Source organism: Erpetoichthys calabaricus, chromosome 16, assembly GCF_900747795.2.
Source record: "Erpetoichthys calabaricus chromosome 16, fErpCal1.3, whole genome shotgun sequence".
Taxonomy (NCBI): domain Eukaryota; kingdom Metazoa; phylum Chordata; class Cladistia; order Polypteriformes; family Polypteridae; genus Erpetoichthys; species Erpetoichthys calabaricus.
In genome coordinates this window covers 70,369,226-70,513,404 of record NC_041409.2, presented here as the reverse complement: position 1 = coordinate 70,513,404, position 144,179 = coordinate 70,369,226, and the positions used below count along the sequence as shown (strand labels likewise).

Here is a 144,179-nt window from a genome sequence, read left to right as displayed (position 1 = left end):
TACGCCAAGTGCTGTTTGTTTTATCGTGTTATCAGACCACCTGTGATAATCTAACATGAGAAGTACCAGCTAATGGGGGATAGGAAGAAATATGAGATCCATCTTCACAGATGTTATCTGTAACCTCTCTCCTGCCCCACTGTCCCCATTGCACCCCATATATTGAACCCTAGGGACTTCTGATGTCAGGCTGCTCGCTGACTAGGGCTGTCTTTTTTATTTTTACTCCTTTAGTTCAACTCAGTTTACCACCGATAGAGAGCTTTACAAAGTACAAAGACTCAACTCTCTAGTAACAATTGGAGAGAAAGAGAGAGAGACTGGCTTTGAGCAATTACTTAGAAATTATATTTATTTACATAATAACCAAAAGTAACAAATAAAAGCAATGCAAAGACATATAAAAACTGGGTGGGCTCGTGCAGTCTTCATTCATTCCCAGATGATATTTCTCACTGTGGTCCAGTTCCTTAGTTACAGATTATATATCTGTCATCAGATTGCTCAAGAAATTGAGCTATTTTCTAAACGTGAAAAACAAAACTTCTTACAATAAAGTTTCTTGTGCGCATGAAAAAGTATAAAATGTTGTAAGCAAATGAATGTCCATCCATCCATCTTCCAACCCGCTGAATCCGAACACAGGGTCACGGGGGTCTGCTGGAGCCAATCCCAGCCAACACAGGGCACAAGGCAGGAACCAGTCCTGGGCAGGACACACACAAACACACCCACACACCAAGCACACACTAGGGCCAATTTAGAATTGCCAATCCACCTAACCTGCATGTCTTTGGACTGTGGGAGGAAACCCACGCAGACAGGGGGAGAACATGCAAACTCCACGCAGGGAGGACCCGGGAAGCGAACCCAGGTCCCCAGGTCACCCAACTGCGAGGCAGCAGCGCTACCCACTGCGCCACTGTGCCGCCCGCAAATGAATGTTTTCCTTGCAAATGCTAAAATATCTTGTCAGCACACTTGTGCAATCGTGGAATAAGAAGTTTTGTCAACCCTGCACAGATCGAAAACAGAGGGGTGGCACGGCACTGTCTAAGTTCCAGCTCTACTACTGGATTGTGAATATTCATAATTTGAGTAAATGGAAGGAAGTGGAATCGAAAAACACTTCAAAGGAATATTCTGCCCAAAAGTGGTAGTTTTTCTCTTATAAGTTACTTATCCCATGCCGTTTGTAGTGATAGGCATTAAAAAAGCATACTCTCATGAGTTGAAGACATGACTCTTGACCAGTGAACGAGGGGGAAAGGCAGGTCTTGAACTGAAAAGCTCAAAGTCATGTGAGAGCGTTTCCTCTGTGTGCTCTGTTCTGGTTTTCCAGGAGTACTGTATGTAGTAATAGTTAAAAATCAAATGCATGCATTTTGCTCATTGTAAGCATGTGACTGGATGACTTGACTTGTGAATTATGCAGATTAGTGCTGCATTATAAAGCACACATTTGTTATAAAGAGCTTAACCTCTGATGTTATATACAGTGGTGTGAAAAACTATTTGCCCCCTTCCTGATTTCTTATTCTTTTGCATGTTTGTCACACAAAATGTTTCTGATCATCAAACACATTTAACCATTAGTCAAATATAACACAAGTAAACACAAAATGCAGTTTTTAAATGATGGTTTTTATTATTTAGGGAGAAAAAAAATCCAAACCTACATGGCCCTGTGTGAAAAAGTAATTGCCCCCCTTGTTAAAAAATAACCTAACTGTGGTGTATCACACCTGAGTTCAATTTCCGTAGCCACCCCCAGGCCTGATTACTGCCACACCTGTTTCAATCAAGAAATCACTTCAATAGGAGCTGCCTGACACAGAGAAGTAGACCAAAAGCACCTCAAAAGCTAGACATCATGCCAAGATCCAAAGAAATTCAGGAACAAATGAGAACAGAAGTAATTGAGATCTATCAGTCTGGTAAAGGTTATAAAGCCATTTCTAAAGCTTTGGGACTCCAGCGAACCACAGTGAGAGCCATTATCCACAAATGGCAAAAACATGGAACAGTGGTGAACCTTCCCAGGATTGGCCGGCCGACCAAAATTACCCCAAGAGCGCAGAGACGACTCATCCGAGAGGTCACAAAAGACCCCAGGACAACGTCTAAAGAACTGCAGGCCTCACTTGCCTCAATTAAGGTCAGTGTTCACGACTCCACCATAAGAAAGAGACTGGGCAAAAACGGCCTGCATGGCAGATTTCCAAGACGCAAACCACTGTTAAGCAAAAAGAACATTAGGGCTCGTCTCAATTTTGCTAAGAAACATCTCAATGATTGCCAAGACTTTTGGGAAAATACCTTGTGGACTGATGAGTCAAAAGTTGAACTTTTTGGAAGGCAAATGTCCCGTTACATCTGGCGTAAAAGGAACACAGCATTTCAGAAAAAGAACATCATACCAACAGTAAAATATGGTGGTGGTAGTGTGATGGTCTGGGGTTGTTTTGCTGCTTCAGGACCTGAAAGGCTTGCTGTGATAGATGGAACCATGAATTCTACTGTCTACCAAAAAATCCTGAAGGAGAATGTCCGGCCATCTGTTCGTCAACTCAAGCTGAAGCGATCTTGGGTGCTGCAACAGGACAATGACCCAAAACACACCAGCAAATCCACCTCTGAATGGCTGAAGAAAAACAAAATGAAGACTTTGGAGTGGCTTAGTCAAAGTCCTGACCTGAATCCAATTGAGATGCTATGGCATGACCTTAAAAAAGGCGGTTCATGCTAGAAAACCCTCAAATAAAGCTGAATTACAACAATTTTGCAAAGATGAGTGGGCCAAAATTCCTCCAGAGCGCTGTAAAAGACTCATTGCAAGTTATCGCAAACGCTTGATTGCAGTTATTGCTGCTAAGGGTGGCTCAACCAGTTATTAGGTTCAGGGGGCAATTACTTTTTCACACAGGGCCATGTAGGTTTGGATTTTTTTTCTCCCTAAATAATAAAAACCACCATTTACAAACTGCATTTTGTGTTTACTTGTGTTATATTTGACTAATGGTTAAATGTGTTTGATGATCAGAAACATTTTGTGTGACAAACATGCAAAAGAATAAGAAATCAGGAAGGGGGCAAATAGTTTTTCACACCACTGTATAAACTATATAACCTAAACTTTTGCAAATGGTAGCAAGTTAATACGAAGTTAAATATTACGTTAACTTAAGTTACAGTAAAAGTAATCTCTCTATTATATAAAAAAAATTCCGAGATGAGACAATACTTTTTCAGAGAGATAATTTCAAGTCCTGCGAGACAAGACGTTGTGCCAAGAGATTTAACCACGGCCAGGGTCCACTCACCTCTCATTCTTGTGAATGCTATTGTCAGACACAGTTCCTGTGCTGTCAGTTCTTATTAATTTTTACGTTTTCCTCATTTTAATACAAGACATAAAATCTATTCATTCCTTCGATGTAGTCCTTTTCTGGAACATAATTTTATACATTCTAGATGAAACGTCAACAACTAAGCGAAGAAGAAAGGGAAGTATGTTGAAAAGAGGCCCAAAAGCGTTGGAGAGAAAAGAATTAAAAAAATAACAATAATAATCTAAGTTCAAATTCAGAAAATAAGGAAAGTTATAATCAGCCTGAAACATGTGGAATTGAAAACCTAACAGGTCCAAGCGGGGGTGGGAATAAAAAACAAAGAGTAGAACACAAAGTAGAACGTCGTAAAGAGGTTCAAAAATATTGGCACGATACACATGCAGAGCAGGTTAGAGATAATGGAAGTACTAAAGTTTGAAAGTCTCAAAAAACTACTGGTAAAGATTGCATTAGCGGAAACAAATGGAAATTATTACTCAGTGAAATAACGGAACAGCGAAAAGAGATTGAATATATGGACGTAGGTGATATGACAGAAGTATGTAGATATTGTTCGGCTTTAAAGTTTAAGTCGGAGACTTGTACATCGTCTAATTTGTATTGCCATCAGGGAAAAATAGAGTTTCTTCCCAATTAAGAGGTGTATCTATGATAAATAAAAGATTTGTCATTTGGTGAAAGTGAAATCCACGAACACTACAGGCAAAATATACGAATCTGCAATAATCTGTTTGCATCATTCAATGCTCAAAACGTACATTTACATGATTCAGGACCATATGCTATGAGAATCTGTGGTCCCGCAAGAATTAAAGCTACTGCAAGTTTAATTTCAAAGAAACCACAATTTGGTCAGGCTTATATTTATGATCACGGATAAGCAATGCAACATAGAATCGAAAGAGTTAAACGATTGGACGTATTAGAAATTCTACAGCCAATAATGGATACAAATCCATACGTCCAAAAGTATCACACTTTACACGAAATTTATCTGAAAAACACAGACAAAGAAGTTTTCTTGGATTTCTATATGAATCCGAAAGATCACGCTTGCATATATAATAAACCAACATGTGACGAATTGCCAGCAATAATAGTTTCGAAAGATGGAGATATCAAAGACAGAGTTGATATTCGTGTTTATCCAAAAGCAAAGCATGATCCGTTGCAAGTGGCAGATCTGGGAAATGACAAGCGCGTAGTGCCTGCGAACACTAATGAGAGCTACGCGGTTGGTAAGTGAAGCAAGAAGGGGGCAGAGCCCCCTAGTCTTTAAATATTATAATAAAATGGAGTCTAATTAAGACATACACACCCTTATTCTGTTGTCGGTTAGGTCATGTGACAGCTGTAGCTTAAAAAGCTGGTGAAATAAACAATTAAATAGCAACCATAAATGCATAACTAATACATGCAGATGTTAATAGCCAGCTAAAGAGTCCTTCAATTAATTAATGCATTCTGGAGCTCACTTAAACAAATAAAGGACTGTGGTGACCTGAAACTTGTGCCTGTGGCAGTAAGCAGCCCTGGGCAGGAAGTTGGTCCATCGTATGACACTACACACAAACAAGGGCCAATTGGAAAACCACAAACAATCTAATTTAGAAGGAAACTGGAGTACCTGGAGAGAAACCCTGGGATTGCAATACAAACCACACACAGATAGTGGTAAGGGTTGTACTGAGCAGAAGTACAAGCGTCTGCTGGACATGAATCAATGTGGGCTTCTTTCCTTTTCCTTTGTATTGCTTTCTGTGTCCTTAAAGTACTTGTTTGTTGTTAGACTTCTCTTTATTTTTTGTGAGTTCCTGGGTTTTCTAAATGGTGAAATGTTTTATTTTTATTCTGCTTGTAATCTATCATCATTTTTTCAGACTGTCCCTTCCTTTGCTTTCTCATATCTGTTTTACAATCCATGTGTTTTATGTTTTATGTATCAGTGAATATGATTTTTATTCTTGGTTAACACTGACCCCTTCTTAATATTTTGTGTCTCTTACTGGTTGTGGCTGAAAACATTACATTGCTCAGCAGTCCCTCCAACATATAATACTACCTTCCTTCACTTCCTCCAATCCAATCAGCCAGTCATGCAGCGCCTTCCCCAGCAAATTACGTCTCCATTATCTCCATCTTCAGAGCATTGCCATTATAAAAGCCTCATTGATCTGTGGGTATCAGAAGCAGTCATTTTTTTTCTAACTTAGAGGATTGCTGTTTTGCCATAAGTACGAGGAAATTTTACAAGCCTCACATGCTAAAGCTTCAGGGTATGGAGCTCAGTTTTTCTTCCTAGGCATCCACACATGTTTAGCTTTTTCTGACTCACAAGGTAATATTCTAACAATTAGGATATGCAAGTGAGAGACAAAGCAAGATGATTATAAATCCTTATGGGATGTTCAATTCAAATTCAATTTCAAACATTTTATTGGTCCAATGGGGAAATCAGCAGGGTTTTTTATGTAGCATCAAAAACATGGCAAACAGGAAGTAAGCCATCAAAAATAATATAACTAGATAAATAAATAAAGCATAATAGTGAATATAATCCATCCATCCATTCATTTTCCAACCTGCTGAATCCGAACACAGGGTCATGGGGGTCTGCTGGAGCCGATCCCAGCCAACACAGGGCGCAAGGCAGGGAATAGTGAATATAATATATATATATATATATATATATATATATATATATATATATATATATATCTTTATATATATATATATATATATCTTTATATATATATATATATATATCTTTATATATAATCTTCATTTGGATCTTGATCTTTGTTTGTCCACGAATTCACTGCCTTGTGTGGTTGTGTGGTGTTCCTGCTGTGTTCAGTAGAGGGCAGTAGTGATGGAGGAGGAGAGGAAGTGAGGGGGAGGATCGTTGGATGAGGTTGGAGTGTGGTGATTAAAGAGGATTGAACTAAAGGAGACTACGTGCTGTTTGTACTAGCTGAATACACAACACCTTGGTTGTTACTTTTGTTTACAAACACTGTTGATACCACTCTTTGTGTTTAGATCTGGTGTCGACACCTGCTTCGTTGTCGAGACTGTGGTTTTTTGTGTTTCTATTGACCGTCGTTGGCAGCACTTTGTCCAAATCGAATGTTCACCCCCTTCTTGGAGTCGGCAGTCAGAGTATATAAGTCGGACACACTTCTGTGATTTTCCATCAGTCGGCGTTTGGAGTTCAAGAAAGAAGCATTGGTTCTTCCTTATTCTTTGGATTGTCACAAAGCAACCTGCGAGATTGGAGAAAGGTTGAGAAGAGATCGTGAGAGGAAACGACAGCGTCGTGAAAACAAGACGAGCTGTGAACGGAGAGAAGCAGAAATGCTCCTCCACCACCACATAATTACTGTTCGGACAGTGATTCCGAGTAGGCCGTTCCTATCGAATCAATATCCAAGGGTTTTGTTTTGTAATTTTGTTTCCCTTATAAAAAATCATAATGCTGTGCGACGAAGGGCCCAATTCATGACTGGCAGCCGTATTTAAACAGGGAGCCCTTCACAGACAACTTTAACATGCGCAACGTAGTTGGGTGCACATGGCGAGTATATATATATATATATATATATATATATATATATATATATATATATATATATATACATATTAATAAAAGGCAAAGCCCTCACTGACTCACTGACTCACTGACTGACTGACTGACTGACTGACTCACTCACTCACTCATCACTAATTCTCGAACTTCCCGTGTAGGTGGAAGGCTGAAATTTGGCAGGCTCATTCCTTACAGCTTACTTACAAAAGTTAGGCAGGTTTCATTTCGAAATTCTACGCGTAATGGTCATAACTGGAACATATTTTTTGTCCATATACTCTAATGGAGGAGGCGGAGTCACGTATCGCGTCATCACGCCTCCTACGTAATCACGTGAACTAAAAACAAGGAAGAGATTTACAGCACGAGTCAAACGCGGGAACAAAGGTAAATGACGTTAATTTTTGACTGTCTTTTAATACTGTGTAAGCATACATATTAACACATGTGCAATTAAACGTGTGCATTTACGGGGTGATTTCTCAGGCTTAAAAGCTCGCCTTTTATCAAACGCGGGAACAAAGGTAACTGACGTTGTTCACTGTCTTTTAATACTGTGTAACCATACATATTAACACATGTGCAATTAAACGTGTGCATTTACGGGGTGATTTCTCAGGCTTAAAAGCTCGCCTTCCCATTGGGATTAATAAAGTATCTATCTATCTATCTATCTTTTACTAAAAAGGTAAATGCAAAACTATTTTCAATCATTCTATGATCTGCTTCTCACAACTGAAGGCACCGTGGCTGATGTTACGTCACTTGCTGTCCAACCATAAGCGCTACCTGGTAGGTAACCGGACACTCTCTTCACTCCCTTTCGGGAATCGAACCTCTGAGGTTTTCTTTTGTTCTTAATTAAAATTTAAAAGCAATACTTCACCGCTGCTAAGCCCCTCTAGCGCTGACGTCCCAGGTTCGATTACCGTAAGCAAGTGCAGTGAGTGTGTAATTACATTCACGGCATTCATAGTCTGATTCACAATCTGATTGTATGGGTGGTTACCTACCAGGTAACGCTTATACTTGGCCACCAAGTCAGGTCGAAGTGATCACTCGAGTAAAGGCAGCTTCACAAAAAAACAGATCCTTAACAAGCTGTTATTAGTATATTTTCCCTCAATTTAAAAACGTTTTATTTTCTTCTTAATAAAAATTTAAAAGCGGTACTTCGCCGGTGCGAAGCGCGTGGATTTGACCGACTGACACATACAGACATATTCATGAGTGCAGGTACTTCGGAAAGAAAGCACCGTGTAAACCTAAAGTTTAAATTAAGTTCATAGACCTACAAAAGGTTGCCATTCATTTGAGGCAAGATTGCTTTTCTTCTGTACAACTATACATTGCATTCTCAAGAGTGTGCTTGCACGGCTTCAGATATATATGTATATATATATGTATGTTTATATATAAATATGTAAGCTTATAAATACTGCCTTACTTCTCTTTAAGAAAGGAAGATGTAATGATACTTGATTTAAACGATTCCATGTCTTCCTGGGTTTGCGTAGCTTATTGTCAATATCTTTACACCTGTTTTTAACACTTATTTACTGAAACGGGCTTTCACGAAAAAAGTTAGGGCTTTGCTACAGGATACACCCTCCACAAGTTAAGCAAGTAAAAATAAAATATATATTTCTGTTTTATTTAAACCTTTTAAGTTCGTATGCATAGCCCCATTTGGCTGTTTAATTTTTTTTTTTCTTTCTTCAGTAATATTTAATCTCCTTAAAGAAAAAGAACATATCCATTTTACTTTTTTTTGTATCTCTTTAGTAATATTTTAGTGTAAAAGAATAACCAGTATTTAAACCTTTTATGTTACTTTATACATTTATTTTACACAATGTTGAAAAATTAATAAGAAAGCTACATATTTTGGCAGCTGCTGCTTTCATTTTCAATGAAATGAAAAAGCTCTCCAAGAGAAAACGTCAATGAAGAAGAAACAGTTTGCACTATCTAAAAAGGAGAAACCCTCATTTATAAAAGTTTGCTGCAGATGACTTAACTGAAAATAAATGAATAGTTCCTATGTGTATAATACATATTTATCTATTTTACTTATGCCTTTATTCCAGCAACTTACAACATCTGAGGTACAATTTGTTACATTACTTTTGTTTTTTGCAGCACAGGCAGGTGAAGTGACTTCCTCAGGGTCACACAGTGGTGTCAGTACCAGGATTTGAACTGACAAGCTCCGGGTTTACTGAAATATTACTGAACAAAGAAAAAAAAACGAAAACGGGCAAATAGGGCTATGCATACAGATGTCCATCCGTCCATTATCCAACCCGCTATATCCTAAATACAGGAGCCAATAAGTACATATGTATATATACAGTATATATATATATATATATGTGAATGTATGTATGTATATATGTATGTCTATATATATATATATGTAGATATGTAAATTTGTATATTATATATATGTTTATGTGGATGTGTATATGTGTATATACGTATGTATATGTAGATATGTGTATATGTAGATATGTATATATATATGTATATGTATATATATGTTTGTGTGTGTATATATTATATTATATATATAAAAGACAGCAACACTCATAACAATGACAACACAATTACATTGACAATCATGTTACGTTATTTTTAAAATGTTTCCTTTTTTTTTTTTCATAACCTCTTTAACACACTACTTCTCCGCTGCGAAGCGCGGGTATTTTGCTATATATATATATATAGTGAGACTTGCCCGGACACCACCAGTCGAAGATCACATCTTTATAAAACTCATGTTTATTTTCACAGTTCTCCATTACACACAACACTGTCCCTCACAACACACTGTGCTTCTTGCCCCAATCACCTTTCTCCCAGGCCTTTCTCTCACTGTCCCTGGGCCGCCATTTCCTTTCTCCACGGGCGCTTCGTCCTGCTCCCACTCCCGACTCCAGCTCTCTGATTGGAGGGAGGCGGCCCCTTTTATTCTCACCCTGATGAGCTCCAGGTGCTCTGCCTGACAACACTTCCTGCTGTTGCGGAAGTGTCAGGAGAGCACCCGGAAGCACACCATGTGCCCCTGGAAGGATCGTCGTCCATGGGTGTGGCAGAAGTAAATGTGTCACGGGCTCCATGAGGCTCGGGGCGCCCCCTGGCGGTGGGCACAGGCCCCAATGGGCTTGAGCCTCCCTGCTCCCTTTCCATGGCCCTTTTTCGATGCAGGGTGGTTGCCCCCTCGTGGCCCGGAGGACAAATGCGCCACCTCTCGGTCCTTCCAGGCATCCTGCCCGGGTCTGTCCTCCAGCCTCCTACGACAATATACAGTTTGGTCCATAAATATTTGGACAGAGACAACTTTTTTCTCATGTTGGTTCTGTACATTACCACAATGAATTTTAAATGAAACAACTCAGATGCAGTTGAAGTGCAGACTTTCAGCTTTAATTCAGTGGGGTGAACAAAACGATTGCATAAAAATGTGTGGCAACTAAAGCATTTTTTTAACACAATCCCTTCATTTCAGGGGCTCAAAAGTAATTGGACAATTGACTCAAAGGCTATTTCATAGGCAGGTGTGGGAAAGTCCGTCGTTATGTCATTATCAATTAAGCAGATAAAAGGCCTGGAGTTGATTTGAGGTGTGGTGCTTGCATATGGAAGATTTTGCTGTGAACAGACAACCTGCGGTCAAAGGAGCTCTCCATGCAGGTGAAAGAAGCCATCCTTAAGCTGCGAAAACAGAAAAAACCCATCTGAGAAATTGCTACAATATTACGAGTGGCAAAATCTACAGTTTGGTACATCCTGAGAAAGAAAGCAAGCACTGGTGAACTCAGCAACGCAAAAAGACCTGGACGTCCATGGAAGACAACAGTGGTGGATGACCGCAGAATCATTTCCATGGGGAAGAGAAACCCCTTCACAACAGCCAACCAAGTGAACAACACTCTCCAGGGGGTAGGCATATCGATATCCAAGTCTACCATAAAGAGAAGACTGCATGAAAGTAAATACAGAGGGTGCACTGCAAGGTGCAAGCCACTCATAAGCCTCAAGAATAGAAAGGCTAGATTGGACTTTGCTAAAGAACATCTAAAAAAGCCAGCACAGTTCTGGAAAAACATTCTTTGGACAGATGAAACCAAGATCGACCTCTACCAGAATGATGGCAAGAAAAAAGTATGGAGAAGGCGTGGAACAGCTCATTATCCAAAGCATACCACATCATCTGTAAAACACGGTGGAGGCAGTGTGATGGCTTGGGCGTGCATCGCTGCCAGTGGCACTGGGACACTAGTGTTTATTGATAATGTGTCACAGGACAGAAGCAGCCGAATGAATTCTGAGGTGTTCAGAGACATACTGTCTGCTCAAATCCAGCTAAATGCAGTTAAATTGATTGGGCGGCGTTTCATGATACAGATGGACAATGACCCAAAACATACAGCCAAAGCAACCCAGGAGTTTATTAAAGCAAAGAAGTGGAAAATTCTTGAATGGCCAAGTCATTCACTTGATCTTAACCCAATTGAACATGCATTTCACTTGTTGAAGACTAAACTTCAGACAGAAAGGCCCACAAACAAACTGCAACTGAAAGTCACTGCAGTAAAGGCCTGGCAGAGCATTAAAAAGGAGGAAACCCAGCATCTGATGATGTCCATGAGGTCAAGACTTCAGGCTGTCATTGCCAGCAAAGGGTTTTCAACCAAGTATTAGAAATTAACATTTTATTTCCAGTTATTTAATTTGTCCAATTACTTTTGAGCCCCTGAAATTAAGGGATTGTGTTAAAAAAATGCTTTAGTTGACTCACATTTTGATGCAATCGTTTTGTTCACCCACTGAATTAAAGCTGAAAGTCTGCACTTCAACTGAGTTGTTTCATTTAAAATTCATTGTGGTAATGTACAGAACCAAAATTAGAAAAAAGTTGTCTCTGTCCAAATACTGTATTTATGGACCTAACTGTATATATATAAATGTCAAATTATAATCACTGCATGTGAAGGTCAAACCAACATTTACATTCCATCAATTATTGTCAAGAATGAGACCTAATAGATCCATACATTAGGACTGCATCTTCACATTTAAAAGATCCATAGCAGTTGGAATGAAGGGGGTTTTGAACGGGTCAGTTTTTACCTTCTGCATCTTGCTCCTCTGACCTGATGGCAGTATATTGGGTGGTCTGTATGTAAGAGGATGCCCTCCACTTTCTGTGCTGCCTTTTTATTAAAGACGGCTGTTAGTTGTAGTTGTTAGGGTTAGTGGCCTCAACACTTTATCGCTCCATTATATAATCTGATTTATCCTATTGGTGTTGATAACATTAGAACTTCCAAACAAAGTCAGCAGAAAAAATTCAAACAGATTTATTACAAAATTTATTAAAAAAATTGACATGGTTTCAGACTTCAATTAAAAAAGAGTGTAGGGTCATGGTGGCTTCATGGATCTTCTCTTCTGGGTTGGAATCCTGCTCCTGGCTGAAATCAGTGTGGGGTCTTCATGTTTTCCCCGAGTCGAGGTACTTTTAACTTCAAGTAGTCCAATTATCCCTTCATTTTCTCAAAAATACCCAAGTTAGGCTCTTTTGGGGGTGTGAGTGTGGCCATGTGCTCTGGTGGGCCTTGGAATGATCTGGCATGCTGTATAGAGCTCATTCCTGCCTTGTACTCAGTGCTGCTGACATTGGCTCTGGCACTAATCATCTCTCTATTGGACTAATTGGATTTGAGAATATTATTGTATATTAAATTAAAAAAGACATTGCTTCCTTAGACAGTAGAGGCCTGTTGTCCCTTTTTGCAGACTACTTCTGTATTTTATTTAAAAGTTCCTTTGGTTAGGCAAACTTTATTATCCCAAAGGGAAATTGGTTTTCAGCAAGAAAGTACAAAACAGAAGACATTGTTGCACAGACACAAGGAAATAATCTGAGACTCAGCTGTGGATGACTAATGTTATTATAAATGGACACACTAAAGATCAGTACAAAGAAGAATGATTACCTTTAATAATAATAATATTTCAGGATTTAGCAGTATTCCAACATGTAACTATGATTTTAGCTCTAGGAACAAAATAGTCCATAAATCTGTTGCTGTTTACCCTTGAAAACCTAGAAATTCAGTCAAATTGCAACAGCTAAGTTTAAGAAAAGAGGACGACTGCTGTGTGAGAGGACCGAGTCGGCCTGTTTGTAATACAGCTCTGTGCCAGAGGTCTGCTGCAAGCCAATCATTTTGCTGCTAATTTGTACAGAGTTGTTAGGATTTAAGTTAAGTTTATATTGTTAATGCTGAGGTTACAATCCAACATAAAACAGCAAATGTAACAACAGATTCAGTAAAAGTGCCATTATGGTTTTGTCCACTTTATAACTACTGAGTTTCTTAAGAAAGGAAAGCCATGTCTGCCCTTTCTTACAGATTAGTTCTGTGCTGAGATCAACATTTAGCCTGTTATCAATGATTGTCCTGAGTTACTTGCAGTGCTCTACCATCTCCACACCCTCCTTTATTGTTGTAAAGCACATAAGATGTTCACCCATACTCTTTGTCTTACGGATATGTAGCTGTAAAGAGGAATGATCACATCGTTAAACAATTCATCATCAGGAGGTCCACGGCTTTCTTCCTGATCTTGTAAAAGGGGTTTGCTCATCATTATCTTTCACTTATAATTATCTTGCTTGTATTAGAAACCCACTTGGAAGCAGACGGTCAGCTTTGTTCCAGATCCTGTGGACTTCTGCTGTTAGAGGAAGGGTGACATTAAGATGATTCATGTTTAAGTATTGTACATGGAGTTAGTGACCCCAATCCTGCCCTTTAAAATGACAGTCATCATTGGTCCTTCCTGTTGTGCTCCCACCTGAGTGAACCAGGAGGCCCCTTCCACCTCTTCCCCTTCCTTTATTGACCCTGTCCATAAAGTTTATTCAAGCCAACATCAGGAATATCTTAAACTATGTGTCCTGATTTGGAGTCGTCACCACACAAAAAAGATGTGAGAGGTCTGCAGAAGGCTTTACTAGGCACACCAGGCCTCCTTTGCCTGCCTGGAGAATGCATCACACCAATGGGCTTAACCCCAGCTCTAATGGCCTGCTTTGGCCTACGCAGGTCTCAAAAATAAAATTAAACATCCCAAAAAAAAGGGAATGTAAATTGTAAAAATCTTTGACTTGCAGAAGACAATCCACAAAAAAATCTTTATAAATAAAAAAATATTTGTTGGAAAAGCAAAAATGCCACAAAGGCTCAAAAAGAAGCAAAAGGAGTTTCCTGAAAAGCAATCATCCATGAGGCAAATTCCAAAACACAATCTGTAATCTGAAACCAGTATGCAGAGCAGAAAATAATCAGAATACTTGAAAATCCAGAAGCAAAAACCAAAACCCACTGTAAGTCCAAACAACGTCAGTGCACCATGTCTGAGCTCTACCTCTTCTTCTACCTAAATAGCCAGAGGGTGGGCTCAGGCAGGATGGTGTCAGGATGACCTCGCCTCTTGGGGGGTACCACTCACAGGTCACAAGGGACATAGGAGAACATAGATTTACACTTAGAAACATAATTCATAAAGGGAACACTATAGATTATGGCCTGTAGGAGGCACCACTGAGCCTAAAAAACCCCAGATGCAATTCCATTCACACATTTCAAGTATTTATTGAACAGTGTACCTTTAACAGGCTTCTTTCCACATTTCACAATCCTTTTTACTCCTCTCTTCCACTCCTCCTAGGCGAGTGTTGCCTGTCTCCTCTCCCAACTCCGACTTCCCAGATGAAGTGGAGGGCTTCCTATTAAGACTTCACCCTGAAGGTCTTCCGGTCCCAACTGCTTGACTCTGGAAAGCAATTCGAGGTTAGGCAGAACCTGAGCCTTCATTTCTCAACAGCTCCCTATGGAAGCCCCCATGGATCCCAACAGGGTAGGCTTATGGGACCACAACTCCCATGGTGCCCTGTGGGCATCCATACTTAGGTTTCACATAAGGGATGCTGCCACTCAATGTATGGGAGAACAACCTTCTTGTAAGAGGTAGTCCCCCAATTGTCCCATACATGTGGTCTCCTGACCAGGAAAGAGTCCATTACTTATCCCAGTCAGGTTGCCCCATCCATTTTGTCTTTTGCCATTTTAGCTGGGCATGTGATTCCCATCAGTTGCTGCTGTGATGCCAGTGCTGTTACTCTTCCCTTCTGTGCAATTCATTATGTTGGTCTCCTGGCTAGGTAAGGGAAGGTTATCCTTCTTGGCTGGGACACTGGCCCATCCATTACAATAAATAAGTATAAGAAACATATAAAAACCATGCTACTTTAAACCAGACCAAAGTGGGATCAGGAAACACAATCAGGCAGACTCCTAACACTACAGAAGTCAGCAGCCAATTAGTATTTTAAGTTCTCATTTCATGCTTCAACTCCCTTGGCCATTCTGGTTGGTATTTGTTCTCTAAATACCATCTGCCATTGAAAAGGCGTGATCTGAAGGACCTTTCAGTGTGTAACATAAAACTAGTTTATCAATTGAATCCAAATGGGTCAGCTGTAGGGTTTGAAAGAGGAGCACACCTATAGATTGACTGATGACTTCCTTGGGCTGGATATTGATGAAAAATGAGGAAATGCTGTGAGAAAGACCCCAGGAATAAAACATGTGTTCTCAGTCACCAGCTCACAACCAGTGGGTTAATATGGCAGGAACTTTTGTCTAAAAAATGTGAATAAAATCCAGTTATCAGGACAAGTGCTAGACCTATCAGTTTCAATCAGACGCTTTAATCTTGTAATCATCTCTTCCCCGCAAGCAGTGAAATGGGATAATTTCAGTCAGTGCCTCAATCACCAGATATGATGTGGTGGGAGTGCTGTACTTTGCACATACTTCCTTTAGAAGAAAAAAGAGAAAAAAAGGCAATGGGTCTCATCTAATTAATTGAGAGCTAAATCAATTCAAACTTCTGATTTCCTTCTTCTGGGTTTATCCTGTCTGTAAATCTAAGCAGCATCCATTAAACGAGATCTGTCAGAGAGCTGGTCTAAAATACAATGATGGCAGGTAAAGATCACTTACTGAGATGGAATGCTAATGGCAGCCGGTATGGTGCTTTAGAGCATTTGGAGTCATTGCCATGACCTGTCGTTGCAGATTTGGGCGTGGGGCGGATTGGGGTAGGGGCTTGGGCTTATGTTCAAATGATGATCAGTGCTGATTATCTGACCCCACTCATATTGTAAGAGAGAAGATTACAGCAGATCTTGGAGGACCAATAAACAACTTGCTTCCCTAATCTTCTGACCCTTCGAGTAAGAAAAGCCTAATGGGCAACAAACACGCAGGCAAGAACGATTGTTGTGAGGTTGGGACACTGTCATGGTGTGGGGAAGAGTAATGCATCAGCATGTTAGTCAGTTATCCAACTTGATTTTGTCAATGCCTATAATTAATGAGACATTTTGAGAAGGCGCTCGCTCACTTTATCTTCCTTAAGTTTCTATGTAGATGGAATTCATGGCCGTTAGACTTAACCCAAGGTAACTGAACCACACGAGTCTTAAGAAACCGAATACAATTTATTGATTCAAACATGTTACAGAAAGACGATATATCGACATGAAAGTCAAAACATGGCACAGAAGTGACAGACAAATGTATAGCACAAAAGAGGTTCATTTGGAGTTTTTTTTTTTAGAATTTCTTGCTTTTACAAGAATTTTTGTTTGCCATTTCCCTTTTGGAATTTTAATGATAACCCCAGGGTATTCAGATGGATTCCAAAGTTTTCAGGGCTGATTTATACTTAAGGCCCAGAATGCATACGCGCGCAGCATGGCTGCCAGGCATTCTCCAGCGTTCTTAAGACACGTCCTCTGAGCACATCATCAGAAATTAACAGTACAGTGATCCCTCGCTATATCACGCTTCGACTTTCACGGCTTCACTCTATCGCGATTTTTTCTCATACACGCTTACGTCACTACGCATGCGCTTTCTGAGAACTTTTATCTAAGCCCCACGATGGCTCCTAAACGTGCTGCTTTTTCTAAGCCTTCTGACAATGAAACTAAGCGCCGGAGGAAGATGCTTACCATCCAGGAGAAGGTGAAACACTTGGATATGATCAAAGATGGCAATACCCTACAAAAGCCTCCTCACGCATATGAAAAGACAGCGCCAGCAACTGCCTATCAAGATGTTCTTCAACCGCGCACCCGGACACCCACTGCCTACTCCTAGTACTCCTTCAGCGGAAGAAGACAACGACGCACCTGCTGAAGATGCTGCACCACCTTGTCACGCTTGGGTCACAGATTTGCACAGAGACACAGGAGGTTGTAGAAAAAAAAGAACTTTATTCAAAGCACTGCAAACAAACATTTGTCTCTTTTCAAAAGTTTAAACGTGCTCCATGACAAGTCAGAGATGACAGTTCCGCCAGGAGCAGAGAATGTCTGAGAGAGAGAGAGAAAAACAAAACAACCAATTCCAAAGCTGAGAGGCGCTGCACAATAATTTTAAGTAAGCGGAGTACCGCGTGAGAGGTTTATCGTGCGTTATATCGCAAGTAAGAAGGGTAAGGAGCAATGTGAAGGTAGACTGTCAGCTGTTTCAGGGGTTTTCCCAGGGGCGTCTGTTATGGAGGACTATTTCGGACAAAATGAAATAAATAAATAAATGCGCAAATAAATTAAAGTTCTGTGAAATGTGAGCATAAATAAATAAATGTATCATGAAATGAAGCCTTAATAAATAAATGTGCCATGAAATGAGAGCATAAATAAATAAATGTGTCACGAAATATGTTTTTTTGTTGCTTATTTATTTATTTCATTTTGTCCGTAACATTCCTCCAAACCATCATGAAATACGACTTGAAATAAAACTGTCACTTTCACTCGTCAAAGTTGAGAAGGTGGGCTCTAACACACCCTCTAGTTATTGATTGGTTAATCGACTTCTGTAGATTGGCTATGCCTAATTCAACATGGCTGTGTGTGAGATGGAAGTAAACGAGATAGCACAAGAATTAATTAGAAAAATGCTTACTACTGCCGATGAAATGGATTCTGCCGAAGATATCACATATTTCAGAGAGAGAATTGTTGCAGAGAAATGGAAGAATGCAAGAAGACTGACGTTCCAGTTTGAATTAAATATCACATTTTACTTAACCATGTAATTTCACATTTATGATCTTTTCACACTGCTGACATTATTCTGCAAAACCAAAATTATTTCTCTCCTTCCATACTTTACATTATGTTAACTGGGCTACTTATTTGTTGTCTAATAATATTACATACCTGTGAAGGAGATCCTCTTTTCTCCAAGTCCAGAGGCAGTAAGGCTCGCTTTGACAAACACACTTGGTATTTTGGTAGAAGTCTGGTCACTTAGACAACAGAAATTATGTGTGTACATTATGTGATGTACTATGCTTGGAGAAGGCATCCTTCTAGTAGACCTAAATTGCCTCCTTGGGTAGTTTGAGCCCCCATACGGGGCAAATAGCCGTGCTACCTCTGCTGTTAATTAAAAGAAGCAACACATTTAATTTTTGACATGCAGCAATATAGTTTTTAACAAGGTAAAATTGAATGTGTTCAATAAATGTGCTCATCACTGTATTTCTTTCACTGCAACACTGAAAGCCCAGTTAAATGTAGAGGAGAATCATCCTTTCTGGAATGTGGGCACCATGTTTTGAGGATTGTTTAGGAAAGCTAGAAGTAGCAACATACTACAAATAACTACAGAAGGGTAAAACTGAATCAGGATACCAGGAAACACTGTATCAAAAATATGCTCACTAAACTGCAAGGAACCACAGGTCTTAGAGAAAGAGAGAGACAGAGTATAAATAAATGTTTAAAACCTACTTTAAACAGTAATTATGGGGGGTGGTGAAAAACAAAGAAAGGTGTTGTTTAATTACGAAAAGGGGGGAAAAAACAGGTAAAACAACAACAAAAAAAAACCCAGAAACCAATTGTATGAAGAATACAAACTGAAATGAAAATTAATCAAATTTGTATATATAAAAAGTGGTAGAAAAAGGCAAAGGTAGTAGACTAACAATTACATAGAATAAAAAATTAAAAATACAATTACATGAAAAATATAAACAATGTGATATAAGAAAATAGAACATATTGGTAAACATAGAAAAATAATTAAGAAAAAAGTAAAAAATGAAATACAGTCACATATTGAGAAATCAAGAAAAAATACATGCATAACAACATAGGAAATTAGTAATGGAAAGCTATTTAATAGCATGAAAAATTAACTCAAAATTGTTTCCACAGTCTTTCTGCTGTGGGTTACTGAATGTACTAAAACAAACACTTGCAACAATATATGTGTATAACATACCGTTAAGTGAGAAGAAAAACAACTGTTCATATTAAAGTTTATTATCCTAAAAATGCACATAAACCTGTTTTGTTTCCTCCACATCCTTTGCATCAAATTAATTTCTGCATTCTCAGTCTACCAAAATCACTTGACAGGAGGTGAAAACTGCATTTTAAGATAACCACTGTTCAATTATACTCATTAAGTTTCCATCCAGTTTTTTGCGAGGTTTTGTTATCGACAAACAGAATATACGTAAAAAAAATTTGCGAAATTTGCTGTCTCCAGCCCGTTTCCATCAAACTGGCTTTTTATCGATAAAATGGCGTGCGTGATGACGTCATCCCCCCCAAAACGAACTGTCGCATAACTTTTGTTGTATCGCGAAAAAAATCTGCCCTTGAGCCGTTTCCATACATAATTTTGTGTATGTCGCAAATTATCTACCTTTTGTTTTCCACGTTACACCCCCTCCACTAAACAAAGAAACAAAGAAATGGAGAGATTATTCAGACAGTTTTTTGAAATTTGCCAGCTTACTGTTATTTCAGTTTCACAAATAATTGGAATTGTACATAATATCCGAAGACGACAGCAGAATGAAGCAGTTGCTTGTCTGATAGCCCTAGAGCTCGAAGAAAGTACCCCAGTGCGACGAAACCCACGGGTATGGGAGAGACGACGGAATAAGACCTTCTGGGAGGAGGTGGTGGAGAGGCACTTAACAGAAAATCTCTGGCTGCAACATTTTATAATGACACGGCCGACGTTTGAGATGTTGTGTGGATTCATCAGTCCTGATGTTGCGCCCATCACAGGTTGCCACCGACCACCGGTTCCAACCCAAAAGCGGATTGTCATCGCCCTTTACAAGCTGGCAACCTGCGCCGAGTATAGAGTAGTTGGAGAAACGTTCGGGGTTAGTAAAACTACCGTCCATCGATGTGTATATGCTGTGTGCACCGCTATTAAAGAAAAATTAATGCGGCGTTATATCAGACTTACGACTGAAGCGGAGGCCAATGAAATTGCATACCGCAATTCCTTGGTGCATCTTGTGCCACAGATTTACGGTGCGCTGGATGGCACGCATGTGCCTATTCTTCCCCCGACGGAAGGCTACCGCGATTACATTAATCGCAAAGGGTGGCCATCTATTGTTCTCCAGGCCCTTGTTGATGACAGGTGCATGATACGAGACATTTGCGTTGGCACTCCTGGAAGTGCCCATGATGCAGCTGTGTTTGCAGCATCGGATCTGTACAGGTGAGCCTACCTTTCAACATCCCTTCACAGTGCGATAACAACTGAATTAACCTGCTTCCCTTAAGGTTTTTAATTAAAACTGAAATTTGAATTAATACAAAATAACGACGTTTAATCAAAAAAAAAACTCTTCATCAGACCATGCGAACCGCTCCGCCATTCTCGTTTTGATTGCACGTGATGAAAATGTGACACATTTATTTGCGTTAAAGCCCTTTTTTCCGACAAAAACTGTTTCCAATGTAGTTCTTGCGACATCTGAAGTATCGATATAGAATTTATGCGCTAAAGTTAAACGGAAAAATATTATGTCGACATGTACAACATTTTATCGATAATTAGCATTTCCATCGGCTATATCGGTAAAAAAATTTGAAGCGCTAAATATTTTTTCGCAAAAACTCCTTGGATGGAAACCTGGCTAGTGTAACAAAGTGAATATAAAGAGGCGAGTATGTTTATAAAATGATGGCTCCAACTCAACTATTGTGCGACATTCACAAAATATTTGTGTTAGATTTAATAACTCTTCAGTATTCAGCAACTGATATTTCGTTTGTGATGTGGCTACCGTCAGGTCTTTCTGTTTACTTGTAGGCAGGTTTGTATTTTGCAGACAAATAACTATTGCAAATTTACAGCGCTATTAGCACAGCCACCTAAAATACAGTAGTATATCTTGAACAGGAGTAGAGTGAGTACTCGACAAAGTGGGGGTAGGTCTTCGGCTATCAAGTGGGGCACTTACAGCTGAAACCTCATGTGCTGATTCCTGAGGGGATGAAGAGGTTAGAGCTTCCTGAATTAAAACTGCCGCTTCACGTAGCGACTCTGGGCAACTTTTTGTAGCAGTCATATTCGCCATGGACACTCACAAGCACAACTTTAAGCATGCGCTTTGGTACCTTGAGAATCATATGGCTCATAGTTCGATTACTCTAGGCTGAAGGTAACACTCAACAAATCAATAACTAGAGGGTGTGTTAGAGCCCACCCTCTCAACTTTGACGAGTGAAAGTGACAGTTTTATTTCAAGTCGTATTTCATGATGGTTTGGAGGAATGTTACGGACAAAATGAAATAAATAAATAAATAAGCAACAAAAAACATATTTCGTGACACATTTATTTATTTATGCTCTCATTTCATGGCAAATTTATTTATTAAGGCTTCATTTCATGATACATTTATTTATTTATGCTCACATTTCACAGAACTTTAATTTATTTGCGCATTTATTTATTTATTTAATTTTGTCCGAAATAGTCCTCCATAGTCTGTGTCCTCTGAGGGTGCGATCAGCGCTCCAGCTTACAACCTGAAGACTCTCCTACTGAGCTCGTGCCTTCATAGGTTAGTGGTTGTGTGTAAGAACTGTGTGTGTGTGTGTGTAATTAAATGTACGGTACAATAATAATAATATGATATTTGTAACGTCTAATATGTCTTATTTTCTCTTATTTTGTCTAATATATTGGGTAATACAAGTGTAATGGTGACTAAAGGGTGTTATTTCATGTCTAGAGGGCTCTAATAATGTTAAAAAAACGTACTTAGAAGGTCGTAAACAGGTTTTCTATACTCTAACTGCGAAAATATTCGATTTATAAATAAAGAATCCTACTTCTCGAAAATTCATTTATTGCGGTAGAGTCTGGAACGGATTAACCTTGATAAACGAGGGTTCACTGTACTAGCAAAAATATGGGTGGTGTGTGTGTTCAAGGTTTGGAACGTGACATCAGCATCATTGTTTACTATCAACATGGGATGGAAAACTGCATTGCAGCTCCAGCAGGATCAGTGTGTGTGCTTCGATGTTTGAGGAATGGTTTGATGCGGTGAAGCAAATCATCAAACTTAAATGCTGACATGCATCTTTATGGTGCTTTTTTTCTTCCATTTCTCTCATGCGTCGCATAGTGATGCGATACATTTAAAGGTCTCACGTACCATCTTCTGTGTCGTTGTTGCCGTCTTTTTTTTTTTTTTTTTGCACCTTTACAACAGCATCAGAATGCAAAGACTTTTTATTTTATACATCTTTTGCGACTCAACTAACAACACAGTGAAACTGGATGTTGTTTTCTCACCATGATGATTTCTCGCACTGCCACCTGGTGGAATCCTCCACATTTACTTGAAGTGTGCACACAAGTATAGCAACAGCATCCTCACGTGCACAAATTGCGTGCGTTAAGTATAAGTATACAAAAATACTTCAAGACTAAAGACTAAAGGGGGTTGGTGAGCTTTATTGGTCATCAAGAAGAGCGAAGAAGAGAGCTTTCAGTGTCGAAGAGAAGAAAGAGATACATACAAGTAGTTCATTGCCACTGCTGATAGGATCAGAGTCTCCTGGGTACTGATCACAGTCAGGAATCAGAGATCTGTGGGTAAATTGTATAACAGTCATCGAGACTAAAGCCTCCATGAGCCCCATCAGCACTGGGGAGAGAGGAGAAGGCAGTTAACTCAGTTGATCACAAATAAATGCAGAGGGTGAGCATTGAAATGTGGAATAGAGTGAAAAGTCAAGCAAAATGACACCTTTTATTGGCTAACTAAAAAGATTACAATATGCAAGCTTTCGAGGCAACTCAGGCCCCTTCTTCAGGCAAGATGTAATCATTTTGCTTGACTTTTCACTACATTCATAATGCTAACACGGTACAACACCCTAATACTAATTTGGAATAGATTAATACAGACGTAAAAGCTTTAGAAAAAAGAATACACAACAACCATGGCAGTGCAACAAATGAACTTAAAATTAGCACTAATTTATTGCAAGAAATGGTGGTTTCAGATCTACCCTACATATTATCTGCCTACCTTATTTTTTTCTGATCTCACTCGTATGTATCTCCCATCGCCCCCTACCTTGGTCTGGAGTGAGCTCTTTTAAGACCATGTCACATTGCATGAATTATCCAGTGATTTTCAGTTGTAGCCTTCATTTATGCAATCTTAGCAAGGCAGTGGACGTCACGCTCCTGTGAAGTCAGTCGTCTAGTCTGACATGCCTAGCAACTAGTTTAAAATGCACTCTGATAGAATCAAATGAGTTTGATTTTGTCTTTAGTCCTTGGACCAGACCCTCAGAGCATGAGAGCTGTCAACCAATGAATGCTCATCCAGAAGTGCAATGCGTGGAACGCAGCAACAAGAAATATGAAACGCTGGTGTTTTGTACCTGACAAACAGAAGTGAAGCTCGTCTGTCCCATGTTTTACATATCATGGTAGAATGGAAAAAGGGTTGTGGTTGAACTTGCCATATGTACCGGCTCTGGTGTATAATATAAACATACATTTATTTATGTATAATTAATTATATATTTTAACATGTTAATTTATTTGCCCTTGTCCTGTTTTCATACACAAAGCAAGATAGAACACTTAAGATGAGACTGATTCTCAAGTAGTACTTCATTCACAAAACAAATTAACTTCAATCGTTAGACTGAATCTTGTGTAGCGACTCGTGCACGAATCAAATGAGTCAAGAGTTACGATTCAGGTGGTTCATTCACTTGTGCTTTAAGCATATTTCAGCAAAACAAAAGATGCTGACAACATCACACAGGAAAGAAACATGTGCGCCTTAGCACTCCTGTTGAGCTCCACTGAATCGATGCATTTGTGCTCATGAGTCTCTTTATATGATTCACGGAAAACAGTTGTTCTAAAAAGACCGACTCGTTAGTGAATTACCCATTACTAATCAGGACAGAGGTAGTGGAATGGCAATTTAAAGATCCACGAGAAGTGCAACGAGAAAAGATGGCATTAGTCCGGAGTGTATAGAAATGACATTGACTTCATAGTGGAAAGCTCAATCAGCAGGAGTGTGGAAAAGAAGGAGTAATGAGAGGAACAATGGGGCTACACACTTCTAGGAAGCTATAATGTATACCAAAATGTTTATTTATTTGTTTTGTAAATAGTTATGAATGAACAAGATTTATAATCGGCTGCTAAATGGTGGCATCAATTTTTCTAAAAGTAAATAGTTTGAAAACCACAGAGGTACTTCACAGACCTCATTTGCTCATGTATAATAAATGTATTGGGCACTCCAGCACGAAGGTTAGTGAATTGATTTCCATTTTGTTCGTATTCTTAGAGTTGTGGGAAATGTTCGTGGGCCCAGAGAGTAATTTATTATGTTCTAAGTATTTTGTAGTAAATAAGAATTTACTTAGCACTGTTCAAATAATGGCAACATAAAAATGATTGTGAGCACAAAATTGCAAAAGCTATTAGAGATCTAAAAGCTACGCTCTTAAAAATCCTGATTCTTTAATGGCACGTTATGGTTCTTTACTGGGTTGTGTGGTTTCTTGTTCTGTATTACTTGACAAAGCACCATTGCATTCTGGGAAGGGTTCTTTGTGCTTTGATAAACTTCCTCATATGTAGAACAAAAGATGAAATCTTTAATGTATGGCAGGCAACCTAGCAGTACACTAACAGATTAAGAAAACCTGGACTGATGTCGGTGTGATTGTATGCAGCAAGAGTCCTAATTTGTAAGATTCACTCTGGTAGTTGTGTGTTTTTTTGGATAGGTAGATTGCATTATATGCCTACACGAGCATACAGTAAATGGGAATTGTGGGTAAAGATTCCCATTTAAAGAGAGAGAGAGGGAGAGAGAGAAGAGGTTGGGAGCATGCACTGATATAGTGTGTTGCCAAATCAGGATCCCATATTAGGACCGAAGTGCAGCCATGAAATTACAGGTTAAAGATAATCAATTTATTTTCTCAATTTCACTGAATGTTGTCATTATGCTAAGTTTTCCTTTTATTTTATTAATTTAAACGACATACATATATGCTATGGTAATGTCTTAGTTAAAAAAAAAATTACATGTAGAATGTCACCATCATCAAAAGGGACACTTTTAGCTGGTGGTTTCAATAGATAACTATAGAAATGAAACCTTATTTTTAGCAATAACTTAAGTGTTTTTTACATTTTTTTAGAGAAATATTAAAAGTAATAAATACAAAATACTCATACAGCCAATTCCTACTTATTTTCTGAAATGGCACCCCTCAAGAGTGTATTTCTCTGAGACAGTCTTGTAAACAGACGTTGCTATAACTCGACATTCTCGAATTGTCAAAGAATTGTCAATTGCTTTCCCCAGTCCTGTCTCCAGGTCTCAATGGACAGATTTGGCAGTGATGATTCCTCTCAAACCAAAGGGGGAGGTGGGGCACCACTTACCACTTCTCCTAGGGCAGCAAAAATCCTAGAGCCGGCTGTACCCACATGCATTCTGGCTCCTTTCCCAATATGAAATGACATTGTTCATCTCAAATGCCCACCATCCTGTTGGCACTGCTCCTGACTCTCTCTTGTCTCTTGCATATTGTAAGCCATATACTGTAAGGCCACATTTCAGACTCTCTGAACCCCCCATCAAAGAAGTGCACCTTAATTAACATCTCCTCCAAACGTGACCCTAGTGGTAATGGCAGATGTCTTTAGAAGGACTGGTGTCCAGCTAAAATGATCTTCAAAGAATACATTGTATTAATATATGGAAATGAGGCAATGCATCCTGAAAGGTGAATCTGATGTGTGTAGAGAATTTTGTTTTCAGAATTATAAATAATGGAGGTTCTTCAAAAATGCCGAAGTGCTAGTTGACAGCATTTAATGTTCCTATACTGTATTTACCCCTGCATCATCTTGTTGGAGCCTCTGGTGTGGCTGTTCATGCTACTCTTTACATGATTACTGGCTGTTATACTAAATGTTACTGTGAAGTTTTTCTCGTTCGCTTTCTCTTCTTTTTTCCTTGGCTGGTTCTTGGCATCACTGCTTTGGTCAAGCCATTCCTCCTGTTCTTGTAAATGTCATCACCAATAACACGTTTGTTATAATAACTTATGTAGGGCTGATGTGTGATCACAGAGACTTTGACTTGACATTTTTTCTAGTAAAATCAGAGACTGGAGTTTCATTTCCTCTCTTGGCTGGATTTTTGTTTTACTCTTTGCTACTCACTTGCCACCAAACCTCACACCGCTCCACTCCACTCAGACTAGTGTGGTGCTGAGGTATCACCAGTTGCATGGCTGTGTTCGGTGGTTTGTCGTGTGGTGGGTGAGGCAATGCGCGGTATCAGTGCAGACTGCCAACCTCTCCTCTCCTCCTATTCCCATGTGATCTTAGGTAAATGCCAAATTTTAATACCTTATTAATAAGTTATATTATTTTTGTAACCAACTGAGTATTTAAACTTTTAAAAAATAACAAAACAGGTTGCGTTTAGGTTCTAAAAAAGAAGGTAGTCTGTATAGATATTGTATGTACAACATGTTTCTGGATACCCATGCTTGGTGTTTTTGTATGCAGTGTGCTGTTTTTGTTTAAGTGCATATAAATTTTCTCTTTTAAAATAATGATTATTGCAGATGCATAAAGAGGCCAGAATAAAAAACAAAATTGAAGTACACTATATAAAGATAAATTAAATCATATTGACTTGAACCCAATGTGATCCCATACCGGAATAAGTGGGTATGGCAAATGAATGAATTTCACAAGGTGGCCAAGGTGAAAACTACATGAAAAACGGAATTGTGTTATGCATCAAAGTGTGATCAAATCTTTCAGTCTGTGCTTCACATAACAGAGAAAGCGATAATCATAAGGTGTTTTATAAAGCTGAAGTGCTTAGAATGCAAAGTAACCTACAAACCAAATAGGACCAGTAGCAGTAGTGATAAACATTATAATGAAGTAAAACAAATCAGTGGTAACAGTTGCATTTAGTGCCCCAATTAGTAGATACTGTATGCACAGCCTGATTACTCACTAATTGGCTGCCTAACTGCACTGTAACCAGGAATTATTACAGTGTGCTGACTGTGCTGCTTGGGTAATGGTACACTGTAATAGGCACACATACCTGAGTGAGCACTCGCCTTCAAACGCTCAGTAATTATTTCTACTTTTACGATAGGTAGGCATGTGCTGAGTAATTATATCATGCATACACTGTAATAGTGGAGACGATAAAGTTTTGAATTTCATTGAATACAAATGTATTTAAAAATAATAAAACTGTTGCAGAAATATAAAAAGAACCACATCTCATATCATCTTAAACAATGCAGGCGACCATTTAAAGGACAAAAAAGTATAACTGCTTCTGAAATGATATCTGATATTCGCAGCTATAAAAATACAGTTAACTTAACATACAGATATCTTTACCTATATCTTTATAGATGTGAATGCTTTATATCATAAACAAATACAATAAATTAAAGTAATGAAATATGTGAAATATATAAAATATATAATTAAAAATGTAATTATTTAATATTGTTCTCAGGCTTTAAACCTTTTGACTGCTGAAGGATCACCCTCTGCCTATATAAAGTATGTAGGGCTGCACAGTAGGCCCTTTAGTGGTTCATTGTGGGTAATTCTGGTTGTTTTCAAAAAATATTTTATTTGTGAGTATCTCTTTCAGATACTCATAATTTTGCTTCTGTCTTGGATTACTGAATTTTAGAAAAGGTTTGCCTTTTTTCAGGCTTTTGCCATTTTTACCTTTTTTGTTAATTTAAAAGAAATCCCTTAAAAAAGATTCTTTGTGGACTGGTTTGAACTTTAACTCTTTCAGGGTGGATGTCAACTTTTGTCGAAAGAAGGGGTTGATGGTCGTAATCAACTGTAAATGGTGACAAAAACCCACTGTTATGTTTTAGTTAAACTCTCTTTTTGCTAGAAGGAAAGTGAGCTTCATTGGTTTTGACTGAGATTCCCTGCGAGGAGCAAACACGAGCAAAAATGGCATCAACATCTGGCGAGAGATTGAAGCGAATGCGTAAAGCGAAATACTCCATGAACGATGTTTTGCATATTGTCACTGAATGGGACTCTGAATTGTTGGACTCCAATTTTGTGATCAAAAACCAATGTGAAGTACCAGCATCAGCTGATCGGCCCCCAGCTGATCATATAGCCGACGTACCTATGGTAACAATGACAAGAGGTACAAACCCGATTGCGATGCACTGTGACTGCCATGCCAAGACAGCCAGCCAGCCATGCCTCCCTGATGAACTGGCAGCCACAACACGCAACAACAGACATTTTATGTTAAATTCTGGGTGAACCCTTAGCTTTGTGTGCTTTTCGGAAAACTGTGTTTTTTTCTAAACAAAATATTCAGCCCTCAAAGAGAGAAAAACTTGTTTTCCCCTTCAGTCTGCCAGCAGACTTAGAGGTCAGGCTGCCAGGGGTGAGGCCCATCTTAAGTAGGCCAATGAAGACTCTGGCCTGGTTCCCTGGGTCTTTTGGAGGCCACACATTCTTTTGCTATCTTGATCCTATCAATGTTGTTAGTATGTGCTCTGATTGGCTGGTGTCACATCCTGGGTTGACTCTTGTCTTGTTGGTACTGAAGATGGATGGAAGTTGTTATTCCAATACTGTTAAACAGTATTGTAATTATAAGACATCAATCCTGTTGATTTAGGATGTATGACGTTGCAATGTTTTTACACAAGCAGTTAATTATTTACCCTGAAGTAATGTCGGCACAGGGTGCAAGGTAAGAAGCAGGCTTTCATGTTATACTTGTCTATTTCAGACCCATTTATGCACACAGGCCCACTGTTACACTCAACCACAAAGTATACATTTCATCAATGCCAGCACTCAAATACCTATTTTTGACAAATATTCATACTCTATATAGAAATTTAAAAATATTGTCTTTATCGTAGGCAAGTTTCAGCAACTTGGCATTCCTTTGAGGGCAAGAGGTTGTGGAACGGCCCTCAGTCTGTTTACCTTAATAAGTAAATTGCAGCCTGAACTTCGTAGTTTCTCTCATGTGACTATTACTGGATGATCCAAGCAATCAGATGAGCATGAACATTCTTTCCAGCAGGATTCAGACCCTGATCTTACCAGGTGTTATTTTGCACTCCTTTTTGATGTTTTTCTCCTCATTTTTTACCTCTTTGAATAGACTTTAATTTCTTTTGGGTGCCATTCACTCCTGTTTCTATGCTTTCCCTTGCCTTGTTTTTATTTGAATCAGATTACTTGCTGCTCATCTGAGACTCACTAGATCAGGGGTGCCCAATGCTTCGATCGTGATCGACCGGTAGATCGGAAAGGTAGTGCAGGTAGATCACGTTGCATTCAAAATTTTTTTTTTTTAAATCTTACTCTATTATATATCCTCCTTATGGCATTTGCCACTTGATTGACATACAGGGTGGCCAGTCTGAGATCTCTTTTCTTCTAACACACTGGTCATCAAGCACGCATGATCAAATGTGCGAGCTACTGCAAAACTCAGACTATCTAAGTGATCTAGTTAGCCTTCCAATTTATATCGACTAAAGAAGAGATTTAAAAAAAAGTATTGTTGTTTTAGGGAGGGAGGGTATGGGCTGGATGTGGAACTGGAAGAGGATTTTTTTTTCTCACAATGTCACAATCAAAGTGCGTTTGTCTGATCTGTCTATCTATCATTGCTATTCCAAAGAAGGAAAATGTGGAAAGGCACTTTTGAACTGTTCATAAAAACTACGAAACTGACTTCCTTCCGAAAAGCGATCTGAGAAAGAGAAAGGAGAGGGAACTAAAATTGCAGTTAATCACTCAGCTGAATTCAAAAGCAAATGCAGACGCACTGAAGCATCGTTCCGGGTGAGTCACTCAATCATTAAGCATAAGAAGTCCTTCCAAGATGGAGAGATGATAAAAGAGGCCTCAAAGCTGCAGCGCTTTGATTTGGGGAACATCCAAAACCTCGTGTCAGAGCTGGAGACGCAATGGAAGGCGTGTGCGCAACTTGACAGCATACGCTACACAGAGTAGATTGAAAATTGTCTCTCAGACTTTGACAGACGGTTTCAAGACTCAGCTTTACTTGAGCCAATCGCTACATTTAAGTGCTATCCATTTAGGGAAGATGTTGAGGGTGATTCACCCGCATCAAAAACTGCAACACTGTTTCACCTAAAACTCCTCTACAGTGGAGGATGAGATTTTGACACTACAGGATGACATTCAGCTGAAGTATGGGGCTCATGGACAGTTTTGGAACTTACAGAGGAAAAGTACCCAAACATGAGGAAATGTGCTGCCTCCTTGACTGCATTATTCGGCTCTACTTATTTATGCGAGTCAGCCTTTTCCCACATGAAGATTATTAAATCCAAATACTGTAGTGACCATAAATGTATTGAATTGTTATTGTGCCATAAAGGTTATTCAATTATGCAAGGTACGGCAACATATATTTTATGTATAAAGTATACTCAGTATATTTTGGTCATTTTAAAAGTAGCTCGCAAGCTGAAAAAGTGTGGGCACCCCTGCACTAGATACAATACCAAAGAAATTATATTCCAGTCTTCATTTGCATTCTTCTTCTAAAAATTTCGAGGTTACAGGAACTTTACAAATCGCAACCCTTTTCTTTCCTCTTCTCTAGGGAGTTAAAAGAGACACGACTCGCTGTGTTTAAATCCTATTACTAATGATATGTACACAAATGAGGGACAGATCTGGACATCTTCAGAACACTGTATACATAACAAAATCAAATGTTCCAAAGCTACTTTTGCCTTTACATGTTTCCACTTTGGTAAACAAGTGATGAGCAGGGTGGACAAAGCATTGATTGTTTTAGTAAAGCCTTTGAAGGGTTAGAGACAGCGATTCAGCTGTCCTGAGCAGTAGGTAATAGGACTTTGGGGGCCTTCAAATCTTGGCTCCGCAGAAGCAGTTGTACAATCTCACATCGAGACTGAGGGGCAAGCCGGACCACTTGTAAAACCTGGAAGTGTAACAGCAGGTCTTAACAGCGAAAGCATACATTCCCAAAATTCTGGATTTACAATGCCTCAGAGTCACTTAGTATATATGCGCATTGTCCGCAGGCTGCCTCCTTCATCTGTACAAACTCGTACTTTCAAGACGCTGTACAGACAGTTATCACAAAATCCCAAAGTTTACAAATACACAGCAACAACGTGAAAGAAGAACAAAGTAAGCTTCAGGAAACAAATTGTCACAATAAGTAGACACAAAAAGTCGAAAAAAGGTTTGGAGCAGCCACCTGTATATTGTTCCCTGGCTGCAAAATGGTATATGTTATGCCACTGATGTGCACTGGTTTGAGTTCAAAATGGAACAGATGGTATGGAGGTAAGATGGCAGCTTTAAAGGTCAGAACAGGAAATGAGGTCATCGTGGGTGGAACCGGTAGGGTCTTCCTCCATAGGGTCGGACCCGGACGTGATGTCAGCAAAAGGGCTGGAACTAGGAGGGTCTTTGTCCATGGATTCGAGACCAGAAGTGATGTCATCACAGGGGCTGTAACCAGAAGGGATGTCATCAGGTGGAATTTCCCATGAACAGTCTGCAGAAAAGCAAGAAAAAGCGTAGTGCACTCTGCCACCCCCTGGTCTGGTGTGGAATTACTTTCGTTCAGGCCCTTCCGCTGCCTCCCAAGCACACATGTATGACAAAATGTATTTTGTGTAGTCCTTAACTCAATTAGTTTCTCTTAATTCCTGAGCATAATTTTATTCCCCATTTCACTTTTAAATACAGTTTTGCAACGCGAATGTAAAAATTCTTTTCGCATGCAATTTTGAAATTCACCAATAAGATTTTTGTTAAAGGTTTTTTTTGGGTGAGGAAAACACAATTTTTGCTCCCTTAAAGCCTTGTTCAAACTTTTCTGTCTTTTCCTGCAGTAAATGAGTTACATCAATTGTGTTTTCTAGCTCTCATTCGCCTCACCACAGAGGAGCACAGCATGTTTTTTAAAAATGTGACTTGCTGTATGTTTTCCACATGAAGACAAAAGATGCACGTTGGTGAGTTGACTGTGCCAGAAGAAGCACAACAGAGGAAGCCTACCCCTTGACGTTCCCTAACAACAACTCCTTCCTGACAGATGACGCTGAGCACATGCTTGTTCTTAGGAAACACCGAAGTGTGAACAATTGCGGTCTACTTGAATCCCCTTCTATATATTGTAAGAAGAAAAACAATTCTGAGAGTTAAACAGGTTGCACATCTATTTCTAGTAGGAAGAAGTAAAAACCTCAAAAAGATTTCAGTCACAAGCATGTGCAATAGTCATGCTAGCCTTAACCCCACCTTAATCACCCACCAAACAGTGAGCCATTAATGATTAATCAGTGGCAGCCATCAGCTGGTCAACAGTAAGAAATGAGTGCCACTTACTGCACATTCCAACTAATAACGCAGTTGTGTCAAGTGCCTTCCATGTAATTATCCATAAATGGCACCCCTCTCCACAGTCAGTAGATGCTTTGCAATGTCTTGTAAAGGATGCACTTAATTAACTTTTAAGAAAGACTAGTGTGCATCAGCTGTGAAGTCAGTATATAATACAGCATATGGAATTTCCATACAAACACAACACACAATTAGAATATATTTACATCTAAATTCTGAAAAAAACAGAGGAGCACTTAAGTGTCGGAGCCTGAGCTTGGCCAAACAAGTCACGGTTGCAGCATGTTTTCTAAAATGGAGAGTAGGCAGCAATCAGAACAGAGCAGAGGCAGAGGCATTTGCAGTGCCAATCAAAGAAATGTATTCTTTGGGTAAAGAAATACATTTTGCCATATTTTGCAATATCAGCTGGTAGATTTGACTTCCAGATGAAATGAAGAAAATTACACAGCATTTAAAGGTCTGTGCCTGAAGACTCAGCAGTAACAAAAAGTCTTCATACAAATAGGAATTTAGGACAAGGAGGGACTGAATGCCGCCACCTTAGTCAGTTGAATGTTTATTTTTTCTTATAAATGAAACCATGACCAATTCTCTTCCATAGATTCCTGCGCACCAGCTGTAACATTCAGTAAACTGGGCAATGGACAATCTCTCTTGTGATTTGTATGTGTGTTGCACAAGGCCTTCTGAACTTATCAGTAAGTACTTTTGTGACAGAGGGTAAAATTTTATTGTCCATGATGTTGACATAACTTATTATAAAATATTTTGTGTGATCAGAATTTACTGACATTGTGGTAGAGTGGTATCTAGCATATAAGTTGATAAATACTTTGCATGTCTTTTTCTGTAAACTATACAAAGCATGTGTACTATTAGATAGTGTTTCAGGAGATATGTTTTACTGTTCTGATGAGAACAGCAGTGCTTTGATGTTTACCGAACCGACCTTTGCCCCTAAGTGTTTAGGACTGAATCAGGATGTGAAATTTATGGCGAGGGGGATGGAGCATCAGACCAGCATGGCAACGATGAGTGTATTTGGGCTTAGAGCCTATAAGCCATCACCTCTAGGAAGGCCATGAACGACTAAACAGAGCAACTGGGGGACGAGTTGTACCTGAGAGCTTTCATTGGTAACTGTCCCAGGATGGCACAAATAAACCAATTCTGTTGGTCTAAAGTATGACTCTTGTCACACACGTGCGAATAGGAGTCAACTAAAGGACCTGAATAATGGTAATTCCACGTCTGACCAGGGAGCGGCAGGGTGCGCTAACTATCTTTCTCGATCTCTTGCAGACCATTCACAGGAAATCCCACAGGGTTCCGGCACCTTTGATGATGCCACTTCCGGTTCCAGCGCCTTTGATGACGTCACTCTCCCCCACTGCTGATGACATCACTTCCACTTCCGGCCCCAATGACATCATTTCCTACACTGGCCTTTAAAGCCGCCATCTTGACTATTTACTACAGTTCTGTTTTGGACTCAGTCTTGTGAACAACTCGCTGTCTTTAATGATACCTTTTTGCAGCCAAGGCACATTATACGGGTGGCTGCCCCAAACCTTTATGATGTCTTTTTGTCGTTCTTGTGATGCTGTTTATGACTGGTTTGGAATCGTAAGGCCGTTCTGTGCTACGACGCCCCTTTGGTTTGGTGTTTTGTGGTAAGAATGGTATAAAGTTGGTCACGTTGTCTTTACCTCTCTCTCTCTCTCTCTCTCACCATCTGGCCATGAAATGAAGTCAATGATGAAGACACCTCTAACACGGCAGCCATATTGATACAGACATGTGGCCTGTTTCAATACTCCATTCAAGGACCATGTGGTAGCAAAGCAAACTAGACTGAAGAGATGCTGAGAGATGCCAATGGATACATGATGCACCGCTACTTAGGCTAGGTTTGCAATATTCAAGTTGCATTCTGCTTCCTTAATATTTTTGTGCATTTTATCAATAATGCAAAATTAAATGTGTAAAATACCTCCTTGTCTGTTTCTTTACTTTGACAGACTTAGAAATGGAAAGGAGAGGAAGTCCTAAAGTACCTGACCATAGACTGATAAGTGTATGGGGTTTTAGATATTTTATTAAGACCTACCTCACTCAATTAAGAGTATAAAAGGGGAAAATTGGGTCATCATAGAAAACAGACATAAATGAGCATCCATTCCTGAGTTCAGTCAGCTGGTGTCTCTGCTGAGTTTATGTTTCTGTGGGGTCTTCTGCAACTACTCTGGGTTTGCTTCCTTATCCCACAGACATGCATATTAGTATGATGGTCCATTCCCGCAGTCGATGGGCAAACAAAGAGGCAACAACAGAGTTTGGTGCTAAGGAGTAAATGGTGCATATTTATTAAAAGGAAAAAAGAAGCAATGTCAATTGTGCTGTGCTGTTGTATAAAACTCTTCAATAAATATCATTCTATAAAGAAATCTTTAAAATAGTGCAGTGGAGGGAAAAATATCAAATCCAACAAACAATTAAAACTAGAATGAACCTTCTCACATTTTCATTCTCCAGTGCCTCTCTTTCATCTCGTGTGCTTCATCTCCAAGTCTGTTCAGCAGCAATGAGACGCCCCTGAACCCGGTCTTCTCGACTCCCAGCACCCATTGAGAGTCCCTGTAGTCTTGCTCTCATTTACTCTCTCTGTCTCTCTCTGCCATCCCTAGTGATGTCTGCAGCGAGATCCTCAGAGCTCTTCATCACTTCTGCTCCGTCTCACTTAGCAGGGTTGCATCGCCTTCTCCCAGAATGGCACTCCTCACTTGTTTCCCAGAGATTCACCAGACCGGTCCACTTTCTCTGTCTGTCTCTCACTGGTTTACTCTGTCGATTCCACTCATCTCTGTCTTTCATTTCTTACCTTTCCATTTTGACTTCTCTCTTCTCTTTAATCTCAGACCTTTATACCCCGAGTGTTGGCGCTGCACTAATCAACCCATGGAGCCACTAATGAGGAAAACCTGCACTGACCTCTTGCCAGCTCCTGTTGAGTTAATTACCCCATAATTGCTCCATAACTGCACACCTTTTCTAAACACACACCTACACTCATGAATTTGCACGAGTTGCACTTTAAAACTTCACCATGCCATCTTGCCACGATTCCTTTTACATCTTGTCACAACTAGGTTGATCAGTAACTCTAAATTGTTCCATTTTGGAGCTTGAATATGTCTGCCATATAATGGGCTGGCACTCTGTATGCAGCATTTTCTTCACCGATGCTGGGAGAGGCTCTGATTTACACAGTTCTTATTAGAAAGATCTTACCATTCCCAGGCATACACTGTGGGATTTTTAGAAATCATGGTAGAGCGACTACTCACGCTTCATATATAGGCTCAAACTATACGATGTGGGTGCTCAGACTATCCATGTACATGGTCCTGTATTCAGCAGGCGGCACATGCTCCCTGGAAATAGGTTTGTTAGAGATTGCAGCCTTTACTGAACCAAAATTATATTTATATATAAATGTATGAAATAAATATTCTATAGTGGTGGCTCTGAGGCTAGGGATCTGCACTGGCAATCGGAAGGTTGCCGGTTCGAATCCCGTAAATGCCAAAAGGGACTCTGCTCTGTTGGGCCCTTGAGCAAGGCCCTTAATCTACAATTGCTGAGCACTGTGAGTAGTGAGAAAAGCGCTATATAAATGCAAAGAATTATCTTTCCCTAGTGGTATGGCAGTGATTCTAAAAGGAAAAAAGAATTAGTAACATTACAGGAGGAATATACTTTTCTTTTGTTTAATATCGGCTTAACACTCACAATATTATAATATTCAAAGGAGTGCTACTGGTGAAAGTGTGATGCAGTTGGAGGTTCCTGCAGTCTGCATTATCCAACTTCGAGAGGGAAAGAGTGCAGAAGGCATATTGTCCTAGGTACGGTCAGGAGTGATGTCTTCTGTCCGTCCATATTTGACCTCTGAAGTTCAGTGCAGTTGTTCTCTTACATTGTATTGTACTCTTTATTGTGTAGACTTTATCAGAATGCCTCAAATCCCGTAGACTAACCACTGTTAATAAGGTATTGTACTTTATAACCTCTCTCCACCCTTCCTTCTACATTTATAACCTCAGGCAATTATGTGGAGTAAAAGGACATACAGGAGTTAAGTTACAACGTAATAATGTATTATGGATAATATTCATAAAATTAGGATAATAAGGAAGCAGAGTACATGTGACTAAAGACCACCATACAACCTGATAATTGCTTGATATGTAGTTTCAGGCACACAGACTTGTAGTTACTTAAATGTCTCTGATCAGGTCATCCTTTCTAGTTAGCTTTCCTTGTCTCAATATGGCTGCTAAGTTGTGCTCTTCATTGTGGTGTTCTCCTCATGGCCATTGTGTGTGAGAGAGAGAGAGAAGTGGGGAGGGGTAAAGTGACCAAATTTATACATTCTCTGATTCAGATCCAATCCCAAATAGTCAACTTTACTCCAATTGAATTCTAGTACAATCCCCAATTGCTGGCTTACAGGCTCTTGCAAGTCCAAACACTTTCACCCTTGCCAAGCTGGTTTGATGCTCCATCAACCACACTGCCTTTTCACAGCTGCCCTCAAGTAGTGGATACCATTTGTTTAGCTGAAGCTTGCCAGATAGGTAGTTTATGGCCATCCTGTGGCAAATGCCAAATCGATTTGATGCACCAATAAAATTCATATCCTGCTTCAGTCCTGAAGACTCAGGCGGGTTGGTTATTTAGACACAAAACCATTGTTGTTCTCATCAATGAAATCCTGAACCACTAATATTATGTTTGCTTTGTCTAACTTACAAATAAAGAAATACAAAATATTTATCAACTTTTATACAAAAATATCACTCCACCACACCACGATAACTAACTTTATGCTCTATTTGGATGCTTCTTAGTAGCATAGATGGAGCAAATTGTCTGAGTTGAAAGAATAATAAATGGCCTACAGGTGAACCAGACATTAGTTCAAATTGAAGTTCAGAATTCTAGTCACAAGTTCATATAAATAAAATGCATTACTACTACCACAGTACAATGAAATTCACACTTACACATCTCCTGCTTTCTCCTGCATCCCCAAAGATGCATTGGCCTTGCTCAAGTGTGTGTGTGTGAGTGGGTTGGTGCCATGCTCAGGGCTGTTGTCTGCGTAATACCCGAGGCTGTCTGGATAGGCTGCCATCCTCTGTAATTTCAGTTGGATTAAGCAATCGGGAGAATGTTGTTCATGCTACGGTTTCAGTGAACATCCTCTGTTATTCTCAGGTTCTGGCTGAGCTTACTCTTGAGGTGGAATTCATGAGTTCTGAAGGCAACGTCTTGACTAGAATGACTTCAGTTATACTGCATTTTAAAGCGGGGACCATAGCATCCTCTGTTTAGCACATTTCATAGAATGTGTTTCACCTTGACGTGTTGTACTCAGTGGATTTCGTTATCAGCATTCTTGATGTTGTCTGCCTTCAGTATTTTTCAGTGCAAGTTGGAAACCTTGACTAAACTATCATTGACTAAGAAACTCCCTTTGTTATCGTTGGACCACATTCTTTTAGGGATAGCACTTTCTTCAAGATTCATGGACTTCTGCAGGGTAGCAGTAATTCCAATTTGATTTGGGGGAGTCCCAGCTTTAAATCTTGTCATTTATTGCTCTCTACAATCTTTGGTGTTGTCATAAAGGTCAAGTGATGGCATCTTGTTATGTGATGGTCATGTGCAGTCAAAACCTCATATGGTCTTCTGAGTCTTCTTTGGCTCAGTTACCTAAGACAGTTGATTTTAGGGACTGGAGCTTGAGTTTGCATTCCGGAAGCGGCTGAACAACTCTTAAGGAGGACACCAGCAGTGTGAGAAAAGAACTGGGTTATATCATTAAAAAGATTTAAGGCACGCACTTGATAATCATCCAAGCTGTCACCATATGAAACTTTTTTTTGTTATGTTACTGTAAATTGTCTTTTAAAGATGTTCTGAAGATCACCTTATACCTTCACAATACCTTTTGAGATTCTGTGATTCCATTCAGGAGTGGTTACCATCCATTCATTGTGTTTTATTAACACTTTTTTCCATCTTTTCTCAAAAGCAGTGACCAGTCCTGTTACGATGTTGATTCAGAGCTAATAACACTTGGTTATTAGTCACTAATCAGCCTCACCAAGACATCTTAAGAATGTGGAATAACATCAGGTAACACCAACAGACACACGAGGGGAACTTACAGACTTCTCACCAATAGTGAAGAGGCAGACTCAGCTCTAACCAATGCACCAACATACCATGCAAGGGCTTCTCATCACTTCTTAAAGGTTTGAGAGGTTGATAATTGCAGAATTTCTGTTAGTATTCTAGGGAAACACATGTTTCTCTTCATGTCCTCCTCCATTACTTAACGTGTTTAGTCGAGTTCAGAGCTGCTATTGGTGCATACAGCATCATGGCAGTATTGGGTATAAATCAGGACAAGGTGCAGTGATACATGGCAAGCGAACATTTTAATCAGAATCTACAAAAAGACATGCATACAATACAGCGACTATGCCTTCAATTTACTTTTAATTTTCAATAGCACTGAGAGTCAACTTTGAGTTGCATATTTTAAAAGAAGAGACCGCTTTCCTGCAAAATTGCCAAAGAATCATTTTCTCATTTACTCCCAAAAAAGAAAAAAATGAGACCTCATAGCATTACACATAGGAGAACAAAGAGCAGCCATGTGCATGTAGATCATTTCAAAATATTAATCATTCAAAATGTAGTTACAAAGTTACAAAATGCAGGAGTCTCCACTGAAGCATACAGTATAGAACTTCTGTGAGTCACAATGGCGGTTCGATATTAAACCACAAACATGCAGCCACTCATTTTAGATTCTGGCCTCCATTCCTGTCAGGACATCCACAATAAATGGTTTTGCAGTTCTTCACCTCATTTTTACAGAGGCAGCCGCTTAATGGAGTAGACGTAACGTGAAGGACGAGACTGTGATGTGCTAACAACAGTGCTGGTTCAAAGGTGACTTCAGATTTCTGAGGCAGGACACTGGAGGGCTTTATGAATTGGTCAGGCTAGTAAAGATCACAAATCCACCAGGGAACAGGGGCAGAGGCTAAGACACAAGTGGGGAAAATACAATTTAGAAAAAAAAATAGCCTTAAAATTGTATTAAGAAAAAAAAAATCAGACTTTGAGAATAAGAAGGTGAACCCTCCTTCAGCACTGGAATTATTCTGGCTAAAAGCAGACCTCAGGCAATTTAAAGTAGGGAGGAAAACATGAAAACCTGAATATTCTAGCAGATACATGTTTAGGTTTACTAAATAGTGGCCTGTTTTTGTTTTAGTTTTATACATTATAAATATAATCCATTAACAAAACTCTAATTTTGTCTCACAAATGAAGAAAATGAACTGAACGCGCTTTGAAATTTTGACCTCAGTAGTCATTGTATAGGAAAGAGCAGAGATGGACAGAGGTGTGCATCCATGGCAATTGGGGAGACTTGTGTGTCCATCTCTGTCACATCTCACTGCCCTTTGCTTTCGCTGCTTGTTTTGGGTTCAAGACGTCCTTAAAAAGCCTTCATCGTTTCATTAATGGAGTCCAGCACTTCAGGTCCCACTTGGCTCCTGCAGTATGGACACACTTATTTGTGATACAAGAACACTGGAGAAACTGAAGATATAAACATGATTGTAGTTGTTTTTAAAACCTCCAGTCTAACCATTTTTCATATCCAGCCAATGGTCTAATGTTGTAATATTAATAGTAGTAATAATAATATTGTCATGTGTACAGGGTCCATTTAAGTCAGGGGTGTTGTAACTATTGTATCATGCGGGAAGGATGGACATCCTGGCTAAGAGGGGGGAAGAATCCTTACCTGGGTAGGTAGCCCCGAGTGGATGGACAGGCGTCCCAACTGAGAGAGAAAGATTCCTTACCCAAATGGGAGGCTCCATGGTGTCCCAACCAAGAGAGAAGAAGTTCCTTTGCCTGGACGGGGAAGGCCCAGGCAGAAGGACAGGCATCCCGACCTTTTATACTTATAGATAGATAGATAGATAGATAGATAGATAGATAGATAGATAGATAGATAGATACTTTATTAATCCCAATGGGAAATTCACAAGGTATGGTACCTTTTCCTGCCCGGGATAGAAAAGGAAGGACAGGAAAGGACTGTCTCTGGGGGCTGTTCTATCCCCCTGGACGCTAGATGGCAGCAGCCCTGGATATTGGTGCCTGTTTGGACCCCAACAAGGAATGCAGGCAATTGTAGTCTGGTAACGCAGCCCTGCTGTGGTCCATTGGTATCACAAGAGGGTGCTGCCCAGGGAGATACACTCCCTACTATTTGGGACTTCCATATAACCTGGAAGTGTTTCCAATGGGCAAAGCCTGGGTCCTGGGTCCTCAATAAAAGGGTCTGCACTGCCTTGCCCACTCGACGGGAGGAGAGCAGTGCGATGGTGAGAGAGTGAGGAAGGAGAGATGTAATTTTTGTAATAAAACACCCTTTGTTTGAACCCGTCTGTCTTGTGCGTTTGTGTTTGAAGTTTGGGGCTCACTGGCACCCCCTAGCTTTCACAGTGTCCATCTCGTACTGGGGCTGCAGGTTTTCAGTCTAACCCTTTTCTTGGTGACCAGTTTTTGCTGTCAATTAACTCTTTTATCTTAACTTTGATTAACTTGCTATTTCAAACTCGGACCCCTTCATTGTTTCTTTTTTCCTTAATAAGCAGCCAAACAATAATGAGATACAAAATGAACCAACATATGTCCAGCAATCTGTGTCCATCATGAAATAGCTGAAGAAAAAAAAGAAAGGCGAAGGTCCCGGTATTGCTGATCTACACAGATCCACAAAACATTTTGAAAAAAGAAAATCAGCCGTTTTGTAAATGTGTGCTGTGGCAGAATTAGAATATCAACAAGCTATAGAATTAAGTAATGAGTCTGACTAACAAGAATTGCTCAAATTCAGAAACTGGTTGGAATTTGAATCCCCGACTTAGCCAGTTACCTGTTGGCTCACTTCACATCTCATTTTTGTTTGGCTGCTGTTTAAGAAAAAAAAAGAAGCAATTCAAAGCACTGAATCTTTAAAAATAAGTCAAATAAAATGGAGGAAAAAGAAGTCAACTAACAGCCGAAATGGGTCACTGATTAAGAAAGTGGAAGGAAAGAAAAAAGGCCTACAGCCACTGTGGTTCTCCAGGATCCGAATAGGACACCCCTTCAATTCATGACAATAACAGCCAGACAGCGAGAAGTAGCTCTCCATCACATCCGAGCACGGCCTTCTTCAGTGAACCAGTGGTGTTAGACACAGCCCCAGGCGTGAGGCCAGTCCAGTCTACTCTGTACACCTTTGGGATTCACAGGGCAGCAAGTCTACCGGAGCCGTGAGGCAGCAGCACTAACCACAGTGCCAGCCTGGCTGGCAAATCACCAACGTGCAGCAGAGGACAGAGGGAGGCTTTGTGGTTTAATGAGAAGTCAGTAATGATGCCCTGTTCTGTCTCACCTTGTAAACACAAGTTTACTTCTTTAATAACGCCGTGCTGGCAATGGGCTAATCTAACCACAAGGGTAACCCCATTTCACACTTACTAATGATGAGTTGTCCTAACCTTCCAGAGAACAGCACAAAAAATTAGCTGCTTCATGAAGTCTTGATGGCTGAGACCTGTAAGAGTCTTGTAACATGGCTGCAGTCAAGACTAATGTCTTTGTGTGAATTATGGCTTGCTTATGTATGTTGCCTGAATAATGGATTCCCGTGAATTAGATAGATAGATAGAGAGATAGATAGATAGATAGATAGTGTGGTACGCAGCTGGGGGTCAGACCCGGCTGGGACGCCTGGAAGGACTGGCTCATGGCTTATTTATCCTCCGGGCCACGAGGGGGCAACTGCCCTGGAGTAGAAGAGGCCCACGGAAGGGGAGCAGGGAGGCTCAAGACCGCTGGGGCCTCTGGTCACCGCCAGGGGGTGCCCTGAGCCTCATGGAGCCCGGGACTTATTCACTTCCGCCACACCCATGGAGGACGATCCTTCCAGGGTCACCCGGAGTGCTTCCGGGTGCTCTCCTGATGCTTCCGCCACACCAGGACGTGACGTCAGGTAGAACACCTGGAGCTCATCCGGGTGAGGTTAAAGGGGGCCGCATCCCTCCAATCAAAGACCTGGAGTCGGGAGCAGGAGCAGGACGAAGCTCCTGGAGAGAGAGTGCAGGTGACCCAGGGACAAGGAGAGAGAAGGCCCAGGAGAAGGGAGACTGGGGCTAGAAGCACGTTGTGAGTTGTGCGGCACTGAGTAGTGTTGTTGTGTGGAGAAGAAAATAAAAGTATCTTGATAAAGATGTGGTCTCAGACTGGTGGTGTCCGGGCAAGTCTCACAGACAGACAGACAGACAGACAGACAGACAGACAGACAGACAGACAGACAGACAGACAGACAGACAGACAGACAGACAGACAGGCCGATAGATAGATAGATAGATAGATAGATAGATAGATAGATAGATAGATAGATAGATAGATAGTCCTTCAGCCATTTTTATGATGAAATCCTACACTGCTCCAGAACAGAAATGGGATGTTGGCTGTTAAACCAACCCAACAAACAACCTTTAATGTATATACTGAATCTCCTTCCTGTGAGGTTTACTCCATACCACATGTAGTAGTATATCACAGTTTGTACACTTTTACAAGTGGAGCACAGCCTGAAGCACCAGTTTTCAGGTTAGAGTCCAGCAGTCGATCCAGACTCTTGCCAGATGTAGGGCCGCCGCAGCACCCATCACTGCCATGCCTCTGGCTCATGAACTTGCAGGAGGGTGACCGGAACTGTACGGCTGAGCCTCTGATTTCATGTGTGGTGTTTAAAGGAGACCCACAGAAGTACACAGGTACTGCATACACAAGTCATTGTCGTGCACGATACATCATTTTAATTTTCTTCAATAGTTGTTCAATAGTTGTTCTCATTGCTATTATTCAGATTAAGAATATCTCTCTCTATATAAAATCCAACGTCTGTCTGTATGTCTGTCCGCCTTTCACGAGAGAACTACTTAACGGATTTAGATCGGGTTTTTTTCTATAAATTTCTTGAACATTCCGGATGATTTTGCAACTTCTCTCAACATGCTAAGTATCATAGTTCGCTTGCAGGAGCGATTTATTTGTACGAATCCGAGAGAATGGCTGTAGGCCGAGGGGCCCCCCGCGTGACATCAGGAGTGGGGTTCTCCTCACTCATGTGCCAGCCACCGTTTGAGCCGGTGTACCTCTCGCCATGTTTTGGAGTGGACCTTGCCTCCGATTAGCTAGCGATACCTGTTTGTTTATTAAGTTTTAAAGTTTGTCCTTTAAAATTACTACGTGGGCAGAGCTGCAGAGGACGGCTAGTTAAATATAATTATGAAACATCCAAATATACTGCAATAGCATTATTTGTTTCCCTGCAGTTTTCTTTTCAGTAGTGATGGACTTCACATTACAGGTTTATAATGCTGATGTCCTGACTTATCATGGCACTTGTGAGCTCTCACTTTGTGGCTTGTTATCAATTCTTTCATTAGCTTTTCTATATGTATTTTCATTCCAATTTCAGCCATTTTTTGTTTTTATTTTGTTGGGGGGGCAGTTGGGGTGCTAAATTTAAATACTTTCAAGTTTTCTTGAATAGTTTAATCTTTTGAGTTAATTGCTTTAACATCTTTTTGCACCACCATATTTGTTTCCCAGTAGACACTGCAATTTGTACCTTTTAGTTGTTTGTTTCAAACTCCGTTGCTACGGAAGCTGCAACATGTGACGTCCCACTGGCACCAGTATAAAGGTCAGCGCCTCGTGTCAGCTGAGTTTTCAAATATTCTAAAAGACTTTTGCAGTGTGAGATTTGCGTGTATCGTTCTTCTGGCAGTGACCTTTGGCTATCCAAGACTAAGATTTTGGGCTCTGGTCTTCCCAGTTTGACCTTTGTCTATAATTTTGATTCTGATTTTTGTCCTTGACCATCTCCTGGTCAGTTTGCCTCACCAGTTTTCCTTTTGTGCAATCAGCAGAACATAAATTCTGGTGGTAACAATGCAGCAACTGACTTAGCAACACAAAATAAAAGCTACAAAATGTCAGCGCTCCTTGAGGTAACAAATATGGCAGTGCAAAAAACAAAAATTCGGATGTGAACATCAATAGGCTTTGCACCCTAGGAACCAAGTTACCTGAACTATTCTATAACATTTCAATAATTATTTATTGCTCTGATGCTGATATTTCTGATCATAAAATAGGTCATTATGATAGCAATTGACGAAAAGAATGCATAATTAATTGCAGAATTACTGTATTTGAGGGTTCCTCTAGAGTGCCTCATTCTCTTGCACGATTTGGCTCAAAAACTAATCATAATACTTTATCATTTCGTAACAAGCTTAAATTTCTAGTTTGATATTTTTCCATCCAGCAGTTTTAGCTCTACACTGTCCTCAATAACACATAGACACACACACTCATCATTGAGATATCAATGTTTTTGCTATCAGGGGAGCCTCAAACGGCGAGATCTGTTGAAAACCGGAGATCGAAATTTTTGACGAATCTAAAACTTTGTCTCCACTCCCATAGATGATAAGTAATGGTGGGGGAGGGAGTGTGCTATATATACATGGAGACGTCCTAAGTAACCCTCTAGACCCCCTAAAGCCTCAGAATCAAAATTGTGGGTCGTCTTGGTAAACACATTTTATAAAAATGTTGATTGATTATAAATCAGTGTCAAGGGTCTCTGGCTATGTGAGAAAACAGACATGATTATATCTTCAGAAAATGTGAATAGTTGGTCTGTTTTATTTTATTTTAGCCTGAGATGACGTGTTTCTGCCCTCCATTCCGCTAACTAACTAATGCTGGTCTATGCTGGTGGCGTTAATGACATTTTGTTTAGTCTAACTCACCAAACTCGACTCTAAAACAAAGAAAAAAAGATGTTCTCTACTAAAAACTTTAGTTTTACTTTTGAAAACTTTAAATAGAACAATAAAAATGTTCCAAATAAAGAAGTTTAACTGAAAAGTCTCTGCTGTTAAAGCGAGCATCACCATCTCTGGTCTCCCATGCAGAACATGTGTGTCACAGGAGAAGTGGCCATTCTGGGTGACACTGGCCACAAGTTGACGTTGTTTGCAGACGGTGCATTTGTGATGTCATTAGGCCTACGTGACAACAGTCTCTATAGCTCATGTATTGTGTATTTCATAGGACCAGTAACATTTCAGTGTTCAGAGAACAATGGAGCACTAACTGGACCCCCTGATTGCCACGGGGTATTTTGCACAATAAGTAAAAGGTCTGAAGATTGCAAATCTGTGCATAATGCGGTTTATTTAATGAAGACACGTATATTCTAACTCAGGGGTAGGCAAAATTGGTCCTGGGGGGCCACAGTGGCTGCAGGTTTGTTGTTCTTTGGTCACCTTTTCCTTGCAGTCCAGCTTACTGGATGTTTTGCAGTACTGGTAAATACATGTCTGGGTTTTGTTAAATTAATAATTTTTGTTGTAATTGTAAAAGAAAAGAAAATCAAAATATTGGCTACAAAGAATACATCATGGACACCACTCTGAACTGTGTGTCCTCTTTTGATCCAGCCTGTCCCTTTAAAGCCTGCACCTCTGCCTTGTTTGTATTGTGCCCTTAATTTTAAGAAAATCCTTCATTTTGCTCTTCCTTGTTGATGTCCACCTTGCTGAAGACCTGGTAAGCCTACAAGCATTGCACAAAATGAAGTTTGTTCACAAAGATGTCTTGCTTCCGTCCAGTTCATTTCACTCACACTGCAGCTTAACATCCATCTGCCCATCCATTTTGTACCCAACCTCAGGACCATGTAGGCCAGCAACATTGGGAAGAAGTAAGGTAATGACCCCGGTTGGACTCCAGCTGCAGCAGGGCACACTCATATCCTACACCCACTCGTATATGGCTGCTATGGCGTCATAAACTCACCTAAGCTGCAATGTGTGCAGGGCATTATCACCCCTGGAGCGATAGATGTCAGTCCCCCTGGGTTGCAGCAGTACTACGGTTGCCCACAGAGCTTCATGGGAATTGGAGTTCTGTAAATCAGTCCTGTTGGGTGCTCGTGGGTGCCACTAGGGGGTACTGCGGGGACTGGGGAGCCCTACTCCCTGGGGCTCCAGCCTTACTCAGAAATGCTCCCAAGCCAAGCCAACAGGATACCAGAAGTACTTCGAAGGATCACTTAAAAAGAGCCATCTGCCTTCATTCCCGGAGCCAGAGTCGGGAGGGAGAGGACGACGCTCAATGCTTGCTTAAAGAGGAGTGGAGGCGGAAGGTTAGAGAGATGTGCTCTGTGCTTTGTTTATTGTGCTGTACTTATTATACTGTGCTGCTTGTGGGAACAGTTTGGGAAGCGTTTCCCACCTGTAAGTAAAACGTGTGCTGCTGGACTTGTGCCTGTGTCTATTGTGTTGGATGTTGGGGAGCTGGTGCACCCTCTGGTGGTCACAAATAAATGAGTGGTACACATAGTGGACTGCGACAAGCCAAAAGAAAGAGCCATCTTCATCTTGACAGAAGAGCTTAACTCTGAGTGAGAATGGCTGACCCCTTCATCTCCAAATACAGAACTTTCACTATATGAGCTTTTATTCTTTTATATTTATTTATATAATCATAACGCTTCCATTGCTGCTACTCTACTGTATGTTCTTCTCATATTAAAAGCTGGCAGCAAAAAAAGCTTTAATGTGCTGCTAATGACACACAAGTATTCATACACTTGAAGCTAAATGGCTTATAACACAAAGTGCACCCTGACGTCCGTCTCCTTTCCCTGGGCATTAATAAAACATATCTTGTTATTTTCACATTTGCATCCCAGGCATACCTTTATGGAGAACTTCACATGTCTCAAAGCAAATCAGATGGCTGGCGGGGTCTCGTACAATGTAATAAAGTTGTCACATTTCTCGGCTAATTATTATTTGGCCACATTCTGAGAAACTGCACAACGTCTGATGCTGAATGAAACTTTTGTTCCACCAGCCACCCCTCCAGCCACTCTGTTTCTTATCCTATCAGTCACCATCTCCTCAACTCTCATTACCCCCTTAACTCTTTCACCTTCATCCATCAAACCTGACTCTTGCAAGATTGTCTGCATGTATTAGCGTTTGTTAAAACTGTGCATCTTAATAAAAATTTCAGCAAATCAACCTTTGTTTTTATATAACACCTTTCTTCATGAACACCACCACAAAGCACATGCTCAGATTGCAAAATACATGAAGAAGCTTGTTGACGGTCCATAAGAGAACCAGACAGAAAACTCAAATGCAAATACTTATTCCTCACAAGTAAGACTGCAGTAATGAAAGGCACTATATCAATGAAAGCTTCACTATTTTCAACCTCTGATCAGGGAGCATTCATGCATAATAATTATGTGAGAAAACTGATTCATTTCTAGCCATGCTGTGAAGTCCACGATCATTCTGCTGAAGGAGAAGAGTTGTTGTCCTGGGACTCCTTTTTAAATTTTAGTGGCAAGAATAAGGTCTTTCCACCACCAGCTGGTCAGTATTCATCATCGGAATGTCCACCAAAGTAGAGCAGGTGTGCAGCCGGGTCAGGCGGTGAGAGGTGATGGTGCTGCTGCTGCCAGTGTGCTGTTGGCGCCTTTGCAGGTGGCGTGGATAGAAGTACCTGCCCAGGTAAAAGCGAAACTTGTCATGAAGGGAAGCGTAGATGAAGGGGTTGTAGCAGGCAGAACTCATGGCCACCAGATGGCAGGACACCTGCACCACATTGATGTAACTCTTGTCCAAGATGACAAAATCGACATCCAGATCCCGGATTAGGTTGACCACTTGCAGAGGTAGCCAGCAAAGGGCAAATGAGAGCACAGAGATCAGTAGTAGCCGGAACGTCTTGCACTTTTTACGTGCCCATCTCTCACGGTTGGAGGATGCCGTGACAGCAGCGCCAGGCACGCTCCGTTTGCGTAGGTGGCGGGAAATGGCGCAGTAGGAGACAGAGACAGCCGACAGTGGGATGAGGTAAGAGAGAAGGAGGATACAGCAAGAGTAGATGAGTCTCTCCTGATCCTGCTCTGCCCAGAACTCCTCACAAATGGTCATGTTGTGGCCAGTGGGGCTGAGGTCAAGGTAGCTTGTGTGGAGTGAGGTGGGAGATGAGAGTGCCAGTGAAGCCAGCCAAATGGCACATACCAAGTAAAGGCAACAGCGCCGACTGATTCTTCTGCGAATGGGGTAGGCCACCACCACATAGCGGTCCACAGCAATAGCAGTGAGGGACAGGACGGCCACCAAAACGGTGGCGACCTGCATGAGCATGACAAAGTGGCACATGAAGCTGCCGAAAAGCCAACCACGTAGCTCAAAGGCATAGGAGGCAGTCAGCGGTACACAGAAGAGGCACATGATCAGGTCAGCTGCTGCCAGGTTACCAATCAGGAAGTTGGTGGTACTGTGCAGCTTCTTTGTCAGGGCAATGAGAAGAATCAGCAGCAGATTGCCAATGCAAGCCACGAGCACTAGGAGGGTGTACAGAGGGATAAAGAGAGGCTTGAGGAGGAAGAGGAGGTCCAAGCCAGCAAAGGAGGAGTAGGCGGTGGAGAAGGAGGCGTTCATCCAAGTCTCATTGAGATCAGGACCCATGTCTGCCAATGAGCAAGGCACGTCGAGAGCTGCAAGAGAGGAGAACAGCCTTTAGCACAAGGAAATCCACATTTTCACTTCATAATAACCAATGAAGGGCTGCACAGTGACGCAGTAAGGAAACTGGAGTTTGTGTCCTGAATCCTCACTGCGTGGAGTGTTCATGTTCTCCCCATGTCTGTGTGGGTTCCCTGCAGATACTCCTGGTTTCCTCCCACAGTCCAAAGACATGCAAGTTAGGTGGATTGGTGATATTAAATTGTGACCAACGTGTGTGTGGGTGTCCACCCTGCAATCTACTATCCGGGGTTTGCTCCTGCCTTGGGCCCTATGCTAACTGGTGTAGGCTCCAGCAGACCACTGTGATCCTGTTCAGGTCAAAGCTGGTCAGAATATAAAAAAATTAACTGATGATTCTTGGTTTGTTCTTTACTGCTACATCTCACTTCCAGTGGTTTCATGTTGTTATCCTTAGTCATTCATAAAAAATTGACTAAAATATGAAAATTCAACATTAAAATTGTTTGGCTTTGCTTTGTAGAGAGATTATAGGACTATCTACCTCACTAGCTGACAGAAATGGGTGCTAGGGTCTGTGTTTGTGTTATGTTATATTTAACTTTGCTAATTTTTTAAAGCAGAATAAACTTTTTTTGGAGTTTGAATAAATATTCATTGGGAATGTAACTATATTACTGTTTCCTTTGTTACTTTTTGGTTGAAACCTTTAGAATTGAAAGTATTATTATGTTTTCTAAGCTGCCATTTAGTGTTTTGTAGTGCTGTTGCTACCACACAACAATTCACTGCTAGGGGACACGACCCCAGAAGAAGAGCCACTTGACGTCACCGGTGCATAAAATTATAAGCTGGGACTGCGTGTTTCCTCATTGTCCAAGGCTGTGGATAAACTTTGAGAGACTTTTTTTGTGATTTACTTTGCTTAGAGATTTCAATTTGACTAAGACTTCTTACGAGGGTAAATCAAAAAGTAAAGGCAATTGGAAAATTACCTTGTACACACAATGGCTAGACGCTAATGCAATGAGACATGTTTTTTGGTGGCTTATGGGTAGTTCAGCCTTACACACCACAGCGCTCTGCCATTAGTCCAGTTGAAACCAAAGTTAAATGAATGTGGATGCTCTGCTGCGGGATTGCACCATTGATGAACAGCATGCAGTAGTGAGATTTGTTTGGGCAGATGGAAACCTGTTACTAAATGCTGACTTGAAATACTTATGCAGTCAGCTAATTTGTGTTTTATATTTGTGATTAATTTAGACCACATTGCAGAGATCTGTTTTCACTTTGATATTAAAGAGTCTTTCTCTGTTGATCAGCGTCAAAAAAGCCAAATGAAATCCTCAGTGAATCGATGTTATATAATAATACAACTATGAAACCTTCCAAGGGCATGAATACTTTTGTAAGGCACTGTAGGTGTTGGCCATAATCAAAAAAGACACAACAGTGTAGATGATGGTCTTTGACTTTATGAATCCAAAAAGGAGCCAGCTTGATGTTTATTAGAGCCTCCATCATGAAGCCCAGGAGCGGTGTAACTTTTTCAGTTTTTTACGTTTAGAAGGGTTTGGGGCTGTTGGTGAGTACTGTACCGGCAGACTGCCATTGCTGAATGTGTCTGCAGAAAACTGCTTACTGGCTACTATACTGGAAACTGAAAGGTAGCACACAACGAGGGGAGCCGAGTGTGGATTTTCATGGTTTGATTAGTACAGTACAACGTGTTGGCATACCTCGAAATGGGTAGACCATAGGGTCTTGTAATAAAATGGCACAGAATATGAAGAGTTCTGTGCTTTGCAGTCTCGTGATATGCAGGTTAGTTTGATAGAGAGTGAACATTTGTATAAAAGGCTACACAAAATCAGCACAGCACCGTCTGTTATGGTGGGTTTAATATCTCGTATGAGGCAAATTCAGATTCTTATAAATGTCCTTCTGGTTTATATGAAATGTAAGTATTTCTCTCTCATGGGCTTTTGTAAAGTTTAAAGTATCTATCTATCTATCTATCTATCTATCTATCTATCTATCTATCTATCTATCTATCTATCTATCTATCTATCTATCTATCTATCTATCTATCTATCTATCTATCTATCAAACATATAAAACACAAAGTAATTGATCACAGAAGTGTTCAGCCCCTTCAAGTCAGCATTTGGCAGCCATGACATCCTTGACTCTGGGTGCTCAGGTTCCTGCCAGCTTTGTACATCTTCACACTGGCGTTTTTCTTCATTCTTCTTTGCTAAACTGCTCAAACTCTGTTAGGTGTTATGCTGATTTTGAGTGAACAGCCTTTTTCAAATTCAGTCATAAAATCTCGTTTGGACTGAGATCTGGACTCTGACTTGGCCACGCCAGGCCATTCACATTGTTGTTTTGAAGCCACTCCTGTGTAGCTTTGTGTTTGTGCTCGGGGTTGTTATCTTGCTGGAAAACAAATCTTCTTGCAGTTGGCATCAGGTTTTCGTCCAGGATTTCCCTGGATTGTGCTGCATTCATTTTCCTTCACAAGTCTCCTGGTCCTGCTGCAGAGAAGCATCCCCAAATCCTGATGCTGTCACCACTCTGCTTCACGATGGAGATAGTATGTTTTTGACAATGTGCAGTGTTCAAACATGGCATTTAATATGATGGCCAAGAAACTCAATTTTGGTCTAGTCATAACTTTCTTCCAGCTGACTAAATAGTCTCCCAGGTGCCTTCTGCCATTATCCCTCCCTCATAAAGCTTGCTTCTTTTTCTGGACGGCCTGTTGTAGTTAGATTTCCTTCTGTGCCACACTCTTTCCATTTCTTAATGTCAGATTTAACTTGACTACAAGGGATATTCACTGAATTGGATATTTTCTGGTCCCTGCCCGCTGACTTTGCTTGGAGTGTTTTTTTTTTTGTCTTCATTGTTTAGATTAGCCCACCATACTGATTGGCCACAAGTTGGACCTTCCAGATAAGGTGAATTTATACTGCGATCAGCTGAAAGCCCAGACAGATGATCTTCATTTTGCTAATTTGGTGACTTCTAAAACCAACTGGCTGCACCAATATTGATTTGCAGATATCACTTATGTGATGAATTACTTTGAGTTTTATATTTGTAATTAATTTAGACTGCTTTGCAGAAATCTGTTTTAATTTGGAAATTAAAGTCTCTTTCTGTTGATCAGTGCCATAAAGCCAAATTAAACCCGTGATTCAATGTTTGATAAAATTGAAATGTGGAAACTTCCAAGGGGTGGATACTTTTGTAGCCACTGTTTCTGGCATACTGTCCATAATTGGTGATTTAAGCTTCTACGGTTAATAGACCCCTCGCTGGCAAATGGTGTCTCATGGCATATTAAGCCAGAATTGAGTATCTGCTCCTCCAGAGAGACAGCGGTCCACAGATGGCGTAGAGCAAACAAGAGCGGCCATTCTAGAATTCTTCACCTTCTATTTTAGCCACAAGTCAATGAGTACAGCTGAGCAGTGATGAGAGCTCACTTCACAAAGACTCACAAGGTATGGTCTTCTTCTACCAGTTCTGGAGTCAGTCCTTCATACGTTTCACTTCAAAATGTTGTCTGTCATTATGTCTTGATTTCAGTTTTTGCAGCAGCAGCCCATGAAAGGAGTCCCAGGGTAAGCCTGTCGACTTTCTCTGTGGCAGCCACATGCATCTCTCTTCTTTTGAGGATTAGCACTTCAACAGGAGATGTTTTGGATGGGGTCCTCAGTTTTTATTTCTGTTCTTGATACTTAGGTCAAAACAGAATTGAAAGAAAGAAGGGTTTTGCAGATCAGTGACATCTGGCATTAGCAGCTGCAAGTTAAATCTGTTGAACCAGTCATGTAGGCCTAGTAAAGGTCACTGGCAAATTGCTTTCTTGGAGAAGAGCGCTTGTTTGTGAGACGAGAGCTGATGTCATACAAAACAAAGGAGTTGGCTGTACATTTAGGAAATAATATATGTTTCAAACACCCAACTTCTAAGACTTCACGTCTTAAGACTTCACTGAAAGTCGCTTGATTCTCTCATCTTCAGGGATACTAGAAGACTAAACTTTGTGGGCTCCACAATTTTAGAACAATAAAAAAAATGAAAACCTGGAGCAAAACTATGCTGTATCTGGTGGAAATCCATCCGTCTTTATTTGTTCAGGCAGTTTCTCAGACAGTCGAAGAAGAAAGCTGGCAGAGGCGCACTGTCTGGGCCCATTGTACTTGTTGAGCTGATTATTACTACAAATTGTTTATATTTGCTATTTGCTCTCTTATGACCTGTCATTGTCAGCTAAAGGCCACCAGTCATTTAGAAATGTTCTGACCAAAGGGCAGTGGATAAGCTAAGGCAGGAGCAAATGAGCCATGAATCACCCCTGGAAGACAGCTTATTTCCAATTAAGAAGTGGTGAGTCAGATGTCAGGAACCCTGGTGACTCCACTCAGACTCTAATTACTGAATGTGTTGAATCACTAGGTGTGATAATCTTTACACCATTTTCCCCTCTCCACTCAGTGAGTGTATGTGTGTGTGTGTGTGTGTGGCCTACAGTGAAGATTCCCATCTGTGTTCGCTTGATTAGCCAAATCACAGCATTCTTGCAAAAAAAAAAAAAAAAAAGAAAGTAAAACTGATTAAGAAGAGTGAAACCCATGGCTATAAAGGCTTAAAGAGGCTACAAAGAGAATTTTAGAAGAGCCATTTAATAGTAAAGTCACCAAGCAGTAAGCGAAGGTGTAAATCCTTGCATTGATATTAGTTAAGAGTGGACTTCGGCTCCAAAGAACCACAAAATATGGCAAAAAAAATGTATGGAGTAGAACTGTCAAACATTTAGTCCGACAGTGAATAGAAGGATGACCTTTATGATGCCAATGGTGACAGTAGTTAAATAAAGTGGGGAGGCATTGTGGTTAATGCTCCTACTTCATAGGTACAAAGACCTTATAAGGCTCAAATTCCAGCCAGGTCACTGTATGTCAGGAGCTGGCATGTTCTTTCTCTCAGGTGCACATGGATTTGTCCTCCATTTCTGTCCCAAATTCCAAAGACAGGTTAATGCCAGCTCTGAATTTCATGAGTCCACCATTAAGGTTGGTTTGTCCTTGATGGTCGCAGGACATGTTCAGCTTCTGTTGACTCCTACTATAAAACATGAGCCCCGAAAATAGATGTTTTTGAACAATTTCTTGAGCTCAGGTAACTCAACCCTGTAACAGAAATTTATGTAAATAAAATCTAAATACCCTCTATCTGTCGTTTGAGATTTTCAGGCTTAGTTTGATGTTGTTTGTTAATTTTGCATACTAAGAACATCATTTCAACCCTTGGATCGTGCCTTGTCTGTTTGTTTGTTTGCCAATCATGCAAAAACTGATTTTACACAAAGTTTTTCATGTAGGGTGTTGTAATTTGATGTGTACTCGGTCTCTCCAAAAGTATGTCTATGCTTCTCCAAATCATTAATTTTGGATGTTTCCTTTGACAAATGTTGGCAGTACCATGGGTCATACTGAAGAGCTCAGTGACTTTAAATGTGACACTGTCACAAGATGCCACCTTGGGCACAAGTCAGTATGTGAAATTGTTGTGCTGCTAGATCTGTCCCTCTCAACTGAAAGTGCTGTCATTGTAACGTGGAAGTGTTTTGTTTAAGAAGAACAACAGCTCAGCCATGGAGGGATGGACCACAAAACTCGCGGAGAGGAGTTGCCGAGTGCCAAAGCACCTAAAATTCACTTACACTTTTTTCATCACTCACAAAAGAGTTCCAAACTGTTTTTGGAAGCGACATCAGCACAGGAACTGTTCGTTGGGAGCTTCATGGGGGGTAATTCCATGGCTGGACAGCTGCACCCAAGCCTAAGCTCATTACGTGCAATGCCAAGAGCTAGCTGGAGTGGAAGTGTGCTCCCTATCTGGCAGTCAGATAGATGAATCTGGGTTTGGTGAAAGCCAGGAGAACACTTCATGTTGCCTACTGGAAAGTTTGGTGCTAATGGTCTGGGACTGTTTTTCAGGATTTCAGGGACTGGCATCTTGGGTTCCAGTGAAGCATACAAAGATATTTTGTGCACTTCCAGCACTGAGGTAACAGTTTGGGGAAGGTCCTTTTCTGTTCTAGCATAACAGTGCCTCTGTGCACAAAGCCAGGTCCATAAAGACATGGAGGAAGTTGAGGAGCCTACACACAGCCCTAGGCTCAACCCTACTGAACATCTTTGGGATGAATTGAAAAGCCGATTGCAAGCCAAGCCTTCTTGTCCAGCATCAGTGCCTGACCTCACAAAGGCTCTTTTGGATGAATGGGTACAACTTCCCTCAGACACTTCCCAAAATCTTGTGGAAAGCCTTCCCAGAAGAGTGGAGGCTATTATCACTCCAAATAAATTCATATTAATGCCCATGTTTGCAGAATGGAATGTCCTACAAGCTCATATAAGTGTGATGGTCAGGTGTCCACAAACTTTTGGCCATATAGTGTACGTTTATATGTAGGGTATGCTGGTTGAAGCTAAAATATACATTATATGGTGTTTTAAAAATTTCAACAGGGTGGGGGGAGGGTATAATGGGAATGGGGGGCAACCTAAAAACTGTGCATTATTCTAAAATGGCTGACTCAATCTTTGTGAAATTTTGCATGTACAGTGTCACGCATGTGTGTCAGAGGGTCACCTTCCGGGCTCATCACTGGGTCACCTTCCCAGTACACAAGGGGGTGCTGCTGCTGCCGCTAACGATGTTATCAATTTTTCCACCCACAGCCCAGAGAAAGAACCCAGTGAGGGGCTGACTAAGCCCCTTCCGATCCAGTGACTATAAAGCCGAGATGCTCCTGACAGGGATTGTCTCTTTGCAGGCGAGTAGGATGCCAGAAAGAGCTCAGATTTGACCAGTGTCACCTACGCTTTGCTTGACTGTTCAGCGGTTCCATCTACATGGCATTTCCAAAATAGTGGGCAACAAATGCATCACTCCAAAATGGCTGAGACAAAGTTTTTGAAATTTTGTATGTGCATTACTGTAATCTAGAATTCAATGCCTTCTAAAAGTTCCACCAAGACATGGGGTTGTAATATAAGGAGGAGGTGCAAAACCAAAAGCGCACCATCACGCCAAGACGGTTCAGCCGATGGTGATGTATTCTTTAACTTCCAGCTGTTTTTCTCACATGGGCAACTGTATATGTCAGCAGCAGGAAGAATTTGTTTATACGAGGGTCCAACAAAAATCTAAATGATTGTCTTGAGATTCCAAATAACCCAATGTTAGGGGGAAAGTGCCATCCATACCACCATTATAGCTCTCTCTTTGTATTTGCTATGAGGGAAGCTTCATAAAAGGATATAAGGAGGACAAAGTGAAGTTATTATACCAGAATAACATTTTTTTTTTTAAAAAAAGGAGCAGGAAACATCTTAAGATGATAACGTGAGATGATGAGGAGTAAGCAAGTAATTCTAGGAATGGTTACGTGAAATCAGAGACATAGGTCATCATCAGAGACATGGAGTACATGTCGGACAGGACACTAGCGTTTCAGCCATCATTGACAACAGGGTCAACATCTATAAAAACACAGAAATATTTGCTTTCCTACCTTAACCCATTATACAAGTTTATCTGGACAAGGCTGGGTGCTTCAGTTAGTATGAAATGAAACATTTCAGGTGCCAGCACTCATTGAATGCACCACATGCTGTAGCTAACGTTGTCAAATCCGCTTATCCAATTCTGTGCATGTCGGCTTCTTTTACAATGTGTCACTGATTTAGCACTTTCATTGTTCTTGAGAATAACACTTCAGAATGCAGTAACGTGGCCACATTCACCGAGAACTGGCTGCCAATGAACCTGAAATTGTTGTTGGAGAAAACCAGCTGAGCTGTAGAGAAGAGGAAGAAGGAGAATATGCGATGGCGGCACAGGAGGTGACTGGGATGAGATCTGGGCCCAGTCTCCGGGAACTGGGAGGCAGCAGTAGTTCACTAAGCACTGCTTCACTATGCCACCCTGTGTGTTTGGAAATGACATTACATTTTTTTTTAAGAAATTTGAATTATGAATGATGTTGCCACAGACCAAATAAGGAATTTTCACATTCGCTTAGAGATTAAAAGAAAATGAAAGTAAAGCGGGGAACTCATATTTACCTAATCAAAATTCATCTTCAATATTAGAAATGTCATCTTGCATTATTTCTTTTGTGAGAAGTGTATATTCATTTAAAAGAGAAAGGAAAAAAAAGTAATAGTTAAATATGTGATACTGTGAAAAAAGTGGCCTTTTAAAAACCTTCAATTTATATGAGGAGCAGCTGAAGTGAATGAAAACACTTTATATGAGATCATATTTTACTAAAAATCCTCACCACTTAGAGTTTGATCAAGGGTTCTCCAAAATCATCTACCTGCTTTTATGCTTCAATAATTAGTCAATGAAATATTCATATTATTTTTGCAAATAATTATTAAAATCTATTCATGTTTTGAACAAACATCTTCTTCTATAGAGTCACAGAAAGGCAGAGCCTTCAGGAAAGAATCCAGGATAGATGCCACTCTTCAGCAGCCTCACACACAGCCGCTCACGCATGGCCAATAAGAATGTGAGAAATTTGACAAACAAGAGAAGACCACTCAGTCCATTGAGCCCGTTTGTTTAGCTGATAACTAAGCTGTCCCAATATCTCATCCAGAGGCTTCTTAAAGGTTGCCAAGGGTTCTGCTTCAGCTATATGGCTCAATATTTTGTTCCATTTCCTATAACTCTTTGAGTAAAGAAGTGCCTCCTGACACCATCAGTCCTCAATGCACTTCCCCTTAATTTACTCAAAGAGTCCTCAAATATGTGATTCACCATTAAGTTGAAATAATTGTATTGGATCTGCTTTACAAATGCTTTTGATTATTTACAAGATCTGGATTAGGTCCCCACACAGTCTCCTCTGCTTGAGTCTAAACAGTTTTAAATATCCGAGTCTGTCAGACTACGACATGTCCTGAAGTCTTGGGATGCACTTAGTTGCTCTCCTCTGCACAGCTTCAGGTTCTGCTATGTCTTTCTCGTAGTGTGGCGAGCAGAACTGCACACAATATGCCACATGCCGTCTTACCAGAGCATTATATACTTTGAGCATAACATCCCTCGATTTATATTCGACACATTTTACGATATAACTTCTAACATTTCATTTGCCTTTTTAATCACTTCATAAGCCACAGAATCCTTTCCAGATGTTGCTTCTTGTAGGACAGTGTCTTCCATCTTGCATTTGTAATTGATGTTCCTTGTGACCACATGTTGTAGTTTTCCTACAATAAACTGTGTTTTCCAAGTGTTCAACCAATCCAGTAGCTTGTCAAAGTCTTTCTGAATTGTTTTTGATGCCTCCTCAGTGTCTGTCATTCCTCTGATTTTAGTACCATCTGCAAATTTAACAAGTTTACTAACGATCCCAGAATTAATGTAATTAATATAAATCAGAAAAAGTAATGGTTCAAGAACAGACCTCTGAGGAACTTCAGTGATGATCTTATTGAACATGGAGCATTCTCCTCTTATCTGTAGTCTGTGTGTCCTGCCAGTGGGTTGTGTAGGTTACCTCTGATGCGTACAGCTTCAAGTTTAATAATTAATCTTCAGTGTGGGACTGTGTTGAAGGCTTTTTGAAAGTCTAAGTAAATGATGTTGTACGCTTCACGTTTTGTCAACTATTAAAGTTGCCTGTTCAAAAAGTCTAAAAGTTTGGTTTGGCAAAATCTTCCTATTACAAAGCTGTGTTGCCTGTTATTTGGTATTTTATTTTCATATAGGCACTTTCTAATTTATTTATTATTATAGTTTTCATAGTTTTGCTTGGTACTGCAGTAAAACGTATTGGTCTGTTATTACCAGGATCATATTTGCAACTTCCCAGTCCTCCAGTAGGTCTCCATTCTAAAGTGACTCCTCAAATAAGAGTTTATAGGTGGCATCTGTCACTGCAATTAGTGAAATCCCACCAGCTCCAGCGGTTTGTAAGTCTTCAGCATTTTGAGGGTTTGAAGCACATCTGTCATTTCTATTTTAAAATCTTGAAACTCAAAGTTTACTTTTACTTCTGTATGAGGCATTCTGTTGGTTTCTTCCTCTACAAATTATTGGGTGAAATATTTGTTAATTTTATTTACTATTTCCTTCTCAGTTACAACAATTTATCCTTTTTTATCCTGGGGTGACTTGTACTCAAAAAATTACTTGCTGCTTGATTTGGCTTCACTATCAATTCTTTTTTTTTGTCTCTTTTGACATCTCGATTGCTTTTTTTGACTTCTTGCTGTAGAATCCTACTGCTGCAAGTCAGAATTTTTTGTCTCTTTTTAAATTTTATTTTATAGTGATATTTTCAAGTTTACTTTTTTAATAATGTCCTTATTTATCCATTTGGGATGATTTTTTGGTCTTTTATCTTTATTACCTTTTAGAATGTATTTGTTTTCATGGTATTGCATGTATTTATGTGTATTTTATATTTTACTGTCAATCTTAAATTATTATTTTTTGTATTTTTATGTATTTTGCATTAAGTTTGTAATTGTGTTCTATGATTTGTTTCTTTATGGGTGGAGCCCTAGGAGGCAGGGCCACCCGACTTCATTGCTGCCGAGTTCTCCTTCTGGCTTTATATTGTGCTAAGAAAGGTGCATTCAGCAGCAGAGCATTGAGCTTGTATTTGGAGTTAAGTGAGTATTGTTATTTCTTGATATTTCTGATGTCTGGGATTTTTTTGTGCGTCTGGTTATTGGATTGTGCTGATGGATTGTGTATTGGGATTTGTTGTCTTTTAGGAAAGTTCTTTTTGCCCTTTTGAATATTAATTGTTATTTTCAATTTTGTTAACAAATGTTCATCTTTAATATTGATACTTTATTTTACTTGTCTTTACAAGCCATGACTCTCTCTCATTATGAGGCATTTTTGAGTTATACAGTATTTTGGGGCTTTCTTTGCATTTTGAACTTGTAAAGCCAGCTCCCTATTTTTGGGGCCTGCGCTGGGTGAAGCCTTTAGGTAGCTGTTGAGACTTAGCTGGTTTAAAGTAAGTATGGTAATTTTGGAGTGCTGGGACCCCATTTTGCTATATGTAGGCCTCCAACTCACAACATTTATTTTAAGTGTAGATCAGATGTTTTTTGAAGTGGTGCCATCTATCATTGGGTACTTGCTGAATTTTTACTTTTTAATTTTGTATTTTCTAGATAATTCCTCAACCCCATTGATCTCTGCTTTATGACAATTATCTTTGTTTTAGTAAACAGTTTTGTGTTTTCAAAGATGATCTCAAATCTCACCATGTTCTAATCACATTAATTGTCATTAATTAATTTAACTTTCATTGCTTTGGATACAGCTAGCAACTGGATAACCTGGGAAAAAATGTACATGGACACATGGAGAATGCATGTTCTCTGCAAAACCAATGACTGGGCCAGCAGTTGAACCCACGTCTTTTGGGCTTCAAATAGGCAGCACTGGCCACACCAAACCACATACATTATGAAAATGGCTGTGCTCGGTGAGTCCCAGTTATTCACATGCTTTAAATATGTTATAGTATGGTTCTTGTCAACTTTCCAATTAGGTTATCCACTCCAGGATAGCAGTGGATAGACAGACAGACAGAACTTTGTTGCAAGGGGGAGATTTATCTTTTTACAGAAGCTGATCAAATATTATGAAAAAACAATAACAAAAGCCTCCCCTGAAATACACATAAGAATTGTGAAAAAGTAGTAAAGGTGAGAAATTCTTATGGTGTGCTTTCCTTTTTATCCATGCATGATATCTCACCATTATATCTCATCTGGCCTGTTCTTTCAAACGTATCCGACTATAAGACGTGGCAGTGCATCTTTGACTCTCATCACCTCTTGTGTGAACAGTGCTCCTGTTTTCTGCCTTCATTACACTTCCCTTTCATTTTTTTCTATTTCTTCGAGTTTCTGACCCACTGCTTACATTTAGATTTATCTAGCTGGCTGGAATTTTATCCAAAACAAAATTCTTAGTGAAACTACTACAATATTTCTGCAAATGGAGTACAGAGGAAGTGAGTCAGGGGTGACTCCTTTGTGACTTATGTTCTCGACCCTTAGCCTTTAATCTGCATTATTAATTTCCATTTACATCACCATTCTGTGACATGCAGAACTGGCAGTTGTGCTTATAACATCCACACAAAGTATGGAGTGAAAATGATGGCAAACAGTTGCCTAATTTGAATGTGATGTGATTCATTCCAGAAATGAACTCTAAATGCCTCTGCTGTTGTTCTCATACTAAAATGTACATTAATTGCAATCTATAACATAAAACGTTTATCTTTAGAAATAAAATGCTTCTCCTGCAGTGTTCTTGCATAAAAGGTGACTGAGAGCATGATGGAGCAATGGTTACACCTGCCGCCTTACAGCTTCCTAGTCCTAGGTTTGAATTCTGGACCCATTTGTTGGGTTACAGCCAGGGGTTTCCCTCTGGCTTGTGTTTATTTTCTTCTTTATTGGGTTTTTGTTCTTTTCAAATGAATATTTTTCATATTTTATGTCATTTCTGTTTTTTTTTGGTTTATTATATAATATTTATGTCTGGGGTCTTTAAATGTGACTCCATTCCCTGTACTTTGTGGGTGGAGCCCCAGGAGGCGGGGCCACCCTGACATCACTGCTGCTGCGCCTTTATATTCAGTCAGACAGAGTAAACAAGCAGTGGATCATTGAGTTTGTGTAGGAGTTCTTGTGTGCATTGCATTTCTTGTTATTTCCTTTCCTTCTGGTGTTCTGGGTATTTGTTTCTGTTTTTGGATTGTTGCTGACTATTTTTACCTGTTGGGACTTGTTTGCCTTTAGATCACTTTTTTAGCCATATCCGATTTTTAGCCATATCTGTTTTGTCTTTTCCTGTTTTTCCCCTTTCTTTTTGATTATTTAATAATTTGTTCATTTATGAAGATTCATCATTGCCCTTATATTTCAGTAGTCAGAAGTTTTATGGTCACCCTATACCTTTTAGGGAATTGTTGATATATTTGGGACTTTTGTTGAATTTAGAACTTTTAAAGTCATCAGGCCCAAACCTGCAGGTAGTAGTTGGGGTCTGACAAACTTGAGGTAAGCATCTTCTGGACAGGCTAGTGAGAGTTTTGGCCTGCTTTTGGCACTTTTTGGAAGCCTCACCCCCTTTTGCCATGTCTGACGTTTTACAATACCATTCACTTTCTGTGTCAAGTTTGTGTCTTTTCCCTTTGCTGTGTGTTTTTTGGTTTGGGTCCTCTGATTTTCACTTTCATATTCTAAGGCTGTGCATGTTTGGTTGTTTAGTGTAGGGGTCCCCAACCCCCAGTCCGCGGCCCACTACCGGGCCATAGCCGTCTGACAGCTGGGCCGCGAGAGAACTGCCGGCAACGGAGACTCACTCAGACTTTTCAGAACGCTTGGTGTGAGGGACTTTGCAGCGGCGCAGAGAGAGGAGAGAGACTGAGGTGAGAGAGTATTACAACAAAGTATTTTGATGGTCCCGACAGTTTCCTCATATGACATGAGTCTATAGAAATCTCATTACTATGAAGTACATTCGGCAGATACCTTCATTACAATGAAGTGACTTTGAAATGCTTGAATGAATCATCCGCAGAGCAGTTAGATCTGTGGTCGCAGCTCAGATGTGCACATTTGCACAACGACCCCCAAACAGAAACATTGTAAAAAAAAATTCTTTCTTCGGACTTTCCTCGTACTGTTTTTTTTGCTGTTTTTGTTTTTTTGTGGTTTTCAGTGATACCTTTTGCTTATTGCTTGTCAACATCTGAAAAACATCCATTAGAATTTAACTCATTGTCACCCTCCTATAGAAACGGCAGACACGAAATCTTCTTTAAGGAGATTAAATATTACTGAAGAAAGCAAAAAAAAAAAACTAAAACAGCCAAATGGGGCTATGCATACGAACTTAAAAAGTTTAAATAAAACAGAAATATATACCTTTATTTTTACTTCCTTAACTTGTGGAGGGTGTATCCTGTAGCAAAGCCCTAACTTTTTTCATGAAAGCCCCTTTCAGTCAATAAGCCTTAAAAACAGGTGTAAAGCTAAACTTGCAGCACCGCTATTCAATTACACTTGCCTAACGCCTCTCCTAAGGGGAGATACTGTGGGATTTGGGCATCAGTCAAAGCACCAATCACAGGCCCGATTAGAAAGCGGGAAGCTGTGATTTGTCGTCTCCCTCCCATGTAACAATCACAGCCCGTGTTACAAAGCACTATGTATGTATGTGTATATGTATATATGTATATGTGTGTGTGTATGTATGTGTGTATATGTATGTGTATATATATGTTGATATGTGTATATATATATATGTATATATATGTGGATGTGTATATGTATATATATATATATATATATGTATATATGTATATATATGTATATGTAGATATGTGTATATGTAGATATGTATATATATGTATATGTATATATATGTTTACATAACCTCTTTAACACACTACTTGTCCACTGCGAAGCGCGGGTATTTTGCTAGTCAAATATATAAAAATGAAACTGGAGCAAAAAATGAATGTCAGTAATGGACTCTGCAGCTGAGTAAAAAACATGAAACACATAATAATCTTGACAAAACTTGCTTAAATAACAAGTACAATGTTAATAAAGTAACATAATCACAACACCCAAAGTGAAAAAGTCAAAGCAGAGGTTCTGAACATAATTAAAAAGCCTTTCTTTAACTACACTGAATTAGAAAAAAAATTAGTGCTGTAGAGCTTTTCTTTTACATCCAAAAACTTACATCTCGAGTGCAGTGTTAGGCCGGCGATATCCTGCATTTTGCTGCTGTCTGTTCCCATGACTAACAATGAGTGCCATTACCAACAACAACAACATGGCTCGTCCATTAAAAACTACGCAAAGCACTAAGGATCCCAAAAAAGTCTATAACAAAATGATAGTGCCACATTGTCATGAAAATACCATGATCAAATATAGCAATAATAAAGCAAAATTAATTACCGTATATACTCTAGTATAGGCTGACCCGAATATAAGCCGAGGTACCTAATTTTACCTACAAAAACTGGAAAAACTTACTGACTCGAGTATAAATCTAGGGTGGGAAATGCCCGGTGCATTCTTTAACTGCCTTCTCTGCATTATGCGGCCAGCCCTCTCTCTCTCTCTCTCTCTCTCGCTCTCTCTCTCGCGCGGCGCACATACGTGTGCGTGTGTGTGTGTTTGTCTCTCTCTCTCTCGCGTGCATGACGTGCGTGTGTCTGTGTCTCTCTCGCGCGGTGTGTGTGTCTCTCTGTCTCGCGGTGCGTGTGTGTGTCTCTCTCGCTCGCAGTGGGACCTGACTCGAATATAAGCCGAGGGTGACATTTTTCAACACATTTTGGGTGCTGAAAAACTATATTCGAATATATACGGTAGGCCAAATTCAGAAAAGAAAGGTAGTACATACAGTATTAATAAACAGATTATGATACCAACAACTGAGTATTGGATAATGGAAGCCTGCTGAGACTTTAGGTAAAGCCAAAGCTGTGAAAGTAATCTGTAAAGTTAAAGATCACCAATGAAATAGTTTATAAATTATGTTATATATTTGTTGGGCACATAATGAAATATCAACAAAGCAATAATAGCAATACTCAAAAAGAAAGCAGAGAAACAAAAGTGGAAATGATTTATATATGAAATGCTAAGGTGTGTCCGCCTGTCGTGTGTTTACTCTCATTAAGCTTCGATTTTAATCTTGAAGAAACCTTATGACCTGATACTTACTGAAATTCCTCCTGCTTCCAAGAAGCAGGACACGTAATGTCAGAGTCTCTACTGAAACAAAATGAATGTGCATTGTGACACATTTTACACACTTTCATATTAGAATTGAGTGCCATGTCCTGGTTGTAGAAGAAGTAAACAAAGACATTGAGAATAATGTTGTGGTGCGGCTTTGACTGGACATTCCAGGTGGTGCGCATTCTAAAAACTGAAGCAATCCAGAAGATTAGAGCATAAGACAATGCAAGGCTGAACATTCCATATGTTCTGTGCTCCTACATTCCAAATTCTCTGACATTTGTGTCCCGACCGTTATGATCCTTCAGATTCCAGGTGGTGTGAAATTTGAGATCAGAGCCTTCTGAGCCTTTACACCACTGGACGTTTTGAACTTTAATTATGTAGAAATCTTAGAGAAAGCATGATAAAGACTTTGAGATCAAAGCGTAGCACATTCATAGAAAGAAAACGATTGATATACAAAACTGGTTCCATTGCTCTCTGAGATGACATGTTTGAAAATTTTGTCTTCTAGTCATGTACTTACGGTTTACCCAATAGACGCCAACTCTCTGCAAACGTTTACTAGAAAATTGGGTTCAGAAAATAGATAGATGGGCAGTATGGGTGTTTTCCTCCAAGAACTTTAATGTTCTGAAGCTCTGAACACAAGTAATTGTACAGTGGACCCACTAATTCCTGAATAACTGATAAGGACTTTTCTTTTGTATTCTGACAAAGAAGCATTCTAAGTCTGCAGTATATTGGAGACTTTAATGTGCCAAATGTTTCAAACAGATCTTATAAACTCAGTACATCAAACAGGGAGAGGTGAATACATAAGCCATTCTTGTTCTCCTGTTGCAATAACAGGTTTTTAAGATTCATTTCATTATTAATTTTGATTTTGGTAATGTTCATTTATTTTAACATTGTTTTAATTATGAAATTTCACTGTCATTTTGTAGATCGTTTCTGGCCACAGACAGCATCATTTTGGTACTGGCAGTGACACCCTAGTTGATACCATATTGTTTCATAAAGTGCGACGTGTGACATCATCGCACAATAATATAAAAAAGACATAGCAGCACACCAAGCCGTGCAGAGGAGAGCAACCAAGTGCATTGCAGGACTTAAGGACATGTCCTACTCTGACAGACTCAGAGAATTAAACCTGTTTAGTCTCAAGCAGAGGAGACTGCATGGTGGCCTAATCCAGGTATTTAAAATCCTCAAAGGCATTTATAATGTAGATCCAGCAACATTAGTCTTAAGGGTGAATCACATACTCAAGGACATCAGTGGAAATTAAGGGGAAATGTGTGTAAGACTGAAGTCAGGAAGGACATCTTTACGCATAGAGTTGCTGGAACAAATTACAGAGTCATGGAGTTGAAGCAAAAACCTTGAGAACCTTTAAGAAGAATCCAAATGAGATATTGGGACAGCTTAGCTATTAACGTAACAAACGGACTTGATGGACTGAATGTTCTCCTCTCATTTGTCAAGTTTCTTATGTTCTTATAAAAGATGCCAACATCCCCTCTGTCCCGTGTCCAGGTTTCTGGATAAATTCTAACAGACTCATATGCTGGTGACTTTTCTTTTGGTTCTGGGTTTTGACCTTTGACTGTGCTATTTAGTCAGTGTGTTGGGCTTTGTTAATGGATGATATGAATTTTAGTTTTGACGTTGGTCCATTATAACATTCTGATTTTTCTTGCATCTCTCAGTCCTGTGATTTCGTGATCTGCCGGGCAGAACAACCTCCATTACAATATGCCCAAGAGAAAGACACGGCTCAGATCTGTTTATTTAATTAGGCCTTCATATCATTTCATCTCTATGGCATTATCATTCGAGTCTGAATGTGTGGGTTGCACTGGCTCTCACCTAATTAAAATCTGCTCTTCTTCAGCCCTTAAGCACTACAGCAACAAAAGCAGGAAGGAGAAGAAGAAGCTCCATTATGATGCTTGGGGCTTAGAGTGAGATGCACCCCCGATTAAGGATGCTGACTTCCACCTTTATGAAGTGTACTTCTTTAAATTACCTGTATTAATGTTTCACTTGTACATTAGGAAAAGTCATCAGGAGTAAAAGCTTTTTAAATTGTATGATAGAAAGCTTGAATGGTTTTTGCCACCTGGGATGTTTACATGATAAAAGTGTAGCCGCGATTAATTAATTAAATGGGAGATTTTAATCTGTGACTCACCTGGGAAAGGCAACAGCAGGACTGAGAGTAAAGCCGAAGGTAAAGCTCTGTGATTTTTCATTTAGAAAGATCATATGCTGCACATACCTGGACATTTTTGTAGTCAATGCCCTCCACGTGCTTGAGCATTCAGCACAGCCTGCACATCACAGTTTCGCCACATGTCACACTTTTAGAACTTTGGCACTGGATAAATGCAGATGGGATTCTGATAATTACACTTCATCATGATTCCTTAAAAAAGACTTCTCACATTCTAAAATGACTGCATTACAACCAGGAGGCAGATAAAGAGACATAAAACTCTCTACGAATGATTCAGGCTGAACAGAACGTTCTCGATAGTCCCAGCCTTAGTTTACATGTCTATTAGGGAATTCATCAACAGAGGTCGTCAGTAAGCAGAACTGTAGACTTCGCACGTGTAGCCAAATTTACAGCCTATGTTCTGGAAATCAATTAGGTGGTGGGCCATGACTCCCCCCAAGTACAATTCCGCTACTTCCACGTGAGTTGTAATTTGAATAAAATCCATACTGTAGTCATCATGCACAAAATGCTTTGCAAATGACAAATGACCTGCTTGAAAAAAATGAAACCTGCCCTGCATAACTTTCCAAACAGTGACGCTTTTAGACTCGAGGGTTTGGTTTATGTGCTTGGCTTTTTAATTGCAGCTAGGTATTATTCTGAGAAAAAAAATCGTTAATCTTCCACTCTGTTACTGAGTAGTGGATCAGCCCTTATACATGAGGACCATGGCAATCTGGGGGGCATCAGACGTCACTTAGGACTCCGGCCCTATTCTCTCCATGTATGTGTTACCTGCTACAAGCTGTCAGGTTCAACACGCTGTTGAGTGTCCTTTTGTATCTGCATTTCTGAGTAATATTTGCACTTTTTTATTTTTGTTTTGTTTCCTAAACATCCTCCATTTTTTTGGATGGTCTTGGCATCATCATGTCACTAACACAGTGAAACAGCCCAGCTGCTATGGTCATTGTGTCTTTGTACTAAAACTAGGCCTGCAAATTGGTGTTAGTCTTACTGAACAGGTAGAAAATTCTTTGTTATTTGTGGTGATTATTCTTTGGAGACCTATAATGTTTTATATGGTGTACCACAAGGATCTATTCTGAGTCCGCTGCTTTTTTCAGTCTAGATGCTTCTATTAGGTCAGACTGTCTCAAAATGCAAGGTGAGCTACCACAGCTATGGAGATGACACACAGCTTTATTAATCCATAGCGGCCGATGACCCTGACCTCTTGGCTTTCTGATCCTGTGTCTTACTTGAATTTTGGAATGGATGAGCAGTAACTTTTCTCAAACTAAATAAACAGAAAACAGAAATTTTAGTGATTGGCAAAAATGGACATAGTGAGGGTATTAGAAATAAACTCTTAGGCTTTAAAGTCAAGTCAGAGGTAAAGAATTGACTCTGACCTAAATTTTAAATCACATATCAATCAGATTACTAGGACTGCATTTTTTCACTTAAGGAAGATAGCTAAAGCTAGATGTCTTATAACTTTACAAGATGTTGAAAAATTAGTTCACGCTTTTGTTTTTAGTCAACTAGATGACTGTAATGCACTCCTAACAGGACGACCTAAGAAAGACATCAATCAGTGGCTGAAGTGGACTAGCAATTTGAGGGCTACAGATGTTCTATAATTTTAATGACTGCTGCAACCACCTGAGGTAGCTCTGAGGCCATATAAACCCTGCTTTGATTCTGAAATTATTTCTGGATGACCCTATAAAGGGATTTAAAACTACCGCAAAGCTTAGAAACATTTAAGTTTAAAGCTGCAAGATGCTGGGTAATGCTCAAGCTGGGGCAAAGCAGGCCAACCACCTAGTTGCAACCACCTAGCAAGGCTGTGGAGTAATTTTTACTTTATTTGGGATGTTTATGGTTTTGGTTTGTTCATCCATCCAGTGCATTTATTTTGCTATTTTGTGGAGTGTGGTGAAATGATTTCTACCATATAAATTGCATAAATATTTTTTATCTGTAAGCTAGACAAAGCAAATATAATATTAGATAGTGTTTGAGGGAACATGTTTTTCTTTACTGATAAGAACAGTGGTGCTTTGAGGTTTACCTAACCATCCCCATTAAGTCTTTAGGATGGACTCGGGAGGAAGAAGTCCTAAAGTACCTGACCACAGAGTGGTTAAGTGTATGGGGTTCAATAAATTTTATTAAGGTCTATAAAGGGAAAAATAGGGTCACTATAGGACCATACACAACAAAAAATGAAGTTGTTGAGAAAAACCACATGAGTCCGACTCCAGACAGTTTAAAAAAATGTGACCCTGACGGCAGCTGTACTACATGCCAAGTTTCTAATCGTAGTTTTATAGGACATATTATTTTTCTAATTGATTGGTAATTATTGAATTACAGTATTGTAAATCACAATGCACACCCTTATCTTATACAGAATTTGGGTGCTAGCTGATCAAAATGTGCATCTGAGGTGTGCAGTAGGAATCAATGTAATGTTTCATTTTACCGATGTGCTTGCCTTGCTTCTATATTAGCTGCTAACCGAGTGACTCTTTCTTCGGAGGTTTTGCTTTGCTGACGTACTGGCCACACTTGTGTATCCTCGGAGGTGGAGCCCTCACCCTGACTCCACTCCATTTAACATCCACATATGACTAATGCTTGAAAATGCAATGCACATCAAGTAGAAGTAGGCACATTTTGTTGTTTTATAATTGTGAGCAGCCCTGAAGTGTGTCTATCCAATTCTGTTTGTAATTTGTAGTTGTAATTTGTCAACAAATTATTTCTACTTGCTAGAAGAACCAGGTACACTCCACTTCTTTAGGAACATTGGACAAGCCCATTAGGACAATTCACATATCAGAGTGTCAAAGGGTGGATTGTAGTAATAGGGTTGACATGCACATGCACATGCACTGTGATGTGTGAGGTTTATTTCAAATGCATTATTTTATAGCTCAAACCACACAAATACGCTAACAGAGGGAAGCTGACAGGGAGCTGAGACTAGTTGTCCTATTTGGTCCATGGCCAGGAGTCCCCTGTCTGCTTTTTCCAGCTTTCTCTGTGAACGTCTTCCATGGGCAGGGATTTTGGTTAATTGAAGCAGGTCTGACCCATTACTATTAGGCACAGGCCATGAGTGATTAGAGCTTGTGTAAAAAGGTGCTATATTGGTCTGAGAAGAGCACAGCCAAAGATGGCAGTTGCCCATATCTGGCAAGACTCATAAAAACTTGAGAATATAAAATGAGAAGAAATCACTGAGAAGCCAGAAGTTGTCTCCTTGCCACTGAACACCCTGCCAGACTGGGCTTGTATAGCTGTCAGCATTCACCATTGAAGAAAGTGAACAATGACTGTCTATTGGCTTCTCTCCAGCCTGGATACGTATGTATAAATAATTATGCATTGTTTTTGGGGGGTGGAAATTACATCTTGAAGTATGTATATCTTTTTGTACCATATTACTCTCATCTGATTATTTCCACCATAGTTACTAAAGGGATGTGTATGGCTCAAGTCCGTTCTCCATTAATAAAGAACACAATCCCAGGGAGCAAGCACTCCCTGCTGGATATAAGATGTTATCGTAGAAGGGACGCAATGAGTGTATTTACATGTACAATAAGGTGAGTAACCAGGTAAAGGTAGAAAATAAACCCCCCTGTTTACATGTGTGAGTCCACCTGTGGAGTTCTCCCTTGACAAAATGCTCTGATGTCAAAAAAGTGTGAGAAAGAACAACTAAACATCAATGGCTGCCGTGAATTTGAAAACAAGCATGGAGTCTATGTGTCCTGAGCACTGTGGAGAACATTACTTTCAAAAGCAACTTTGGTTACATTACGTATTACTTATAAAAATGGTAACTTAACATGTTGTATAGATATGTATTAAAAAATGTACTGTGTTACAAACTGTGCATCACTTTTATGTTATTTTTTTTCTTCTTCTGTATGAAAAACGTCACATTTGACTGGCCAACATTTGTTAATCCCGAAGCTTATATATGAACCTTCATGAAACTGACCAGAAATATGGCTAAACATGATCACTTTCTTGTGTTGTGTTATATAAATATGTTTAGTTCTTCAAGTACTGTGAACAGGCCAGGTCTGCCATCGGGGCATTTTGGGTATGCGCTCAGGGACCCGTGATAGCAAGGGGCTTTTTCACCAATCCAAGCTTGATGCAACGATGCTGTGCTCCTGGTCCAGAAGGAGGACTGTCCTCCTGCTCATTAAAGATTGGGAGAACCATAAAAGGGGGTCACCCCTGCTAAATGCAACGATCGAGAGTTAGCTTGATATGAAGCTCAATGAAGAGCCTGGGTATCACAGTGAGATCAAGTGTGAGTGCAATCAGCTATTTGTGAGGGAAATAAAGTTACCCAGGGGCTTATGGGGTTAGAGTTGCATGGGCTCACAGGTTCACAACATCACTTTATTTACATGTCTTGCTTGTGCTGTGTAGCTTAAATCACATACCATCCCATGTTCAAGCATTGCGGCTCGGCTTTATGCAGGTGTCAAAATTCTTGGATTAAGTTTGAACCAAATTATATTTGAATTTGGCAAATTACTTTGTCTTTATTAGTATGCTAGCCATTAAAAACAGATAAATGTCACAGCTGGAGTTTTATTATTACAGCAGAACATCTAATTATTAAAGCACTTAATATTCAAGTCCCGGAGTTGGTGTGAAATAAACATTTTGAGATTCCAACTCCATGACTCCGACCCTAACTCCAACTTCACGGCCCTGCTACAAACAAACAATTGTTGGACTCTCTGGCATTACTTCAAGAACAAAGCACCCCTTCCTGTTAAAAACAGCCGGTAGACAAGTCATAATACTCATAAAGAGGAAAAGGCCAAACTGCTTTATGCTGGGTTATCATAATGAAGGAGCAATGGGAGGCGGCCGATGCCATTAAAGTAAGAAGGTGCACACTGTCTTTGTGATTCTGTGCTATGAGGGAATACAAGTTTTGCATCACCATGATGAACCCACGTTTGGTACTCTGGGAAGGTGAAGATTGTAGCCATGACAAGTATAGATGCCTGGAGTCAGGCAGGCAGAAGTGGCACGACTTGCAAGGATATTTCACTTTCTTGTCCATGTAATCTTGACGAGCAGGGTGCAGGATTTGTGAGGCAAACACAGCAGTGAGAACAAATGGGAGATGTTATCAAGGTGCAACTGTGCTTATGGATGCCATATCAGGGTTACGATATTTCCTGAGCCAAAAAACAGGACATTAAAATAAACTTGCAGTTTTTCTCCATGTTGGAGTGGGGTGGGTGGTTGGTGTCCCACTTTAACAGTAGCAAACAGGGGTTGGTGTCCCAGTTGAAATTTCTCTCCATGTAAGTGTGGTTGGGGGAGGTCCCCAAGTAGTTTTTCTCCGTATAAGCCCCTATAGCAGGGTGTTTGTAAATACTTCCATAATATGTGTGGCACATCTTTTGAGAACCGCTCATTAACTGCATCGCCATTGTGGGTTCATCTGATGTTTGCTAAGAATTATACGAATGTGAATTAAAGAAAAGGAGACAACGCAGAGAATGATGGGCTGCAGTGTGAAGAACCTGGACAAACTGACAGTGTTGAAATCCACCCAGATAGACGTCTAATAAGAGGTCTTTTCTGGAAATGTATGGTAACCCTACACCATATGTTTAATTTATTTATTTAATATTTCGTTTAATTTTTGTAAGTGAGGTGGACAAAAGATGAGAAGTCCGAAAGCACGGCAGAATGTCCCCAACATTTCCTGCAGACTTCAGGCACCGGTAACGGCTGTAAATGCCATGGTGGTTATTTCCGTGAAGAGCGTTCCAAGAAAAGCCAAGCCACTGGACAGGTAAAAGCAGGTGGTAAAGTAAGCTTGGTGTATGTTTGTGCTAAGCTGAGGGTCTTGGACCACCTTATGTTTGATTACAGTTTTAATGTGGTCCCTATAGCAATGCTACAGGTTTCATTGCTCTGAACATCCATTGAGAAAGGCACTATATAAAGTCAAATTGAATTCGCAAGTTGATAGCACTGACCCGTGAATAGCTGTGTTTGCTGCAGCTTCTTTTTTGTTGTTTTTGTGCTAATCGCTTTATTCAATTAAAACAGATGAGTTTTTTTTTCTATCCTGGTTGTGAGCTCTGATGGCACCAACAGCTATGATCAGGTTTGTCCTCAAGTGACTGGCGTCCCAACAACACGCTGCAAGGGTGTAATGAGGTATGTGGGATGCTGGCACAGTCCGCCTGCCTAATTGGAATGAATCAGGCAGTAAGGATGAATCTTTTGGCATCCAGTTTTTGAGTAAATTTGTTTACCTCTAGGGGTGATATATTTACTGCCGTTTTTTTTAGAGAAGGCTGTGCTTACATGTGTCCATCCACCCTTCCCCTTATCTAGCGGATGCATCACTATAGTGGCAGCATCAGGTCGCAGGAAGAGGAGGAATCCCCAGATGGGATGCCAGTCGTTCACAGTGCACTTCTGCTTATTCATGCCAGGCTGATTTTTTAATGCTTTTGTAATTATAAAATTCCTCTTAAATGGTCTGAGCAAAAAAAAAAAAAGAGGTTAATGTATCAATAAGATATAAATGGACAGCGATCTAAGTAATGAACTTGATCAAATAAATCTGTCTTTCTGAGGGAATCACACTTTATATATTTATTTCCTTTGGAGGATGAAAGGGATCAAATATGAATTACGGAAGTGCAGCCTTGATGGCCCACTTCACTTTGTTCTCAAGTCGCCACTGCCATTTGAGGTGTATGTGCCTGCAAATTGCATGGTGGCAGCCTTTGTGCTTTCCTCTTGCTTTCTAATGTTTGGCCAATAGTAATAACAGCGATGCTATCTGAGCTGCTTTTGTTCTTGCTAAAAGCAGCCTTTCAAACAGCTAGTCCGCTGCTCAGGAGCTTCCTGCCGCAAACCTACACGTCGGATCTCTCTTTTTTGGGCTTGCATGCCAGTCGGGGCCGTGTAACCGGCCTGGCATGTTGATGGCAGGCAGGCTGCCATGCAGCTGTTCCATAATGGATCGATGATTGCACGCTGCGGAGCCCCCTTCAACTCCGTACCTGCCGCCTTCACTTTTAGACTGCTTTCAAGTCTATGATTACATCCTAATGGATTTGGAACAGGCCACTTGTTCATTGTGGAGAAGAACAGTATGGCTTATTATATTATTGACAGAGCAACGGGGGGCTCCTCCATTGCACGGAGGGGTCCTGCCACTCAGTGTATACAGTGAAAGTGGGTGTTTTACGCCCCTTCTGTTTATTTACAATGGTTTCTGCTTTAATTAAGAGACCCAAGGCTGAAAGGGAGGGCAGGCAGAATTAGGGACTACATGAACATGCCTGGGACATTATAGCATTTTATCTCCACTATTAAAAGATTCTGTTTAATTTAAGTGAACCTATGAGACCATCTGGCAGGACAGCCAAGGTGTTGCATGGTAGCATGACCACCCGATCATAAATAATCCATATGTCCTGGTTGCTCACATCCCTGTGTAGCTAAGGGGTTCAAATGCACGTGTCTTTCAGTTTGTTATCCTGCATCCCCCCACTACAGAAACCCGACCACGCTGACTGTTTACTTTAATCTCCTTCTTAGCGATCTATAGCCTTCAAAAGGGCTGCAGGGGCACGGCACTTTGTCTCAGTGCCCTTCTCATACTCTTGGTGTGGTGTTCATTAATTGTATTTTTCCAGGGGCTAACTCATTTCCTTTAATCCTTAGTCTTTCATTTATTTCATTGTCATTGAAAGCTTGCTCCTTATTGAAAAGGTACGCAGTCCATTTCTTCACAATAGCTGATAATTTTGACTCGAGCTGCCCCGTACAATTAGGGCAATTAGCCAGTATTTTCCTCCTTGGCCCAGATGTTTAAAGAACTAAATGGGGGAAAAAAAACAAGGTGAGCTCCTCTTTGTCAAGTCATTCTGGATAAACTGAACTCACGTGTTTTAACATGATGAACCTCTTTATTAGGAAAGTCCAAAACAACGTTCTTATTCTTATGCTAAAAAGATGCCCGTAGTAGTTCTGCTTACTGTGCTCTGCATACCTACCACCTGCTCTGTCCCAATCACATCTTTTATGATCAACAAAACGCATGTAAGGCTCCTCTTAATGTGACCAGTTAAAGGCGTTTGGAGTGTCATGTGAATCAAAGACCAGTGCCTGTATTTATCAAGCGTCTCAAAATAGGAAAATGGTTCTGACTTGCACATAAATCTCAGAGTCACACAAATATGGTCCTACTCTTAGGAGTTCAAGTAAAAACATTTTATCAGTTTTCCTAATTTAGGAGGATACTCCTAACTTCACCAAGATTTAGGAGAGCTTATGAGGTGTCCTAACTCGCCAAGAGCTGCCAGAAGGCTGCGTTCAGGTTAGAGATTGGCACGCATCTTCCCAGGAAAGGCTCAGTGTTTTAAGAAATGCTGGAAAACGATGAATTTGTAAAACAGATATTAATTTGGCAGAGATTTAATAGTATTTGTAACATATCTTTTATGCCCATCTATGCAAAGAAGCCACCTGCTGTCAGACAAAATTAAAGTATTGGTAATGTTCCATTTTTTTGGCCAAAGGGGAAAATGCAGATTTACAATAGTGGTGATCAAGGTATGTCACAACCCACCATTTCTCAAATTTTGCACCAAACCTTAAATGCCAATCTGGTCTGGATTAAGTGGGTTACAAGATGACATGAGATGACTTTAAACACCTTTATAACATGTGAGGTGGTATGCACACTTATAATGCTTGCCACCACTCCATGTGAGGTCATTTTAAAGCAGCGCTACATTCATGCAAATCCCTGGTTTACCTGGAGTTGTTGGTGTGACTGACGACGCGTACATAAAGACTATTGCCCTGAGCGTGGATGAGCACACATAAGTGAATGACAAGAGGTATCCCAGTGTCAACATACAGGTGGCCATGCAAACTGTAACTGTAGGAACCAGCATACTATCTTGAAGATAGGCGGGGCTGGATGGGTGATTGACAGCGAACTGTCACACAAGTATGCTGAGCTCTGCAGTCCACCAGGAACATTCATGCTACACTTTACAAGCCTAGGAAGGTTCAAGAAGCCAGGCAGAGTTTTGCAGAAGATAAGGGGGGTAGTCCATGGGGAGAAGCACAGCATATGTGTCTGGAAGATGATCAGGAACAGTGCAAGAGTGACTTTAGGAACAATGCTGGAATAGCCATGGATAGTTTCAATATAACTCTTATTTTAAGAGGCGTTTCCTCTGGCAATAGCAGCAGGAAGGTGGTTCTTCTGGAACTGTGGGTGTGGATCATCCATTTTTAAATAAACATGCCCGTTATCAGGCTTTACTATCATTTGGTATGCGTGCCTTGGTTTTTCCATCTTGGTACTCATTAAAGTTTTATTCCTGAGGTTTTTACAAAATGGCAAAAATTATGTGCAGTTTAGTGCAATGTCCCACTCTTCTTCTTCATGGTGGGTGGAGTGGTGGCTCTGAGGATAGGGATCTGCACCGGCAAACAGAAGGTTGTCGGTTCAAAGCCCGTAAATGCCAGAAATGATTCCACTCAATTGGGCCCTTGAGCAAGGCCCTTAATCTGCAGTTGCTCCATTCTGGGTATGATGTCAATCTGCAGCCAGCTCTGCAAGCAGGTCCTCCAACTTACAGGGAAAACTTGGGGGTTGGTGGCAGGATTGACACTCCAGCCGCTGTAAAAAACCTCACACTGTTCCACTTCATTTGATCGAGTGTGGTGCTGAAGTGTCACCTGTTGCACAGATTCCCCTGGGGTCCTAATTTAATTTAATTTAATTTTTGGAGTCCTCTACAGCGAGTCTTCAACCTGAGCCTGGAACAGGGGAGAGTCCTGAGGCTTTGGAAAACATCTTGCATCACCCCAGTCCCAAAGATATCACGTCCAGGTGAGCTGAACAACGTCCGGCCTGTCGCTCTGACGTCACATGTGATGAAGACCATGGAGCGGCTGCTGCTTCACCACCTGAGGCCACAGGTCCGCCACGCCCTCGACTCTCTGCAGTTCGTATACCAGGAGAAGGTGGGAGTGGAGGATGCCATCATCTACATGCTACACCGATCCCTCTCCCACTTGGACAGAGGCAGTGGTGCAGTAAGAATTATGTTTCTGGATTTCTCTAGCGCCTTCAACACCATCCAACCTCTGCTCCTTAGGGACAAGCTGACAGAGATGGGAGTAGATTCATACCTGGTGGCATGGATCGTGGACTATCTTAAAGACAGACCTCAGTATGTGCGTCTCGGGAACTGCAGGTCTGACATTGTGGTCAGCAACATAGGAGCGCCTCAGGGGACTGTACTTTCTCCGGTCCTGTTCAGCCTATATACATCGGACTTCCAATACAACTTGGAGTCCTGCCTTGTGGAAAAGTTTGCTGACGACACTGCTATCGTGGGCTGCATCAGGAGTGGGCAGGAGGAGGAGTATAGGGACCTAATCAAGGACTTTGTTAAATGGTGCGACTCAAACCACCTACACCTGAACACCAGCAAAACCAAGGAGCTGGTGGTGGATTTTAGGAAGCCCAGACCCCTCATGGACCCCGTGATCATCAGAGGTGACTGTGTTTAGAGGGTGCAGACCTATAAATACCTGGGAGTGCACCTGGATGATAAATTGGACTGGACTGCCAATACTGATACTCTGTGTAAGAAAGGACAGAGCCGGCTGTACCTCCTTAGAAGGCTGGCATCCTTCAACATCTGCAATAAGATGCTGCAGATGTTCTATCAGACGGTTGTGGCGAGCACCCTCTTCTATGTGGTGGTGTGCATTTTATCTATCTATCTATCTAATTTGGGATCCTGAGGTGGTTCGTCATGATTTGGTTACGGCAACGCGCTGTTGCAGTATATACTCCCAATCTCTCTCTCCTCCTATCTTTGTAGTTAAGCCTTAACATTAGTGTCATTATGATTTCCCAATAAACTTCAAGATGTCATCATGAGTGCCATTTTGTGGCTCAAGGTCCTGGCTGGGAGTAGGCATAAGATGCTTCAAAAGCTCATCTCATGTTGTACTCTGGGTTAGGACATAGTCATACCTTCTAATAATAATAATAAATAATAATGCTGTAGTACTTTTCTCATTACATAGTCAGTAGGGAGCCACTTCAACCACTTGGATGATGCAATGGCAGCCATTTTGTGCCAGGACACTCACTACACATTAGCTGTTAGGTGGTGAAATGTTGAGATAGTTTTTTAATTTTGAGACGTTTGATAAATACGGTCACTGGTCTGGTGATAAAGGTCTTTTTGATCTTCTGCATTATTGTTTGTTCTGGTGACATCTTTGCAAATGAGGACATGGCTAAAACGTGTGAGTTGTAGGGCTTTGAAATCAGGGCATGCATTCTCCAAACTGCAGATTCATTATTATTTCAAAATGAGCAAAAACTTCAAAGATCTTCTACAACCTGCCATCTGTCTTGTAACAAAAGTAAGCTAAGAATCAATCCTGGCTTACACAGAAGATGGGTATGGGGTTAGCTTGGTATAGTGCCAGTGTGACTGAGCATAATTCACAGAGCTCAACCAAATGTCATCCTGGTGCAAAAAGAAATTGCAATCCTTAAGTAGGAATAAGTCGGTCTGGAATTAACGAAAAGTGTTCAGGGGAGTCTGCGGTGGGTTGGCACCCTGCCCAGGATTGGTTCCTGCCTTGTGCCCTGTGTTGGCTGGGATTGGCTCCAGCAGACCCCCGTGACCCTGTGTTCGGATTCAGCGGGTTGGAAAATGGATGGATGGATGGATGTTCAGGGGAGTCCAAACGTTCTCCTTGATTTAATCCCATTAGCTGCCATATTCACTCCAATGATTGTTGGTCGAGGGTCTAACATGTGATACTGTTCACAGTGTATTTGACAAGAATGTTCAGAACTATGAGCTTAGAAGCTGTGGTTCTGTGTGATTTGTATTGTACACTATTATGTATTTGTATTATTTTTTAAATAAGTGAAAAACCTTATTAAAAGTGTATTTCATTAGCCAAATTGAGATGTGAGAGAAAAAAGAAAATGAATAGGCTAGGCTTTGTCATTAGGGTAGAAATGAAGTAGGCAAGTGTGTTTTAATAAATGAAAGTCAGAATGAGCTTATAAATAAATAGCCCTGTGCTACAATACAATAGTTAAGACAGAATATCCGAAATTCCCAAATCGTATATGGACGCCTGTAGGCAACAAGGCAGAGTTAAGTGAGGAAGAAGAATTGGTGAGAATGTCACTATTGGCCTGCACAGTAAATATGAGAAGAAGTAAAATGAAACTCACCCACCTGTCATTAATGCCTGTCAGCCGGTATGGATGTCAGATGTCAAAAATGACAAACTATATCTCCATATCCACAATGAACAGCTACATCACTGTCTGTCTAATAGGCGCATGTATTAACAGCTAGTGTGCACTGCCGGGATTGAAAAATATGGAGAACAATTGCACTGGCAGATCACGATAAGAGGGTATTTGATACATGGGACTGTCAAAGGCATAAGCTGTTAAGTGGCATTTGATGGATCAGATGAGGTCATTCAGCCTTTATGTTTCAGTCTGACTTATGACTGAGGATGCAGGACTAGTTGACAAAATAAGACAGATAGTATGAACCATCACCAGACAGAATGGAGATACCTGCAGAATTCAACCAGAGGACAAGCATCCAAACAGGGAGGAGAAAGTGACTGGGAAATGGGAAATAATTAAGGATTTAGGCAGTAAAAGAGTCAAAAGATGGGCAGAGGTCACCCTTTCCAAGAGAGCTAGACTGGATCAATCTCCAGTCACTAACCAGAAACAATGAAGCCAAAAGTAATGACGATTTTTTCATTTTAAGTTTAATATGCTAATGCTAGGATGTCAAGTGTAGGGCATTTTTCTAGTAAATAAGGTTTGCGCTATTATGCAATGCATCATGGCACTCTCTTAGCAGTGGGCTTCATTGTTACAAATAATGCCACCACAGCCGTGAGAAACAATCGCGTAACAATAGAGAAAAAAAAAAGGATTACACAATATATAAGCAAAAATAAGGTAAAAAGGGTACAGCAAAGGTGCACTTAGAATTGCATAAATGAAGGTTTAAATTCATTAAAGAGCACTGATTGACACCAAGTAATAACTTCAAGGGATTGCAGTGTAATTGAAGCTGCCAGGCAACAGCAAAGAGGAGGCGTGGCCAGTGAGTTACCACACCTTCTGGGTGTGATGATGTGACCAATGTGACTACAGTCTAACATCAAACCTCCTTCCTAAACACAAGGAGAGCCAGATAGAGAGAATCTATATAAAATGCTAAAGTCTGTCCATCTGTTATGTGAAACCTCATGAACTACTATGACTAGAACCTTAATCTTGGTCTTGATGGAAAGTTCAGGACCTGATACATTCTGGTAATTCAAAAACTTTAAGGTAGCAGCAACCTTGGGAAACTGATCTGATTTTGAGGGTTTCTCATTGTGAACAGGACGCAAATCACACTGATGACTGGGTGGTGACGAGACAAAGAACACCATAATTGGAAGAAAAAGAAGAAGAAGAACACTGCCATCCACTGAGCGTCAAGTGTGGAATACATAAGGGAAGAATAACAAAGATGGAGAAATACATATGGCCGGGGGTCTACTTGCAACTACTCGGGTTAGACCAGGAGTGGGCAAAGTAAGTCCTGGAGAGCTGCAGTGGCTGCAGGTTTTTATTCCAACCCAGTTGCTTAATTAGAAAACAATTCTTGCCAATAATTACATTTCATGGCTTGTTAGTGCTTTAACTCTGCTATGTCAGGTCATTCTCATTTCCAAGATTTTTTTCTCCTTTCTAAGGATATCATCCAAAACATTTGAAGTGTAAAACAGACGGGTAATTCTCAATCCTTCACATTTTTTTTAACTTTCCTTCCAAGTTTTTAATTAAACCAAATATTGCATGATAAATACACACGTGTAAATGGAAACAAGCTAAATATATAACTGCTTGTTTCTTTTGTCATTTGCATATTATTGCTAATAAGGAGCAATTAAAAACAGAATACAGCTGTTAAAGACTAAAACAAGCAATAAGGGTTCAAAATCTTAATGAGTGAGACGACTAAAGTGAAGCAGAAGTCTTACTTGAGCAATAAGTGCTTCTTATTAAGCAATTGGGTTGGAACAAAAATCTGCAGCCACTGCGGCCCTCTAGGAATGACTTTGCCCACCCTTGGGCTAGACCAGGGGTAGGCAACGTCGGTCCTGGTGAGCCGCAGTGGCTACAGGTTTTCATTCCAACCCAATTGCTTAATTAGAAACCAATCATTGCCAATCTCAGACCTTATTTAATTTTATGGCTTGTTAGTCTGTGCAATGTAAGGCTCTTATATCGTAGATTTTTTTCCTTTCCAAAGATATCATCCAAATGATATGAAGCTTAAAACAGATCATTTTCAGTCTGTCACATTTTTCTATTAAGTGTTTTATTAAATCAAACCGTGCATGATGAACACACACAGATGTAATTGGAAAAAAGCTAGCTGGAGAACTGCTGGCTGCTTTGTCTTTTACATCTTATTGCTAATAAGGAGCAATTAAAACACTGAATGCAGCAGTTTAAGATTGAAATAAGCAATTAAGGTTGGAGAACCTTAACAAGCGAGACCACTAAAATGAAGCATCAAAATGTCACTTAAGCAATATGTGCTTCATCAGCAATAATTGAGTTCTCGTTAAGGAACTGGGTTGGAACAAAAACCTGCACATACTGCGGCTCACCAGGACCGATGTTGCCTACCCCTGACTGATGGGTGTCAGGAGGAGGATACAGAATGCACGAACAACAAAGAAAGAAAAATGCAAGCAGCCAAAGAGCTGCATGTTTTACTAGTTTTCATGTACTAGTAGTGTGTTATAGCGTGTTAGGCATTATACTGTAGATGCAATGAGAAGTCAAGCAAAATGACACCTTTGATTGGCTAACTGAACAGATTAAAATATGCAAGCTTTCCAGGCAGCTAAGGCCCCTTTTTTAGGCAAGATCAAGTGGTTTGAACTGCCTCAAAAGCTTGAATATTGTAATATGTTCAGTTAGCTAATAAAAGGTGTCATTTTGCTTGACTTTCCTCTAGTTTAAATAAAATTCATTGATAAAAAATATTGACAACCAGTAACGGCGCACTGCATGATAACGTGCTGCGAATACACTTGACTTGAACATTTCTAGTTCTCCTCCTCTTTCTCTGTATGTTTAGCATTTGTTTGCTCAAAGGTTGATGCGCTTGCTGCTCCCTAAGCAGCTCTTCTTTTCTCCATCCTAACGGCCCACTTATTCTCTTCTTTCGTTGGCATCTTTTCGCGTTAAAACTGATTAAGTCAGTGTTTGTGTTGCATTTACTTTGTACATTTTCTTTAATTTTTCACTTAGGCTGGCACTTAAGTCTTCAATCTGCCTCAAGAATGATTTAAGATATGAAGAGGTAGAGGAAGTGATGGCGAAGAAAATGCGCCGCATGGCCGCCCTGCTGGCCGCTGCCGAAAGTTGATTCTACAATAAACTACAATAAAAATAAAAAGAGGAATCACCTTGGAGGTCAATCATCACCTCGAAAGCAGATAGTAGACGTCGCGTAGTACATGTGTACCAAATTCCAGGTCAATAGGTCAAATGGTTTGCGAGCTACAGGTGATTTAAAATCCTGGACAGAGAAACGGACAGCCATGGTAGCATATTATCCATCCATCCATCCATTTTCCAACCCGCTGAATCCAAACACAGGGTCACGGGGGTCTGCTGGAGCCAATCCCAGCCAGCACAGGGCACAAGGCAGGAACCAATCCCGGGCAGGGTGCCAACCCACCACAGGTAGCATATTATATATAAAGATAATGTTATAATTAAAAAGAAAATATTATTTTAGTACCGGGCGCTCCGGTTTCCTCCCACAGTCCAAAGACATGCAGGTTAGGTGGATTGGCGATTCTAAATTGGCCCTAGTGTGTGCTTGGTGTGTGGGTGTGTTTGTGTGTGTCCTGCGGTGGGTTGGCACCCTGCCCGGGATTGGTTCCTGCCTTGTGCCCTGTGTTGGCTGGGATTGGCTCCAGCAGACCCCCGTGACCCTGTGTTTGGATTCAGCGGGTTGGAAAATGGATGGATGGATATTATTTTAGTAGATTGGCGATTCTAAATTGGCCCTAGTGTGTGCTTGGTGTGTGGGTGTGTTTGTGTGTGTCCTGCGGTGGGTTGGCACCCTGCCCGGGATTGGTTCCTGCCTTGTGCCCTGTGTTGGCTGGGATTGGCTCCAGCAGACCCCTGTGACCCTCTGTTCGGATTCAGCGGGTTGGAAAATGGATGGATATTATTTTAGTACATAAAACAGAATACTGGTAATAAAACGCATTCAAAAGCAAAACTAACCAAACACCAACATTTCTAAGTTTCAAAAATCCTGCAGAGATTTGTCCTTATAGACCAAATATTCTAAAATACAAAAAAAGAAAAAAAAAAACAATAAATCAACAAAAGACTCGGGTGAATTAAGGCAATGACACTGCTAGCAGCAGTGGCCAAGAGAGCTTCTTAAATTATCACTGTGTCTGAGAATAATTTAGAAAAATTAAGCCCAATTCTTAAACACAAAAGACAGACATGAAGGTTAAGGATCAGAAACCAAGCACCAGCAAGGGAGCAAAACTAAATTACAAAGTCGTTAAATACTGAAAATGAGGAAACAAGGCCATGACAGTGGCCAACAAACATGTCAGGAATGTGTTTACAAATGAATCTCCACATTTATTTGTCGGTTCACCATCTACAAAGTGTATGAAGAGGCTCTCCTTATCTACGGCAGACCTAAAGCGCGGCCTATTACATCTCACTTGGGTGCACAGGCTACAGCAACTGCTGCAACAAATGAAGTCAACAAGTGCAGCTGCGTTAAAGAGGAGCTGGGCAAACACAGCACTGACATTGGCATTCCACTCAGCTCACCGCCACCCATCAAGTGCTGCTCACCTTCTTGTAGTCTTCTCAGAGCAACACTCACTCTGGAGCCGAAGATCTCCATGCTGCTAGGCAACACGTACAAGGTATTTATTATATTCGAGGGAATGTTTGTGACATTTACTCATAACCAGTTTACAACTAAGTCCCTGCACCCAGGCTGATGCATTTAATTTAAACTAACAGCAGGCTTAATTGTTGCCATTAGAACTGGTAGTTCTGTCACCTGTCATTTTCTTCTTCTTTTACGGCTGTAGTCACAAATAATAAAGGCATGGTGATTGAAGTGGGCACCACTGTCTACCAACTCTGATTCTGGAGGGCCGCAGTGGCTGCAGGCTTTCATTCTAACCGTGTTATTAATTAGTGATGAGTTTCTGCTGCTAATTAACTTCTTTTGCCTTATTTGTAATTGAGTTCCTATTTAAGATGCAGACCCCATAATTGTTTTTTTTTTAATTAGCAATCAAACAATAATGAAATACAAAGTGAGCTAACACATGCCCAGCTAACCTGTGTCCATCATACAATATCTAGAAATAAAGAAAGGTGAAGGTCTCGGTAAAGTTCATCCATAAAACATTTTGATGGTTCTCTTAAAAAAAAGAAAATCAACTGTTCTGGAAATGTCTGCTGTGGCAGCATCATGGAGGTAAATAATGGGTTTATTTAACAAGAGGAATCGTCTTCTAATTAAGACACTGGTTGGAGAGAAATAGACTGGAGTTAGCTAGTCATCTGTTGGCTCACTTCGCATCCCAATTATGTTTGGCAGCCATTTAAGGAAAAAAAAATCAATTTAGAGGACGTACTCTTTATAAACATAGCACTTAAAACAAATGGAATAGAAGCAATTAACAGCAGGAACTGGTCCCTGATGAAGAAAGTGGCAGGAAAGAAAACCAACAGCCACTGCGGCCCTCCAGGATTGGAGCTGGACACCCCAGATCTAGACCATCATAATGTGATAGCAATAGATGGATTACATGTAATACTTTTTCCCACAAGACGGCACAGTGGTGCCGTGGTAGCGCTGCTGCCTCGCAGTAAGGAGACCTGGGTTCGCTTCCTGGGTCCTCCTTGTGTGGAGTTTGCATGTTCTCCCCGTATCTGCGCGGGTTTCCTCTGGGTGCTCTGGTTTCCTCCCACAGTCCAAAGACATGCAGGTTAAGTGCATTGGAGTTCCTAAATTGTCCCTAGTGTGTGCCCTGTGGTGGGCTGGCACCCTGCCTGGGATTTGTTCCTGCCTTGCACCCTATGTTGGCTGGGATTGGCTTGTGACCCTGTGTTAGGATATAGCGGGTTGGATAATGACTGACTTCAGAGGCCCACATACATTTAGCTTAACATCACTCGTTGGATCAATTAACGGGTTGTTTAAGGACTGAAGCAAGATTATGGAGACTTGAGCAGAGAATAAAGAACTGGAGCATCTAGCACCTTTTTGAAATTCAATGCCAATCAATGGAAACAATCGGCATCATTGAGAAGATGCACTGAAAAGCAGCCATATTTCTAAATGTCTTTTTTTCTGTTTAAGTCCCCAGATGAAGCATGTCAGTAAGAGGAAAAATTAAATAGAGCAGGCTGTTGGCTTTGAAAACCAATCATGACCGAAAAAAGATCCAGCATCCCAGTGGAAGCCAGAATGAAATAGCCTTCCAGTCAGCGGCAACACGCTTTTCTTCCCCTTTAGGCCCTGGGGAATGCATGTCCCTGACTCGGTGTGACTGAGACTTAATAACTCTGATTTGGTTTTAGTGGACTTGGAGGTAACGCTCCTAATTCTGATAATAGCTGACCCAGCAAGTGGCAGTGTTTATCTGCATCACACCAAGAGCAAACGGCAAAATAATTACTGTTGTGATTAGCATGCAAAGTGAGCGAGACAACAAAAGCAGTGATGAGTCAGCAAAGCACCCATTCGCTGTCCTGTCTGGAAGACGATTACATTCATCTTGTATTGTGGAGCCTCACCTGATGTCATTCACATTCCAAACAGTGTTAATGTCTGGCTCACTAATTCCGCAGGGGCACAGCATGGCACCCTGGAACCAGCTCTCAAAGCAGGCAAAAGTGGGCCAGAGGAACCCCCGTGTGCTGAGACACTCCATGGAGCACAGCTGATCGGGTGAACCAAAGTCGAACTGCGGATCTGGGCAAGCCAGACATCTAAGCAAGCATATTGATTAAAGAAGCATTATTTATTTACCCAAATTTGTAATCCAAAAGAACATCCAAAAAAAACAGGCAAGAGAAAGAAGTAATGAAGAATTCTAATATGGCTAAATAAAAAAAATAATCCAAAAACAGGCAAAAATTATTAGCAGGATTAAAGACCAGGGTCCTCATGTATAAATGGTGCACACGCACAGAAATGTTGCGTAAGAACGTTTCCACGTTCAAATCGTGATGTATAAAACCTATACTTGGCGTAAAGCCACGCACTTTTCCACGGTACCTCATACCCTGTCGTACGCAAGTTCTCCGTTAGGTTTTGCAGACTGGAGGCACCCAGCGTCAAAGCAGTGCTACTGTTCCTGTGTGGTTACCCTTTCTTAGATCCACATCCACGATGGCGGCTCAAGTGCTCCTTGTAGAACTGTTTGTACTTGCAAGTTACCGTGGGGTAATTGTACTTATGATACAGTTATAATATTGCACAACCTGAGCCACTTTATAAAGCGCGTATTTACATATGATGACGATATGATTTTTAAGATGAAATGCAGCAAAATATGTTGATTATATTATACAGATAAAACTTTAACTACATGGTGCCGCAGCGCTAGCGAGCTTGAGCTTCGTTCATGGTTTGTTCCTGCCTTGCGCTGTTTTCATGCTGTGGCTGGCGTGACACTGGAAGGATAGATGGATAGAATAATTAAACATTATGAAGATATTTCAATGTTCCTTAACAGTTTTGAAGAATCAGCGTTCTAAGCTTACAGATGGCTTAACGTCTATTACAGAGCTGATTGTGTGGCGATTGGGTATTTGGAGAAAGAAAAGTAAGGACAGGAATTGGGGGTTAGCACGTTTGAAAAAGACAGTACTTCTGTAATAAAGCATTTCATTGAAGGTCGTACATGGTGCAGCAAGCATCTTGCTGTAAGACATGAACAATCACTGCGCCACCGTGTTCCCATGTTTAATAACATGCTTTAACTCATATCATCATGAAAATGATATCACGTATACTTCTCAGTATTTTAATTACTCAGAGAGCTGTAATATTACGAACGTAATGGGTTCTGTGTCCTGTCGGAGGAAGAGCACGTAGTGATTCAGACACATAGAGCACATATACAATCAAATACAAAACAAAGCGTTTAACGTGCTACTTTAGTTACGATGGGATTTGAGAAACTAGTAAATTAAATGAATTTAAGATGAAGTTTATGATGTTCTACTTTAATAACAAAATAAACTACGTGATTAAAGTGGAAATTTCGAGATTAAAGTTGACATTTCATGCTTTTTTCACACTGTGTGCCTTTTTCTTTCACTGTACCCTGATAAGCTTTCATATGACACTCAGACGGTGGGCTACGAGTCGCCTTTTCACGCCGACTTTGATATGTGACAACTTTATTTCGGGCACTGTGCGACTTTGTGAACTTGAGCTTTCGAGTTTCTCCGACACGCTATGTCACTCGATCAACTTCCTTTTGTTGCTTATATAACTGTTTAAACCAACAAATAGTGCGTTTTTCTTTGCCTCCATTTGGTATTCGCTGAAATTCCTCTATTTTTCCTCATACTTTTGCCATTGCCTTTTCACAGAACGCTGGGCTTAAGGGCTATTTATATTGATTTGCATATTCAAAGAGGCGTAATTCTGGGAGGAGTTGGGGCGGGACAGCAAGCACGTACACGTGCGTTTATTTCCACGCTGAGCGGGATTTATGTAGCGGAAGAACGCGGAAGTTGGCGAATGCACAGATTCCTGCATCTGGATTTTTCTGTGCGTAAGCACATTTCGGCTTTTGTGCTTACGTCATGTTATAGTGCGAATTCTACGCACGGCGTTATGTATGAGGCCCCAGAACAAAACCAGTAAGCAAAAACTAAAGAAATCTAAGGATAAATCAAAGGTCCAAAACATCAGAAGCGTTCCTGAAACCAAAAAGGGGCTCAAAGACAAGTGACGTTGCGTAGGTGATATGGCACCAGACTGTGCGCAAGTGTTTGGTGTGCTGTTTTATATTTTCATGTGCGTTTATAGTGACCGAAGCATGTATTTGAAAAACGTGCTGATATTCTAAACTTCCACTGTTATTAGGTAATTGTGACGGTCCTGGCTGGCTCCACATTCTTTGGCAGCTTGAACCCAGAAACCGTCAATAGTAATAACCGAGGATGAGCTGGGCACACATAGTACCACAAGTGTGCCCAAGTGCTTTTATTGCAACAAAACAAACAGTCATGGGTTCAAAAAAAAAGCCAAGGTGCAAAAGTGCAATACTTATTAGTTGTAGATACATATTCCATAAATTCATAGTGTCAATGGAGGCTGGAGTCAATAAATAAACAATCTTGTTCTTCTTCCTCTTCTTTTGGCTGCTCCTGTTAGGGATTGCCACAGCGGATCATCTTTTTCCATATTTTCCTGTCCTCGTCATCTTGTTCTGTTACACTCATCACCTGTATGTCCTCTCTCACCACATCCATAAACCTTCTCATAGACCTTCCTCTTTTTCTCTTGCCTGGCAGCTCTATCCTTACCATCCTTCTCCCAATATACTCCGCATCTCTCCTCTGCACATGTCCAAACCAACGCAATCTCGCCTCTCTGAGTTTTTCTCCAAACCATTCACCCTTAGCTGATCCTCTAATGTCCTCATTTCTAATCCTGTCCATCCTCGTCACACCCAGTGCAAACCTTAACATCTTTAACTCTGCCACCTCCAGCTCTGTCTCCAAATCTATTAAAATAAGTTTAAAATCATGTCCTATAAAAGCTCATGAGCTCTGACGCTTCCTTCTAAAAATGATCATCTCCTCTGCTTACCTAGGATGGTATCCTGCAGCCTGTGGAGACGTCCTCCTAATGGGTACAGCCAACCTTTAAAATCCAATGCCAGAACCCCTGCTGTTATCATAAGTCCCCCAGCAGGGCAACATGCCGAACGTCACTCCTCTGACTCCCACCGCCACTCCTCGGCCCTACGCAGGAGCCCTCTTGTGCAGCCGGAGTGACCCACTTTAGCGCCTTTGGAGTTTTGACCATACGCTCCACCTCAGTGCCCTCTACCTTGCTGCCTGCCACCACTCTACCACAAGCTGACTCCATCATTCTTCCTTTCACTTTAACCTCCATCTCTCTTTCTGTCTTTTTCACTGTTTTTCGATCTCTTTCTTCCTTTCTGCTCAGGTTTGCCTTCTACTTCTTGGGATGCAGGAGTGCTGGCGCTAATTACAGAGAGCGAGTCTCAGTACCCCACACTCCCCACAGGACACCCCGAGGGACACACTCATATACTCGCATACCTTTTCCAAGTCCACAAAACACATGTAGACAGGACATTCTAGACATACTCCCATGAGCCCTCCAGAATCTTTGTGAGTGTTAAAAGATGGCCCAGCTGTTCACACCCGGGACGAAATCCGCAACACATGTATGATTAAATATTCATTTCATTTCAATGTCATTTATGTCTGAACTCCACCATTCCAATAAGGGGCAAAAGCAGGAGCTAACTCTGCAAAGAGTTGTAGCCAACATTTGCAGTATGTCACTGCGATCTGTAAAGTTTATTTCATTGTATCTGATTTTACTCATATGAGCAAAAACCCGACAGTGCAGAAACCAGACACATTTAGGTAAGCCAGCTGACAGAAAAGATGTGAGAGACAAGCTGATCGATGGTGGGAGATTCACGACACAAACAACTGGAAGATGGCATGGCAGGATAGTTGCCCTATTTGGAGTGTCGGTAATTCCATGGGGCAGGGATTTGTATTGATTAAAGCAGGCCTGACTCATTGTCTTGGAGTTTATTTCAGAGGCACGCAATTCAGTTGAGAGAGAGTGAGTGTGCCGGAGAGGTGGACAAATGACAACTGGCAGGCGGGTTGGACAGATGGACAGAAAACATGTGAAGGACAATCAAGCTGGCTATTTTAAAAGTGCTGACCAATATGGTTAAAACCACAGTCATTTAGACATGATGAGAACAGGTGAAAGTGTTGTTTGGGTTCAGCCTAGAAACAGCCCACATCTGACAAGAATTCTATGAATATGAAAATATGTGAGTGTTATAATGGCGAGGATCCAACATGAAGTCAGAAGCACCTCCATGCCATTGATATTCTGCCGGGTGGGACACATGGTCATCAGCATTTTCCCTACTTGAAGAACTGGCTGTGTGTCCCTTTGCTTCTCTCTGGCCCGAATGTGTATGTATACATAATTATGTATTATTGGGAATGGAAGTTATCTTTTAAAGCAAGTTAAATACGTATATCTCTTTTTGTGCCATATTTCTCTTGTTCAATTATTTCTACCATGGTTACAAAAGGGATGGGATTGTCTCTAGTCTGTTCTGCATCAAGAAACACATGCCAGGGGAGAAAGAGCACCCCCTGCTGGATACAGGGGTGCCAGCCCATCTCTGGGCACATTTGCTCACACTGGGTCGGCTTAAAGTTACCCGTTTATAGGGGATATGGAAAGAAAACTGAACAATACAGCAAAAACTTGCATTGAATGGGAAAACATCAAACAAGCAGTTGTGAGTCAATCAACCTGCCGGTGCTCCAAGCTTAAAAAATAAATTTAAAAACAATTGCAATTCATTCTGATCTTTTAAAATGCCTTGGGTAAAGCTGTCTGCTTAATGTGCAATAATAATAATCATTATAATAGCTTAGTACTAATGACCTTTAAGAGACTATGAGGAATTATTTGTTCCGATATTGGACAAGGGGCAAAAACCAATTTCCTTGCCTAGCCTGTTGTGACCTCTATATTTTCGTGGGATCGATCCGTCTGCACGACGTCACTCTAGCACTGGGAAACAAACGGATTTTCTAAAGGGAAGAATCGTACTGCTGAGATGCCTTTATTTCCCTGAACCTTCTGTATGGCTGACAGATTCAAAAGAACTCATATTTGTTACGGTTCCTCAAAGATCCCATGCTGGATTTGCAGCTTTATGAATGTGAACAGGAAGACAGTTGTTTATTATTTGGTCTCAATCTCACTTGCACACCTACTGTTATTAGATTTGACTTACGGCCTGAAGCTCTCACGCTCCTCAATGCAGCACTATTCGAGCAGAACCATAACCTGTTTTAATAATTTATTTTAAAGCCCTATTATGCATCTCTGCTCCTGAGCACACATACTTAATTCTTATAAACTTTGCTCCAAGCCAGCCATTAGTAAAACTGGCAGATTTTGGTAGCTCAAGTTTAATATGTGGCGGCACGGTGGCGCAGTGGTAGCGCTGCTGCCTCGCAGTTAGGAGACCCGGGTTCGCTTCCCGGGTCCTCCCTGCGTGGAGTTTGCATCTTCTCCCCATGTCTGCGTGGGTTTCCTCCGGGCACTCCGGTTTCCTACCACAGTCCAAAGACATGCAGGTTAGGTGGACTGGACTCTAAATTGTGCTTGGTGTGTGTCCTGAGGTGGGTTGGCACCCTGCCCGGGATTGGTTCCTGCCTTGTGCCCTGTGTTGGCTGGGATTGACTCCAGCAGACCCCCGTGACCCTGTGTTCGGATTCAGTGGGTTGGACAATGGATGGATGGAAGTGTAATATGCAGGCAAATAGAAAACACTTTCAATCAGTCATTTTCTAACCTGCTTAGTCCTAAACAGGGTCACAGGGGTCTGCTGGATCCTATCCCAGCTAGAACAGGGCACAAGGCAGGAACAAACCCTGGACAAGGTGCCAAAGATTCGCAGGGCAAATACACACACATACAGTGCCAACCATCCACACACATGGGGCAATTTCAGATCACCAGTTCACCTAACCTGCATGTCTGTGGACTGTAGGAGCAAACCCAAGCAGACACAGGGAGAACATGCAAACTCAACTCAGGGGGGGACCTGGGATGTGAGCCCTGGTCTCCTTACTGTGAGTCAGCAGTACTACCACTGTGCCACCATGTCGCCCCAAACATTTTTAATTGTTCAAATGAATAAAAAGTATGACTCTGATATTAGTATATTTTTAATTTGACTTTGGGAAATTGCAATCTTACTATAGTGGACAACTTTTTAGCCTCAGTAATCTGGAAGCCTTGTGTTCCTTATAAGGGGCACTCAACGCAAATTCAGCTCAGGAAAAAAGGCCAGGCATAGCAAGATTTAAAACTTGAGTCCCATGATAGATCTCAGAAGATCAAATCAGACCTCACTTAGAGCAGATCACAATCCTGGAGCCAGGCCTCTGGATCATAGCATGTCTGTCTATGAGAAGCCAGGCCTATGGATCATGACATGCTTATGTGAAGACCCCACCGCTCTTCAGCATTAGGTCTAGAACCTCAAAAGTGGTTAATATCCAATCCAAAATGGAAAGCATGGCAGTACCCACAAGTGTAAAGCTGCAGCTGTTCTTGTGGAGCTCATACAGCACAAGAGGGTCACCTCAATATGACCATGAGCTGCAGGGAGGAAATCATTGACTGTTGCTTGTATTTAAGCCCCCATCAAGTATTCATAGTATTCAGCCTTATTTTAGATGTTAGGTTTGATACTTGAAAGAGTCCCACTTAGTGATTCTGTAGTCAACAGCGGACGACAGAGATAACTGACTTATACAGACGTGCTTTATCTCAATGCAAGTTGTGAATTGTAAAGTAATTTCAATGCTAATCATTGAATGTCTTTAACACACATCATGTTCAAACAGAAGATCGTTCATAAATGTACCTAGTACTACAATACCTAAATCCAAATGACATCGATTAACTATTAGTAGTACCTCCTGATCTGAAGCTGTATAATCTGGACATTCTGGAAAGACAGGGGCTGACCTGTCAACTGTTCACCCCTTGGTGGTTAGCTGACTCAAAGAGAGGATCTTGGAAGAATCAAATAAGTATTGAGAGTGTGAACAGAACGAATGATAAGTTCAGCTCTGATACCTGTAAGACTTATTCCTGCATCATTAGGAAAGATGGAAATGTTGAACTCGTTGAGGGCCTTCGTAATGGACGCAACTACTATGAGATGTGACCTAAAGGTGGTCAATTCCTGTCATAGCATGAATCCTCAGAGCTATTGATGGATGTCAGACTGGTAAAAACAAGACTGTTGCACACAAACTGTTTTGGTTAAAGGTACAGAGAGATATTTCATAATGAATTGGAGCCAGATTATGAAACATAGTAGAAATAAGAGGCCAAAGTTCTTAACCATAAGGACAAAATAACTCTAATAATGAGGCCAAAACACCTAACCAGAATCAAAGTAGAGAAAATGAACCATAAGAGTCTTTAATCAGGGAAGTGTCACACGTGCAAAGTCTTTGAATATCCATAACTTCGGGCAACTAACAAGTGCATAGTGCCGACCTTTATACCTGTTATGGACATGCTGGATTGACCGAGGATTATTGTGATCTCAATAAATCCAAAATAGTCAGGCCAAGCAAAGGGTCCAAAACTGGGAGGGCAAACCATCCCAAGAAAGGGCAAGACAGAATTCAATATGTCAAAGACAAAATAAAGTAATTTCCAAATACAGAACACTACGACTTACTTGAATATAATGTGAATTATTGCTAAGTGTTTTGTAGGTTGTTGAATCCACTGAGTGATAAAGTAGTGTGTGATCACCGCCATATTTATATGATCAAATGATCATCACCAGAACGATGATCAGGGTCATGTGGTGGGATTCAAAATGGATTTGTTTAAATGAAGAAAATGTGATGGTAAGGAAAATCAACTTTGTAATATCAATACAAATGAGATGCTAATATCAGACATGAAATCCTCTCATATAAAACAGACAAAATTATATTAATAAAACTGGCTAATACTACAAGAGTGTTGTGATGGTGATGTCTGTTCAATTTTCCATAGCAATGCTATGGCAGCCACATCAGAAAATAGTGATGCCCGTAGAAAATAAAATGGCAAAATCTTTTCAGCTATTGTAAAAGAAACTAAAAGTAAAACTAATGTCAGACATGAATGCAGTGCTCCCTGAAACCCTTATAAACATCAAAACATCATGAAAACAAGTTACTCAAAGTAAACAAAAAAAAAAAAAGGAAGACGTTGCCCATTCATAACCGGAATGAGACTCAGTCAGGCAACTTCTCCTTGGGTGTCTAATCAATGTCACCAGTGAGGAATCACTGAGAGCTCTGCTTCTTTCTATTTCACATACTCTTGTGGAGAGTCTGGCCATAAATCCAGGGCCTTCATGCCAGTAAGCACCAGTTAAGCTAAAGAGATGTTCCATCTCTCTAGGTAATCAGAGGGCATCAGACTTTCTATCCCTCTCTATGTGCCTTGATGCCAACTCCACAAGCAATGCCAGACAAGCCCCAGATGTCATCAGCAAGTTCCATTGAATCTGACTGGATAACCTCTGGCGTACTGTCTTGGAGTTCCAGGAATTGCAGCCATCTTATCTGTGTGAGGACGTAAAAAGGGAGACGGGTGGAATCCTGAGTGATTCCTTGCTGTTGACAATTGGTCAGTCACATTGACAAGCAGGGAAAGGCAGCTGCTGACCAGTTGGAACTTGGCTACATATTTACTAAGTGACAGTCAGCTGTCATTCAAGCAGACATACAGCGTATTTAAAGAAAAATTAAACAAATTTAAACTAGTCGCTACCTCGTTGGTTTAAAGACCAAATAGAGATGTGAAAAACAGCCACCACCCTACTGAGTGTAAGGATTACAATCAGCAAAACTCAACCTGAACATGGCGTGAGGCAGCTGGCTTAACAGGGCCAAGCAGCTGCTGTTCTGCTTGAAGACATGCAACAAACAAAAGAACACAGCACTTGATTTTTGATGAAGTTCCCATTCAGTCCAGAGCCCGAGGTCCCTAATACTAGAAATTAAACACATCACTTTGAAACACAGAAAATCCAAAATAAACAGTCTGTTTCCCTCTAAAACAAAGTGTTCTCTCCCTTTTAGTTACTACTGTATTTTCTCTATCTTCTACTTTGCTCTTCTCCTTTAACCCTTTAACCGCCAACTCCCTAAATATTCCCCACGCCAGGCGAAATCTGAAAAATTTTCGTTTTTTTACTTTTTTACATTTTTTTTACATTTTTTACATTTATTCAAGCAGTATTGACCACTAAATGTTGTGCAAGTTCCAGAAATGGGCAAACACATAATAAAGCACAAAATGTACCTTTTCTCAGGCTTCTGGATTTATTGTCAACTACAAAAACGGAACAGTCAAAAGTAATTCAAAAGTCAAAAGTAGTTCAGTCAATCATAGTTTCATTCCCAGTATTTGAGTTTGCTGTGCCACAGGCCAAAGCAGGGAACTGCACAAAGTCCTGGATTGCTGGGACACTTTGAGCAGAAGGTCTTGACGTCTCTACGCTGACCCTTCTTTGAACAGACATGACAGCGTTTTTCTGAAAGTCCAAAGTCCTTACATTCATCTGGCAACACTGCTGAAATACTACTCATAGGATCCTCTTTGCCAGTGTATACACGAAATCTATAAATGTAACCTGAATTCTCAGCTAAGCAAAACATCTTGATACCAAACCGTGCCCTTTTCAATGGTAGATACTGTCGAAACTGTAAGCGGCCCTTCCACGACAATAAACTTTCATCAACTGCAACTGACGGTCCTGGCATGTAGGGCAACTGAAATGCTTCAAATAAATGATCAATCAAAGGACGTAGCTTGAACAAGTGGTCGCGGTTTGGATCTTTCTTATCTGGCTCATTTCTGTTGTCATTCAAATGAAAGAATTTCAGCAGCAAAGAGAATCGGTTACGTGTCATGACAGCTGCAAAAATAGGTGTTGCATACATAGGATCTGTAGACCAGTACATCTCAATATCTGGTTTTCTGATTATTCCCATCAACATCAAAATCCCAATGAATTTTTTCATTTCGTTTTCATCAGTGTCAAACCAAGCACGAACACGGGAATGTGGAGGTAAATTGGGATTTTTCTCAATAAACTGTGCTGCATACAGATTTGTCTGATGAACAAAATGTCTGATCAAATCAGGTGACACAAACAGCTCATAAAACTGCTCAGCAGTGTAATTGTTTACATCAACAATAAAGCCACACGTTCCCTCAAATGAATGCAGAAAAGGTAGTTCACCACGGGCAGCAGCCCAGCTGAGATGCTGGGGATACACCCACTCAGTGCCGTCATCCGATGCGTCTTCATTCACAGTATCATGCAGCGCACGTTGCTGCTCATCATTGTCGCTAAAATCTTCTTCAGAACTGCTACAATCATGATCAGAACTGTCCAAAATCGCCTGCAAAGCCTCACTTGAAGTCAGTTTACATTTCGCCATATTCACAGCTGTTACATGCGAATCACGTCACATGACCGGCCAAAACAACCACAGACTTGTCGAAATACAACGTAGTAATAATACCCACGCCAAACCGTCAGTTATACTACTTGCCAGGCATTCATATAACCACAGGCAAATGTGCCGGATAATTCCGGCAGTATGGCGTTAGCAATAAAACAACGGTGCCGGATATATCCGGCAGAGGGCGGTTAAGGGGTTAACAAAACAAATAAACTTAGAATCTGAAAAGTTAAGCCTTGAGTCCATCAGATGGAATCGAGCCACTTGGGTGGCTTTTTAATCCATTGAGATTTTTATTAAAAATATAATATTGTTAGACATTAAAAAAAAAAATTCTGAACCTATATGCTCTCCATTACAATCTGTTTTCTTTCTTTTTTCTTGTGCTCAAGAAATTTTCTGAGAGGTTTTCTTATTTTTTGAATTTTTTAACAAGGAGAATTCACTTTCACTTTCAATGTTATATTTACTGTGTATTTTGGACTTGTTCTGCGGTGGGTTGGCACCATGCCCGGGATTGGTTCCTGCCTTGTGCCCTGTGTTGGCTGGGATTGGCTCCAGCAGACCCCCGTGACCCTGTGTTCAGATTCAGCGGGTTGGAAAATGGGTGGATGGGTGGATTTGTTATTTTATCTCACCATTTCATTTTTTTATTTACTGCAATTCCATTTTGTTTTTCTGGTGGGCGCTGCCACTTTATGGTGGTGGCTAGGGTGTGTGGTTCCAGAAGTTATGTCATGTGACATTATCTATCAGTATTGTATATAGATGGAAGCCACTGGCAAATCATTGTTCTGGATTTGTGGATATTCTCAGATCCCCTTTGCCAAGTGCTTAGTAGGATTTCCTGGCAATAAATATTTTTTTTTTTATTTCTGAGTTTTGTTTCAAGCATTAGCTTAGGTGTTAGATAGGCCTGATATTTGGTTTTGACCATTTCACTTGTTACTGGTTATGTTTCATCTCCTGTTAATCATGCTCTTAAGCAGACTGACTGCCTTGGACTTCTACCTGAAACTGAAGGGCTTTGACATTCTCACCTAGTCAAGTCAAGTTAAGTCAAGGGTCTTTATTGTCGTACCAACCATACACCACAATGCAGCAAACAGTGGCATGAACTAACATTCTCTAGAACTGTAGTGCAGCATACAGTGTACAGAAATGCAGGATATGTGCGATACAAGTAAAGAACTATACTGTACTATACTGTACTATACTATACTATAAATAGAAAAATAAATCTTATATATAAACGTCTACGTGTGGAAGTGTGTGCGTCTGTCCAGCCTGGAAATGAGAGGTGGAGTCGGGGTAAGGGCACCGCCTCTGAGGAAACAGAAAACTAAACATCTACACGTGGTAATTGTGTGTGTGTCTGATTGTCTGGTCTGGAAGTGCGAGGCTACTACAGCATGAAGCTCAGAGAGCCAGCAAGGCGGCCCCAAGTTAATGAGTCGGAAGAAGAAAGCGACTCTGTTACCAAAGTAAAACCGCAGAGAAAAGAGAGAACCACTTATGCAAGCGAGACGAACACATCGGCAAAACGGTATCCCTTTTACTTTTCCTCCCGCTGCTAATGCACAAACGATGTGAGCATGTCGGCAAAATGAAACCTCCTAGGAGAGAGACGCCCAGAGTAGTTCCTTTCAGTTACCTGACATCTCTACATTTCAATTTTTTTTCTGATGATTTCAATAGTTTCTTGGACGCTGGGCTTTTTACAGCACGGGCTTACACAGCTAGTAATATATAATAGGTTACAGAATAGATGCTCATCATTTGAAATAGACAGTAATAAATAAATAACATCAACTAAAAATAAAAAAACGACAGTAGTGTAACAAATGTACTGTATATAAATAACCTGTATAAATATATACTGTATATATAGGGGTGTGTGCCCCCCTGGCCGCCTACAGCAACCCAACCCAATAGCTTGCTTCATTTGCTATAGTTCCATGGCAGAATTTTTTCTTAAATGAGAGAAAGAAAAATGGCCCTTTTTACAATATTTCAAACATGGAGGACCCAGGATGAAAACCCATGATCACCTTACAGCGAAACAGCCACACTACCATTACTCCACATGAGTGGCTTGTCAACTCTTAACACACAACTCAACCACTACTGTTCTTATCGGAGCAGATGTATATTATGCATTTTTTTTTATTTTATTAATTTTATTGTAATCACACAACATTCCATACAAATAGATCAATTTTTACAAAGATAGGATCAAAAACAAATCAACCCCCATCCCTGAGAAAGAGAGCATGGCGGGCAGAGTAAAACTTAAAGCTAGTAAAAATAAGTAAATAGATGAATTAATAAGTGAATAAAGATAAATGGAGAAGAAAAAGAAATGGGGAGAGAATCTGCTTCCTCAGTGCTTTAAAAGCTTATTCTAAAATGTTATTGATTATGTACTGTGTTTTTCTTTTGATGTATTCATGTTAAATTAGGTGTATTGACATGAGAGTATCATTGTTGTATTCTCCTAATGAAGATAAAAAAATGATATATAGATGTATACTATATGAAGTACGGTTTTGAAGAAAAATACATAAAGAGTAGATACTTTATATAATCAGCTATGTTCATGTTGGGTCCCAGACATGGATTGCTGCTTTCCTCCCAACATCTCAAAGATAAGCACATTTGATTAACTGGTGACTCTAAATCTGTCCTGAATGAGCGAGTGTGTGCGTGAGTGTGTGTGTGTGTGTGTGGGAGTGTGTGAGTGTTACTTACTATCATCACATCTGTGCCTGGTTCCTACATGACATCTGACATTCAGCTTCAACTCCTACGATGCTAACTTGGTTAGAAAATGGGAGAAATTCCACGTTATTATTACTGAAAAGCAAAATGATCCCTGCCAAGCTGAATCTGCAGTGCAACTTGGTGTTTTGATTCACAAAAAAAATTTTACAAAATAAATTGCACTTCGTTTTCAGCAAAATATGTGCCATTCACACAAGAAGAAAGGCATTAAGTCCTGTCTGAAAGGATTTACCTGCATTAACTCTGTATTTTTATGCTTGTCATTTAGTATTTAAATAAAGTTCTTTAGTGAAAATAAACAAATAAATAAATAGATAAATAAATAATCAATCAAGTCACCAGAAGTATGCCAGTCCTGAACTAGGATATGTCTCTTGCTCGATAATGGTGAAGGGATGGCAGTGGTGACTTTCCATGTACTGAGACAGCAGAGTCATGTGCACAGTGATGAGGTTTGATGCGTCTTCATGTGGAAAATATGCAGCATGTCACATTTAATAATAAAAAAAAAATCCTGCACTCCTCTATTTTAATGTGAATGAGAAGTGTGAACTGAATTGATTTTACTGGTGTGGTACAGACGATACGCGTTACGTAGCTGCAGGAAAGAGCACAGGTGAACGTGTGAATGAGTCTTTAGGAAGCAGTAGTCCTTGTATTCCACCCCACAAAACATTTAAATCCCAAAAAATGCTTTAGCGTTTATTGAATTTCACATCTGGGTGCTGCGGTTTTCTCTGACTATCCATAGATATACTAGTTTGGTGGAGTGGCGATGCTAACTTGCCCTCGTGTGTGTGGTGTGTGTGTTTGGTCGGCGATGTACTGATGCCCTGTTCAGTGGGTTGTTCCTGCCTTGCACCCTATGCTTGCTGGGATAGGTTTCAGCCCCCCCATGACACTCCTCAGGATTAAGTGGGCTTAGAAAATGGTATGGTATGGTACTATTGCAAATTTGCCTTCTAATAAATGTTAGTGTCAATTTCACATCAGTGTATAGAAAAGCCAAGTAAAATGACACCTTTTATTGGCTAACTAAAAAGATTACAATATGCAAGCTTTCGAGGCAACTCAGGCCCTTTCTTACATCTTGCCTGAAGAAAGGGCCTGAGTTGCCTCGAAAGCTTGCATATTGTAATCTTTTTAGTTAGCCAATAAAAGGTGTCATTTTGCTTGGCTTTTCTCTACATTCATAATGGCTAACACGGTACAACACCCTAGTACTACATCAGTGTATGTGAATCGAAGTTTAGCTGTTTTGCTTATCACTAATTATTATTATTTTTATCATATAACAATGTTCTCAAAGCAGTTCAATCCCATTAACTATGCCAGGCCATTGCAGGGCCGACTTGGGCACACATGTTCATTCAACGTCAATTTAGTGCCACCTACACTACGCACGTACATTTAACAATTAACCCATCCACTCTTAATGGAATTCAAGTCTTTTCAGAGCACCTTGGGCACAGCCATACACACAAACAGACTGGGAAACTGAGCGTCTGCTGTTATCATGAATATATGTGTTTGGGCTAATATGGAAGTAAAAAATGTAAAACATCTGCACAGAATGCCCTCCAGACAGACTACACTGAAGTCCAAACCCTGAGGAGTGACACCTATGCTGTTCTTTCTTTCTTAAACCTAATTAGCCCTATTCTGGATCAAGGGGAACCAAAGCCCTTTCCAGTAGCACTGGGTGGGTGGAAGGCAGGAACTGGTGATGGTAAACTTGTCCCACAAGGTTGTTTGCTCTTCTTTAGGGGTGACGTCTGTACAGTTTCGAATCACTGATTGACCCAACACACACCTCCTTGGGGATGTGAGAAGAAAACCCACACAGAATTTGCAGACTTGACACAGGCGATAAACGGGCAGAGGAATCAGACAAGGCCCATGAGACAGTAGCATTAACCAGTGTGCCACCATGGTGACTCCATGGTGTAGTAATACAAGATAATAAATACACATCCATTTTTAAAATTTGCATTTCAACTTACAGAACTTACAGGGAGACAGAGCCTAGCAGTGGGATAAAAGTCAGATTTGTCCATGGGCAGGCTGCCAGTCCATCAAGGGACACTCTTACACAAGCCCAGTCACTTAACACTGGTGACTTTACAACTGAACATCAGCCTAACAGAATTTTAGATGAATGGAGGAAAGTGGGGTGTCCCCAGAAAAGCCTTGGAGATAAGTGAAGAATGTATGTGACAAGGCCTGGATTCAACATCATGTCACTCCGAATGTGACATAAGCTCTTACTGCTTTCATCCCTTTGCATTTTGTCTTGCGTGTAGATGTCTGAACCACTTTAGTGTGAATGGCACTATTTAAGAATTTGAACCTGTAGTCGGGGAACTATCTGATCTACTAAGCTTCTGACAACAACTGTATCTGTTATGATAAATGACAAATGAAATATTGTGGGCAAAATATGAAGGATATAAACAAAAGTGAGTTTTTTTTCCACAAAATTAAAAGTCATGCAGTCATGTGAAAAAGTAAGCACACCCCATGAAATGTATTTTTCTTTTTTAGCATATGTGGACATATCAAGACTTGATCTTCACTCTATAGTCTCTATAGATAAAGGTGATATAGTAAACTTCATGTCATTTACATTTTGTACTCAGTCAGTCAGTCATTATCCAACCCACTATATCCTAACACAGGGGTCTGCTGGAGCCAATCCCAGCCAACACAGGGTGCAAGGCAGGAACAAACCCCGGGCAGGGAGCCAGCCCACCGCAGGGCACACACACCCACACACCAAGCACACACTAGGGACAATTTAGGATTGCCAATGCACCTAACCTGCATGTCTTTGGACTGTGAGAGGAAACCAGAGCACCCAGAGGAAACCCACGCAGACACGGGGAGAACATACAAACTCCATGCAGAGAGGACCCGGGAAGTGAACCCATGTCTCCTTACTGTGAGGCAGCAGTGCTACCACTGCACAACCGTGCCACCCACATTTTGTAGTTAACTGCATAATTTAAATAAATATAAGCAAATTCTGCATGTGGAGAAACTAAGTACACCTCTGCATTTATGACTACCTCAAATTTCTAAAATTAGAATCAGGTGCAGATGATCAGAACACCATTAGAGAGGATCTCAGTGTGAACCTGTCACAGTTCAACCTCTGACACTGAGTTTGGTTTGCTCTTTGTTGTTGAAGTGTGTGTGTTATCATCATGCCAAGATTGAAAGCTCTCTAAGGTCTTCAGAAAGAAGGTTAAAGATGCCTATGCTTCTGGGAAGAGATTTAAAAAGATCTCCAAACAATTGGAAATCAATCATTCTACTGTCCAGAAGATCATCTACAAAATGGAGAAGATTTCAGACAACCACCAACTTGTCCAGGCCAGGCTACCCCAGCAGGTTCAGCTCAAGATCAGAGTACAAGGTGCTGAAAGAAGTCTCTAAGAGATTCAGAATTTCATCACAGGGCCTACCGATATCTCTTTCTACTACCGATGTCAAAGTGTGTTAGTCTACCATTAGAAAAGGCAACACAAATGAGGTCTACTCTACATGGGAAGTGTGTCCGAAGGAAACCTTTGTTGTCCGTAAATAACATCAGGACAAGACATACAGTATATTTGCCTGTGAACACCTAGGCAAATACCAGAACTTCTGGAATAATGTACTCTGGACAAACAAGAAAGTTATTTGGCCACTGTACCAGCAGACGTGTTTGTTGAGTAACAACAATAGCATTTGACCAGAAGAACCTGTTACTTACTGGAAATGTTGTGGTTTGAGGTTTCTTTGGTGCATCAGGGCCTGTGCAGTTCCTTATCATAGATGCCACTATGAATTCTTCATTGTACGATAGAGTGCTTTAGGATAACGTGTGACCATCTGTCAGAAGATTGAAGATTAGCTGGAAGTGGACCTTGAAACACAATATTGATCTTAAACATACCAGTAAATCCACCAAAGAATAACTAAAAAGAAAGAAATGGAGGGTTCTAGAATGGCCAAATCAAAGCCTGGATCTGAATCCCATCGAGATGCTGTGGGGGAAATTGAAATAGGCTGTGCACACAAAACACACCTCAAACATTTCACAGCTGAAAGAATTCTGCATGGAGTAGTGGAAAAATACATTGTCCCAGTCTATGTCCCAGTAGGAAATGCCTATATGAGGGGTTGATACCAGCTATTAGAGTCAAGGGGGCAATTACTTTTTCCGTAGATGGAAATGTCATATCTGCTCATTTTTCCTTGTATAATTTATTGCAAAGTCAAATTTTCATTGCTTTCCCCCCCATTACATCCTGTTCTTCTATAAATATTGTTGAAATGAAGGTCAAATCTTGATACGTCCACCACTCCTAAATAACAGTTCTTTAAAGGTGCTGCTTCACTGGGTTGTGTGGTTCCTCACAGTACCAATGCTTGACAGAGTGCCATTTAATTCTAGGAAGGGTTCTTTACATATGAAGTTGTTTTTTGGGGTTTTGAAAAGGTTCCTAATATGTGGACAAAACAGAAATCTTTAATGTATAGAAGGCGACCTAACGGGATGCTCACGTGTCAAGAGAACCTGAGCTCAGCCTGTGTTATTGTGTGTTTTAAGAAGACTTTTATAATCAGGAAGCTGTTGGAATTCCACAAATCTGTTATTATCTGTACATTGGTTGTTTATACAATCTGTTACAGCTTTAGATAAATGAAAGTTGTTTATGGAACTTTTGGATGGGTCTTTTGGAAACCAAAAGTGGTTCCTCTATGACATTGCTCTGAGGAACCACTCTGGCACCTTTATTTTTAAGAGCTGAAGTTGAAGATTGATGGTTGGGAGCATGTGCTGCACCCACCACACTACTAATCACCTGGATTGGGACCCAAGTGCAGCAGGTGACACCTCAGCATCACACTGTAACAATGTGAGGTTTTTTACGGTGGCTGGAGTGCCAGTCCTGCTACCAACTCCCAGGTTTTCCCTGTATGTTAGAGGGCCTTGCTTGCAGGGTTGCAGGCAGATTAACATCATACCCAGGACGGAGCAATTGCAGGTTAAGAGTGACATGTCTTAAAAAAGAATGAAAAAGCATTTCTTGGGGTGTACTTACTTTTTCACATGGCTATATAATTTTTTAGTTTTTGATTTAACAAAGTGACATTGATAATAAAAGCCTGCAAACAAAAGTGCTTTCCAGAATCAAAGTGCCAAGTGATGCCTAAATCAGGCAACCCCCTGGCATGTGTGGGGTGGAACAGATGATGCGCACAACCAAAGTAATGGCTTACCGCATGACAAAGATATTGGAAGAAACAAATGTATTCAATCATTGAAATTAAACCCTGATTGGCCATTAATTAATGGAGAAGACACAGTCCCCACAAGTCACTCCCTGTGCTAGACGTGCTCACTAGGATGATGTCATGTCCATAGCAAAAAGGAATCCCCAGGACAAACTAAAATACAGAAGAAATCCTGAAACCTGACCTAGAGTTCAGTCTGACTTTAAAGGGTAGGCGACAGAATTACTAATAATGTTATTTTTGTAGAAAAAAAGCAAATGGCTCAAATCCGTGGTGCTTTGCTGGCTTCTTGTGCACCTGATCTTTCAGCTGTCTGTAGTACAATGGCTACTTTTATAATAAGTGCTCACTGCAGCACTGCTTACATTTTGTCGGGGGGATTTTTCTTTAAGATTTGAAAATTTTACATCCTTATTTTACTATTTCAGTTTTCTTTTTTAGTGGCAGTGGTGCATTACGCATCACTATGCCACACAGTCGAGTTTACGTGTTCTTCCGAAGTTTTTTCTGGGCACTCTTGGTTTTAACTGGGCACTAAGTTGAATGTGGACACTAAACTGACCTAAAATGAATGAGTGACTGAGCTGTGACATTAACTAGAGTCCCATCAAGGGTGGGCTCCTGTCAGCTGATCCTACTATAGACTCTGACTCCTTGTGGCAATATAAAGGAGAAGGCGGGTTAAGAAAGAGAAGACAAATCGTTGCTGACTTTCACTGGACTTTCATTAGAAGATCTGGGAAGTTAGAAGTACACAGTAGCTTGACAACATCACAAGTCTGGATGCAGTTGAAAATACTGAAAATATTCCATGTGATTGTAGCTTATAACAGGGGTTTCCAACTGGGGAAAAATTTCACCTACGCTGGGTGTAAATTTGCTATAAAAATATGCTGTTGAGAAGAAAATTTGAAGTAAAGACAACTTAAGACTTGCACTTTTCAAAACTCCACTAAGAATATCCAAAATCGTAGGTGAGAAGCAAGAACAAGCATCTCCCTGACAAATATGTCCTCATTGACTCTGAGTGTTTCATTCGGGGGTACCGGCATCTGCTCACCATTCGTTGTTTTTAAATATGTGGAACAGTATTATTAAGGGCTATTATTATTGTTATTGTTATTTGAACTTAAAAATGTTAAAACAATGTTCTACTAATTTCCCTTTTTCGATTGATTTATTATGGTAGAAGGATAAACTCAAATTACAAAACACACATGGGACTAAATTTACTTTTAAAATGTTGCCTCGGGGTAAACTAGGTGGAAAACCTTGGGAATGCCTGACTTATTATATATTTATCTCTTATAATTCAGTTTTGTGAACTGCTTGCATCTACTTTATAAATAAATGTATGGACCATATGTGATAGACTGACCTGAAAACTGGACTGGGTAGATGGTTGGATGGATACATGGACTGATGGATATTATATTTTGCATATGATGAAGAATTAATCTGGTACACAATGGAGCAGTTAAAACATACACGACCTGCAGCAAGAGCCATCATTAGTTGAGTATTGTTAAAGTTCATTCAGCAGAATCCTTTTGATTAAATAATGAATCACCCACTTGAGAACACTAGTAGAAATTAAAGAGAATTGGTGTCACACAAACACTTGTGAGAATGAAGAACAAATTTCTGAGTTGTGTAGTAAGAGCAGAATCCAGGACAACTTTTAGAAAGTATGTGGATGAGGTACCAGGACATCTTAACTAATAGATAAAAAAATGAGAGAGATGGACTGGAGGTCTCAAGTAGTGCTTCTTTCACCACAGAGACTCCTATGCAATGTCGGCACATCGATCTGCCATCCACCTCCATTCTCCAGCCCAGCCCTGTTAACCACCCTGGAGGAGTGGCAGCTCTTTGAGTGAAAGACTCTGCCTTAAATTTGAGTGGTCACCAAAGGAAAGGTTTAAATGCTGCTTCTGCATCCAATGCTGCTTTAACAAGATGGCCTGTTGGAATGGTTACAAATGCAACTAAACTCAGTTACTAATTTCATAGACACATTTTGCCAACAAAATTGAGTATTAAGGTACATATATTAACCTAAGGAGTGCATAAATGACACTGTAAGTACTTGACATGTAGCAATTGCTTTTAATATAATAAACGAGGAGCAACTCGTGTATATATATATATATATATATATATATATATATATATATATATATATATATATATATATATATATATATATATATATATATACAGTGCATCCGGAAAGTATTCACAGCGCATCACTTTTTCCACATTTGGTTATGTTACAGCCTTATTCCAAAATGGATTAAATTCATTTTTTTCCTCAGAATTCTACACACAACACCCCATAATGACAACGTGAAAACAGTTTCCTTGAGGTTTTTGCTAATTTATTAAAAATAAAAAAAACTTTATTTTTTACTTTCCGGATACACTGTATATATATATATATATATATATATATATATATATGTATATATACTGTATATTTGCAGCTTACAGCCAAAACCCAAAATCAGCCAAATCGGGAAGTGGCCGGTCAAATTGGGAAATGGCCAATGTCACTGTAAATTGATCAGCCAATGTCCAATCTTTTCCTCGATTTCGGGATTTGGCCAGCCAGTTTGCGAAATGACACAGGGTGATTGGCCAAAGTCAGAAAAAAAAGGCATGAGCACCGATTTGTTGTGCACTTAGTAGTGCAATTGCATTGAGTGTAGCCTTGACGGCTCTTGTTCAGAAATTAAATTGGTTGATTCACAAAAATTAAGATTAGGTATATAAGTAGGTGTCACATTTCTGTTATCATTTTAGCCTTAAAATAGTGACTTAACATAAGGGAACTATTTTATTGACCTTAAGTTTAGTGTTTGGGTGAGGGAAAGGCCGTCTAAAGTGGCGTACTCATTTCTGAATCTGCGTCTGAAAGTTTTAAGCATCTTTGCACCTTGAGTGGACAGTCTTACATCAGTGCAAAGGGGTGAAATGGCTGGCCAATTCGGGAACTGGCTGAACTTCGGGTTTTGGCTTTAACATATATATATATATATATATATATATATATATATATATATACAGTATATATAAAATATTGAAACCCAGGGCACATACAGCCACCCTATTCCCAGTATAGACACGACTTTGGCACACAGCACACGGTTTATTTGTTCAAAACACCGTCCAGCACAAGTACAGGCCACAGTCCTGTTGCCACCAGTCCTTCCACCTCCACTTCTCTTCAAGAGCTTTGTCCACTTCCTCCCAACTAGGCCATTGAGCGGTGGTGACTGGCTCCCTTTATAGGGCACCTGGAAGGAGTTCATGTGCCCAATGAGCTTCTTCTGGCAGCACTTCCCGGATGTGGTGGAAGTTCTGCCAAATAGGGCCCTGTAAAAGTCCAGGCACCTGCTAGTGGTGGCCACGGGTCCATGGGTTGAGCTTCTATGCTTATGACCCATGGCCCCACTGGAGACCAAGGGGGTTACCCTCTGTTAGTCTGGGGGAGAAAATGTCCTGGAAGTACTCTCTCTTTCCTGGTCCTTCCATAACCAGGGGATCCTGGCCGGGTAAGGGCCCCGACCTTCCTCCACAGTATAAATGTATGTATAGGGTGAGTCAAAATTATGTTAACATTTGAATGGCAGAAACAATTTATCCACAAAATGTACTTCATATGTGCAAGGTGATTTACAGGAATATCTCAACCTGTTCGCCATCATGTTCAACACATGTACCATATGTGGCCACAAAAATTGTATATAAGTACATACATAGCAGTACCATTAGTGTTAACATAATTTTGACTCACCCTACATATATATTTACACACAGTATATACAGAAACAATTGTAACAAGGCAAACCTTCCACATAAACCACATCTAGATCTACACAGCTCAACATCTTTAGATGCACACAGGTCTGGACAGTGTGTATTTCCTGACCAGACAGATAAAATGACGACATGCCCATCCCTAGAATAACTTTCTCAGAATTTATCAAACCATCAACAGACACCTGCAGGCAAGAAGCATCTCAAGACAGCATTTTGGTCCTTTTCAGGGCACATGGACTTACACCAGTCAACTGGACAGCATGGTGAGCAAAGAGGAGCACCAGGAGGAAGCCCTTCACAGGCATGTGTAAGAGATATGGGAAGTTAGAGAATCACACAACGTTGAAACTCCGAATAAACAAACAAGCAAACAAATAAATAAATAGAGATTTATATCTTGAAGCAGTTTATACAATGATTGGTTACATAAAGGTTTCTGGCATATAGCGCCATGACAAACGGTTGTAAGGCCTCGCCAGTACTGCACCCTTGTCAGGCACACTCGTGGGTGTCTACACTTCTGTCTGAATGCCTTCTTCCTCCAGCCAGCCCTCCTTACGTGTCGCCCAATGACCACCACACGCAATTTGCCCGCAATGGCAGTTGTGCCAGTCCTTCTCCGGGCACCACCCACTCACACAGATGAGAGTTTTCCGTGTGCATTAATGAGAAGAAGAAAAGTAGTCAGCGCTTTGATAACTTCGGTCCATGATTAGCCATATTATGATAATGCAATAAACGGGCAAAAGCTGAACTCCCTCCATTTATTTTAAACATGACTGCAAACTTGGATTTCTTCATATGAAAAAAAATTGAAAGCTGATGCAAAGCTAAACTGTCATATAAATGTTAGCTTCTACACGTCTTGTTGATGAAAATGAAGGAAATGTGAATGCCTGTCAAATTCTGTAAGAAATGAAGGGTGGATATTTGCTTTAAAGACAGACATGGGGCTCTCCGCGTGTTCTTCACAAGCATCTCCACCTGACAGGCAGACAGGTATACATCTTTATATAAGAATATTTCTTACTGAGTACATCTTTATGATAAGAATATCTGTTACCGAGAAACAAAACCACAGCTAAACTTCGGATTTTCATTTGTATAACTGTCTATCAGTTAAACTTTCCGTTGATGACCTTACTAATTTAATTAATCGTCTTCAAATAAAGTATTTTAAAGCCACCAATTCAACAGCGTGTGTCTATCGAGCATAAGAGGCTCACTAACAGGCAGCATTGATGTAGCGCATCTGCTAAGAAACGCAAACCAACGTCCAGAAACACGTCCATGCTGCTAACTGATAATATTTAAAACCATGCAGTTTCCGTCTGACTCGCGCAACTTCAGCTCCATCCATCCACCCATCTCCCGGAATCCGCTTGTCTCGAGCTCAAGCTAGCGGTCCGCCTCAGACGTCCCTCCACGTGTACCCAGACTGCACGGTGTATTTCTGAAATTTAACGTTTGCTTGTGGGTACATTACCGCCACGGTGCTACACTTCTGATTTAAACTCGTGAGACGCTTAGTTTTGTCGAGAAAGGCGAGCATTTTATTAATTTAACAGCCATGGCACGAAGCTGGCGAGAACTGCATTTCTCTTCTTCTTTAATTATGCGACTGTCCGAATATGTATGACTCCCACTTTACAGTTATGTCTAATTATTAGTTACTAGTTCTACCATCCATCCATCCATTTTCCAACCCGCTGAATCCAAACACAGGGTCACCCTCAATCCAAATTAAACACACAATAACCGAAATGTCTCCATTAAGGAAAACTTCATTTTGTTTGTTTTTTATTTGCACCATTTGTAAGACTTTTAATTCAGACAAATAAGGTACAGCACGAGTATAATTTGCAAAGAGAAAGGGTGCATTTGCTTCTTGATGTCTATAAAGTCGGATGAATAGAGCACACGGGGTCATCAGTAACCGGTAATAACTACACACTTAATAGAATGATCGTTAATAAAAATGTATAAATCTAATTAGTCCGAGGTAATCGTGCTTGCTTTCAATTTGAATACGGAATATGCTCAAGCCTTGAAAGAAATCCCATTAAATAAACAGCAATAAGGACCACTTACCTTCTCTCCAGGGATACAATCACAGCTGAGGGACTGTGGCTTATTAAATTCACGAAGTGTTCATCACTGCGTATTTCTCAGTCTGAAATTGTCACTCAGTAGGTTCGAGAACGCCTTCGAAAAAGAAAAAGAAGTTTGCACAGTAGCGCCAACTCCGCTGCTTCGAGGTAGCCTGAGCGCCACACGTTATCGTCATTCAACTCTAATCACATGCACGCTACCGGCTGCAGTCCGCCTCTTTGAATAAAGCCCAAGAAGACGGGCACGCACGGGTTCTTTCCAATTCCCTTTTCTAAGTCGAAGCTGCTTTAACTTCACAGCGCTAAGCAGCACTCCACAATGAGCTGTCCCTGACCGTGGTGCTGATCTTCATTTCGCCGCGCTAGGTGAGATGTACAAAGGCTGGAGTCCACACTCGTGCATCAGCCAGTCAGGGTATATGAAAGTCTCTCTAATATTTTCTCAGTTATGAGAACTGAAAGCGAAGATCGCAAATGCTTCTAATTTATTAGATGGATATTGCCTATCAGCACGTATTCTCGCCCCAGCTTTGACTCATTGCATATCCTGCCCAGAAACAGAAGATTGTGCATAAGAATTAAAAGAAAAGAACAAATGGTCACATTTCAATCATCCATCCTTTTAATGGACCCATTTATTCCGTTACATGCCTATGGGAGCCGACAGATATTAATCAAGAACTGGAAAAGTAGCAGGTAGGCAGAAGATGTTCAAAATCTGCTTGCTCTTTAAAGTCGTTTTCCACAATCAAAGGGAGCTTTATCTTGTTTATCTTATCTGTTTTCCAGAGGTCACGCTTACACTCGCTGACACCTGGGTATTTAACCTCAAAGGCACGTCTATAAGGTACAATGATGACCCAAGTAACAGGAGTAGTGCACATTTACGCTATGAGGGACCGACAATTGGTACTGGCCGGGGGCCCCAGGAGCACAGGGGTCCACGATGTCTCTGATGCCTATGTGTGTTTCTGTTTTGCTATCAATACAAGGACCCTAGCGAACTACTTTGCCTGGGAGCCTATGATGCTGTTAAGATGACCCTGCGACCAAGTATTCAAATTCAGATCCCCAAAGCTTGGAGACAACTGAACTCTCCGGCCTCTTGAATGTCATTTTAGAGTTCTTTACTGGATTCCTCGTAGAATCATTGCTTGACAAAGCACCATATCATTCTGGGAAAAGTTATTCGCATGTCAAATTGGTTCTTTGTGCTTTGAAAAACATACTAATACGTAGAAAAGATATGAAATCTTTAATATATGGCAGGCAACCTAGCAGGACATTAACAGATTAAGAAAACCTGGACTTAGTCTGTGTAGCAAGAGTCCTTTTAAAATCACGAGCCACTGGTATTTCACAAATCTGTTATTCATGCATGTACCTCTTACAAGGGCTGATCCGAGAAGCAATTTCACCCTTAGATCCAAAGACCAAATATGTGCTCTGATGGAGAAGCAGAGGGGGCGTTTCATTGACCTGCCTACTCCTGTTCCCATTGAGTGCATGGTGTACGACATGATCTTTCATTACAGATTATATTTCTGAGTCAGGTCTCGATTCAACCTGTTATGGATCCAAATAAATAAATGGTTCTCTCTGAAACCTTCACCTGGATGGGTCTTTTGGAACCAAAAATGGTTACCTTATGCCGTTGCTTTGAAGAACCATTCTGGCATCTTTATTTTTAAGAGTGTACGCTGAGCACTACGCCGCTGTTTCAACTAAAACGTTCAGACTGAGATTGTGAAAAGACTTGCGACGAATCAGATAAGTTAAAATAAAAATATTACGTAATGATATTCAGCAACTTTTTTTTTAATTATCTGTTTTCAAAAGACATTTTGCATTACACTATATACTATCGTTTCCCTTTATCTACTTATGAAAGAGAAACAGAACTAACAAATGATCAGAAGGTAGCGTTTTCTTTCTTTTTCGTGAAAAGGAGTTCGAGAAAGAGTAGCACACAAACATAATGCGCCTGCATTTTCACGGTTAGCATCATTTTGATTAGTTAGACATTTATAACCTGCGAGGTTTATTCTCCTGTCTTTGAGACGCGCACATTTTCCCGTGACAGTTACAATGAGCCAGTCTATGATGGCACCAGAAGAAGGTGCAGATCAACACACACACACACCGACAAACATATTCACTCGTGCTGGGCAAACGCAGAGTTCTGAATTAACGTAACAAGCAGATCTCTTGGATTTAGAAGGAGACCCATGTTCGCACCAGGAGAACGTTCACACACCACATACACAGAAACACATAAAAAAGAGCAAAACTCCGAAATCAATTCTGGTAGAAATCGCGAAAGCAGAAATGTATAACTAGTCTCAAGGAGCTACGAGGAAACCAAACTAACTAGTGCGCCACTCTGCACTCTTTTAAAACCCTATGATATCTAATAGTTTAAAACACAATTAATTTGTATATAAATATGTGCGCTTTCATAGCATTATCAACTGTTTGGTTTCAAATGAAACTGCAAAGAAATCAAACTAACAGACCTGACTCAGAAATAAAATCTGTAATGAAAGATCATGTCGTACACCACTCAATGGGAACAGGTGTAGGCAGGTCAATGAAACGCCCCTCTGCTTCTCCATCAGAGCACATATTTGCATGGTCTTTGGATCTAAGGGTGAAATTGCTTCTCGGATCAGCCCTTGTAAGAGGTACCGCAGACCGCAATCAATGCGGAATCAAGAGCATCACATAGCAGCCATAAGTGAGATAGATGATCAGCATTTCAAAGTCCCTCCTGCCAAGAGCAGTAAGGGTAACCGGAGAACCCAAAATAGATGCTGCACAGTGTTTGTCATGAAGACTGCAGTCAACATAAATACTTTCCTTGTACTCAAACCTTAATTATACGGCTCACAGTTTATGGCGGTGATTTCTTTCACGCCATTAACAGTAAATCCACGCGCTTTGTACACCATTTGCATTCACTGTAAACCCCGTTTGATCCACTTTAAAGTGAAAGAAGCCAAAGTCCGTTCGTGCAAGACAGAGGTGTTCGCTGGACCGGGCAACAGACCGCCTGCAGCTGCACACTTCCAAATTAAAATCAGACTTGGCAGTTTCGAGTAGTAAGAAAACCTGACAAGTTGGTCTGTTTGATGAAACGAAGCGCAACCGGAGAAAAACTCGCGCAAACATTCGCAGGAGCGTCGATGTGCCACCCAGGGGCGTCTCTAGAAGATTTTAGGGCAGTGGTCGGATTTCTTGGTATGAATATACTGCTGCTCACTAATCATCACCTCACTTCTTAATAGCTTTCACTAACTTCATGCTGTGGCTCATCAATTCTATCCCCCCTGTCCAGATCTAATTATACAGATCCAGATCGTCTGGATGACTGATTTATGCGGGGACGATTCCAGTTCGGCGCGAAGACGATTCGTCATGTCGTCAGTTCGCACACTTCTCGATGGTCCGGGATTTTTTGGGTGATTTTCTATGTAATAAACTTAATAAGTTATAGCGTAATGAAAATTGCATAATTAGATCCGGACCACCCTATAGTTACTACAGTCCTGTATATTAGTATATTAATATACTACCATACTTTAATACACACATATTAATGTCAGTCAAAACTAAGAGAAAAAAATCCACTTGATATAACTGCAAACCTCTATCCTAATTAATTTTAAAGAGCTTGTCATCATTGTATCGTTGGGGCGGAGGGATCCATAAATAGACCGGATGTGTTTTCACTGTTTCTGGATGCCATCCTTCCGACGTCTTAGCGACAGTAGAGCCTCTCTCTGTAAAAACGAGAGTTTACTCAAAGCCATACTTTAATATACTCAAATGTATGTTCTTAGTGTACCAGCCTGTCAGTCGAGTAGTCACCCATTCACAAACTCTCACTCTCATTCACACACGCACTCCATGCTCCAGGCAGCCCGTCATTTAACTAAACTCAGCTTGTCAGTGACACAAATAGCTGGCTAAATTAGCGCTCCGTTACTTACTGCATCTCATCCGTAGCTGTTTAGGTGTCGTAAGTAGCCAAAATTCAAATCCAATCACTTCAGCACGACCAACAGAATAGCCGTTCGCCGTTTTAGACAGAAGCCCTCGCTAGCGTTGCCCTGGTCCTTCAGAAGTTCCCAGCACAATTAAATCTCCAAACCAGCCGGCGCTAGATGAGAAGCCCGACTTTGACATATTTCCCCTTTTGACCATAATACACATTATTAAATCGAAGAGCTGGGGCTAGGGGAAAGGGGGTGATCCCCCTTGGAGTTTTGTATAGCTTTAGACGTCAAAATGCTTTCTCATTGGTCTCTCTAGAGTAATGTTACACGTATGAAGGAACGAAGAACGGGTCGGTGAACCCCTTTCTGTTTCAATAAAGCTGCTAGTCCGGTCTGGCGGTGCGATGTCGAGTGGGCTAAAGGTTGATTAAAACGTGAGGTGTTGGTATATGGGGTTTAACGATGCGTTTGCAAATCAGCCCCCCAAAAAACACACCCAGACAAATCGATATGTTTCCCTACGGAACGGTTTTAAAACTATAGCCCAATATAACGCAAAAATTGGCAAACCGTCCCATCTGTGTAAAACGAGAGGTGATGGAGGACGCGAATGCAAAGGACATGTGTGTTCTTGAAATGTAACTGGCAAATTCAGCCTCAGTCAGTCTATCAGACATTTAAAGGATGCAAACTTCAGCGGGATTGCCAGTATATTGTGTACGTTGGCCGCGGCCACCCATTGGTGCCTCCCCTTGGAGTCGCATTTAGTGCCATAAATATGCAGCTGAGTCACAAATAGTAAATAGCTGAATTATTGAATGGGTTATACCTTTTCCAAAATCAAATCAGCAGAGAACGGATCGATAGCCCGTTATGTTTGAGATACATAGAGGTACTGATAGATAGATAGATAGATTATTGGATGATAGGATAGGCAACATATTATAGATATATAATGTCTATATAATGTCGCAGGCTGTTATGAAGGACAGTGCGCAAACTCCACACGGGTGGGGACACAAACGCAGGACGTTGGATCGGTAAGGCGGCAGCATTATACTGCGCCACCACTCAGCATAGTCATAACGCACCCTGAATTAAAAATGGAAAACTATCTTACAAGTAAAAGTAACGTTGTTTTGTGTGTCTTACGCGTTTCGCGTACCACACACGACAGCGTTTAACCATACAATAATGACTGTCACACCGTCAGCTTGCGCGCTGACTGCACACGTGTGGGTTTGTTCATTGATGTGTAATCAAAACTTCGCTCTCGTGGTTTCGGCTCTCAGTTTACTCCCAATGGGTTACCAGTGAATGAATCATGCGTTGTTTAATACAACACAGACTTGTAATTATCCACTTATGGATTAATCTCGAGCTAATCAGTGCGCATCTCTTGAGCGAGCCTGGAAAGTGGAGTGCCGTGCCGGATAGCACGACACTGTCGTTTAAATGCAACCCGAGGCCACCTTCCTCGACTGCTCCACCTGTTAGATGGTTTTAGCCAGCAAATGCCCCACAGCAATTCACTTTATGTCATGAAAGTTCTCTAAGACAATCTACTTAATGATGATAAAATTAAAATTTGTAAAGTGAACATAGTTTTCCAATGGAACGAATGTCTTCTAGATGGGGAATGTTCTGCCTTTGGCTATGCGGATAACCCTTCAGAACTCCTAGACTCCCACTTTGGGATTAAGCAGGTGTGAAAACTGACCGATAAAGATATTTGCACTCTCTTGTGTTTTTGTTTATATTACATACTTGGAGATGATTCATTGTATGCACTTCTAATATTACTTTTTACTGGTAACCCCAGGAGAATCCATGCACACCTTAAGCTGCTTGCGGAATTTCACCGGACTGGTATTTAAGTCCAGTATATTTTTACTTATTATTCGTATGCTAGTTAAACATTTATTTTCATTGTAAATAAATGTGGCACAGTATACAATGACAAAATACCAACTGACATCATGTGAAAAAGTAATTGCCCCCTTCCATGTTATAATGAGTATACATGCCCTGTACCTGTAATCAGACTTCTCATAATTCACTTTTGGTTTTTCACATCACTGTAGAGAACTTTTAGCCCTCTCTTTCTTGCAGAAAGACTTTGATTCAGTTACATTGGTAGGTTTTTGAACTTGAACTGTGTGTTTCTAGTACTGATGCTGCATTTCTGAATAGACCTGAATAGGCCAGTCCAGGACTTCAATTCTGCCTCTTTGCAGCCATTATAAAGTGGCTTTGAGTCTGCATTTTGGATTATTGTTGTTCTGAATGACACAACTAAGCTGCAGCTTCAGCTTCCAGACAGATGTCAAGGCATTCTCAGTAATAAGTTTCTGAAACAGATCAGAATTCACAATTTCTTCACCTATAGCAAATCAGATAAGTCCTAAACCAGCCAAACATCCCCACACCATCACACTACAACTACAAGGTATTTTTGCTGGTACGATGTTTGTTCTTACTGTATAAAAATGGTGCTTGATTAGTGCCATACATAATTGGAGCCATGCCATCCAAAATGTTCGACTATAGTCTCATCTGTCAAGAAAATATTCTCATAAAAAATCTGTGCATCAAATGTCAAATGAGAGATGCACATTTTTGTTCTTGGTCAGCTGTGGCTGACACCTTGCTACTTTTCAATGAGGCTGGTTTGTGCCCAGTGTCTTTCTGACTGTCATGGACACTGATGTTTGGTGAGAAGAGAGAAGCTTACAGATCTTTGGAAGCTTTTTAGGATCCTTTAAGTCTTCCTCAATGATTTTCACCACACCCTTTGAGTAAATTGTGGTCAACTGGATACTCCTGAGAATGTTCTCTGTTAAAAAATATGGCACTCTCTGTGGTTCAGTGGGGTCCTAGATCTTTAGAAATGTCTTTGTATTCCTTTCCAGAATGATAGTTATTAGTTAGTTTTTTCTTACCTCTTTAGGAATTTTCTTGTGCTGGTGGCTTGACTGTAGAGGTAATACTCAAAATAACTGAGGCTTAACCGAGCAGGACCATACTGTGGTCAAGCCAGGCTGTGTTCATTCAGCTGACTCTATCTTTTTAATTGTGCTTATTTAACTTTGTCCATTGGAGACTGTGATGGATAGCCAGGTTGCCCAAAGACTGGAAGGACTTTAGAACACTGCCTCCCCCAAAACGCTAGATGGCAGCTCCCCTGGAGTATAGCGGTGCCCCAGATTACCACAGGGTGTCCTGGGACTTGGAGTTCAGTTTCTCAGTCCATTTGGGTGCTGGGGGTGCTGTGAGAGGTCCTGGGGACTCATGCTTCTCTTAGCCTGGAAGTACTAGGAAGTCATGAGGACAAAAGTCCTGAAGTACTTCTGGGCTGATCAAAGACAATGGAATTCTCCATCTGACCCAAGTCACATGGGAGGAAGAACAGAAGCACTTCCGGGTCAAGGACTATTTAAAGGACTGCTGTGAATCCAGCAAATGAGCCAGAGTCACTTGGAGGTGGACAAAGCTTGCTTGGAGGTATGGAGGAGAAAGAGAAAGGAAAAAGGAATAGTATACGTGCTGTATAATTGTTTATTACTTGTGGCTGTGGTGGTGGAGAGCACTGTGAAGGAAAGAAAAAGGAATAAAAAGTGTTCTTGGTGCTTTTACTTCATGTTGTCAGTGTCTGTCTGATGGGTTTAAAGGGGCAACAGCGACCCCTAGTGTTACAAAACATTGAATACCTTTAAAAAGAAATTAATACAGTTCGTTTGCTCAAGTGCCCTTTATCTAATATAAAGTTTTGGTTGAAGGCCTGTAAGCATTCCGTGTCAAAAACATTCCATAATAGAGGAAATTAGGAAAATAGTTTGTCGTAGCAACACAGCAAGTTAGAATAAGTTCATATTTATAGCAGATAGAAGAGCAGAAATGAATCTTCCAGGTACATGTGACGTCATGCAAGGCAGTTTCCAGCTGCTTCTAGAAAAGGCTCCTGCTTCTTGAGGACTGATGTGAAACAAGTTCCTTCAGAAAGAGGATTCTGCGCACAAATTCTCCACTCTACTGTTAGCATTCCGCTAAGGAGAGGACCCCTTGTATGTTATCTTCCTTTTTAGGAGAATAAACAGTCATTCCATCTCTACATTTCATTTGCTTTAAGTTGTTTCAACAATTTATTTGGCTTTCTGTGCTCAACAACACTGCATTCATTTTCTCTCAGTTGTGAATATGATAAAATATATCCCTCTGGTTAGCGCAGCATTACTGCCAGTTACATGAAATTTTATGGGCACTGCTGCTATCTGCCAGGTCACAGTCTGCTGTTCTGCTCCGCTGCCTTTTGTTTTACTCTGCCATGAACATTTCCGCCTTCTTGTGAGGTTTTTTGATCATTGCTTGAGACAGGCTTTTTTCATGGCTGACATTGTACTTCGGTTCAAGGCATCCCTCATATTGAACTAACAAAATGTCATAATCGTCTTTGTTTATGATTGGGATTAAAATGAATGAAGGCTTCAAAATGGTAAATGGTTTATTGCTATAGCTTTTGTAGTGTGCTGACTTGAAGATGTCCAGATTCCATAGCTACCTTCTGGGGCTTTTTATATATTCATTTTTGAGCAGCATCAAATACAATATTCTTTCTTTCTTTCTTTCTTTCTTTCTTTCTTTCTTTCTTTCTTTCTTTTTATCAGAATGTTTTTTTTCCTATAGTCTTTCTGTCTATTTGCCAAGCTCTTCTCCATTATTCATTACTGACACCACATGAGCACAGCTTGGTAGAGTTTAGCGATGTAACTTTATTTAGAGCAGAACAAACACTTTTGTCATAGCAGTGATAAGATGTCAGGACCAGTGATGAAGAGCAGCATATCCAGATAAGTAAATGTCTGTCAAGTCCTCAAACACGACTAAAGGAGCCCCTTATTTAGCCTGCATAAAGAGGAGATAACTAGGCAGGGTTGCCTTAAAATGCTCGTACTACTCCTACAGCACACTAAGAATTCCTCGGCCATTTCTTTGAGAGAGTTGTATCGTAGGATGGGTGGTGTGATAGAATCACAAACACAAAGATAAAGGTTTAGGGTTGCTACCCCGTATACTTGAAAATTAGCGATCAAAAATGAAAGAATGATGTCTTTTCAGAATGAGCTCAATGCAGAACTGAATTACAATGAAACAAGGTGGTGGTTATATAGAGTCGGGACAGGAAGTGAGGTCAGGCAAGCTGGGACAGGAAGTGAGGTCATCAGGTGGGATTTCCTTCTGTAGGTCTGCAGAGGAGGAAAGAGAGAAGATGTTAGCTGACAGTGCGGACTCCTGGTGTGGCGGACAATCACATCTTATCCAGGTCTCTGAAGAGCACTTTTGTGACAGTGGTCAGTCCAAACTATTGCTGGTGTAACTGTAGGCCCATGGTGATGTTTGCAGGATGGCTTTTGCCATATAAGAACATATATAACAAATGAGTGTTAATCAGAACAGGTCATTGAAGCAAACATAGCTCATTACAGTAATCTTTCTTCACTTAACTCTTTCAAAATCCTGTGAACACAATATGTCTACTGTGCTCACTGTGATGAAAAACACTCTAATATTGGTAAGAAATTTATCCATAACCATATCCCATCTTTTCCCCAATTTTCTATCTGCAGAACTCATGTCCACCCTACTAGTTCCCTTCAAAAGTTTTCAACAATTCTTCTATATCATCTCTTAGGTGTCAACTCCATACCCTGCAGTCCTGTAACCAGCCTAGGTGGTCCTTTCCATAGCATTGCTGTCTTTTTGTAGTATGGAGATGAGAATCTACACACACAATTCAGAATGAGGCCACACTGGTGTGCATGTACTCCACATACCGTGTTACGTAACCTGCTGGACTTCAATTAGCCCTCTTAATATCAGCTATACCCTGCCTGGGCACAGAAAATGACGGGTTCGCTTCAACTCCCAGGTCCTTCTTGTAGAATGAATTTCCAGGGTTTACATCCCTCAAGTTAAGTAATCATATTTAATATGTTTACAAAAATGTTTATTTATTTCTGTTAAATTTTATCTGCCAAATGTTTACATGTCTGCATTCTTTCCAGTTGCACGTGAAATGATTTAGCTGACTTTAGAGTAGCCACCATTCCCCCTATTTATTTTGATATACTATTTAAATCCCTGAGGGGATACTGCCTTTTCGCATGACCTTTGGGGGTCAGAGCACAAGGTCATCCATTGTACAGTGACTCTGGAGTAATTTTCAGGTTAAGAGCTTTATTCAAGGGCCCAACAGAGCAGGATTCCTTCTGGCATGTAATAGGATTTGAACCTGTAACCTCCCAGACACCAGCGCAGATCCTTAACCTCAGAGCCTCCACTCCACCCACTCCATTTATGTATACAGTACTCGATAAAAGACAACACAAATAATATATAAAGAGGAAAGCCAACACATAATCAATAAAAGTATTTCAAGGACAACAAAAAGAACATGTAACCCCCTTGCACCACCCTTCCTTTAATCAGCGTGCAAGACCCTGAGCTCTTTATTATGGTGTCGCCACCTCTATTGTTGGCATGTACAATATATGCCACCTTCAGTCTTTGAACACTCAACCAAATCACAGTTTACTCCAAATTTAAGTTAAAAAACACTCTTTACTTACATGCAAAATGAACAGGTTTCCAAACTAGGTATTTTTTCAAATATATACAATACATAATAAAACACAAACACTAAATTATTTACAGCTATACATATATTGTCCGTCCGATACTACTGGTGAGCTCACCCTTATTAATTACCACAGTCAGTGAAGTTTACTCACTACGTTGGGGGCCCCAAACCGTAGCTCGGGTGTGTGGTGGCCAAACAAACAAAACAGAACTGGCCACTTCACTTGAGGATTTAACTCAAGCCACTTAAAACAAGCAAAATAAAAAACACACACAGACCTTGTTTGAATGTACTCTCCTTTATCCTCGGATACCTTTTTTTGGCCTCTCGTCTCCCTCCCTCTTGAATAACCTCCTCACTCGCGGTTTGCCAGTGCTGAACTCGTGTCCTGCCGTCTTTCTCTTATTCAGGTCACCAAATCACTCTGTCCACTACATGTCAGTCCCTCTCCTCTCTCGACTCTCTTCGTGTCCTGCAGTGGCACACTTACTTGTCCTTTCCATTGGCTATAGACACCCTCTGTTTGATGGTGCCCCCTTAGGGCCCGTTTATACTTCACGCTCAGAACGTGTACGCGCCCGCATCATGGCTGCCACGCGTTCTGAGCATTCATTTGATGCGTCCTCTGAGCAGGTCCTCAGAAATTAACACGACGTGTACGCGAGTTGCAGTACCGGCAAAAAGTTGGGGGGCACAGTGTGTTAAAAGTTGGAATGTGACATCAGAGTCTCTGTTTACTATCTACTTGTGACAGAAAGCTTTGCAGATCCTACAAGATCGGTGTGCACGCTTCAATGTTTGATGTATGGTTTGATGTGGTGAAGCAAAATGTGGACATACAGATGTATTCGTGGTGCTTTTATATTCAAGCGTCGCATATTCCCGATCGTAATGACACGATACATTTTAAAAGTCTCACATACCATCTTCTGTGCCGTCTTTTTTTCTAGGGCCTCCATCCGGTCCTGACAGCAGCAAAAAAGCATTAAAGTATGTATGTTACATTTTACAGATAACTCGGTAATTTCGTTTAAATAATGAATACTGTTAATAATTACACACATGTGGGTGACACAGTGGCGGAGCGTTAGTGCTGTTGTCTTGCAGGGAGTCACATCGCTGATATTCCCTGCCTGGAGTTTACATGTTTTCCTTCTGGGTTTCCTCAGTGTGCTCCGGTTTCCTTCCAAAGAAATGCAGATTTAGTTACACTAAAGTGACGCTAGTATATGTGAGTGCTTGTATTCAGCTCGTCCAGGGATTATTTCTGCCTCGTGCCCAATGCTAGCGGAAATGGACAAATCCCTGGACTGATGGATTTAATCATTAAACATCCTTTTCAGAGATATTGCGGTAAGGTGTCATCGGAATTTAATGGGTGTTCCAGGCAATTCACAACACAGCGAAGCCGAACCTGTTCTCACCGTGATAATATCTCACACTGCCACCTGCTGGATTCCTCCAGATGTACGCAAAGTACGCGCACAAGTATAAACCCTACAATGCTTGTGTAGCAGGAGCGTCCGCTGCAGCATGCGTTGCGTCGCGTGAAGTATAATCTGGCCTTACAGTGTTCCCCACTTGCTTACTCCTCTCTGAAATATCTATCGCCTCGGTGCGTCGCTTTGCGCGTGAACATTTTGCTAGACTGTTCTTTCTTACTCATCGCGGCTTTTCAATACACTGTTTATTTCACGTTCCCTTTAGCATCCTTCTATCGCTTCTTTCTGTCTAATAAGTTTAGCGTGTTGCTAAATCTTTCTCTTCTCCCATCTTCTACTTTTATGTTTTAGCGGTTTGCTAAAATTATTTACTCTTTCTTTTTCCTTCTCGTTTCGGCGTTCTGCCTCAACTGTCTTTCTTTCCTCCTTGTTTCTGCGTTTTGCCTGAAACTTCCTTTCCTTCTTGTTTCTGTGTTTTGCCTGAAACTCTCTTTCCTTCTTGTTTCGCCGTTTTGCCTGAAACTCCTCTTCCTTAAATCTCGTCTCACCCCTATCTTATATGGACTGTTGATAGTCCAATCAGAGGACACTTACATATCAAACTTAACCTTACCCAACCCCCACAATTTGTACCCCATTTCAGTCAATAAACGTTATTAACACAAACTCGCATTCAGATATTCCTTTTTTTTTTCTTTAAACTTAGCCCAGGTTACACACAGATAAAAAGAAAGCACCCTTGAGCCAGGGAGCTTGTGCACAGCTAGCGCTTTTGCTTATAAAGCTGATCTACATACAAAGTGATGTTCTAGTGTACGCGGTGGCCTTTCTCTGACACATGGCACTACATGCCACTCACCGTCTTTTCCCATTCCATAGTTACAGGTGGCCAGCGCCTTGCCCAGCAGTATTTTGGCACATTTCAGGATTGGAGTTTAACCCACTAAAGAAAGGGCACAGTCAGACCAGATCAATTTAGAGTCACCTATTAACCTAACAGGCATATCCTTGGGATGTGGGAGGAAACTGAAATCCCTAGTGAAAGCCTACTGAGACATGGGTAGAATGTGCAGACCATCCAGGTGCTGCAATACAGCTGCATAAGCCTCTGTGCTGCCAGCTAAGCACTGCACTCACAAAAGGAAAATGGAGAGGAAGTGGAATTAGCAGATATTCAGTAATCCACTGCTTGTACTCCCAATGGGCATTCATGTCTGAAATTACTGTTATTAAAGACAATCAAAAGTACATTGAAATATTTTTTAACAGTCAACATTTTTGTAGGGTGGTACAGTGGCTCAGTGGTAGCACTGCTGCTTTGCAGTAAGGAGGCCAGGGTTGACGTCCTGGGTCGTCCCAATGTGGACTTGGCATGTTCTCCCCATGCCTGTGTGGATTTCTCCATGCTGTCCAGTGACATTAAGGTTAGATGAATTGGCATCACTAAATTGGCACAAGTGTGTGTTTTGCCCTATGGTGGTCTGGTGCCCTGTCTAGGGTTTGTCCCTGCCTTGCATCTTATACTAGCAGGAATAGGCTATAGCAACCCTTGTGACCCTAGTCTGGATTAAATGGGTCAGAAAATGACATACATTACTTTTTTTTGTAGAAGTCCGATATTCTGCAATGTGTTTTGCTAGTAGATTCAGTAAAGCAATGTGGTTGCTTCTTTTAACTCCAGCTGATCGTTTTATTCAAGTCAAGTCACTTTATTGACACATCACCCAACACGAATGTACAGGAGTGTGAAAGACTTGTGTGAAAGGTCCCCAGCAATAACAGAGCATACGCATAATAAATATATTTAAATATTAATTCACCAATCATATACTGTCCAAAAATGACATAAATAAACACTTGGACATGCTGACCATTCATGCACCATACAGTGTACACTATTAACACAAAAAAGTTGTGGTGCAATGGAATGAAGAGATGAAGGAACAGCAACATGAAGGTGGTGGGGTGTGGCAGGAGTAGGGGGTAATAAGCATTAGTAACATTCTCAGTGCAGAATTCAGCATCCTAGCAGCTTGATAAAGAAGCTGTGTCAGACCCGATGATATGGTATTGCCTACCTGTGAATAGTTCAAAACTCAGGTGACTTGGGGTCATTGATGATTTTCCTGGCTTTCCCAAAGCATTGCCTAACATCTATGTCTTGTAGGGTATGAACGTCACCTCCAATAATTTGCTGGGCAGAATGCTTTCCCTTTTGCAAGGCTTTGTAACTGAGGGCAGTGCAGGTCTCATACCACACAATTAAGCAACAATTTAGTATTCTTTTAATAGTGTAGATGTAAAATGATGCCAAACCTTTTCGGGTGCCTGAGGTAAAAAAGTTCATTGTTGCACCTTGTTCAGCACAGTCCACATGAGGTCCTCACTGTTATGCACACTGGAAACTTAAAACTGCTCACCCTCTCCACCATTGTCTCATTGATGGTGATAGTAGAGCGTACTCCTCCTCGATTCCTGAAGTTCACTATTATCTCTTTGTCTTTGGCCATGTTGAGGGAGAGGCTGCTTTCCTGGCACCAGTGTGTCAAGGCTCTGATTTCTTCTCTGTATGCAGTCTCATCACCACTGGAAATAAGACCCATCCATTGTGTTATCCGCAAATTTCACAATGATGTAAGAACTGTTCCTAACCATGCAGTCATGGGTGTAAAGGAAATATACTGTAGTAGAGGACTTAGTACACATCACTGAGGGGCTCCTATGTTGAGAGTCATTGTAATGGAAGTGATGCCACCCAGTTTAACCTCCTGGTACTTATCTAACAAGACGTTCAGGATCTTCCCAGGATCTATACAGAATCATTCAGACTCAAAGCACTTAGCTTGCTGTTAAGCTTACAAGGAATTATAGTGTTAAACGCTGAGCTGTAATCTACCAACAGCATTCTCACATATGTATCGTTCTTGTCCAGGTGGGAGAGAATGTGTGTACTGTTAGTGTAATATTCACAGCTGAGGTCCAAGCTTTACTAAAAATGTAGATGTCTCAGAGATTACCCTAATCCTTCCACTGACCCTTCATGTGACACTAGATGAGTCACTTCAGCTACCAAACCAGCCATTTTCAAAGTATGGGACCAATTGTACTGCACTGTACCTGTAGGTATCGGCCATCTTGTTCAGGGTGGGTTTCTGTGATGTACACAATGATTTCAAGTTAAGCTACAGCTGTGAAATATCCTAAATTACAGAATATATGAGTTTGGTATGGATGATAAATACAAGGACAAAGACAATGGTCAAAAACAGGTCAAGCTATAATAATCTCTAGGGGTAGGTGCCCTGCCAATACAAAGACACTACCAATAGTGGGAGTTATGATTCAGTATTATGACTGCATCCCCCGAGACAACTACTGCTGGGGCATAAATACAAACCAGTCCATTAGGTGGAGGTAGGGAGAGCCGGCACATTTATGTTGTCCCCACTCTATTTCAGGTGTCATGGGCTAGGCCTGTCTCTTTAAATTATACAAGGAAGACAAGGTTTACAAGGACACTCCTGAGGGTGCTAATGGAGTTCTAAGAGAATGGACGCATCAGTTACCAACATGATTTATAACCTTGAAAGTGATCTCAGGACCTGTCCTGGAAGTGGTTCCTAGCATGAAAGTCCCCTTGGCCAGAAGTGCCGTGTACTTGGAATTGGGAGGAATAGACTTAGCAAAAGTATAATTAGCTGGAAGAAGAGAGACCAGAGAGAAAAGAGGCAGGGTGAGTCAGGAGAATCCATTGAGGTACTGCCTTGTGGGCAATCTCAGTAGGCACCTGTGTGATAGATGGGTTTGAGTCCTCTATAGCTAACACTGGAGAGGCTGGAGGCGTGCTGTTTTCACTAATTATTTTTGGTTATATCTAAGTCAGTGATTCTTAATCTTTTTTGAGTCATGGATCCCATTAAGAATGATGAAAGCTATGGACCCCCTTCTCCAGAAATATTCACATAAACACAACTTTGCATGCAATGAATATAATGTACTTTATTTATTGAGATTTGATTGTCTCATACATATATGACATACACAAAGTATTATTAAAGTTTAAAGCAAACAATCCAAAAAACACTCATTTTTTAATGCAAAAAGTAATGGCCGCTCATTATAATTATGAAATACAATACCCGTTGTGCAACTTAAAACAGATCTACTACTACTACTATGTTTTCTACTAACATTACTACTACTACTACCACTACATCTACTGTAAATCAACAGTACCAAGCTGTATAGTGAATATAAATGTTTAATTTTTATCTGACCCTCACGGACCCCCTGAAACCCCCCTGATCTAAACTAACATACACCTTGCTACTTGCTCTTTATTTTATAATTTTCTTTTCTTTTTATGTTTTGCTTTCCTTATCTTTTTTTTTTGTTTTCTGGGTTTGTAACATGGCCAGATCTAGAAAGGGGAAGAGTTGGGCAATGCCTACCCAAATTTATGCTCTGCCCACCCAATTCATCAACTATATTGCCAATCACATTTATTTCCTGTGCTCTTGTCACAAATTCCTACTTTCTTTTTTGCTGACTAAGCAGAGTAAATAACGGTGCTGCCTTGACCCTCCAACATCATGTTGAGGAGCATTTGTGGGCGCCTGTTATTTGGAGGAGAATATTTGAGCATTCTTAATAAAGCTTTTGATTTTTGTTAAAATGTCTTGCTATTGTTGCTGCAGTTAGTTTTAGGGTTGGGTTGAATAAGAATATTTAAGTTTTAACATTACTGTTAGCTTGCTGGCTCACTAGGATACTATTTAACATTTAAGTATTTAGAATTCCACATTTACAAAAGCTGATATGAGTGCTCAGTTTAAACAAAATGACCTGGTTAGAGTCCATGCTGGGCATCCCTTAAAGAAGCCATGAACACAATGCAGCGATTTTTGGCTCCCAAATCAAAGCGTGTTACCAGTAATTCGGGCACTGCTGCTGACAGCTCATAACATCCCAGCTTCAGGACCGATGCCCTCAGATCAAGCGGGCAGTTCAAGCGGTAATGTTACACCTTCCCTGCCCATTTCACACTAGCACTGTGCAGGCAGCAGTGTAGTTCTTGCAGATGAAAATGATCCAATCATGGTTGTCCAAGTCTGATCCCGCAGTGCTGCAGTGGCTACAGGTTTTCTTTCTAACCCTTTTCCTAATCAGTGACCAGTTTTCACTGCTAATTAGCTTCTTTTCCCTTTATTTTAATAGCCCTGCTTTAAGGATTTTAAGTCCTCTGAATTAAGGATTTTAAGTCCTCAGAATTGATTCTTTTCTTCATTAAATGACGACCTAACAGAAATGAGACGTGAAGTGAGCCAACAGATGACCAGCTAAGTCGGGGCTTCAAACTCCAACGAATTTCTTAATTAGAAGACGATTCTTGTTGTTAATTAAACCCGTTATTTAATTCTACGGCTTAGTGCTGCTCTCATTCTGCCACAGTATTCATTTCCAAACCTGTTGATTTTCTTCTTTTCTAAGAACACCGTCAAGATGTTTTGGTGAGCTGAGCAGTTCAGCCTTACTGAGACCTTCACCTTTCTTTATTTTCAGATATTGTGTGGCGGGCACAGGTTAGCTGGTCACTTGTCGGCTCATTTTTGTGCCTCATTATTGTTTGGCTGCTAATTAAGGAAAAAAGGAACAATTCAGGGGTCTGAGTTAAGTCAAGTAAAGAGAAGGCAAAAGAAATTAATTAGCAGCAACTGGTCACTACTTTAGAAGATGGTTTGAATAAAAACCTGCAGCTGCTGCGGCCCTCCACAACTGGAGTTGGACACCCCTGAGCTAAGTGATCTGAATTATTGTAAACCATCCCAAACAATACTGAAAGACTTTCCTAAATTAATGTTTTGTGCTTTTAATCCAAGCTAGTACCAATCATGGCAGTGGTTGCAATACTCAGTCAAACTAGATGCATGCTTTTGTTTTCCCTGTCGGAACTTGTGTCCTGTTCACCAAGATCTCTAGCAAATGCCATTTAAATGCAGAAAAGAAATGGCGCCACTCTCTGATCACAAGGTGCTGTTGTGTAGTCAATTGTGTGAAAATTTCTTATTGCCAAACCAGAGTAGTCTTGACCCGGGCCTGGTTCAGGATCTGCTCACAAGTGCACTCTACAGGCCACAATGAACGGATGGCTTGTTATATCTGTAAGCCACCATGTGGCAGTGCTCACAACAGAAAACTTACATAAAACAAAATTTGTGTGGCTCACAGTCAGGAGACTGAAATCTCCAATTTGACACTTTCTGTTTCTGACAAACGCATTAGCAAGAGCATTTTAATCACAGCTTTCAGTACAATAGCTCTGAATCATTCTTATGACTTGCTTCTCTTTTTTCGAGGTTATTTTCCTTTTAGATTTTTGCTCACTAAGTGCTGTGCACCAACAGTGCCGCACACGGCAGCTCGCCGTCAGCCTGTATGTGGTATTTATGTAATTCCTTCAAGTAGCCAATTACTGACAAGAAGGCTGAGGTGTTAATGTAGAATATGCAATAAGGAGTCTGCTAAATCAATGTGGCTTGTGTCTGCGGGGGGTTTAACGTTATGCTCTAACTTTAAGGCTGCCCCGCACCGCAGGGTTTGACCCACCCATTTGGACAATGGCTTTTTGGATGTTGTATCACAAAATGGTGACTCTAAATTGGTGTGCCCTTTGTTGAACTGAGCTGGCTTCTGCTTTGCACGCATCTCTATTGCAGTAGGTACCAGCTCCTCATGATCCTGTAATTAAAAAAGCAGGATCAAAATTAGATGGATGGAAGGATGCAATTACAAAGAAATATGAGACGTGTAAGAGTATACTATAGTGAACTTAGGAAAAAAATAAGTCACCATTAGGGTACATTTTGCACTGCCTATCTCATGAAACCAAGCTTGGAGAAGAGGAGTGAGAAGTCCAGATGAGCTGGAGCCAGCTCTGCTGTGTTTTCAGGGAGATGGGGAGAGCTGGAAATGTGTTGGACAAGACATGACAAGGAGGGCACCAGGCACCTGCCTTACCCAAGATGGGCAGAAAGGAGAACAGGAGGACTGCTCTTCTGGTCATGTAACCCATAGGGTGATTTAGAAAGATGGGGCAGACAGAAGAGCAGTACACTAGGGACAGAACTCTGTCCAAATGTTAATCCTGAGACCCACATCTGTCAAGACATCCTAGCCAAGTTTAACAGAGAGAAGTGAATCGCCACTTTGATAAACTGGGAGGCTGTCTTTATTGATGTACAGTATTTCGACTTGCCTGAATTTTCTTAAGTATTTCCTAAGACTGTTAACAGGAGATAATGCCTTGCTTGCCCTGTGGAAGCAGCAGCGAGTGTTTCTTTGAACAATAAAGAAAAGTAGCATGTCTGAAATTTAATGTGCACTGCATGATGTTGAGTCTGTTGTGTTGAGTGCACCTCGTCAGTCACAACAGTCTTGAAAACAAGAAGAAATTTAAGCAGAAATTGGTGGCATGATAGCTAGAAGACAAATATTTACTGTGCACCATGGCCATACCAGGACCAGAGCTTGAGAAGTGTCATCTCTGATAGCTCATGTGCACCAATTTCTCCTCCAGAAGTCTGTTGATGCTTTTAGACCACACAGATCTTCATCTTATCTGGACAGATCCAACATTAACTGGCTTAGAATCATCTTCAATAGCTTGGACCAAAGTTTTTAAACAGAATAATAAAAAATAAAAAGAATATAAAAGATCTGCAGGATCTCATACCTAGCATACCTTGTTGGAATGAGCTGGTGACAGAGAAGATGGGCAACATTAGCCATAATGACTTCTGATTTTCTTTGTTCTTTGCCTCCAGAAAGTCCAGGCTTAGTCCAATATACTGTCGGCCTTCCTGATCAATTTATTCACCTGAGCTGATGTTACTTCCCTAGCAGACCAGAGCATAGAAGGTATGGATCCATTCCATCGGTAGGGTTCAGTTTCAGGCAGTCATTGCCTTTCTATACTCACCATTGTCACTGTGAAATCAAGTACAGCGGGTGTGACAGTCTCCTGCTAATGAACATTACTGTTGGCACAATATTGTCAAACACATATATCAATTTTGAAATCAACACACACAGTAAATATTATAGCCAGAGTTTGCGCTGTTGGACCAGTATTTATCACAGAACATAAGAAATTTGGGAAATGAGTGGACGCCATTCAGCCCATCAAGCCCATTTGTTCAGCTAATAGCTAAGCTGTCCTAATATCTTATCCAGATTCTTCTTAAACGCTGTCTAGGTTTCTACTTCAAGTCCCTGACTCAGTAGTTTGTCCCAGAGTCCAACAACTCCTTGCATAAAGAAGTACTTCCTGGTTTCAGTTCTAAATGCATTTTCCCCTAATTTCTGCTGGTGTCCTTGATGATTTGATTCATCCTTAAGATATAAGAATTTGACTGGATCTGCCTTATCAATGCCTTTGAGAGTTTTGAAGACCTGGATTAGGTCACTTCAGTCTCCTCTGCTTGAGAATAAACAGGTTTAATTCTCTGAGTCTGTCAAAGCAGGACATGTCCTTAAGTCCTGGGTTGCACCTGGTTGCTCTCCTCTGCACAATGTCAAGTGCCTTCCTTATAGCTTGGTGATTGAACAAAATACTCGACATGTGGTCTCGTTAGTGTGTTATATAGTGTAAGCATTACATCCTTTAATTTATATTCAAATGTCTTTTTAATGATATAACCTAACATTTTATTTGCCTTTTTAATTGCTTCGGTGTATTGCTTAGATGATGAACATGTTGTGTCAACATAAGCCTGTAAATCCATTTCAGAGGTTACTTCCAGTGCCTCCCGTCTTGTTTTTATAATTGATGATCTTTATTCCTATATGTAACACTTTGCACTTTTCTACACTAAACTGCATTTTCCAAGTGTTTGCCCAGTTCTTAAACTTGTCCAAGCCTTCCTAAATTGTTTTTGCTGCCTCCTCAGTGTCTGCCATTCCTCCAATTTCAGTGTCATCTGCGAATTTCACACGTTTACTAACTACACTGGAATCAATGTCATTAATATAAATTAGAAAAAGTAACGATCCAAGAAGAGACCCCCGAGGACTCCACTGATGATGTCACTCCACATGGAGCATTCTCCTCTTACCTGTACTCTTTGTGTGTTGTTGTTTAACCAACTTGAGATCCAGTTTTCTAGGTTACCCCTGATGTGTCGACAGTGGTGTAGCTAGAGGCGGGCGGGGGGGGGGCGGTCCCATTGCCAATGCGTCACATTTTTGGGGGCGGCATCATTGGCCAAAAGGCTCAGTACAATTCATGTATAAGCAGCAGGGTTCGGAAAAATATCACGCATGAATGAAAAAAGTAAATTTCTCTGCTTTTTATCCACAAATGCTTCAAAAATAATTTTCAGACTGTCCTTCTGTGATGGCATCAGACACAGCAGTTGAAATTTACGAGGCAATAACAAAAATAAACACATAAATTACACTGATAATAATTTCTAGGAAGATAAACCACTAATTTATAATTTAAAATTTCGTTTCGCTATCAATCCGAACACGTTCTTGCTCTGCGCAGAAAACATCACCACCTATCACTTGTACACTACACTGGTTCTGGTTTTCGCAGCAAAATTATATTAAATTAATAATTAGAACACGGCTTATCAGTGCGTCTATACTATATTCTTGTCTAGAAGATGCTTATAAATAATTATATGTGAAAAATTATTACTGTTTCTCTATATATGAATAAATCTATGTAAAATTTACCTTAATTTTACTTTATACATCATTTTAATTTTCTATTTATATAGGTTAACATATTCAGATATGTTGAAGGGTGGCAAATTGAAGCACCGTCCTGCCCCAAATGGCACAAACTCTAGCTACGCCACTGTGTGTCGAAGGCTTTTTTGAAAATCTATGTACATTTTGTTGTATGCTTTACTGTTGTTAACTATTCCAGTTGCCTGTTCAAAAAATCTAAAAGATTGGTTTGCAAGATCTTTTTCTTATAAAGCCGTGCTGCCTGTTATTTAGGATGTTATTTTCATGTAGGCACTTGTCTAGTTATTACAGCAGCTCTAGACTGTTAAACCTTGCCAGCATTGCCTTATTTGTTGATTCCATGTGGTAGTTCCTGCACTTGCACAGCAACCTACATGACCTGAAAGATGAAACAGAGCAGTAATTTGAGTTCAGCTTTTATAAATATAGTACTAGGGTGTTGTACCGTGTTAGCCATTATGAATGTAGAGAAAAGCCAAGCAAAATGACACCTTTTATTGGCTAACTAAAAAGATTACAATATGCAAGCTTTCGAGGCAACTCAGGCCGTAAACTCATTACATCTTGCCTGAAGAAGGGGCCTGAGTTGCCTCGAAAGCTTGCATATTGTAATCTTTTTAGTTAGCCAATAAAATGTGTCATTTTGCTTGGCTTTTCTCTGCTTTTATAAATAGTAAAGTGAGCTGCTAAAGAGGCCACATTTTGAACTATTATGAGCTGTCTGTGGCAAACTTCTGCTCTATTCTGTGACATTCCACAATGTGGTGATGTTGCATCATTTTCCTCAGAGGGCGGCCCTTCTCTGATGCTGGGTTCTCACGTCCCTTCCTATCGGAGGAACCAGCTCTCTTCCCTCAACTCCTCCTTTTCCTCTGGGACGCCGTGACTGTTTGGGTCTGCCTATGGCAAAAGCACAGCCCCTGTCCCGTCTGCGTCCCTGTAGAACGACGCAAGGCCGCAGCTGGCTTGGGGCATAGGGTGCTAGGACCTGGGGCACACATCAGCCGGCATCCTGCCAGCCCTCTCACTGTCTCTCTCCTCACTGTGCGTGCAGCACTCGCCACCGCGTCCACTGTCAGAGACTCCCCTACTTGGTTCTGCTCATTCACATCACGTGCCTTTTCAGTGGGATCTCCCTTATCCTTTACGGGGTCAGTTCCATTTACCTTCCCCGCCGCGTCCATCCGGCTGAAGACTCCAGCGTCGCGCCGATCCGCCCACTGTTGCAGCGTCATCATGGACGCGACTGCCTTCACCTCCAGCTCCTTCAATCCTCTACGGAGGACGCGTATCATATGCAATAGCGACTCTGCGGTCTGAAGACACTCCTCCAGCTCGCGCAGAGCTGCCGGCAAGGACAGAAAGTCAGCCGGCAGTGGGCTTACCTGTCCATCAGCGACACACGCCGGCTGCTTCCTGTGAGCCCTTTCCTCCAGCCCAATCGGGTCCTTCCCCGACCCGGGATGGATATTCCTTCGTCCCGCCTCCATCCACTCATCGACAGGCCCGCAAGACACACCGTCTCGGGGAGGGACTTCCGGTCTGCGGCCATCTTGCTTCCCCTCCTGGTGCGGCGATGAGCCTCTGGGCAGCTCCGCAGCTGCCACGGCTTTTTAGTGGCAGTGACTCCTCCCCGGCAGCTCTCCCTGCCCCTGCCACGTCAACGAAGCCCCGTGGATTGACACTCGCCTGCCACCGATGCGGATCTGGGCAACCCCTGTCTGCAACACACAAAATACGCCTGGCGCCCCAGGGCCAGCTGCCGGTGAGCAGAGAACTTACCTCCCGGGTCCCTTCTGTCTGAGGATACGTCCTCGACATGGCCTCGCTAGGCACAATGCCGTCCCAGGCGCCTTCTGCGGCAGCGCGCTTGCAGGAGCCCGCTGCACTCTGGCTACACCCATTGTCTTCCTCCCGCACCAGGGGAAAACGGCCCTTCTGCAAACCGGTGGAGGTCCGTGGGGTGAATCGCTACTGCAGGGTTGTGCATGTGCCGCTCCCGCGGCGCATGTGTGGGCTCACCCACTGCACCGCACTGCCCACAAAGAGTCCCATCTGGGATGCCATTGTGGGGAACAGGCTGGACACAGACAGGTAGACATGTAATAAAGTCACCCACAACACGTTTATTTACAATTCTATATACAACAGTGATCATGCACAACCCAGTGCCGCAGCACCAATCACCCGAAAGTCCGGGCCCTCAATACAATGCCTCGTCTCTCTTCTGGTCCACCTCCACTCCTCTCCTCCGAGCTGTGTCCTCTTCCACCCGACTCCAGCCATCGAATGGAGGGAGGCAGCCCCTTTTATACACACCTGGATGTGCTCCAGGTGTCTTCCAATGAGCTTCCGCCGGCACTTCCAAGTGTGGCGGAAGTACCAGCTCTGCACCCAGAAGCACTCCAGGTGTCCCCGATCCTCTTCCCCCCAGCACTTCTTGGTGTGGTGGAAGTGCTGAGGTCCAGGGCTCTATAGGCATCAGGACATCCCCTGGCGGTGACCATGGGCCCCTACAGGGCTGAGCTTCAAAGCTCTGTACCCGTGGTCCCCAAAGCCACCAGAGTGTCTGGTTGACACTGATCATTCATTGTATCAAAATCTTGACAATTGTTTGATCATGTGCAACAATTTTTTGTGATTTTCTTATGGACACAGCCATGTTGTTTATAGTTGCCATGCTTGTTGTCAGCCATGTGATCAGTGAATTTTGATTGCTACATTTGAATTATGACAATCATTTTTCTTATTTTCCTACTTCTGGCTTCTCTTTTGTCTTGACCTCAAGGAAAACGTTTTATCTTTCTACATGCAAAAATAATTAAAAAAAAACTGCCAGAGGCTTGCTGTTACTTAGCCAATGAGACACAACAATTGTATCTTACCTGGCATATGGCCCGTTTGACAGTTACGGTTTGCTGCCAATCTATGTCAGCACCGCTCCTACTCCTGTCTCAGATGCATCTTTTGTGGTGCTACAGTAGAGCCAGGTTTTCATCACTGGCCCTAGCGTCTTTCTTTTTTTTTTTTTTTTACTTTTGTTCATAATATGCGTTGTACACCACATTTTTGTTGAGGTCATCACATGTTCAGTGCAGTTGACTAATAAACTAAAGGTCATGATGTGCATAATCACTCAAATGCTTTTCTTTCCCCAGCCCTTGACATGTTTTGCCAAACTCTTATCATGAACATCAACGGAACCCATAAGTTGGTCCACAGCGGCCCCTCCACAAGGAGTTCATCAGCCCACTGGAGACAAGCATTCCATTAAAAACTCCACTGCAGCAGCTCCACTTTCTGTGTATGTAATAAAACACTCCTGTGATGTATTTGTTAGATTAGGACGAGCACAACAAGCCAGAAAACAAGGGCCATCATATGAGCAGTTTTTCATAAGCTTCAGAGAGATTATTAAAGATATCCAAGCAGGGTTTAGATCACTAAAGATATTCACCTCTCCAGAGTTAAATAAAATTGAAGCATAAATGTTCAGTGTTCACTCACTGGGAAACGGGCATTAAAGGGAAAAGGAATTATCTTTTATTTGACGAGAACATGAAAGAAATCTCATCCTGTGCACAAATAGGAGGTGAACAGATAAACCGTAGTGTGCATTTTGAAGGGAGCTGAATCAGAAAGCCTCTTTTCCACGTTACAATTTTGTAGAATGCAGTGCATCAAAGCATAGCTGACCATTAAATTTAAAAATAGTGCCACCAGCATGATTTTAAGAATTTGGCATAAAGCTGAATTAAAGTGCACCAGCTATGGAGCAATTTGAGGGAAGTGACTAAGTGGAAGAGTTAAACTTAAGTAAATAGGTCACTTGGAACTCTGAAAGGTGGACAGTGAAAGCAGAACTAAAGTGGCTGGGAAAGAATGGCAATTTCTTAGATTACCAGATGGTTGTCCGAGAAGACAAATGTGAAGAAGAATAAGATATAAAAAATCACAAAGCCTCAACACTACTCAGCCCTCAGTAATGTCATGTAGGTTACAGTAGTCCCCTAAAATGAATCTTCATTCTAATGGCCATTTCTGATGTGTCCCAGTGAGATCTTTAATCAGCATGCCAATGTGATTTAGTTCAGTCCTGTGAAGTATTTCAATGCTGAATTAGTTCAGGATTCATATAAAACCAGCATCTTTTATCCATCCAGTATTTGTGGGGTACATTTTGGGAGCACTGCTGAAATTCGTTCGGGAGGCCTGGTGTCACAGTGGTTAACACAGAGGTATTTTGGATGTGACCACCATGCCTTATTTCCGTCAGTGTGAAGTCCACTTGTTCTCCTGTGTCTTTGTAGGTTTTTCTTGAGGTACTTTGGTATACCTCTGACACCATCAAAATAATATGACCAGGCATACGTGAGTATTCAATAGAATGGAATGATGGCCAGAGGTGCAAGAAGAAGATCTCCCAGACATCCTGACAATTTTTTTCTTGCATTCCAGGGAAGAATGGGGACATTGAATCCATGTTAGCTATGTTCCATGCTTCCATTGCTGAAGAGGCTGTGCAGTGCTGCACCTGTGGGGTTGTCAGTGTTTGTCACAGAGGCAATTGTTAAATTCAGTAGTGAAAGCCAGAGCTGTCAAGAAGGAGGTCTTTCGTGCCTGGTTAGCTTATGGAACACTGGACACAGCTTACAGGTACTGACAAGACAAGTGCAGTGTGGCAATGGGGAAGCAAAAAACTATGGAGTAGGGGAAGCTCAGTCAGGCCATGGAAAATTACTTTTAGTTGGCCTTGAAGTAATTCTGGCAAATTTTCAGATGACTCAGGAGGGGAAAGCAGTGCGTTGCCTATGCTATTTAGACGAGGGATAGGGTGCCGCTGATCTCACCTGGGGACTTAGTCGGGCAGTAGAAGAGGAACTCTGAGGACCTCCTACATTTCACTGACACTCCTTCCTTTGAGAAGGATTCACCTAACACTGGAGCTGAGGTCACTGAGAAGCTCCAACGTGGCAGGTCCCCAGGGTTGGATGATATTCCCTGAATTCCTGAAGGCTCTGGATGTTGTTGAGCTGGTGGTGATTTACACGCCTCTTCAACATTTTGTCAAGGTTGGGAACAGTGTCCATGAGTTGGCAAACTGGGCTGGTGGTGCTCATCTTTAAGAAAGGGGACTGGAGGGTGTGTTCCAACTTTAGGGGAAATCACACTCCTCAGCACCCCCATTGTATGGCCTATGCCATGCATCTGGAAAGGAGGGTCTGACTGATGGTTGAATCTCGGATCCAGGAGGAAATGACGTGTATTTTGTCCCGGTTGTGGACAAAACCCTCACAAGGATTCTGGAGGGTTCAAGGGAGTATGCCTGGCCAGTCTTACATGTGTTTTGTGAACTTGGAAAAGGCAAATGACCGCATCCCTCAGGGTATCCTGTGGTGGATTTCTTCAGGAGTGTAGAGTACCAGGCCTACTGTTGCGGGCTTGGTTTGCATTGCAAGCACCTGTATGTGTGAGACTCTGCAAAGGCTCTTTCATCAATTCTGATCATGATTATTATGGACACATGTTTAATTATCTCATGGAAATGCTTCCAGATAAGGGATAAAGGCCTTTCTTCTTGTATCAAAAGCAAGAACTTCACTGGAAGCAAAATGGAATTTTTTTGACAGTTTTCAATTTTGCACAAATTGCTTTGTTCTTCACTAGCTACAGGCATAAAATGTCACTCTTAGAAATGGATAGTGATACTGCATGTCCCACTATTGGCATCAGATAGTCCTGCAGCATTATATGTCGCACACCAACTAAGTTTAGGCTTTGAGGTGCTAGTGAACATCATTTTCATTTTTTAAACAAGAATTGAAGGCATGTGTTACTATGCATTAATCCACAGATCAGAAAGTGCACTAGTTCAGGACAGAATCACAGACACAATGGAACATTTCTTACCAGCTTTGGAATCAGGATGGGAACCAACCCTGGATGGCATAGCAGTCCGCTGCAGGGTGCAGTCTCCCACATATGCAGTCTTATTCAATTCCAGCCAATTTAGAGTTTCCAGCTCTAGACTTCACACACACACACACACACACACACACACACACACACACACACGCACACACTATTACTCACATTGAGCCAGTTTATAGCAGCCGATTCAGCTAGGACACACATATTTGAGATGTGGGCAGAAGGCTGGAGGACCCAGAGACAATCTTTGCAGATTTGCTTCATCTTGTCATTTTAATGACAGTTTATCTTTCAGAGTTTTAGTAATCACCAATTTTTTATTCCCTCAGCCAGACACTGCCTGCTCCTACAGAGGTGGTCCCTAAAGTTTAATCCCTTCGTCTCATAATATTGTTATCACCATCATGACCATCATACCGCCATGACCATCTTTATCAAATTCTTCAATGTGTAGCCTATAAACCATGAGGACTGATTTAGACCATTTGTTTTAGGTCAAAATGCCCAGTAGGGGCTTGGTGGTCTTTTGGCTTTGGAACCCCTGAAGATTTTGTTTTTTTTCTCCAGCCTAACTCATGTCTTTTTTGTTTTATCTGTCCACCTGCCCTTTCAACGTTACCTTTTTCTTTGTTACTTACTGTATATTATTGCCTAATCTTGTTTGTTTATGTTTTATACTAACTTCCTTTTTTCATCTTGTAAAGCACTTTGAGATACGTTATTTGTATGAAAATGTGCTATATAAATTAATGTTGCTGTTGTTGTTGTTAGAACTATTTCATCTACCTGAGAACTTCACGTTTAATATTCTGGTAGTAATCTGAAGGAAATTCCATTATTAGGCGGCCATTTGGAAATCTTTGCGTTAGGGTTAGGGTTATTCTGTTAGGGTGAGGGTTCTCCTTGCTCGCTCCTGGCCCACAGTGAATTAAAGATCAGTCATCCCATACAAAGACAGCATAGGTGCACCTCTTTGAATTCTGTCCTAGTTCCTTAAATAATTACATGCCATTCTCTCCAGCAAAGGCTCTCATCGAATCTCTGGTCTTTCATTTGCCTCTGACATAAAACAAATAACGATCATTGAAGTATTCAGCACAGCTTAATCAGACGGCCTGCAGGTTCTCTTACGAATGCTTCTAATGCAGCACAAACAAAGTGGGCCGCCAGCCCGTACATTATGTGCAGTGGCCAGCAAACTTCTACTAACAGAAAATAAAAAAGACCTGTTGACATATTTGGCCACTGACACTTTGTTTGGGAGCAATTCCAGATGCGGCCTTTTAAAATTGTAATGCTGTAGAGTAGATGGAAAAGGCAAGCAGAATCTTCTTTTGCAGATTTTTTTTCTGAAGCCCCCCATTGGTTTTGTAATTACCGTTTTGGAAAATTCCCATTTGCTGCATTTTCCCTTTACTACTGTACTCTCATTTGCAAAACTAATCACAATGTTTTCATTTGTCTGTGCATTTTAATGTTTTTATGTAAATGTAATGCAATTTTATGCCTACATTGTCTTGGTAAAGAAGATGCTTTTCCATGGCACACATATTAAGATTCAGATTTTAAAATGAGAGTAGAAAAGCAAAGGTGACTCGTCCAGGAAGTGCCGTCCTGTTTAATCTACTAATATGAATGACTCAGTTCATTGCCCTTCAAAGATGATTATAAGCTCATCTCACAAACACTAGACAGCACGTGCTCAGGGCCAGCCGTTTGATCCATGTAACACCGGCCATGCTAGCGTATAAGTGTGGGGGTGCGTGTTAGCTAGGAGTGGGCAGTAAACCGGATGATCCAGTGTGCTGAATGTAAATATGAAACATGTTCTTTGTTATGTTTTATAATGAGTCATTTTCTTTTATTTTTCCCTTCCACTCTATGGCTGTTGTGCACATATTTTACATGGATTCTGAGGTTTTGAACCCCCAGGAATATGTATTTCATATTGATTTCACAAAATTTGCAAGGGTTATAACATCATATCAGGACACCATTTTGGTTGTTTATGAAACCCTGGTGTTTTGATGAGTTAGTGTCAGTCATGATTACTGTGGAAAAACTTTCCTTCATGTTCATAGAATGTGGTCATGGAGCCCAGATGAAAATACAGAACATTTGCTTTTGTTACACACAAGTGTCTCAGTCCATGGAGTGGCAATCAATTAAAAAATTCATCTGCTTTTTTACTTTTTTTCTAATCACATCACCTCACTAATACATCATGCCATGTGACTCTTAATATGCAGAACTTTATCACCTTATCCAATCAAGTAAAGCTATCAGTAATTCTGACTCTTGTCAATTCTCCCATAACTCTAATCCCTGCTTCTTTAAGAGGGGTCTTTTGCAGATTGTCCTATTGGTCTTAGCACTGCCTCATAAGATGGGTGTTTGGGCTTTCCCATTAGTTTAGCGCTGTTTTCTGGAGAGGTGTTTGTTACTCATTTACCTCATTCTAACCTTGAAAAATATGCTGCTACCTTCTTTAAAATGGGGAAGAGACCTCTTATGCTTTCAGGTTTCAGTTACATTTAGTTAACCCTTGAGTTACACTCAATTCTTTTTCTTATGTTTAATAATTAATTCTGTCATAGTATCATATATCCTTGTAATAAATTCTAAAAGATTATTAAATATTAACTAAAAATGCTATATGATCCATCCCAACACTCCCCGAGAGCTGTAGTACGTGACGTCATTCAGAGCGTCAGCGTAAAGGTTGGTTCAAAGGTTTCTTGACCATCCAATATTAGGATAATCTATTTGATAACCTCTATTTTCTCTGACTGACTTGCTGTTTTTTTGAACAAATAGATCATTTCTGGCTTTAGAGTTCGATTTTTGGGTTAGGATTCTTAATTCTTGACAATCGGTCAGCAGTACTTTTGGTATTGATGTCTGCCTGTTTTTTGACCTCATCTTTTCTCCCAATTCCATTTTCAAATTTTCACTGTCTCACCTTGAGTCAGCACAGGTTGTTGCCCTTTTTATTTTATTTTTTGTCTATGTAAACTTTCTTGGGTTCTTTATAAATAAGTTTACAAATTGTGTTAATATTTCTGCGTTTGGCTATTTTACTTATTAATTTCGTGATTTTTTTACTTTAATAATTTTTAATAAAATTTAATAATTTCTTTGTTATTTTGTTCTATGTAGTGGTATTTCTGTTTTACCCTTCATCCTGTATGTAGGGCCTAAGGAGGTGGGGCCACCTAATTATGCAGCTGACCCCAGCAGTAGTTAAGCCAAAGTTTTAGGATGATTCAACAAATTGGGCATAGTAGTGGTTATTGTGGTTTGTTTCTGATTTATTCTTTATTGAATTCTCTGGCTGTTAACTACTGCTTTTGAATTTTAAGGTACTGTTTCTGTTTGGTGTTCATTGGATTTGTGTTATGTATCTATTATTGTTTTTGATAATTTTGGCTAATTTTTTATGTCTAAATGTTATTTTTTTGTTGATTTCCTATATGATTTTGCAGTACTGTACTGTCTGTTTAAATGTCCTTATGTTCCTTGTTCTTTGTGGGTGGAGCACCAGGAGGCAGAACCACCCTGATTTCACGACTCCTGACTCTCCCTCAAACTTTCGAAATTGCCTGGGGTCTTTGGTAAGTTGCACCTTAGGTAATTTAACAATTTAAAAAGTTGAGGGTGTGGTCATCAGAGGTAATGACAGTCTCAAAAAAATAAATGTTGGGGGGAACAACCAAGCCGTTGTCATTTACTTTAAGACAAACAAAAGAAAAACACACAATGGCATCAAAAGTATAACAAATGATAGCCTTCCATTAACTCAGGGCAGGTTACAGAGGAACTCTGTCTCTCTGGTTGCTTAGTTGTAAAGTGAGTCAGTTGCTCTCACTGGGCAATTCCTCTGTACTGCGGAAGGAAAGGAAGAAAATACAGTTAGCGGCAATGCCGTCTCTCAGCCTAGAGTGAAACTACATACCTGGGAGAAACTCAGAGGGTGACCTTCTGACACACATGCGTGACAAGAAATTACTCATAATTTAATTGGAGTTCCTTACTGCCCTACTCTACTTAGTGTCGTCTATCAGGTATTTACACTGTCAGTCCTAAATAGTTGATTCATGTATTATATTATATTATATTATATTATATTATATTATATTATATTATATTATATTATATTATATTATATTATATTATATTATATTATATTATATTATATTATATTATTGTAAGAGCCATTTGTTAGTAAGGTTATGTTAAACTGATAGAAGTATTTTAATGCATAGTCTATGGGAGATTCTAATATAACCAACACAAGCTAAACTGAAATGGAATATTCTAATTATTTCTTGTCATTCAGACTACAGACTAGTTCAGTTTATGATTTGCCTTGCAGCTGGTAAGGCATGCAGGGCAAACAGTTTTCAAACCGTATCATATTGAACGTATTGACCATATTGAATGTGCTGTACATATATTGAATATATTAAGTAAAGCATATAGAAAAATGACACAATCTTTAAGTATAGAAAGTAACCAAAGTTTAACAAGAAAAAGCTAACTTTGCAGAAGAAGCATTTTTTCCTTTTTTGCCTTTTAACCTGTGTGTATAATTTTTCTCTATTTTTGCTTTGAATTTGCACTAAAACTTATTAAAATTAACTTAATTGGTCTGAGAAATTTCTTTTGTTATGTGTTTGACTCATGCTGGATCCTACCTTACTAACTCAATAGCTGCTTGATTTGGGAAAGAAGCAGCTATAATTATATTATATTACTAGGGGGTTCACCCCCTGCTTGCTTCACTTGCCAGCTCCCCTGGCCTGCACTACCCGCCAGCCACTTCGCGTCTCTGCCGCTGCTTGTTGCTGCTGCTGCTGTGCCACATGATCTGCATCTTGCACGGCGCTTCGAACATTTAAAAGCCTGTACAGCAGCTGTCCTTTTGTCTCACTGCCTTGTCTCTACGATGTTCTACTTTGTCATCTACTCTTTATTTTTTATTTCCTGCCCCGGAAGTTGTTAAATCTCATGGCACAAAGTCTCGTCTCGTGGGATGTGAGTTCTTGATATTTTTTAGTTTATAATTTAAAAACAGAATATGAATCTGAAAATCTATCAACATCACATTAAAGTTTCATAAATTCTGAAAAGAATGATACCAAACATATATATGTAGGTTTTAAAATAAGCCCAATT

The 144,179-nt window shown here is 40.7% G+C and overlaps 1 protein-coding gene across 1 annotated transcript; it reads right to left on the bottom strand.

Moving 5' to 3' along the window:
* Positions 1 to 47,130: 47,130 nt before the first annotated feature.
* prlh2r (prolactin releasing hormone 2 receptor) lies at positions 47,131 to 111,389 on the bottom strand. Its single transcript, XM_028821407.2, has 2 exons — positions 111,215 to 111,389; positions 47,131 to 49,616 (listed from the first exon to the last, which is right to left on the bottom strand). Exon 2 carries the CDS (start codon positions 49,585 to 49,587, stop codon positions 48,448 to 48,450), a length of 1,140 nt encoding a protein of 379 aa, XP_028677240.2. The 5' UTR covers positions 49,588 to 49,616; positions 111,215 to 111,389; the 3' UTR covers positions 47,131 to 48,447.
* Between the last annotated feature and the right edge of the window lie 32,790 nt (positions 111,390 to 144,179).

What these genes read in the sequence shown, in the direction of transcription:
- prlh2r (XM_028821407.2), bottom strand. Translation starts at nt 49,587, where the DNA reads ATGGGTCCTGATCTCAATGAGACTTGGATGAACGCCTCCTTCTCCACC.